Source organism: Uloborus diversus, chromosome 5 (genome assembly GCF_026930045.1).
Source record: "Uloborus diversus isolate 005 chromosome 5, Udiv.v.3.1, whole genome shotgun sequence".
Taxonomy (NCBI): domain Eukaryota; kingdom Metazoa; phylum Arthropoda; class Arachnida; order Araneae; family Uloboridae; genus Uloborus; species Uloborus diversus.
In genome coordinates, this window is record NC_072735.1 from 68,882,391 (window position 1) to 69,026,569 (window position 144,179).

Consider the following 144,179-nt stretch of genomic DNA (forward strand, 5'->3'; position numbering starts at 1 on the left):
ACTCTTTTCGCACATTATAGATTTTTTTTTTTAAACATTATTTGCGCATGCTTTGTGAAGTTTTAAGACCATCTAACATAGCACTGTTTTGTATTACTTATTAATGATTTGATTTCTCGATTTTTCCCGTAAATTGCAGCACAATGTTTTCTACTGTACGTATTATTTAGTAGTGCAATTATGTACCTTTATTACTAGCTATAACGGCAGTTTTTTTTTAACTGCATTACTTTCACTCCAGCGTTTCCCCACGTTTTAAAATTTAACGCAATTTAACCCTACCTTTTCGATTTCCTAATTTATGATCAGACCTGAAAGCATTCACTTACTCCCTTTTTTTCTCCCAAAACCTCACCACTAAAAAAGTGTTCTCATTTATTAACGTTGTTGAAAAAAAATATGAAATGATAGTCAGGACAAGATTCTATGCAAGACTATAACTTTTAGAAAAAATATGGAGTAATCGAAATCGAACCAGTGGCGGATCCACAAGGGGGGGGGGTGATTGGGGCGAACGCCTCCCCCTTAAAAGGTTTGTAAGTTCGAAAAATTTCCGGGAAAAGGTCGCCAAATTCTCTCTTCCCTCCCTCCCCTCAAACATCACAAAAAACCTCCTACAACTGTATTTTTATGACTTTAATTCCAAAAATTTTCCGGGAGAGAGTCCCTCAACCCTCTCTCTCCAATGTAATCGAAGACCGTCAAAAATTTTGATGGAGCTTCAATTTCGAAAAAATCGAAGGAATCGAAAACTTTTTCGAAAATGTCGTTAATGAGGGCTTTCAATTACGCTTCTCGAACTTCAATTCCGAAAAAAGTCCGGGGAAGAGCCCACGATCTTGAGTCCTTCCCCTAACATCAATGAAGACCCACTAGCATTACGTTTTTGAAGCAAGCTTCAATACTGAAAAGCTGAGAGATAGCACCTGGCCACATCCCTTCCTTTAACGCTACCAAAAATGTCCTACCAACCAACCATCACACTTCAAAGCCCCAATTTCGTACAATTTCCAATGGAAAGTTCCAAACCCCGTTCTTACGTCATAAAAGAGGACTTACAATTGCGTTTTCAGGACTTCAATTTCGAAAACTTTCTGGAGAGGAGCCTCTATCTTTCCTCATCTTTCAACATCATTCAAAGTTCGTCTAAAAACAGCGTTTTTGGAATTCCTGCATCAAAACGTTTTTGGGGAAAAGTTCTGAACCCCATGTCTTTTGCTACGTCATCAAAGATAGCCTAAAGTTGCGTTTTTAGGACTTCGATTCCGAAATTTTTTCCGGGGAAAAGCTTCCGAACCTCCTGATTTTTAGCATCCCTAAAGATATCTAAAATTGCGTTTTTGTAGCTCTAATGTCAGAAACGACTGGGGAGAATTCCTGAATGTCATCCTTTTCCTTCAAGAAAACAAAGATAGCAAACAATTGTGTTTTCGAAAATATACCATTAGATTTAAAAACATTTCCGGAGAAGGACATTCAAATTTCCCTTATTCTTATTAACCACCTATTAGTCTAAAAATGCGTTCCTAACAAAATTTTCGGCAGGGGGGGGGGTGAGCCTGCAAACTCTCCTACATATACGCAAATATTAAACAACTCAATCAACAAACAAATCCATAACTATCCTCGAATTTTATTTACAAATGTAATTTTAAAATTTCGTTATGTTCGGTACGAAAACTGGTAAAAAGAGATGCCATCTTGATACAGCCGCCTTTCTTTTAAAAGGAAAAAAGCTCAATTGGGGACCTGAATGGTTACTGAAAATACTTCACGAGTATTCAAACGAATCATAAGTTGAAGATTTTAATTTAGGTAATGTATCAAGAATATTAGTAGAAATTCTTTTTTTTTTTTCAATTTCTTATTCTTGATACTCGAAACACTAAAACTTTTATTCAAACTCTTTAAACGAATTTGAGTAAAATTCTATTCCAAAAAAAAAAAAAAAAATTCGAAAAAAAAAACAAAACATGCTTTACTTCTTAAACTTTTAAAAAATTTTAATTTTATTCGTCACCCTTCCCCCCATGATGCATTACCCAATCGCCCTTCCCAACAGGATCCTCTAGATCCGCCACTGAATCGAACGAAGAATTTGGAAAAAACCAAAAAAAGAACGCTTCAAAAAATAGTAAAATGTAATTATGTTCCAAAACTAATTTTTAGTCGCAAAAAAGTTTATCAGAAACAATAATTTTTCATTTTTATTTATTTATTTACTTTGTGTGTGTGTGAGTTCATATCAAAATCATTATCGAAAAATATATAATGAAATCATCGCTGATTCGAAATCTGCGACATCCATGTCGCCCCCTACTTCATTCAACCAGGCAATTTAGTTTCATGAACATATTCTAGATGGCGACACGCGTTCAGAGTTATAAAATTGCTTGAATCCATCAATATTCAGCATGTAGGAAAGAGTTTTCAACTGTCATAATTTTAAAAGCACTTTTCAAATTCCTTTTCTTTTCGATGTTTTAAAGATACTTCCTCCGTTTTTACATTGATTTTTGTTTTCTTTTTTTCATCTTTATGAGAATCACTTGGGCTTTCAAAACAAACATTTTGAAAAGTCGTCTGCTTGAAAAGCACTTTTCAGCTAAAAAGGTTCAGAAACACAACAGGTTAAGACATTTGTTTTTAACAATTGCTTTTAGGACATGTTTCGGCTTTTATGCCTTAAAAGACAGCTAAGAAATCGTGAAAGGAAATGTTCTAACTATTTCTTTGAAAGAAATGTAAGAAAAGTTTTAAATCTGAAAGGTTTTAACATTTAACTGTTGAGTATGTTTTGAAAGTTTTATTCGAAAAGTAAGAAGTTTCGTTTTTATAGAGTGTTTTTTATTTTTTAACTTACATTCTAAGCTGTTTGTTTTTGTAAAATGTATTTTCACTGGTAACCTTCATTTGAAGTAGCTTAAAAAGCAAACAAAACACGAAACCGAAAGAAAAAAAAAAAAAAAAAAAAACCTGCCAGATTTTGTAAAAAAAATTATATTTGTAATTAAAAGTATAAAGAGACAAAAGTAGCAAGTGGTAGTAGACAAAAGGAACATTGCCAACCGCTAATATTTCACTTGTATCTGATTTTACAAGGAGATTTTTTAATCTATTTTCTAAAATAATAAGATAATGTGAAAAAACTAATTAAAAAAAAGAACAGAAAGAACAAATAATTAAAACGAGAAAGAAATGGATGCATTTGTGTTGCTTTATTTGTATCAGTTTTTTTTAGCCTATTGTTATTGTCATAATATTAGAAATGTTACGAAAGATTTAAAAACATAATTTTGAAATTACTACAATCAATTATGTAATTGTGCTATCATTTGCTTTTTATGCTTCGGTTTGAACAAAAAATTACGAATTCGTATTACGAAATAATACGTTTTTTTCCTCCTGCTAGGGATTTTTCTTACCGCGAGTTGTTACCTGCAGTGAGTTGGCTTTTCGGTCAAAGTAAACGGGCTCATAGACGAAGAGACTGTAGTTTTACTTGTAAATCCGTGGAAACTTAGTGAATTTTTCTTTTAAGGCTTCAATAGAGGACATTTCGTTTGATTAAAAAAAAAAGAAGCAAATTCAGCATTGAATTCATCTATTCGAAAAATATGGTATTCTTTCAAACATATAATCAGGTTCAGTGTAAATTGGCTATTAACAATCCCTAGCAGTAGTTGACGGATAGTATTTTAAACATTACGTAAGTAGAAATTGGGGGACATCAACTTTTTTTCGAAATTAGTCATGTTAAAGTTTCAATAAAACATCGTGACATTTCGATTCATTCATGTATAATTTTTGCCAATATATTGCTGTTTGTGAGTTATAGAATAATTATCATAGTTAACCTTTGAATCTAGCGGTACACTATTAAAACTAAGTTGCGTAAGGAATCATTTAGCATAAAACGTTGTAGTACCAATCTCACCCCCTTAAGGGTATCATAGGGGTGCCATAGGGTGACAAATAACACAGTTACGGAGATGCCGCTGGTGCTACAGCGTTACACTTTAAAAGGTACCATATGCAACCTCTACAGATATTTTTAGTACTTTCTCGTACTACAAGAAGGTTTCACAAATCGTAAAAATATCATTTTAAAAAAATCTCTCAGAATTAAACTAAATAATTAAACAAATATTGAGAAAAAAACATTTGAAAACGAGCAGTGACTGCGGCCAGCTTGAACCTCCGAATTACTTTTGGGTTAATAATATGAAATATTTTCAGTATATTACCACCCATTAGCCAGGGATAAAGCAAAATTACATGAAATACACCGCCAGCTCAGTCATTTCCAGCCGAGGACTGCAGTTTCGTGCTTATTAGCACTCCAGCTACCAGTTTGTTTCGCACTCTTGACTTCCTTAAGAGGTTTTCCATCTCCAGCTCAGTCACTTTCCTATGCCGGGCTGATGAGTGCTAATAAGCACGAAACTGCAGTCCTCGGCTGGAAATGACTGAGCTGGCGGTGTATTTCATGTAATATGAAATATTGCCTTATTAATGGCATTCTTTCTTAACTATACGTATCTACACTGTTAAAACTACATGTTGCATTTAGCACCTTTTAAGGGTGAAAAGTGAAAAATGGAATCCCGTGGCAGAACATTGGTACTCTTTCTGTTTCCCGTTGCTTACCCCCCCCCCCCCCGTGTTGTGTCCATTTTTGGATACAATTGTGTACATTATTATTTATTGTTTTGAGTTATAAAAAAAAAACAAGTCTTAGTACATTTTCCACATTGAATAGTTCTGTGAAAAGGATTAAAACTTGCACTTTAAGGCATTTGATCACATTTTAACTTTCCAACATAGTTTAGAAGTGTTCATGACTTTAATTTGTCTGTTCGTGCACTAATGTTCGTACCTCCACTTGGATTGCTTAGTAATTTTAATACGTTTTTAACATTTACTGCAGCACGATCGTAAGGAAAATGAAGAGCGTAGGTATTTAACTCATTTACTAGAACAACCATAAATATTCAATTACCAGCGATCATGGAAAAAATAATCGCTTCATCAACGTTCAAAATTTTAATCAAGAGTAACATATTAATTTGTATATATGATTCGACATTTGACTATCCGTATGGAAGATAAAAAAAGCACTTTTTTTTCAATGTGAAGTTTTTCGACAGATAAAAGCCAAAACAAATTTTAACGATCTTTTCGTTGTCACTGGAGTGACGAAAATGCTCACTCATTCGCTTCAAGCAATTACGCTGACGAAAGATTATAACTTAGACACGAGATAATACATTTAAAAAAATAGAGACGGAAAAAGATAGAATTTCTTTTCAAACCGCATTTTTTTTTCGTGCTCTTCTAGAAGTCTGTTTTGTTTATACTCAGCACCGTTAGAATTTCCGTTCACTTACTGATTTCATCACATTGTTAACAATAAATCTCTTAGTTAAAAATCCACACGATTCCTGACAACACAAGCAAGTAAAACCACATATTCAAAATCAATAGTTGAATTAACTTTTCAAATATCATCTAATTTAAGCGTTTTGATTGTTAATTGTTACTCATCCAGTGCTGATAGATATTTTTAGGTAAAATTTATGCATGATAGAAATGGCAAGACATGTACATAACGGCAAGCTGAAATATTAATGTACTACTTTGAAACAGTTTTAAATGTGTCTGAAAGCCTTAAAAGCTACACTATGATCAAATGCCTGTATTTACGCGAGATTTTGAAGAGTAATCGTAGAAGTGTTTAGTTTTAATCCAATTTCGTACTTCATTCAATGTGGAAGTGCATCTGCGTAGTTACTTCGTCCGCCATTGATTGTGGTTGAATGATGTCAGAGCGCATGCGCCAACGTGTCACCCTTGCATTTAGGAGGTCCGTCTTCACATTTATTAACGTCATTCACCTTGATCACATTTCCTAACCTCCATTGCACTCTGAGGAACAGTGTTTTCACTCCAGGGAGCCGAATGGTTTTCAAGAAGCACCCGAGTTTTGGCAGTGTATGTTAAACATAAATAGAACAAAAATACAACTAATTGCATGACGAATATCGCAATAACGACTAACACTTATTATATTCTGTCCTATTAAATTTATATTGTATTTTCTGACATGAGTGACTTTTAGTGAAGAATTTTTTTATCCTACTATAGTAAAAACATCACATGTAGTATGTAGTAGACATTTCGTAAATGCGTGCATGTTCAAATCCAGAGCTGAAGTTTCTGCGGTCTCCTGATACATATGCTGTTTTTACATGTTCTCTTTTATCCGGAACTTTTGATTTACGCGAGAATGTCCGGTTCTGATCACTTTGGTTATTCGTGGATCTATACAGTTAAAACTGCGGATTACATATCACACAATTTATGACACAATTTATAGTGACTCGTTGTAGCAGTAGTGGCACACCTTCAGAGTGCTATTTGACTTCCTACTGCATCCTTATGATACCCCTAGGGGTACCTAAGTGTGTTTTTTGGCTCTCTACGGTACTCCTAGCGGTGCCATTGGGGTTCTATAGAGAGACAAATGGCACCCTGAAAAAAGTGCAATTGGTGCTACAAACGTTTAACCCTAAAAGTGCCATATGCAACCCACTGTTTCAGCAGTGTACAGTATATGTGATTTTTTTTTGGAAAGTTGTGAATTCATATTGGTTAGGTTTCCTACTCTCTGGATAATACGAAAAAGTGCTTATTACTGTTCTTGAGGATTATACGAAACCGGTTACGTTGGTAAGTTTTTCCTCTAATCTGTACGAAATTAAAAAAAATTTTTGGAGCCTATTATATGACTGTTAGAATGGACAATTTTAGTTTCATTGAATTTTTTCTGGCGCTCTTTAAAAAATCCTATTGTACGGAAGTGTACGTAATAAAAATCACTTATCAATTTATTTTTGCGCAATCAAAGATTTGTTTTTGCTTTCATTATGCCGTAGTTGGCACACGTTAATTTTTCAAAGCTATAATTTTAAACAAACATGTGTATGTTTGTATATTTGCCACGTTGTAACCTCGAGCATGACAGGAAGTTAAGGGCCGAGACAGATACCGAAAGATTTGGAAATTTTTCTTTTCCGCTTTAAATTTTGAGAGGGATTTACTTAAGTTGGCGCAAAAAGATTTTTCTCAAGCGGAACCAATTAAGCTCAGCAAAAATAAACTATTAGGAAAAACTATTTCCCCTGTCAGGTTATAAACATCGTAATAAGTTTTTTTCGGATATTAAAAAAAAAAACCTTTTTTCTTTCTATCTCTCTCTTTTGGAATGGATATCCTTTGTATTTGTTATTATTCCTATATGTTTTTGAAATATTAGTCATGAAATCATATCTTGATTGAGAATTTCTTTTTAACATAGACATTTAAATTACATTTGTTTGGATTTTAAATTTCCTTTTCATTTTGTCTGCTCTAACATGAATGTTAATTTAATAAATTTTTTAACCATGACTTATTCAATGTTAAAATGTTGCTCATTTTTCATTGAATAGATAGCGAATTTGACGAATTCTTTGTTTGAAGTGTTCTGATTTGTTAGTGGTCTTTCGCATGATATTTAGTCTGTCTAAAAAAATCTCAAAAGATAGACTGAAATGTACTAACCCGCAACGTTTAGAAATGCATACGTAAAAACAAAGTCGATTTCTATATGTAATTATACAGTAATGGTAGATATTTTCGATTATTGGACTTTTTTTTTCAGTACAAAAATGCAGCTGTAAATTTGTAAGTAAAATCTTAATTACTATGTCTTTTAGACAAATTTAGCTTATCGATCTCTATGACGAACATTCTTATTGGCAACACTGAGGAAAATTGCATTATCATTGTTTTCTATATAGATCAGCGTTTCTCGTCTGGGGATTGCGCTTCTCTTGGAGGTGAAGAACAATTTCAAGGTGGGGGGGGGGGAGGGGGCTGAAGGTATAAAGTAATAAAGTAACACCAGCTCTAAGTTGCTAATTTACTCAATTTTTCTAGCCACATGTTAATGTTTTTTGATATTATCGACTTTTTTTTATTCTTTTTTTTTAAGGCTTTTAGCCGTGTTTTCATCCATATATCTCTGAATTTGAGTTTTCACCATTTGCATAACCTTAAGTTCAAATATCAAGCTGGACAAGGAGTCCTTAAGGAGGACTTAACAATGCCAGTCCTCCCAATGATTCTGTGAAAATAAGTGGTATCACCAGTGGCGTAGCTACACTTTCTGCCGCCCGGGGCGGTTCCTCAATTTGCCGCCCTTTTGATGAGAAATAGCTAATACACTAAAGAGTCAAAAGTATTTGAAGTAAAATATAAGAACTTAATTAAGAGAGGAACGGGAACTTATTATAATAATTATTATTATTTTTATTTTTTATTTTTATTTATTTATTTTTTTATTTTTATTTTTATTTATTTATTTTTTTTAGGCGAAAAAAATTCAGTGCTCCACCAAAAATTTCCAAAAGTTAAGTAAAAATTCGCAATTTTATTAACGCAGGGGGGGGGGGGATTTTCAAGGAAATTTCCCGAAATTAAAGTGTTAAAAAAAGCAATTTAGTATATCTTTGGATGCGTGAAGAGATTGGGAAAGTTCGGGAGAGCTGTCCGGAAAGTGTTTTGACGAGACTGAAAAACACAAATGCGTTGGCTGTATTTAGTGGTGTAAGGATTTCCCACTGGATTTTCCCCCCGAAATATTTTCCATTTTAAAATCTATTTTTTGCTATCTTTGATGACGATAAAGAGAGTAGAGAAGTTTCGGAGAGCTCGCCGGAAATTTTTTGATGCCGAAGTTTCAAAAACGCAATAGTAGGTTATCTCTTTGGTGGGAGTTAGGGAGTGGCTGAATGTTTCTAAAAATGTTGGGAAATCAGATGGCTCTTCCGTCTCCACTGGAAACGTTTTGAAAATGACGTCTTAAAAACGCGATTTTAACCGTTGTTTGACGGACAACGTTATGAGAGAGAGGTCAGATGGGGGTTTCCCTACCGAAATCTTTCTGGAAATTGTTGTTAATTTTAATTACTGAGGGAAAAAAAGGCTTCGCGTACTTCCTTCAGAAATTTCTGAAAACGAAATTTTAAGCCAGCTTGTGACGTTAGGTGACTGCGTGGACAATTGAAGCCTCTTCCTTAGAATTTTTCTGAAGTTGAAGTTTCAAAAACCTATCTCGATGCGATTTTTGAAGACATTGGAGGAAAAGGGGGTTTTAAAATTTAAAGTTTACCTTTAATCACGTTACAGGAAGGGTCAGGTCGGTCAGAATTCGACTGCCTTGAGAATTTTGTTGATATTGAAGTTTTAAACGGAAATGTTTTGAGATTGAAGGCCTAAAACTGCATTTTTTGGCGTTTAGTAACGTTAAGAAATAGGAAAGTTCCGTTGCTCTTTCCCGAAAAATGGAACATTTATTGAGTCTTAAGCAACGCAATTTTAAGCTGTATTTATTTTTGTTATATGGGAAGAGGTCAGTATTCGCCGGCCTGGAAGCACATTTTAAAGCTATCTTTGGAAACGTTAGATTGGGAAAAAGGGTGGGAGGGTTTGAAAATGGAGCCCCTAAAAATGCTGTTAGGCTATGTTTGGCCAAGTTAAGAGAGAAAGGGCAAGTAAATGGGTCTCCTCCAGAATTTTTCAAAATTGAAATCTTGAAAAATGCATTTGAAGCTTTGTGACAGTTGGAAGGAACGTAAGGTCTTTTCTCCGCCATGGAATTTTTAATAATTTGACGTTTTAAAAACACAATTTTAGGGTCTCTTTGGTTTCTCAAAGGGAGTTATGACTTCCTTTTGGATCCGTGCTTGAGTGATTCACTTAATGTTGAAAAAAGTTGCCGTCCAGGTTACGAGCAATACTTACTAAGGTCCGTTCTGACTAAGGTCCGTTCCGTACCAAGTTTGAATGATTCTCTTCTTTACTGATAGAGGACGATAAAATAAAGAGGCCCTATGCGTTCGGTTAACCATACTGTAATTCATCACAAGGAAAAGTTGTGTGTCGAAAATCATTTTCATTATTTTTGATGTTAATGTAAAAGGCGTTACCTAGGCATTTTATTGATAAAAAACTTTTCTTTATAATAAATGACTAAATGTGAAACTCATTGTTTAAAGGAATAAATATTAACAGCAAATATTGGTATTTGGGTTGTGAATAAGTGCTTTTATAAAGTGTATATAAAATTCATTCTGTCTTATTGAAAATTTTGTAATCAAGGAACAATGAAAGCAATTGTTGAAATAGATAGTGTTATCCCGAACTTGAGCAATAAATTGCCCCCCATTTGAGACTTTTCTTCTCTTACTCTTGTTGTCACAATCCTTTAAAAAATAGTGTTTTTTTTTAATAAGGTAATTTCCAAGGAACTTTCTCAAAATTAAATGGTAGATTCCTCAAAAACGAAAGGTTATGAAATTTATTGTTTCCTTCCCTATAGTAAACCATTACGGTGAAAAAAAACACTTTAGGTACCTTGATTTTACACTGCAACTTCCCTTAGTCTGTAAATCAAGACGAAGGGAGGGAAAAAACAAAGAATCGTGCTGAGATGTCCACAAGAAAAACATACGTTTTGTATTAGAGAAATTTCACTAACATAGTTGCACCAAAACTTTACAATTCAAAGACTTTTTTATTGCTTCCAGTAATAGATAAAAGTGATTTCCTTATTGGGGAAAATGCATTGAATTTTTCGCATCAAATGTGTGAAATTGCCGCCCTTAAAAAAGTGCCGGACGGGGCGGACCGCCCCCTCCGCCCCTCCCTATCTACGCCACTGGGTATTACATGCCAACTTCTTCGGCACAGCCCAAATTAATTAGCGTTTAGTTTTTAATTTTTTTGATTTCATGTATTTTAATAATAATATGTGCAAAAGAAAGTTAAGTGTAGTAACAAGAAATTTTGTGTACGAAATTATCTATTTCTTAATTAAATCACTAGTTTCAGCTATCCTAACCCGCTTTAGTTTCAAATTTCGATTGTAGATTTAAAACTGCGGGTTGCATATGGTACCTTTTAAAGTGGAACGTAGTAGCACCAGCGGTATCCCCTTAAGGATATTATTTGGCTCCTCATGGCGCCCTATGGCTCTTTTTCGGGTGCCATAAAGATAGCCAAATGGCGCCCTTAAGGAGTTGCAGCTGGTGCTAAAACGTTTCAAAATAAAAGGTGCCACATGCAACCAGCATATTTAACAGTGTACAACTTGTATTGATCCCATGTGAGGCAGTGAGAAGCAAAGAGATGTAAGTGAGTATTTTCAAGATTTGAGAAAAACGCGTTTAAAGATAAGGTCCTAGGTTTTTCTAAATCATGCTGTATAACAGCACCTACTAGAATTACCAGTGTTATTTCTTTCCCCAAGACAGAGAAGAGGTTCACCTACAATTTATACTGGTTATCTCCAAATTTTTAATTTTGCCACTTACATCCCTTTGCATCTCGCTACCTCAAATGAGCTGATTGTTCTGACAGGTTGGTGAAATCATCAAGATACGAGTATCTTCTCAAAGCATGTCTGTTTTCCCCAACTAAATGCCTTAATGTAGGTTAACTCCCTTTATAGATTCCCTAAGAGGTACCTTAATCACAATACCTCTACATGGTGATGGAGGGGAGGAAAATGACCTTACATCAATTCTCAAAGGGAACTTGAAAGGTTAAGAACTCTGGATATAGATAATGTAATGGCTAATAAAATGAAATCTAGACACAAAACGATTGAATCTTTTCTACTTTATTTTCACCACCAAGTTTCTATAGAATGTTACATAAGATCCACAATACTACAAGGAATCGGAAGAGAGAGCGTCTCTTCGAACCAAAGCAAAAACAGATTTACAATATGTACACATAAGATAGAAACACCGCACAGGACGGGTCACTAATAATAACACTATTAACTACAAGACAAAACACTAAGACAGACAGAACAGGCGAATCCGCTTGTCTCTCACATAATTCACTACAGCGCCAGGAAAACAGATTTGGAGATGGGGGGAGTTAGTTCTCGTTTCTTCTTCTTTGATGAGCATAAATTATGTTCATATGCTGATTGCAAAAAATATTCAAAAGTAATATTTCAGTTGCAGTTACAGTTAGTCTCTAGTTTCGCTGCAGTAAGTAGTGAGCTTTCTTGGAGTCGTAAAATGCGTGCATTAGTTCTTGTTTCGCATTCTACGGTGATTATTTCGTTTCAAAAATGGTGCAGCGGGACTTCTTTGGATTCAGTCACAATAGATCACAATATTTTTCTACTCTTTTTTTATAAAAGTTTTTATTATTATTATTTTTTTGTCTTTTGTCTTGCAATGAAAAACTTTACATAGATGGGGGGGAAAAATAGTAAAATCCCAGTGTTGAGGTTTATGCACACAAGTTTTGAAACAGCGATGAAAATCTAAACATGGAACTATTTGAAGAAATTGGCGAACTATTGCTAAAATTAGCAATTTTGCATGTTGAATTAAACGCCAAAAAATCGCCAACTTCGCCAACTGCAGTGCCATGTTTAGTTTTTATACACATGATTCTTCTTGCCATGGTACGGTATTGTGATGAAAAAGAAAATAGATGCAATTAAATAAAATTCATGGTTGCTGGCAGTGTAGCAGTTTTATGAACTATTATTTTACAAATGTAACAGCAGTTTTAAGGAAAAGTAACAAACTTAGTAAATAGTTATTTGAAAATCACCGGAGTCAAGATTTTCCCAAGGATTTAAAAAAATATCTAGGCTTAATTTTTTTTAAGGAAGAACATTTGGCACGATACAACAATTACTGCATTATTTTTTTTAACAAAATGAAACAAAAGCAGAATTCATTTGTTTGTTTTGCAATTAGAATTTATTATTCTTTTTTTTTTAAATTGCCTCAAATACAGGTGAAGTTTTGATTAAATTGTCATTGAAAATATGGTTGTAACAGCAAATTGGTAAAAAGAAAATAATTTTGAACTCGTAAAATAATAAAATTAGAAAAAATGCATTTGGTTTTCTAATAATGCTGGTTATTTTAAAACTACAAAAACAATATTGACATCAGTAACGATGGATTCACACCCATTGCGTGACAAAACAATTCGTTTTTTTACTTCTGCATACGTCAATGATTTTATATAAGTTATTTAACACGTCCCCTTATTGACTGGTTATCACTTTTTATTTCATCGTTAAAATAATACTTTCATCCAGAGAATCGTGATTTTTTTTTTTCTTTTTTTGGCGCAATGACGTCACTTGGGTCAATTTAATGCACCAAGTCAGTTTGCTAATCACAGCTAAGTACAGCAACAAACACACCTTGTTGCTGTTGCAATGGTTGTGATTCCACCATAGTTTATATTCTAGTTTATTAAATTAGGCAGCGGGGGGGGGGGGGTATGTTTATCAATGAACACCGTCATATGTAATATACACGTTTAGCACTCCTTATTACATTAGATCATTAAATTACATTACAGTACATTAGCATATTACTTTAGTATTGATAAACACAAATGCCCACATTTGATTTAAAAGTATGAAACGATCTCTTGTAATCTCAAGAAAAGCTCTCTTTTTTGGATATCAAATGTAAAGCTAAAAATTAAGGCTCAAAACTACGGCATAATAGCTAATAAAGAAATTTTTATTTTACTTTAAAACAAACAGAAACTTATTCAACTCTAATCAATGCACATTGTTTAAAAAACTTTCAGAGTCAACACCGGTAGTAAATTAAAAATCACATATGAATAATAAAATTTTAGAGAAAAAAAATTATATGTACAAGAATCAAACCGGTATTCAGTATTGCACATATTATAACAAATTATTCAAGTATTCTTTGCATTTTTTAAATAAAATCGCTATAGTAACCTAAATCTAAATAGTTTTAGTTTTCATGAAGCTCTCATTTACAGATACCTTTTTCAGAGTGCAAAAAACACATAATATCGTGAACATTAAAGTATTAAGTGAAAATAACTATTTTCATCTTAGTATTCTAGACTAATTTAGCCTAATTTTGAATGAATTCCGACATCAAATGCCATTGCATCTCAACAATTGATTAGCCCTTTTTAATTTTTACCTCTATGCACTGTGTGCATTCATTTTTTTTACTGTTAAAATTTAAGCCCTTGCACCTAGTTGATCATCATTAACCATTAAAACAGATTAATAATATAGTTGTGGAGGCTATTTCATTGCACCATATTTACATTTGAAACAAAAGTTTTGCTCTGATAAGAGTCAAATGTGCAAAAGTGATGAAACTTAATGATAAATTTAGTTAATTATTTTAACAGCGTAAATATAAAAATAAAATATACCTCTGAACTGTAAAACGTATGATAAAAGAGCATAACGGATACAACAGTATGTTGAGCTTTAAGTTGCAAATATATACAATTCAGTAAATTTTGTAACAATAAATATTTTTTGTAACAATGGTAGTGACATTCGATATGTTTTCAGTTAAGCCTTTTTGTTACACATAAATTTCAGATACATAATATGTATAATTTAATGATATTATGTGACAAAGGAAGTGCAATATCATTTATTTCGTGAAAAAGTTTTCGGTATTTTTTCTAATTTTAAGAATAAATTAGTAACGAAACGATTATGTGTGTGACAAAAATTGAACAAAAGACTGGCAAAGTTTAATTAAATACTGTTTACGATCGATTCCGTTTGTAAATAAAGAAACGCTAATTTCAATTTAAAACTCATCTTCACTTGAAAAGAATTTAGTGATAACTTTACTGTACATGAAAGTTGGAGTTAATTTTATAAAAAGCGTAATTGGGTCGAAACGGGGAAGAGGATATTGCAATAATTTTTGTAAATAGCAAATTTTATTAAAATTTTTAAAATATAATCAATGCATAGTAGAGCTATGCTACGTAGCTAGCATAGCTACGTAGCGTAGCTACTTAGCTAGAAATTCCACAAGGAGGGTGACCAGGCTTAAAATAGACAACTCTTCTACTTGAAATTCCAAATAAAAATAATCGAAATTTGATTTTAATTTTACACAGACAGTTAGTTATACATACATAAAATTAATTAGATGATAAAAAGAAAAACATCTTCTAAACATAATATAACTTAAATTTTTACTATAGGAATTTAATTTTCAACTTCGAAGAGGAGTCTAAACCCGGGGACCACTCCCTTTTCTACGCCACTGATGCAAAGGTTAGAAAATATCAAGTACTTCAGTATTGTATTAAATATTACCATCGACTTTTACTCTCATACTACTTGTTTAGAATACATTTGGATTAAAAATATAGAATTGCTTAGAAAATCCGCAATCTTGCCTTTGCACATCAAGCTTTTACATCTCGCAAAAGTTATTTTTTTAACGAAAAACGTGCACAATACGTACAAGTATACAACTTTGGCTTTGACAACACACTGTACATATATATCTCTTGTGAGCATTGTATCATTACATCAGACTTCACCAGGACTAAATGCGTATGATGTGCAACACCAAATAATAGGATATTTGTTCTTTGCCATGATTGTTTACCATGGTAAAATGAGATATACATAGATGTGGACGAGCCCTCTGTGTCCAGGGGCGCCCCGAACTTCTCAATTTGCCGAACAGAGCTTCAAATGTTGCCGAATAATGATAATTTTGCTGATTGGAGCTCCAAATTTCAACGATTATTGGTACTTTTGCCAAATAGAACGCCAAATTTCGCCAATTAATGGTAATTTTGCCAAATGGAGCGGCAAATTCCGCCAATTAATAATAATTTTGCCGAATTGAACTTTAAATTTTGCCGAATGATGATAATTTTGCCGAATATTAATCCAAATTTAGTTGAATGATGAAAATTTTGCCGAACAGAACTTCAAATTTCGCCAAATACTTAACCGAATCATCTGACGAAATTTGCCAAATAAGGAAATTTTTGGAAGGTCACAGCGACCTCACGTGACCTTTCATCGGGGTGCCCCTGTCTGTGTCTTTCAGTTTGTGTTAGAAAAGTTTTCAAACTACAAATTTCCGCGTTTTTTACACGAAAAAGAATACATTTATACTTGTTTAGGTTTTTCTTTATACAGTGATGAAATAAAAAAATATTGTCCCTCAGTTACAAAATGGCTAATGCAAGGTTTATAATGCAGTTGTCCTAACTCAGAAAGACTTTTAAAAAGGTACTTATATGCATCATTATGATTGCCAATGACTTAGTAGGTAAACTTGTTCTGCTCATTTTGAAAACTTTCGGATCATGATTTTTGGTGAGATTTTATGATCTCAGTTTTCATTTGACGCTAGTTTTAGTTTTGGTGACATTGGTTAACGGAATAACACATCAGTACCTTTATATAAAATGGTATTGAAAAACAAAACGGCTATTAAGAACAAATAGTGTTTGAATATTTCATATTTAATTACAATTTTGCTTTTAAATAAATTTATGTTTCATAATTGTGAAATAAAAGGAAATATTGCTAGTGTAATTAGGAATTTTCATTCGTAGCATGTTTCTATAAGATTGTTATTCAAAAACATGACTTATGTCATAACAAAGAGTTTAAGTTTTAAATTAAGTTGATATTTTCGAATATGATACAACTTTTGAAACGCTTAAGCAAAGCGTTAAGTGGTTACGATAAAATAATCTTACAATAAATCTCAATAGAAAAAAAAAGGCTTTTTTTTTGTTGCTAAAGACAAGGGGTTATTTGGGCGGGAGAAAATGTGTAAATTGTTTTATAATTTAAATTTTAAAATTTTCCATTTGATAAATTTCGCCTCAGATGTTGCAGTTCGACTTAGTTTTCTATTCCAGGGTGCTTCAAACTGTTGTAAAAAAAAAATGGCTTCATTGGTGTAACATATTAAGCCCTGTCAAACCATTTTAGCATTCATTGTTCATTAGTGTAACTCCTGCACGATAGAGAAAATTCCTGTGTTGTAAAACATTAACCGAAACCTATATATTTTATATTTTGCTGCACAATATTTAGATTGTTTTACTGCTAAATTTTGGATACATCAAATTTGAATTTTTTAAGTTATAACCAACAAAATCTCCTCTTAATGTCTTTCCATGCTCTTTCAAATAAGCATTGTTTTCAACAAAATATGAAAGACAGTATTTACAAAGATACTTTTCAACAAATATATCACATTTTTTTTCCAATAAAACGACTCGATGCACAACTTATAAATACTGATGGATAGCAAATGATTCATTTTCTGCAGAAACTGTTCTAGTGAAAACCATCGATGATGAAAAAAAAATTACTCAAAATTCACAACTTTCTCGAGAGATTCTTTTGGTTTGCAATAAATAAATATGTATTGTACATAGTCACACGTAATACTTTTTTGATGTCCATAGAGTTCTGTAGGAATGCCCTGAGAAACAACACTTTTCCTATTGGAGAAATGGGACATCGAAGATGAACAAAAGCAGCTCGCTAGAGGTGTAGTAGTGATTTAAATGTATAAAGATCAACGTATATAGCTAGGACTTGAGGCAGTTCCTTACGTTTCGGTTGAGTCTCATAGCTCAACCAAAGCAACAGAAATGTCTACTGAGGTCTTCAGAAACTTTTTCCGATGCTTTAACACACTGCGAAAAGAAAAATAAAATGTTAGACATGTTTAAATATTCAAGATACATAAGGCTTTATTTAAGACAAAATTTGTTCAACTAATGACATTTAATAATCATGTTAGTAAGTGTCTTTATTCCAATACGTATTTACGTTATTTCGATTAATTTTCTTAGATATACACCGAAACCCCGATCTAACTTTTCTCAAGGGACTGGGTTAAAAAGGTAAAATGCGGGAAAAAACGTAAAATTCGGGAAATACCTAGCAGCAAAACTGATGATGGGATCAGATGGAAAAAAAAATGTTAAACGCGGGGAAAACGTAGATTCGCGGACGTAGAATCGGGGTTCGGCTGCATATAAGAAAATTACGATGTAATGAAGAGTACTGAAGATGCAATGAAAAAAAAGTACAGACCAGGCATACTTTAAACAACGGAAATGGGAGTTGGCGAGCGAAGGGAGCAAGGGACGGAGCCCCCTAGTAGTATACCCACTCACTGTACCCACTTCGCCCCTAAATCATACCGAGTAAGACTTCGGATGGTAACTAGGACATACTGTTTTTAAATTAAACTTAAATAAGATGAATTTAAACAATGTGTAAAATAATGAGACTATTCATTGTACTATAATAATGATATGTTGCTGCAGTGACATGTCACTGCAATAACAAAGTATTGCAGTGACGATTCAACACGAATAAAAAATAAAAAGATTACATTTATCATTAGTTTTTATTTTTTAATATTTTACTGCGCAATTTTTACAATTTTAAAACTAAACGAAAAAAAAAATGGTGTGTGTAGAAAAACTATCTAAGGTAGTAAGACGCAAAGGGATGTAAATGGGAAAATTAAAAATTTGGAGATAACCATTACAAATGGTAGGTGAACCCGTCCTTTGTCTTTGGGCAAGAGATAGTACTAGTAGCCCTGGTAGTTGCTGCTCTACAGCATGATTTAGAAAAAAAAAATGAATGCCTACCTAGGACGCATTTTTTATACGCGTTTTACTCAAAACTTGAAAATGTCCACTTACATCCCATTGCTTCTCACTGCCTCATATGTACTTTTTCTCTGTGTCTGCGGGGAAGCGAATGGAGAGATCAAGTAGTCTGAGTAGCTTGAATTTATTCGGAAAAGCAGATCTACGACACGTAAGTGTATTTTGCATAACTTTACGAAAGCCATATGTCTCAAAAATCGGCCATACTTTAAAAAATGCTAATTATTTTAGTTTTAGTGCGATCTGCTATTCATTTTCTGGTAATTTTTTCGTTGTTTATGAGCAGTGTGTCCTTTTTCTTTTTCTTTTTTTTTTTTTTTTTTGTGTGTGTGTGTGTGAACTTAGCCTTGGGTTAAAGCAACTAACTTCCGTCTTGCTCACGTAAAAAATTGTTTAGAATTTATTGTAAAATTTTAATTAAAATAACCGGCATCGAAGATTTAGAACCTACTAAAAAGACTACGTACAGATAATATAAAAGATGTTTCAAAAACTACCAAAATATTTGCTAAAAAAGATGACGTTAAAAAGCACCACCAATCTGCTGACACGACATATCTTACTTTCGGTTTTTGGCATGCAAAAAACCTTACGATTGATATCATGAATATTAGTAAAACCCAGTCTTTTCATTCATAAATTTCACGCAGCCTTTTTGCATGTATCCAAAAACATGAAAATTAGATGAAACTTGGCAGAAAAATAAATTTTGATTGAAGAAAACCAATTAACTTATCAATGGTCAAGTTCAAATCTGCTGCATAATTGAACGCAACTGTTTTTCTAACTCTTAGTATAAAAACCTGCTCTATGACTTCGGAAAAATATTAAAACGAGCAGTATTTAGAAAAAGCAATTTTTATGTGGGAAAAATTATGCTGTTTTTTAGATCTGATTTAATAAATAAATAAATAAATCCGTACACTGATTTTTTTTTTTTTTTTTTTTTTTTTTTTTTTTTTTGCCAATGGCTAAAATTGTAAATTTGGACGACAAGGGAGCCTCCAAAAAGGCGATTGGCCTTGGGCCACCCGATATCTTAACCGGGGCCTGGATACAGTTTCTAATCAAATTCTACTTAAGGAGAAGTTATAAAGTACAGTTTGGAAAATCATATATTTTGTTAATAGAAAAAAGTTAGCGTCTTAAAATAATAGTGAAGACGAATATCAAATTCAGATCCTGCATAAATTCGTAACAGATATGATTTAGACCCATAGAAGGGGAAAAGTGGCGTTATTACAAAGAAATATTCATGTTCATCTCTCCAAGATTTGAAGATAGCAATAGTAGTAGGCAAAATCTATTTCGAAAATTGAATCAAAATTCACCATTTATCTTTATGTAACAATTGCCATTTTGTGATCTCGGTTACTTGATTATAACTTAAAAGTCATTTAGAGATAAGGTGAATGAGATTTATGTAAGATAAGTGAGATTTCCCGAAACACACCAGAAATGAAATCAATCCGGATACTCACCAGTCACTACTACCCTCTGCTTCCTGCATTTATTTCAGTTGCGTACCCATCTTATGAATGATCGTCTAATGCCGATAGACACCATATTCTAAAAATAAAATAATTTCGAAATCAATTTCAAGTTAACGTCAAGCTAATAATCCTAACACAGACTTAAAATCCAATTGTTAAAAACTGCTAAAGAAACTTAGAAAACTAAATTTTTCGAAAAGTATTTTTTAGGTAATGAAAGTAGTCGCTTTTTAAAAAGGTTGTAATGATATTGCAAATGGTGAGTTTTTTTTATAATGTCTTTTTAATCGCCCAAATTGCTCGTATTCTATATAATTGAGGCAATGTAATTGATTCCACCGCCATTAAGACTGATTTTTAGTTTGAATTTAGAAAATTTGACAGACCAATTTTAAAAAATTAAAACTATTGATTCTGCTCTACAAATACCTGAATTCCTTACTGTATTACGGATAAAAAATACTGTTCCGTAGAAATATTAAGCTCAAATGTACTACAATTTGTTGGATAGCATTCAATAAAAATGAATGCAATGTGAATTACTCTTTTACAATTTTATCTCAACGCAAGTATGAAAATCTACTATTTAACTTTTTCAGTTAAAAAAATATATATTATTTAAAACTGTTGATATGATATGTCAGCTGAGGTGGTGTATTTTGAATACATTATTGTGATGAATTGAAGCTGATAGATTAACAGCAGATTCGTTCAAAATTTTGAAGTTTCGTTTAAAGCAAATGGTACTTTTAAGTGCAGATAATTTTTACTATATTGCTTCGCTTTACTGCTCCCATTATTATAAAATGTTGCTTTGTGGGTCAATCAAATTACTGGCAATAAGTTAATTAGAAGTTGGTTTTCGTCCATCCAGCATCCGTAGAATGAGACGTCATAATCTCAAACGAGTGACAAAGTATCCTCACCAGTGATGTCCCCATTATTTTTTCTGAGGGTATACTCCCAGTAATCCATTATCCACAACATGTGTAAGCCTTGATTTACATAATATGTCATAATATGAAATTTTTTGAAGCTTGCTATATATGTCTAAAAAAGGTTTGAGAGTATACGGCGTATATGGAGCCGTATGGGAACACCGCTGATCCTCACCTTAACTTACAGACATCTGCAAAGCAATCATCAGAAAACTAACATATTTTTTAACTCTTTAACTAATAACATCATATATACATGTCCAACTAGCAAAATCAAGCCATTTAAATACGTTTCATCCTTACTTACTTGTTGAATTTTTTTTAATAAAATATTCCAAAACGACATGGATATTGTTTGTACTTGGCCTTTGGCCCGCGTAAGGCATGGGACTCGTGCGTTCCAACATTAACAATAAGACTGGGATATATATGTCGATATAAAAATTGTCCTCATAAAATGCATGCAATATTTGAATGACTGTAACACTAATAATTATCATGATGCAGAAAAGTTTGAAAAATCAAAATAATGTGACCAAATAAATGTAGGACCAGTACGAAATTTAGAAAAAGTGCTCTAATTCTCGGTTATTGAAGAAAGACCATGCGCAATCGATTACACTGGGGTCCGAAATTCAAAATGCTCCCTCTCTGGATTCTACAGTTTTTTTTAAAAATTATTATTATTGTGGAGATAAGTCAGGCACAATGTTTAACGCACAAACTTAGCTGCGTTTAATAAGTTTAGGGTAGCCATTGAAACAGAATGTGCCAAAATACCAATTGAAATGGTTAGGACCATTTTTGATTCCTTTGCTCAGCGTTATCAACTGTACCTAAGTATTAGCGCAACCAAAAGTACCTTCTTAAGCGGTTTTTTTTTTTTTTAAATCAAAACAGCCCTTAAATGTGTATGAATTACTGTATTAGGATTAAACCAAGACCTCCGGGGAGCGTTTTCACTGAGCCATGATGGTCAACAATTCGAACATTTTCGTTAACTAGCTGGAACCTGCATTTGTTCACATTATTTTGATTCTTGAACTTTTCTATATCATAATAACTGTTAGTGACATCCAAGTAGTGTAAACATTTTATTGGGGCACGCTGTATGCTTGACTTGTGAATCAAAAGTCCCTTAGTGAAAAAAAACCCTCCAAATTCTAAATTAAGGTTGTTTTTGGATTCTAATTTTCATTCATAAATCGCACTCCCGGAAAGGAGAGTGACGCAACTCAAAAAAAAAAAAAAACAGATCCGGAAAAAAACCAAGGTTTTAAGCTACAGTAATTCAAGTGATTTAGTCTCAAATAATGCAATACGTGCAACAAAAATTATGATATAATGCTTACTGGTTAGTTTTTGTTGTCCGAATTAATAATACATACATTCAACTCTCGATAACTAGAAGTCCCAAAATACTGGCTAAAACGTTCGAGTTGTTGGTAGTTCGAGTTATGGGAAGTTTCCACAACAGTTTCAAGAGATTGGGACGTGATGAAAACTTTGCGATAAAGGAATATTCAAGTTATAAGCTTCGAGTTATGGAGATTCGACTACTTAAATTTCGAAAGTTTTTCTTCTAAATTATGAAATTTTAATGGTGTGTCACTATAGATTCTATCGTTTCTAGGCCACCACGCGCCAGTTAGGCAAGCTAACTTCTTACAAGAGTTTTGTGGCAAGATAGAAAATTAAATTTAGATTCAAACAAATTACTTAGCACGTTTTTCCAAAATTTTGAGTTGTGTCACTTCTTTTTTGCAGAGGAGGGATATGGTAAACAAGGTCACACATAGTAAAATAACAGTTAAAAGAGTAATTGTCATGGGCAAGTTTTGACATTCCATCAAAGCATTAGAACTCTCCATAGATTATATCCTCGAAATATATGATTACTCACCGTGTAGGTGGTGTGCATGGTGGTGTGGGTGATGGTGGTGAGGATGGTGGTCGGCCATCACCTGTGGGATTTGCGGAGGCATGGTGGACGCGAGCTTGTGCTCTTTCTTCCACTTCATTCGCCTGTTCTGGAACCAAATCTTGATCTGTCGCTCGCTGAGGCAAAGGGCATGTGCAATCTCGATCCTCCGCCGCCTCGTCAAGTACCTGTTGAAGTGAAACTCTTTTTCCAGTTCCAGGGTCTGGTACCTGGTGTAGGACGTCCTCTGCCGCTTTGTCTCACCCATTGCGTTCACGCCATCTGTCGAGAAAGAAGAAACAGCATAAGCACATTTGTTAAAGACAATCGTTATGAATTGTTCTCTGAATCGTGTTCAAATGTTTTGAACTTTACAGCAAAGTTTCCATAATAGTAACGAAAGGAAGAATGGAGAAAGTATCCTGGAGCAATTTTTTCAGGAAAGACTTTTAAAAATTCAACCTTTTAACCACATTTGCTGCAATTTGTCTCTACACTATTAAAACTGCGGGTTACATGTAGTACCTTTTAGGATGAAACGTTGTAGCACCAGCACTCTCCCCTTAAGGGTGCATTTTAACTCTTTATGGCACCCTATTGCACCCTCAAGGGTGCCACTTGGCTCCCTATGGCAATTTATGACACCCATACGGTAACGTTAAGGGAACAATTTAGCTCCCTATGGCACCCTATGACAACCTTATGGAACGCGTAAGTGTGCCATAGGGAATCAACACTTAAGGGAGTGCCGAAGGTATAACAACGTTTCAACCAAAAAAGCCACGTGCAACGTTGCCATGTGCAACCCGCAGTTAAAACAGTGTGTATATTCCAGAGATGGACGAAGCTGCGTTTGATTGACTTATATCGTTGATTCTTCTGAAACTAATTAAATGAATGTTTACGTGATTTAATAGAACTTTAGCTTCGAATAAGTGACATTAAATAGCACTTAATTTGTACCAATACTTGGAGTAAATTATTTTTAAAATTTTGAATGTGTAGCCAATTGCACATGTTCAAGTGTTTTGGACTTTCTTTAGCGAACAAGTCGCTTGTATAAATTTCAGGCTATAAATCATTTATTTAAGTACAATTTGTTATTTTTTTCTTATGGTTGTTGGTAGTCTGGGGGTAGAGCTGAATTTCTAACAAAATTGCAAGAGCCCTATCTTCCTCGATGCTTATTTTCGCACATAAAAGATCTGAATTTCGTCTAAAATTAAAAAAATCTGATAAGTTTGAAAAGTAATCTAGGAGTTGAGCTCCCGTGAGCTCCTATGCAAATTAAACCCTGGTCTGAGGCAACTCAAGTTGAACTTTTTCATACTAATTAGTTAGAAACAAATATTCTGAGTGTCCTGTTTGGCTCTCCAAAACTACATCTCATATTTTCTCTCTTTCGAAATGCACTCTGGCATTTTCGAAAATACAATTCCACCTTTTCTAACCACGGTGTCTAGAAATCCAAAGATGCCCCGAAGCAACACGAATGGTTCCATAAGGAATAGTAATAACGAATGTGGAACGGTTTTTGTGGCAATTATTTCAAATTCAATGAAATTAAACTCACAAAAATATAATTGAGGCAGTGAGAAGCAAAGAAATGTAAGTAAAAAAATTTTTTTGAGATAACCAGAACAAATTGTAGGTAAACCTTTCTTCTGCCTTGGAGCAAGAGATAGTACTTGTAGCTCTGGTAAGTGCTGCTACGCAGCATGATTTAGATAAAAATTTCAGTGGAAGCCTACCTAGGATCTGAACTTTAAACGAGTTTTACTCGAAACTTTAAAAAGTCCACTTATATCCCTTTGCATCTCACTGCCTCAATTGAAATAAATGAACTGTCAGGCGTTAAAAATAAAGGAAATAACGCCTGAAATTCAAGTTTTAAAAAATAATCTTTTACTTTAAAACTCGAAAAAAAAGAAAAACTGTAGGCAAAGAATAGTTACGCTAGCCAAATTAAGACTCTCCTTGACAACGGTGGGATTCGAACCCACTCCTCAATGAGACTGGTGCCCAAAACCAACGCCTTAGACCACTCGGCCACGCTACCTCAACTGCTTCAGTGTCATATGATAAAAATTTTTAAGCGTTTTTCATGGTGTACATTTTGGAACGCAGGAATTCATTTGTTTTTAAAACAGCAATTTTACACAATTTCATGACTCTGAATTTTCCTCTAAAACACTACGAGAACTGTCAAAACTGATGCTCCCTCCCCTCTCCCATATGAATTCCTGCGCATCGAAGCACCGAAGCACCTTCGTACCCGATTTGGGGAAGGTCCGGTTCAAAACTAGATTTGTACGAGTACACGGAACACACACACAAACAAATTCACGTGACATTTAATTATGCTGCCTTAAACAGGTAAATGAAAGCATCCAATCCACAAGTAGTTTTTTTTTTTTTTTTTCATGCTTTTTGTCATCTATTTTACTTCATTTCTCTTGCACAAACTTGCTTATTTGATTTCTACTGAAAATAAAAAATTTTTACCGGTCTCACTTCAAATTTGAGCATTTTTTTTTAATTCGGGAAGAAGGGAAGAGTAACATAAAGCGCAACCTCACACATTTTTTTACAACAATTTGTGAAAAATAGGGTGGCGTGTGACAAGGGAGGGGGGGTAACGTGAAATGTGACACATTGTGACTTCGGGGGAGGAGGTTCAAAAGGTTGAAAAATAAGGGTGACATCATTTATAAACAACCCCTAAGGAAAAAAAAAATTAATTTGAATTTTGACATCTTGAATTCAAATTATGTTTTTCGCAATCACAAGTGTGTGTATGTAGGCGTGTGTGTTTGTGTGGGGGGTATGTGTGTTTGTGTGTAGGGGTATGCGTATGTGTGTATAGCCATGTGTGTTTGTCTGTGTGCTGGCATAAGTGTGTGGGTAGTTGTGTATATGAATGTGTGTATGTGTGTGTGAGGGGGGGTATGTGTATGTGTGTAGGCATATGTGTTTGTGTCAGTGTGCAGGCATGAATGTGAGGGTAGTTGTGTGTATGTGTGTGTATGTGTGCATGCTTGTGTGTGTGTAGCTGCGTATGTATGCGCGTGTGTGTAGGACATGGATGCAACCTGGAGATGGCTTTCGCTATAGGAGCAGCATCGTGAGGAGCCGGTCGACGGTGACAGGGTGCGGAGGGTGGCGGTGGGAAAATAAAAAGATAGGACATCAAAACAGTCAAATGAGAACAATAAGCAATCGTGATTGTTCAAAAATCGATAAATTTTTCTACAACTAAGCTGAATTTTATAAATTTATAGGTATTTTTGAATATTTTATTCCTGTCATGAAGAAGGGATTGCAATTTCCCTTAAACAAAGTCGTATTCGAATGTCGATGAAGGATGAAGGCGAAGGTAGGAAAAGAAAAACAATTTCTATTGCAGAAAGAATTTCCCCAACCTCCCCCTTAAAAAAAGTTGTACCGTTCTTGCATTGTATTCACACGATTTCTAATTATTCATTATAAAGACTATGAACTCGAATGTTTTGCATTTTCGTTGACATTATTGTGGAAACAAATCATTTATATTTCTCAGTGACTTCGTTATGGTGGCGACATCTGTTGGCGAAAACAGAAATGAAGATATTTTCTTTATTGCTACTTCCTTTACGCAAAATATCTATTTTTCTTTCTCTCCTCCTCCAAAATAACATTTATTACAAGACAGGTATTGGTTAGAAAAAACTTTGCAAAAACAATTTTGACTTTTTCGATTCAAGCGTTGAACACTGATGCAGTAATGATAGGAGCAAATAGATTTTTTTTTAGCTTTCAAGAAAAAGGCGGAAATTAATTTTTTTGTGCTGCAAATTCTTACTATACATATGCTGTTATACTTGTTTTTGCTTTTTTTTTCTCTCTCTTTCTTTTTTTTGAAAATGAAACTTGCGTACTCTACCGCAAAGCTCATGATCCCCAAAGGGTAAAACAGAGCTAACAATGACGAGTTAGCATCTTTGACCAGAAATGTCACTCCGCTCCAAATAATTATGTTTCATCATTTATTAAGGCTTTTTATTAGTTTTTCAGAAAAGGACAGAAATTAACCTTCTTGTACTGTAATTATTTGCGATACATTTTTCTCAAAACATGTACTGAAATTTGTTTTTGATCATACTCCATCGCAACGCATGTAAGAAAAAAATGTGTACCGGTCCTCAAAGGAATACACAGAGCTAACAACGTCGTGTTGCACGTTTTTGGCCAGAAATATTGTTCCACTCCAAATGATCAAGCTCCATCATCGGATCAGGGTTTTTTTTTTATTAGTTTTCAAGGAAAAAAAGATGGAAATTGCTGTTTTAGTTTTACTGTACATTTTTCACTGCACGTGTACTTTTTTTTTCATACTCTACCTCAAAGCCGGTAGAGTATGGTCTACCGGTCCTTAATGGGTTTTAGCTACACGTTTTTAATCAGATATATAGTTCCGTTCTGAAAGATCAAGCTCCAGCATGTAGTCAGGTTTCTTATTAGTTTTTAATCGAAAAAAAAACCCAAATTTCTCTATTAGTAATATAATTTTTTACTATACATTTTTCACTATACATGTACTGTATTTCCTTTCGGAAATATCTCAAACTTTCGTAGTCTACCGCAAAACCGGTAGTGTACGGTCTACCTGTCCTGAATGTGTTAAACTGACCCCCAGAGCAATTAATGTCGAATAACACGTTTTTAACCAGTAATATCATTTCGCTCCAAAAGATCAACCTCCATCATGCTTTTTATTTCTTTTCAAGATAAGGACAGAAATGAATCTTTTGGTACACAGAATCTAAGATGAGAAATTCTAACCATAAGTGAAAAGACTATTCAAATTTTGATTTGAACCAATATTGCTCAATGCTTTTTTGTTTATCAAATTTCGATATTAGATTTAGTCTAACGTCTTTAGTGATCTCATTAAAATGTTGATGAAGTTTACTTTTCAAAAAAAAAAAAAAAATCATAAATAGTAAGAAGTTCTCTCCGTTTCTTGATACTAGACAATTTGGAGGAATCTTGACCTTTCGTGATTGAACGTAGCGGAAGTATTATTACAACACAATTATCTGTGCAAAACACAATTATCTGTTGTCGTTATTTTTCTTTGCAATCATCTTAGTATCCTATAAAAGAGAACAACTTTACAAAGCATACTAGAAAAGCGAAGCAAAATGAAATTCCGTAAACCGTTTGATGTTTTGTGTTGCCATTTGCATTATTAAATGCAAATGGCTTCTTATTTATCACTTACTTTGATACATTAACTTTGATTGCAATTCGAACGAATTTTACTGTACAAGTTGTGGTATGTACATCATATATCTCTTGCTTTTGTCACAACTTTTGTGTTTTATGCATACGTATGTCATTTCCTATAATACATTCATATAGTTTATACAATTTTTGTCACTTGCCTTTTGTACATACTTTTGAAATGTAAGTGGTGAAATAGTAACCGCAAAATCATATTTCTTGTACACTCCATAAAATTTAATAAATTAAAGGAGGAATATTTGAAATGAATTTTACAATATTTATATCCGTATAAATACAGCTAAAACAGTACCATAAGTGACATACATATAAAGCAATGTCTGTAAATATATTACTAACCGGCTGAATGCAAATCCAATTCTTCTGGGACAAAGTCACCTCACCCCGCCAGTTAAGTATTAACACTTAAATGTACTTCGAACGAATTTCATGATACAATTGTATGTTATGTATAAGTTTATGGAACAAACACCACTTTATAAATTATTACGCTGTTAATAAGTGTGTGGATCTCGTTGAAAGTGGAATTTACTTCCACACAAGTTTACGGAATAAATACTACACTTTTAATTATTACCCTGTTAATCAGTATGGATTTTATTGAAAGAGTGTGATACTTAAAGAGGCGAGTTTAGAAGCATGTTTTCTGAAAGAGGCGAAGATACAAAAAATGAATTCCACTACACAATGTTATGGCAAGTGGAAATTTATGATGGAATGAATACCACAGTCAATTATTAATGTGTTAATGAATGTACGGTTTCTTTGAAAGTGCCTGTTACTTAAAGAGGCGAGTTTGTAAAAACATTTTTTCTAAAAGTTTAAATGGTAAAGATATACTTCGCGCGAATTCCACGATATAATTTTACCGTAAGTGGAAGTTTATGGAATTAATTTCGCTTCCAATCATCACTGTGTTAATTAGTGTATGAATTTCATTGAAAATGTTTGGTACATAAAAAGGCAAGTTTTATTGAATTCCACAGTACAATTTTATGATAAGTGAAAGTTTATGAATAAATGCCACTTTCAATGATATGTTAATAGGTGTATGGATTTCATTGAAAGTGCTTGCTACTTAAAGAGGCGCGTTCACTCAAAAGAAGGATGCTTTCTAAAAGGTTAACCATGCGTGATCTAAACGAACATGATGTTCACTTCCATTTACAATATCGGAAAACTGACACTTTAAATCCATTTTTGAAAACATCGGATACAATTCCAATCTTGTTGCTAAACTGGAATTATTTATGCATGCCAAAGTGTAACCCCCTTCCTGGGCTGCATGTACGGAAATGAGGTTGGAGCAGCTTGCATGCAAATGCTGTTATTAAAATCGCATCACCAGCGTTGATCCGACGTTGAGAAATGGCCCCGGCTCAAGTTTTATATGCCGAAGGAAAGGATAGGAGAGAAAAAAAACCTTTTCTCAGATAAAGCTTCCAACGGCGTATCTTCACATCAAAATTTCGAACCGACCTATTTTTGGGGGATATCTTATATTCATCACGAGAGAAAAAACGAGAGTAGATTTTGCGAAAGAAATAAAACAAAAAATGGATATGAGGAAGAGGGGGTGAAGGGATAGTCACGGATAATGAGTTGTTTTGGTAATTAGTGACTTGACTTAATTGCCCATCTGGATGTTCTGCTTCGTGGGATCGTCGTTCCATTGTTGTCAGGGTTGTCCTGGCTAGCGAGTCGTATTTAAAGGATATTTGTATTATCTCGCTTATGTCTCTTTGAAGTTGACATTTACAGGAGCATATAAAGTATGTCATGTAACTTATGTGCTCTCGTATAGCCCGTATTTCTTTTTATTTTGTATTTCCATATTATGCAGGAAACTCAGAAAATTTCAAATAATCAGAGTTTTACACCATTTTAATGCAGATGATTTGAGAGCTTAGGTAAATTGATAGTTGCATTTAATTTTTTTAGGTGGCAGTTGCATTTTATATTCTAAACTTTGTTATTGCTCCGTATGAAGTTAACCCTTCACTGGCTAAGTGATTATTATTATTATTATCATTATTATTATTATTTTTGTAAAGTAAGATGGAGTGCATTTAACTCCAACATTATCAGGGCCGCCGAGAGTCAAGGCGGGACCCTTGTCAGTTTGGTCGTCGGGCCTCCTCCGTCCCTAGCCAAATTTATACTACACCGATTCCGAGTCGGGCTCCCCAAAGGACGGACTTCTACAAAATTTAACAAATTAAAGCATAACGAAATTGCCAATAACTTCTGTATTATTCAATTAAATGAATGAAATAGAAGCAGAACTTTAACTGGCGTACATACACATTTAAAGACATATATGTAAGCATTACAAAGCATTTTAATACACAAATCCAATTCCTCTAGGGTGTAAGATGCCCAGTGGCGTATCTAGTGATCGGTAGCAGTAACTTTCACCAGGTGTGCACAAAGCAAGAAAGGCGGTAATTGGCCAAGACTATTCCCAAAAATTTTTATGATTATTAAGTAAATGCTTTAATAATTCCTTCGCTGAGAAACTGGTCATAATAAAGATAAAAGAAAAACTGAAACATTCCTAATTCTAAAAAAAAAAGAAGAAGAAGAAGAGAGAGAGAGAGCTTTTGCACGGTGTGGCGTATTTCCTGGGTCTATTAAATGCCTCTACACACCGCAGTGGTGTAACCAGAATGGGTGGAGGACTTTCCGTCCCAAATGATCCCCTTTTTTAGGTAGGGGGTGACAGTTTAACCCTCCATCAAAAAAGGAATATTTTAACAAATTTTTCAAAAAAGATAAAAAATTCGCATTGCGATTTAAAAGGGGAGAAAACTAACATCACCAGACTCCCTTTAATATCAGCATTTTTTACAGTGTAAATCATATCTTTCGCATGTTTCGGAAAATGTGATTTACAGTATAAATCATTCAATGAACCAATTAACCAAAGCTTTGAAGCACAAAAGTTGCAAACTACTACAGACACGTGTTTTGGTGTTACAAGGAACACCTTTTTCAATGCAAAGAAGTGTGAGCTTCTGGATGAAAAGTCATCCGAGGAAAGGCATTCATCCAGATCACACTTCTTTGCGTTGAAAAAGGTGTTTCTTGTAACACCGAAACACGTGTCTGCAGTAATTTGCAATTTTTGTGCTTCAAAACGTTGGTTAATTGATTCATTTAATTTTCAGTACAAAAGTATTTGTTCGTAATTTAGTATAAATCATGTTTTCCGATTTATTAACCGTAAATAAAGCTCATGTTTTTTGTATGTAAATTCGCAAAATTTTGCTGAGATTCTTCATAAAATTATGGAAACTTGATTCTTTTGGCAGATATCGTTTGAATGTTATGATATGAATAAAAAGTCCTGATTTTCAAGTACAGTAGATCCTCGTGTATCCGGACTAGATGGGACCAAAGGCAATCCGGATAAACGAAAATCCAGATAATCAAAAAAGAACAAAACTGAAAAAACTCTTAAATGAGCAAACGTCTTTTTATTACAGGAAAAAAAAATAATACTTTGTAATAAATAACATAGGATTAGTTCGCGCAATGCACACTTTGCCATTTACATCATTCAGTCAAACTTTTTATCATTTATAGTTCAGTTGCAGCGTTGTTGGACTGACCCTCCAGGTACGTCACTAGTCTTAGTTAGATTGCTGTGATTTACTGCGCGATTTATGCAAGAGTTGCACGTTTAATTAAAATAAAAAGCAAATGTTTGGCACTCTTGTAATCATAATTGAAAATTATTATTTCGATAAAAACAAATGTTTTTTTTAAAACTCAACAAATTTGATCCGGATTTACCGGAGATCCGGATAAATAGGAGTCGGATAAACGAGGTTCTGCTGCACTTGCTTTGAACGAGATTGTTCTTTCGGCAAATTTTTGAACATCTCTTTAAAAATGTCCCAAGGGGCTATTCATAAAATGATGTAACATTTTTTGTTCAGCAAATTTGACCCCCCACCCCTTTTAGTGAGAAACTGTCACCCCCTCCGCTTCCATTGCCACACGTCACGCTGTTTTCATAAGCATATTATTACATGAAAAAGTATGTTGCCACATATCTTCTACCTCCGCCCTCCTACTCGTCACAAGTTCAAAATTTCACGAACCCCTACTCCCCTCTCCCGTCGTTACATTACTTGCGGACATCCCCTAATGCATTTTCAAAATACTACATTCTGTTTAAAAACATAACTTCCCCTCACTGCATAAATTGAAAGCGCAGACTCTGTAAATATTCATTTGTATACATTTTGCGTGTAATCTTATGCTTCTTTAGTATTATCAAAATTGATCTAAGCAGTTCAAGCATGAACACAATCGCAGGAAAAACACAAATTACGCATCACCACACTATTCAAAAAAATGATTGTTCAATTGTAATTTCATGTAAAACTTCCTCGCTTATTTTGGAGTCATTTCAATATAGAGTAGTCTAACCAGTAAATGAACACGAAAGTACAATTTCATTTCCAAAAAGTCATAAGAAAAGCTTCAGAATTTTACCCAAAATGTTATTTTAATTTTTATTTTTTATTGTTTTTTTTTTTAATTATGTGTAATGGTTTAAAAAAATTTAAAAAAGGGAACTCTGCTTATGTTTTTGCTTCATTGTTTTTTTCTTTTTTTTTTGGCTGGGGAGGGGAGGGGGCAAATTAAAGGAGGTGGGGTAAACCAGGGAATGAACACTTCTAATCACACGTGGACAAACGCAAAATTTTCTGACCGTTTCCTTTTTGGAACTGTACAGAATTAAGTCACTGTTGACAGTATATTTGAGGAAAAAACTTTTGAAACCTATTTGAAAATGAAAAAAACAAATGAATAAAGTTATGATAGTCAGAATCCTCATATATATAATAGCCAAAATCACTGCTCGAGTAACGCACTGACGTCACCAACAATGAAACTCGCGCGATAGCTTGCGAGACGGCATTATTTCATTGTCGCATCACTTAAAATTCAGTATTTTTATTAATAATTAGAAATTTTTTTTGGCAGCGTTTAAGAAGCTGAGAAGTGATTGTTTAAAGAAGGCAAAACTAGATGCAATAAGCAAATGCTTTGCTGGTCAGACATTGAATAAAAATAACTTAGCGGTCCGTTTGAAGTTCAAGCCATTGTAATGATGAATTTAAATATTTGCCAATCATTGTTAAACCTTTCTCTCTCATTATGTATCTATATGAACGCGTCAAATTTTACGGGAGATCTTTCTAAAGTTGCTAAAGAAGCAATTTGCACCAGTCATCAAGGGCGCCCATATAGGGGGGCAAGGGGGGGCTCGAGCCCCCCCTTTTAGAAATGAAAACTTTTTTGCTTTTAGTACTTTTTTCTTTGCAAAAATGTAAAAACATTTCTTCTCCAGCCATTAATGAATAAGTTATTAAAAATGCCAAATTTTAATGACTCTAATCTGTCTTGAAATCTGCTTCCATGGGAAAAATATCCTGCTAAACCATGGTTAAAATATCTGAGCCCCCCCCCCCTTACAATTTTGCATATGGGCGCCCATGCCAGTCATATCATGACGGGTGATTTTCTAGTAAATAAATAAATGAAAATCGGAACTCTTTATTCATCGGTAGGAGCATTCAATTATGGAATATTTTACATTAATTCACAGAATCGCATGAAATGAGGATTGTCAAAACTAAAAGAAAAGTTGTGTTTTCAAATGCAATATAGTAGTAGAGTCCATTTTCTGAAAAACTGATGCGATCGTCAAGAGAAGAAAAACTCATTCGCCATGTGTATCGAATGTAAAATGTAGTTTTATAACGTGTTTAGACAGCAAACATTTAACTTCAAAAAGAAATATACTGCGACTCTGTTAAGTTAAGCGGTGACCATTATTTCCTTCTTTTTGGGGTGCTCAGTGAAAAGGAACGCGTTATTGACTCGGTTTTGAATTGGAAAACTTTTGCAAAACTATTACGAAAGCAATTCAACGCACCTCAGTAGCAATTACTTTTCCACCCCCAAAAGAGGTAAAAGGTTAAGGCCGTAGTTCAACGTATCAGAACCACACTATAATAGGACAGACTGATTAATTAATGATCATAATTTCATTTCCAAAAATTCATAGCATCGTTAAAAAGTGCAGCAAAAATATTTTAGTTGATACACGTAACTATCAATTTATAAAATCATATGTTTAATTAATACACGTAAAAAAGTTTCAGTAAATAGTGAGGATGGTTCTTTTATTTATTTATTTATTTTTTTAACAAAGTACTTCTTTTAGTCACTGAAGTTGATAGAATGAGCAAAAAAAAAAAAAAAACATGGAGTGAAAATTTTTTTTTTATTTTCAAAACGTGTAATTTTTAATTAATTTTTTTAAATGCTCGATTTTTCAAATAAGGCGTGGTCTTTATGAACTCACAAGTGTTCAACTTTGCTGGTGCACTCCACTGGCGCGCTGAATTTTTATGCTTGCTATCTACCACGTTTTCAGGTTATGATAATTCAAAAGTGAATTAAATATTGCACTCTACACTTGCAATCAACCATATCGTTGCCAGTACATGTGAGTAAAGAAACGAATTAAATATTTGGCTCTGGGCTCATGGCATCAGTGAATGGCATTTCATCACTTGGGATGTCATATGTAGAAGCGTAAAAAAGGAAATTGAATCTGCGCACCGATTGAAATAATTTTTTTAAAATATTAAACTTTGTCAAATTATTTAAAAAATGATTAAGTCTCATGTTTTAAATCATGTTCTTTCAGAAACAAAACCTACTTTTAAAATTTTGGAAACAACCCCATTAAATTCTAGCATTATCAATGCAATTTTGCACACTTTGCGGCAGCGTTTCTTAATTTATTTTACAAGTAAAAGCCTCTTCACTGTCTACATTTTTTGGGGAACCCCTATGTTTTTTTTTTCTTTTTCTCTTCAACAAAGTAGTTGAAGCGACAAAGTAGTTAAATGCGACATTCGACCAACAGTTTTTTTCCTTCCTTTTTTAAGCAGAAAGTAAACTTATATTTAGTACATTTATTCTGTAAAAAAATATATTAAAAGTTAGCAAATTTAATAAAAATGCCTTTAAATAATATAATTTAAAATGAAATAAAATAAAACAAATAATAAATTTATAAATCCAATTTCAATTAGATTAGTGACACAGAAACCCTTATCTGAATTATTGAACGGAAGAAAGGGCTGTAGTTTTTTCTTAAATTTTGTTTTTGGTTTCTGAAGAGGCGTTATTTCACACGAGTTTTTAGTGACAAATGCGAACTGAACGTTTCACAGAATCCTTGAGGGTTCTCCGTGGAACCCCAGGGTTCCGCGAAACACAACTTAAGAAACGCTGCTTTATGGTAATATATCGCGCACCCCAAAAGATATACAAGCCTCCGGTTGAGAACCACTGATTACTACATATATGGGTATACAGCATTTCGACTTCCGAAACGTGAAATCTTGTCGAGATCGCGTTGCGTTACCTTGTCAGTACTCGTCAGTATAAAACCAGTACGAGTCCGACCATTTCTTTTCTTGTTAAAATTATTAACAATTAATTTAGTGATATTTTCGACCTTTCAGTTACTCAAGTACCACAAACGAAAAACTGAAATTTATTAAAAATTTTCTTCCTCCCCGTGCTCGGGAATTTTCAATAGGAGCATTGATTTTCGATTAGCTTTGCATTTTAGAAATAATATGGAAATCTGAATTAAAAATAGTCTTTGATCTTTATCTGTACTTCTTTCGAAAAGCTGAAATTTTAAGAGCAGCTTGGGCGTCAATTTATCTTCTCTACTGATTAGTTGACCTTCTGTTGCAAAGGAAGTTTGTCAGCTAATTAGCTTTGTCGATTTATCGATTGAAAATGCTAAACGAAATATATGCTGACGAGAAAATAAGTACTTGGGGCTTAAAAATGTCTTAAAATGCATAAACAATGCTGATCCAGTTTTGATGAATCGATAATTTCAGAAATGTCAATTTGATTGGTTGGATTTCTCTGAATTTCTTACTGCGCTTTGTTTCTAACTGAAGTTTAAAATTAAACTTTTTCTTTGTCTCTGCTGTGAATATGATGGAATAATCAATACTGGTTCTGTTCCAAGTATTCTGGGACTGGGATTCGAGTATTATTAGATTCCAAAGTTTCTCGCGACTAAAAGTTTTGAATAAGAAAAATGTAATGCGCGATTTTTCTTTTTCTTTTCTTTCTTTTTTTCTTTTTCAAAAATGGTATAGAAATACATTGTGACGAGAATGTAAATTGTATCCTAGCAGATAGCAAAAACTATGTTCAATAATTAATAAAGTTTGTCTGAAATACTTTTTGCATTTACATTGGGCAATAAATGCATATTTTAAGACGTGACTTCATGATATAGCTTTTTTTTATCACTTTCAAGCCACTCTAAAAAGAAGCACAGGACTGGTTATTTCGTTTATTACTTCAAATTTGTAGCTAATTGTTACGGGTAAAATAAAACAACTTTCATTTCATCAGCAAAATGATTAATAGTAATTAACATAAATAAATGAAAAAAATAGTAGTAATAAAAATAAAAATTAAGATAATAATTATTCATTTGTTGGAGAAAACTTTTATTTGAGAAAACAGAAAGAAATATGTTTTGAGAAAACTTTCAGTTTATTTTATTCATTTTGTCATGAAACAAATTCATGGGTAAGTGCAGTCTGTCGTCTGAATATAATCACTTTAAAAAAAAAAAATCTATCCATTCGACAAATTATGAAACTAATTAATGAACAGAAAGATTTAATTCTAATTAAATCAATTGTAAATAAGTTTTCAATATAAAAGACACATCTCCACTTAAAGAAGGTTTTAAGCAAACGATACAATAAATATGCTCTTGCTCATATTCGCACAACATTTAAAGAAATACACTGCCGTGTGCAAGTAAACGGCAGTATCTGCAGAAATGAGTTTTTGAGATATTTGAAGAAACGTGTTTGGTATTCAATACTAACAATAGGGAAATGTTGAAATTAGACGTCATTTTCTCCATTTTTTCAGCGGAAAGCAAATAATCGAGCTTGTACAATAAAGATACATACAATAGATGACAAAAATGCAAAAAAAAAAAAAAAATTAATTTGAATTTTGACATCTTGAATTCAAATTATGTTTTTCACAATCACGAGTGTGTGTATGTAGGCGTGTGTGTTTGTGTGGGGGTTATGTGTGTTTGTGTGTAGGGGGTATGTGTATGTGTGTGTAGTCATGTGTGTTTGTGTCTGTGTGCTGGCATAAGTGTGTGGGTAGTTGTGTGTATGAATGTGTGTGGTGGGGGGGGGGAGGTATGTGTATTTGTGTGTAGGCATATGTGTTTGAGTCTGCGTGCAGGCATGAATGTGTGGGTAGTTGTGTGTATGTGTTTGTATTACGTTCCCTTAAAACCGTGTTGGTCTTGAAGTGACGTATCTCCTGGAAAATTTTGTTATTGTTGTTGACTTTTTGCCGTTAACCTCCCAGGTACTGACTTTAACCTTTGCTGTTCTCAAAAGCAGATTAAGTGAACTCAAGAATTTTAATTACAACAGAACGTGAAAATCCGAATGTCAGAAATCCGAAGTGTCAAACATCCGAACACTACAAAGCTCCCTCAATCGAAAACCAGTGATTTTTTAAAAATGAGTTTAAGTCAGTTTTTCCTAACAGAAATTAATTCAACTTTCTTCATGTGAAGTCGGTGTATTTTTCAGAAGTTTATTTAATAATTCTACACATGGTAAATACAGTACTGAAAATATTTTTCATTTTTCTTTATGTTCAATGAACAATAAGAGTTGATTTCTAAGTTGAGTCAAATTTTATAAAAAAGCGTTATGTACTGTATTTCATGTCACGTTCATGCATATTGTGTAACTTCTTTGTGTGTTTAAATGACGAACTACTGTTCAAAACGGTAAACGGTTTGTTTGTTTTTTCGAAAATCTGAAAAGTTTGAAAATCCGAAATACCTATAGTTCCAATTAGTTAAAATTTTTGACGTTCTACTATAACAGTGGTGCACATAAGGGCAAGTCCAGGAATCCGGACCCCACCCATCGCCCTTGAGTGTTTTGAATTGACTATAACCCTGTGTACGTACTACTAAAAATAATTCCTAGCAAAAGTAACTAAAATTTCATATTTAATAAACGAAAAAATAAAATTTATTTTCTCTCTATCTTTCCCTGCAAAATCGAACTGTGTGGACATAAAATATTCTATAATGATGATTTTACTTCGTTGTTTTTAGTTTTCATTATGAGAAAAGTAAATACATTCACTCTTGTGCGTTCTAGAATTTTAATTAAGTATTTGTTATTAATTCATTTAGTTTATTAATTGATGCTAATTAATTATTCAATAATTTTTTTAAATGTTTTTTCGCTCTCACCAATCGATAAAATCAAAAGAATATACCACTTGACTATCTATCACTCTTTTCTCTTGTTGCCAGAAACCTATGTGCACAAACAAGTAAACAAAATTATAATGTATGTATTTAAGAGGTATCTATCATACCAATGACTTTCAGAAATAAAGGAGAACAAAAATTGAAATTTCAGGAATAATTTCACTCAGTCAGACATTTATTTCTAAAGAATTTTGAAAATAAACCGGAAAAGTAAATGTCACTAAAAAGTGGAAAGAATGAAAAACTACTCAGTTTACTGGGTCAAGCATTTATTTCTGGCAAATCTCGAAAATAGAGTAAATACCATCAAAAAATTGGGAAACTAATCATTTTATAACGTCAAGTTAAAAGAAGTCAAAACAAGTCTTTCGAAACTAAATATTCTCTGAAATGAGAAATGGTTGAGTAAATACGCTAGTGGCCAGTTTCAGGAAAATGTCATGAAATTTTAAATTACTATTATTATTGTTATTATTTGTATTGCATTTTAATTAAAAATTTTATATTATGGTTAATCATACTCTAGGTTAAGAAACAAATGTTGTATCATATTTAAACGTGAGTATCATAAAATGTATTTTCTTAAATCATTATGAACCGACGGTACTCAAAATTCCCATAAAAAAACCCTGAAGTTTTCAATAATAATGACTTTTTTATGTTTAAATAATCACACCATAAATTCATTTCTCACCTCCCATTTTTTAATTAAAAAGGAAATAATGAAGCGTTCCTAACACATAAAAATTTGTAAAAAATAAGTTTCAAACCTTTTTTTCAAAACATAAAGGAATTTGGATTTACAAAGGGTTAAGGATTTAAAATTATTGCTCCATTGAAAACCTTTTCCAGTTTACCTAACTAAGATTAAACTATTAAGTCAGCTGCGAACTTTCGTTCAACCAAGTTTAAAATTTTTATTCGAGTCGAATTTCAAAAAATGGATACAAACTCTACGAAACACTTTACAAAGTTGGACCACTACTTTGAAATAAAATTTCTAGACAACTGCTTCTAGGCTTTAAGAAATCTTCTTTAGTATCCAAAAACTTTTTAAAAGTATATCTTCTTAAGAAGTTCTTTTAAGAAGGCAGCTTTTTGATACATTTATGGGAGGAAATCATCTTATTCGCGTTGTTCTTTCATACAGTTACTCTCTTGCGCGGAATAACTTTTTTTAAACTTAACATACAATTATTCTGGATAACTGTGATACACAATTTCTCTATTATTAAACACTCATTCATATTTTGATAGTGTTATTTCATCTGTCGGCCGAAAACTGAAGAAAAAAACTCAGGAAGTATTGTAGAGTTATACAAAATTAAGACGTAATAATTGATAAAACCAATTAATCTGAGCACTTAACCTGATTCAAAGTTATCCTGCCACATAAGCCGCGTTTACATGCACCTTTTCTACCCCGGAAAACCCCCGCTTTTTACCTGATTCCGGTTATTTCTCGGGTAAATGTGTATCTTTCTTCCTTTTGCTATCGACTGAAGTAAATGCGGAGTTTTTAAACAGAATGCACTTCGAGGAACGAGTTTGTTTACTAGCTGGGTATAGCCGCTAAGGATGCTGGGTAAAACCACTTTCTCATGGGTACAAGCTCTTTTCAAATGTGAACGGAGCATTTTCCAACCTTTTTTTTTCTTTCTTTTCCGGAGTTGGAACGCGGAGATACGAGATACAAAATCTCATGTAAGCGCGGCTTTAGATAAGTTTGGGCTATGTGAGAAAAGTGACGTAAAACAAATTATTTTAATAAAATCGGGACAACTGTGATTTAACCAAATTAAAAAAAAACTGAATTTTTAAAAAACTCCTCCTTTTTTATTTCACAGCATCACGAGAATTCTATAATATGCTACATTGCACGAAACATTATAGTGTAAGGGGACAAGAGATTTTAACAACTTCAAATCAACATTCAAGAGTCGAACACCTTGTTTTGCAGCATTGAGTCTTCTATGCTGTTCATTTTGAAGTGAAATAGGATAATCTGAGCAGTGAATAACCACTTAAGTTCAATTTTATTTTCGGAAATTTATAATATCATTAAGTATTTAGTGCATCGCATTAAAAACATTTTGAACGATATGCGTAGCTGTTAACCAAAAAGAAGAAGAAGAAGAAGAAGATGTTGAAGAATGAGAGAGAGAGGGGGGGGAGGGAGAGGGAGAGGGAGAAAGAGAGGGAGAGAGGGAGAGAACTTTCAGCATTCTACTTCAAATTTATTAAGAAAAAAAATATAGGGTCAAGTTTTATAAGAAAAAAATAGTGGACGCACCCAGAGAATAAACTCTCTCCTCTCCCCCTCCCCCTAGACAAAAATAGTGAACGAACACAGCACTTTCTGATGGTCGTCTCCTGTTTTGAATTGTATAGGGAAAGTTACTGTTGCCATTTCATCAAAAGAAAAAATTGAACTATTGTTTTCAAAAAACAATTACGGACTGCTGAACAATTACAGACTATTGAACCATTGAATGAACCCCCTCTGGAAGAGTGGGGTTCATTCATTGGTTCGTCCAACCGATTCTAAGAATGTAGCGGTGCGAAATGAACACACATGAGAAAGGTATAAATAGTTTCGCACTGATATGAAAAAGATAATTAAACAACGATTAAGCGCTCAAATTTGCAAAAAATTCGTGACACATGTTATTTATACCCATAAAGCTTACTTTTGCATTGAGAAAAGAGATCAAAGAAAATCCGAAACACGTGTCTGCATTTTTTTTTTTTTTTTTCAAATTTCTACATTTTATTGGTTGTTCAATAATCTTTCAACTCACATGATTCAAAGCCACCCAGCTGTGTCGGATCTGACTACTTTGAGAATGTGTGTACGTCCCCTCTGTTTCGCACCTTGTTATTGATGTGCAGCTTGAGGAAAGAGGTGTTCCCTCCTCCGCATCATCGCTGGACACATCCCCGGGACAATTCACTCGCAAGGATGCGATTTCATTAAAAGCTTCTTCTCTCTCCTCCTCCTTCTTCTTCGAGCAGAACAAAAATAAACCCAGGAATTCCCGACGACGAGGAATAATTAAAACCGCTAAATTCTTCTTCTTATCGTTTCGTTGTTTTTTATTCCTTTCTTCCTTCCTTTCTCACCCCCTTGGCTCATCTATTTATTTTTCTCTACGTAATCACCGCTGGTGAAAGAGCTGGTCTGGGAGGGGGAGGAGGGGGGCAGAGAATCGTGAATAAATAAAAAATGAATGATGAATGCTTCGGCTTGTTCGTTATTCATTCTACCAAGAAGCTCGCGCCCAAACGACGGGAGGTTTCTTCCCTCTCTCTCTCTTCTTTTATTCCTCCGGATTTCTTTTCAGCATCTTTTGGAAATATCTTCATGTTAGTTCGAAATCGAAGCAATTTCATTAAAGACTTCTTGAGATTTGTTTGAAAATAGCATTGAAGATATTTCCAGGTTATTGAAAATTAAAGAAAACTTCATATTTTCTTGACGTTTTTGATGTTAAGTGATTTTTATGGCGGTGGATGTTATAAAAAACGAAACTTAAAAATAATAGTATTGGTTTGGTTTACCACATTTTCTTAGTTTTTGGAGGTATGCCATCAGAGTAACAAATAAAACACTTCTAGGTTATTGAAATTTAATAAAAAAGAAAATAAATAAATAAATAAATTTGTAATCACGTAGGATCTTTCCAACTGATTGAAAAATAAGAGAAACCTAGCATCCATTTCATTAGGAAGCATAAAATTCAAGCAGTATAGAATATTTTTCCATTTAAATAGGGTGACATATTTAATGTCGAAAACGAAATATTAAATACAATAATAGTATGTATTCGGTTAAAGACATTTTCTTTCAGTGTTTATAGTGATATGCCGTGAGCGCAACAGATAAAATATTTCCAGGTAATAAAAATGTAATAAAAGTTTAAAAAGTGGGTTTATATTTATATAGGGTAATACCCCCAGTAATTGGCAGGTCACCAGTGGTTGGCACTTCCAACAAAAATGTCCTACAATAAGATTCATATCCAATTTTTTAAAAGTAGAAGGCGAAAAACCAACTGAATGTACACTTACTTTAAAGTTTATAACTTTAATTCATGTTACTAAATGGTAGCAGTGCATAGGGAAGAGAAGCAATTGTGACTTGGGTCAAATTAGCGATTTTTGTTGCAAAAGCTTCTTCTCTGGCTTAAGGGAAGCATCATGCACATCAATCCATTAAAATCTGACTCAAAATATATTTCACATTTTGGTTGTCAAAAGTTTTGTTTAGTTAAAAAATGTTACTTTGAATGGGTAGAAATAAATTTTTGTCTCTTTTTGGGTTTTTGAAGAAATGATAGAAGCTATTTAGTGGTGCTTCAGTTTTGCTAGTCCCCAGTAATTGGCACATGTGCTTGTAGTCCCTAATATGTTGTGCAATGTGTCACTATTTTGATTTCTGATACTTTTGCAGCAACAATATTATATGGGTTCTACTATTGATTTGAATCCTCCAGAATATACTGTTAAATTTTTAAAAGACGCAATAAAAAACAAATATGTTTGGCCATCACAGTCAGATATTGCAACTGTAGATAACTGTTCCATTTTTTATGGTCCCTTTGAATCATCGGGTTAATGTTAATTTTTATGTGAAAACAGCTATAATTCGTAAAATCAAAACTGCATGCGCATGCCAACTGATTCAACAGCAATAATATCGATATTTTTTCCATGTAACATTACAAATTTTTATTTCCCTAAAATACATTTTTGACGTCAAGATGTGTGATTTAACAGTAATTTACGTAAAATTACCTACTTTAAATTAACATTAATTATGATTCTTATGATGTATGAAATTTGTATATAATCTAAAAGTAAAAAAATAAAGTGATTTCCCAGTTCTATTAACAAGTGGCAATTACTGGATCACAAGGTGTCATACATTGGGATATCAAGTGCCAATTACTGGTGATTTTGGAAACTTTTTATACATATATTTTTATAAAAATATCTATTCAAATATTTTTGCTTTTAGTGAACTAAATAGTTGCACGGATGTGAATTCTTTGATACAAAAATATTTACAAATTAATATTTCTTTTCTAAGAAATGAAAACCAGAAGTAAGTTTAAGGACAAAATCTTGAAGTGGCAATTTCCGGAGTTGTTACCCTAGGATAGTTCCGTTTTTGAAAATTAAGAGAAAATTATCAACAAATTCAAATTAAGACATTCTCGACGCTTTCAGTGTTAAGGAAGTTATTACAGTGGGTGATGCTTGCGGTTCAAAACGAAATGTTATAATAATAGGATGGGTTAAGTTAAAGATATCTTCTTGCAGACTTTGGAAGTATGCCAAGAATGCTTATTCGAATTGCTATCCAGTTATACTAATTATTTTACAAATCTTCGCTACATTCGTATCATTTTAGTATTCATTAATAATCAATATTTTGCTGTAATTTTTTCATCGCGCGAAGTATGATTATTTTAATATTGTTTACCTAATAACTTACAAACCTACAGACATAAAGGAGAAAAATTATCCTATGCTTGGTACTGATGAATTCTGTGTAGTAGAAATTTGACTGTGTCACCTAATTTTAGGTTGCAAAAAGGATTAAAACCTGATAAATAAAAAGGAGCATTAGACAATCAATGCAGTCAAATCCGGACCAGTGAAATATATTCTTAAATTTCGTTAAGTCGGATATCGTTAAATTGGATATCGTTAAATCGGATATCGTTAAATCGAAGTTTATACTGTATTATTTAAAATAGTATTTTTAGCAAAAGGTCCGACAGATCAACCTTCCGTTTTTGGGGAGAGGGTGCTGTGCGAGTTTTGGTGAGGATACGGTGGTGGAAGTGAAATCGATAGATAGCAGTTTACGTGCCATTTACAGTAGTAACAATGTAGTAATGGTATGGCACGGTGAGTATTGTCAAGTCTTGTGGAGGAGTATATTCGTAAGGGTGGTTTCTTGACTGCTACTCAGCAAGAATCTCACGTTTGGTTTCGATTTGACCGACATGATCCTGTTACAGATAGAAAAAAATAATTTTTTTGTATCAAACATTTGAGCCACAGGTGCTGCACTTGAAAGAAAATACGTCTGGTCAATCTCAAACCGTTGCAACGCTGAAAAATGGGGCGTATCTGAGAACATCCATCTAGGACACTAAGCGTTTAGCTCTTAAACAAGCTACTGCCCAGCTATTTTTCGATATGAATAAAAGAAAATTCACGCCATAGTATTCTTTAAATCGTTATTGGTTTTTCTGGGCTAAAAAGGATCATGTCGCCCAAATTGGAATTGAATGCGAAACTCTTGCTAAAAACCATCATTACGAATATATTCCTCCACAACAAATGACGATGTTCAACGTGCCATTTCATTGCTACTACTGCACATAGCACGTATGCTGCTATCTAAGGAACACCATATTCTTTATACCACCGTATCACCACCACAACTAACACAGCGTCATCTCGAAATAAGGGAGGTTGATAGGACCGACCTTGCATAATAAAACACATTAAATTTAAGTATCAATTTCTAGTAGTACTTATCGAGGATTGTATCTAGTTTTGAACTAGTATGTCGAATTGCTTACGTTAAAGAATGGCGCCAGAATACATCTATGTATGTTTCTTTCATCTTTTCATTTGAAAGAAACATGCATACATCTATGTATGTTTCTTTCAAAACGGTCTTCCTAGTCTAGTAATCTTAGGGACTGAAGAAAAGACCCATGAAACGGATATCTTATACAAATATTTCTCTAGCATGTTTCTCTGCCGCTACGAAAGATCTTTCTTATTCTAGTATCCTTATTCGAGGATTTACCTCTCATTTTAAAACTTATTATGCAGGCTAATGACGAAAAATAGACCCACGGTCTAATTTTTATTTATTTATTTGTTCTGTCAAAAAAAAAAATTTCCCCATGTTTTTAATTACAAATTACCTCAATGAATAGCACCCGATGACGTATACGCATTGGCCACGAGAGATCTTCCTTATTCCATGATTTACCTCTCATTTTAAAGTTTATCACGGCGACTAGTGACGAAAAATAGACAAGAGGTCTAATTTTTATTTATTTATTTTATCCATAAAAAAAACCCGTTTTTTTCCTCTGTTTTTAATTACACATTACCTCAATGAGTAACACCAGAAGATGAAGACACATTGACTCGGTTAGTTATAGAGCGTCGTGCAAATAAGGGGAAGGGCGAGAACTCTATTCGTTTTGATGATTTTTTTTTTCTTTCTTCAACAAAACTCAAACCCAAGTTTCTATTAATCTGAGAAATAAACGCATGGCAAGATTCTGAACTACTGCTCTGTTGTCGTTAAAATCAGAAAACGAAATATTGATTTTAACACGGTAAAAATCACAGTTTAACTTTTCAAAAATATTTCAACAAAGTAGAAGCGTAAATTTCAATTTATTTTGCTGCTATTCTAGGCGTTGCTTTGGTCTATAATAACATTCCAAGGTTGCATTGAAATCAGAAAATCCCTCCATCGAGCGCGAATACTTCGCGCGGATCATCTTGTACAAGATTAATCAGTCAGTTTGGTCTAGAGGATATAAGCCCTGACGATTAAGGTCACGCCCATTTCGCGCTGAGGACAAAAGGACGAAACGCCTTTTGCAAAGGATACTCGAGCAGGGTAATGATGCAAAAAGGATAATGAAATATTTCACTCGGACGAAAAAAGGTAAGACAAGCTAATGATCACTAATTGCTTTTCTTTTTGAATTGTTGTGTGTGTGTACCAAAAGCTACATGACTTAATTACTAAACATAAAAGATTAATTTTAACCTTCTAACAGGCGCGTTCTTAACACCAATAGGAAAGGATGCATGCATTTCTCAGATACGTAAATGTGGAATACGAATGCTCACATACATTGTTTAAACTGCAGGACCAAATGGCACCTTTCATGGTGAAATTTTGTAGCAGCAGCGGCATTCCCTTAAGGGTGCCATTTCGTTCCCGATGACACCCCTATGGCATCATATGGTACTCCTATGGCCCACTATGGCAACCCTGTAGCTACCTTAAGGGTGCTATAGTTAGCCAAATACCACCCTTAAAGAAATGCCTCTGGTGCTAAAACGCTTAACCCTAAAAGATACCGTATGGAACCTGCAGTTCAACAGTGTAGTTTAATTTAGGAAATCATGCTGTAATTACTCTAGAGACTGTAAAAACATTATATTTCAACAAATTTTGGTACAAAGATTGTCTTAAAGTCGTATTAGTCCTCATTGTATCTCCCAGGTACGAGCTCTTGCTGTAGGGTTAAATCAGCTCATGCTTATTTTCAGAAGATCTGCGTCTCTCGGCGAAAATTTGCAATAAACGTCACCTAACAATGAAATGAACCGCGGCCCATGTTCATAATTTTTCATGAAGCTTTAAATTAATGTTGAACCAAAAGGAACATGATTTAACTACTAAGCGAAACGGTTACAGTTAAAAGATTTAAAGATTTCTAGAAGATCTGTAAAGTTATTAAGAGCATAAATTTACAATTAAATGAACTGTTGTCTGTGTTCATCATTTTTTCACGAAGCTTTAAGTTAATGTTGCACCAAAAGGTACATGGTTTAACTACTAAGCGAAAATGCTGCATTTAAAACAATTAGAGATTTGCAGAAGATCTGCAGAGTTAATTAGGGAAACAAATTTGCAATAAATGTCACACAACATTGAAATGAAACACTGTCCACGTTCATCATTTTTTTGCGAAGCTTTTACTAAATGTTGCACCAAAAGGTGCATGATTTAACTACTAAGCGAAAAGGTTACATTTAAAACAGTTAGAGAGTTCCAGATGATCTACAGAGTCAGAGCACACATTTGCAATAAGCATCAACCAAGAATGAAATTAGCCGTTGCCCATGTTCATCAATTTTCATAAAGCTTTAAATTAATGTTGCACCAAAAGGTACATAATTTAACTACTAAACGAAAAGGTTACATTTAAAATAACTAAAGGTTTCCAAATGATCAGGGCACAAATTTGAAATAATGTCACCAAATGATGAAATGAACCGCTGTCCATGTTCATAATTTTTAGGGCGATTTTAATTATTGCTGCAGCAAAAATACTTGACTTAAGTAATAACCGAATAGATTATTTTTTAACTAATTACAGATTTCTAGACGAGCGGCATAATTGGAGCACAAATTGGCAATGAATGTCCCCCCACAGTGAAATGAAGTGGTGTCTACGTTCATCATTCTTTGCGAAGCTTTAAATTGATGTTGCCACAAAAAAGTACTTGAATTAATTAATGATGGATTAATTTAAAATCATTAGTCGATTTTCAGAAAAGCTGCGTTTTTGGTCACAAATTAGCAGTGAACAATAATGAAAGAAGCAGTTTTCTTACATGTTTAGGTGTAATTTTCTTGCATGTTACACTAAGACATGTTTACTTTTTACTACACTGTTAAAACTGCAGGATGCATTAGGCACCTTTCAGGGGAGAAACGCTTGTTCACCAGCGACACCCAATACGGAGCCGAAATCGCACCTCTAAATAGGGTGAAAAATAGGCACCTTTTAAAAACTAGACAGCCGGAGTGAAAAAAAGGAACCTTCGGAGAGAGAAATAGCACCCTTACTATAGATCCTCCTCCTCCCTCCCCCGTATTGTGTGCGTTTTTGAATACAGTTGTGTATTTATATATTTATTTATTTATTTTAAGTTTTGTTTTATGATATTCAACGTTTTGGATATTTTTCACATTGAACTCGGTATTGGAAATGATTAAAACATGTAATTACAGCATTTGATCATATTTCAGAGTTTTCAACATAGTTAAGAAGTGCTCATAGCTTTAATTCATCTGATCGTGCTCTAACTCAGCGGTTCTCAACCTCTTTTGACCCACGGGCACGGTAAAAGCAAATGAAAAACTTTGCGGACCGGTGAAATCTTTGTCGTTTTCTTAAAAATTCATAAAGTAAATAGTATGAATAATAACTCTGGGGCCGTTAAAAAACATGTGAAAAAATTCAGGGTTCTGATGTTTTTTTTAAGCAAAAAGTAATGTTAAAAATTAATAAAACAATAAATATCTACCCCTTCACTTGGTATCAAAGATCTGTCACAAATACGTTACAATTTAAAAACGAGTAATTATTTAAAACATGTGAGAAATTATACATTTACTAAAACATGACGTATTCCGAAATTGAAGCATAGCTGTACTTATGGATTATTTACATGATGAGCCAAAAATTTTCAGGGATATTACAATTACGGAAAAACAAAATCGTTTCATAAACGTTAATCAAGAGTAACAAAATAAAATGCACATGAAGTTTTTCAACCAGTTAAATAAAAAACCAAAAGAAATTTCTAACGCTATCTTTAACCGCTAACAGGAAATGATTCTAACACTTGAATGAAAAAGCAAAAAAAACAAAAAAAAAAAAAAAAAAAGAGCTAGACTGAGAGAGAGTTTTTTTTTCGCCTTAGCTTTCTGTTATAATCTACGAAGCACAAGAAACATTTTTATTAAGGTTCTTTTTGTGATTAATAAAAGCTGCTTATCGAGTATTCAAGAAAATAATGACAGATATTTTTAGTAGCGTTTTGAATGATGGAAATTTCACGATAGTAACGGTAAACGGGAACTAGAAGACTAACGGTTACTGAAAAGCAATAAATGCACTTTACTTGTAATTTCGGATAATTAATCCTAGAAAAGTTGTGCTTTAATCCAATAGTGTACTTCATTCAATGGGAAAGACACACAAACGCAATCATCATTTGTCCGCTATATTGAGGTGGTTGAATGTATGTCTAAGGCAAAAAGCGCATGCGCAATGAGTCTTTCTGCGATTGCATGCTGTTTTGGCTCCTCTGCGCTATTTTCTGGCTTGCATTGCACCTTCAGGCACTATGCTTTCACCTTAGAGGGAATATTTTCACTCGTCTGGAACCCCTGGTTATAACAGTGTACGCTTCAAATCATTGTGTACATTCATTCTATTTTCCCATATTTAAACAATTTTCACCATAAGAAACTAAAAATTAATAAATTAAACGTAAACCATTATTTTTGTGTACTGCAAATATCCTGGACAGCAAGTTACGAAACGCAAAAATTCAAATAAAAATAGCTCGGTAATTGGTTAAACAGACTACTATTTTCACTTAGTTATTTTAAAACGCTTTTCATCCCCTTAATAAAAGTCAATCATTTTTTAAGTTCTAATTATTACGATATTTTATGTTATCCGCTTAAATAAATTGAGAATAACTGTATACAACTTAAAACGTTACCATTATAAAGTACTGCCTGAAGTATTCCCTTTCAGGACATGCTTTTATGTAAAAAATATGCATGCATTATTCGCAATTTCAACAATACAGTGAAACCTGATTTTACGTTTCTCAAGGGACTGGATTAAAAAAACATAAAATATGGGAAAACGTAAAATCTGGGAAATACATAGAAAGCGAAAATCAAGTAGAAAAAAAACTAAAGGAAGTTTTTTACTTTCCAGTGAAAACGTAAAATGTGGGAAATTCATAAATAGCAAATTTTTCATCCGGTCTTAATTAGCATAAATATGCAGTACATGAACGGAAAACTGGAACCTCATGACAAAAACGTGAAATTCGGGGAAAACGTAGTTTCGAGAGAAGTGAAATCGGGGTTTCACTATATTTCCTTGTAAAATAAGCAGTGAATTAAATGCATAATTGCAGTGGCTTACCTAGCATATGGGTGACATACGGGGCGGTAATTTGTGGTGTGACCTCCCCCCCTCCCGAAAAATTTTCAAATTTGTAGTCTTAAAAATGAATTTTAGATTTATATTTTTGAAAAACTTGCAATTCCACTGTAGATGCCCCCCCCCCTCCAGACAGGTTTGAATGGCTGACTGTCCCCTTGCCCCTCCCTCCCCGTAGCGACGCTACTCTCATAATGTAGAATATTCTCCATATGCAATTCCAATTTTGCGAAGAACAACGGTACAAAAAATCGACGAAAAAAAGGCATGATAATTGATTAAGTAACTCACTATATATCCATTAATTGCGTTTTTACGGTGCCGCTACATTAGCTTAATTGCATTCATTAATTGCATTTTTTCGGCATTCAAGAGACTAACAAAAGAAATATTGAATTATTCAGAAAAAGTAAACAGTTTACTACTTTCAAATTTGGTATCACGAAAATTAACGTATACGAAGATAGCATCATAAATAAAAAGTTTCATTATAATTGGTTAAGTACCTGCATATTATAAACACATTCTTTTCGATACCTTTAGCAAATTTTGTTAAATTCAAAAATAGAAAATTTTATAACTGATTGCGCCAAACATAATGGAAAATTTATAAACTTGAATGATTTTCTTTTTGACCGATAGTAGATTTTGAAAGCAGTAATATATCCTATATTTGCAATAAAAACTAAAAATATCCCCATTAACTATTTAGTTTATCTATAAATATTGTTATTCTCCATAAAACTTGGGTAAAGCAACCATTAATATTAAATCGATTGAATTCTACGTAATTTAACACAGTTTGTTTTTCTTGACATTTTTTCAGAACACACACACAGTGAGACGAACACTGTCGCAACTCAAAAACAAAAAATTTTAAGAGAGGGAAAATAAATTAATTTATATACAGGGTGTCCGAAAAGTCCTCGACAAAAATTCATAGAAAACCAACAAATTGTCGTATGAATTTGCGGTTTGCAACATAATACTTCACAGGTTCAAGAGTTTTTATGACATCGAAAAAAAAAAAAAAGAAAGAAAGAAAAGAAAAGGAGAAGAAAAGAAGTAGAAAAAAGGCATTTCACAGCCAGGGTGTCTGTATATGCTATGCTTGTAATTCTTCTTTAGTAATTTTCATTCCTTTTTGCGTTTTCTCATGTCAACAAAAACGATTTAAAAGTTATTTTAAAATCGTTTTAAATACGGAGGAAGAATTTAAAGTCGTATATCCTTAAACACTTCAATGAAATAAAGCCAGTGAGGTAACAAATTCTGCTAACTTTTTGGATATTTCTTTTAAGATTCAAAATTTTCAACTTTTGACAGATTTATATGATAAAAAAGAACATTTTAATTTTCAGACTAAAGGCATGCCTCACTGGTTTAGCAATTTTCATAAAAAGATTTTTATTAACATCATCATTGGTCAACTTAGTAGATTTTTCAAAGTATGCAATGATAACACGCTTTTTAATAAACAGGTCTATAACCTATAAACATCGCTAATTTTTATTATCAGAACAACTATCCGGCTGAATTTATATTTTGCTACTTGAATCTGTTTTGTAATTCTTTTTGGCAGAATCGATAATGTTTTCGCCCATACAACTGCTTAATGGCAACGGTTATCCATTCAACTCTGATGAAGCGTAGTACTGAAACCCGATTGAGGGAAGTATTAGGTGGATGCGAGGTTTGGTTACCGTATCCACTGGAAAGAATTTGAGCTGAGTTTAGATGATGGATTCGTCTTTTTGAAAGTGGTTGAGTAATCTGCTTTCCTTTATTTACAGGTAAGAGCCGGGGGGGGGGGGAGCAAGTTGGCAGTAGTATTGTCTTTTTAGACTTTCTTCTACAATTAAACTTTCAATGTTAACTCGTACGCTGCTGACCTCTTCAGAAACCAGCAAATTTTAAGTACAACCACTGCTCCCGCTCTCCGTTGACGAAGCATTGACCATCCAGTTAATTTTTGCTGTTTGAATGTAGTTGTGTTTAATTTGTTATTTTTGCATATCTTGTTCAATTTTTTTTTTCAATTGGTAACAATATTTTGTTATTTTGTTATTTTACACTTGCTTCGTGCACGCCTAGAGGTGGAACACATTCATAACATCAAATATTTAAAATACATTTAATGCTTCAGCCGCAATTTTGCGCTGGTTGAGTGTAGAATATTGTCTTTTCCGCATTCCCTTATATATATATATATATATATATATATATGGAAATAATAATGAATTGTAAAGTTTTTCTTAACGAATGCTTCAGTCATATTTTGCGTAAAAAAATAATGTGAAAAGCATCCATTGAAATCGCTGAAGAATGAATAAATTTGTTCAATGATTTACCTTCTACTATAAAAGGCATCATTGAAACGCTATTAATTTTCCATTGTAATGAAAACAAACGCACTTTCGAAAATATTGTGGCAATTCATCTTGAAAGAAAATTTCCTATTCATATGCGCCGTCATCTATTGTCTGTGCTGCCAATTTCTTTCGAAAAAATCAGCTTCGAAGCATAATAAATGAAGCAGGAAAAAATCGTAGCTCAGAACGCAAGGAAAATATGAAATTTTTATTTGGCTCTAAAGCATTTTTCATTCTATGCGTTATTTTAAATACAGCACACGGGGGAAAGTAATAGTTTCGATTTTCTTTCAAGAAAGAGATAGAAGTCTATTCCTAAAGAATGTACACTGAGGGTAGAAGGTCTCCCTTGGGATTTCACTTTATTACTATACCATACTAGGATTAGCAGTATGACTCCCAATTCTCATCCTCGGTGCGCTTCCCTGATGATGACCAACCATAGGTGGCTGGTGCACCAAAGAAGTGGGGTTCAAACAAGAAGTTCTGTCTAGAACTAGACGAGCCTACTTTCCCGTATACCCATACTACTTTCTAGTACCTGATCAATATTCTCAAAAATAGCTAAATCGCAAATTTTTTCAAACATATTTTAAAATACTTTAAGCTGATTTCTAGGAATAAAATATTCCTCACTCATCTAAAAAAAATTAAATGCGTAAAAAAAGCAGAAACTTTTAAACAAAGCAGCTAATACACTTCTTTCCATTAAAAAAATCTTTAACAGCTTTCAAAACAAAAAGATAATTAAAATTAATAAACTCATTAAAATAAATACATCATATCAAAAAAAAAGAAAAAATCGTTTCTTTTTCCCCTGTTGCCAAAAACAATTTTTTAACTTAATTAATGCACTTACCAAAATAAATAAAAACAATAAAATGTCAACTTAAAAAAATAATTTTCATTGTCAAAAAAAAAAAAAAAATCGTCTGCGCATATCTTTATGTAGAAACACAAATGACTTCGAGTTTATTCGCCGAAAACTGATTACCTAAATTAAAACTTTAGCGTAAAAATAAAAACAAGTCAAATCAACAATAATTGTTTCACAGTCAAAATCATAGCTGCGGAGTCGGAGTCAATCTCATTTTGGGGTAAAGGATTCGGAGTCAAATATCTAAGAATCGGAGTCAGTCATTTGTCCTCCGTGTATAAATTTTTGCCAAAGCTACGAAGTCAGAGTCGAAGTCGGGGAGTCGGAATCCGATTAATTGTCGGGCATAGGAGTCGGAGTCGGATTCAAGTGTCCCTAAATTCTCGGAGTTGAAGTCTGGAGTTTGGCGTCAAGAGCTATTTCCAACAAAATTTGTTTGAAAAAAATCCGCTTTCAAGTACGGAATCTACATTGACTTTCAGTTTCCCCCTAGGCGCTAATGTTAAGGAATTTGAACTGTTCAAAACTGAACGGAAAATTGTTCAAATCAAAAAGATATTTTATATACAAGTTTTTCATCAAAAGCTTTTTCCTACAAAGTTTGTTTGAAGCGAATTCGCCTCACAGATCGGAATTGCCTTGAATTTCCCCGTAGGCGCTAATGTTAAGTTTTTTTGAACTGTTCAAAATTGAAAAAAAAAATAGTTCAAATCAAAAAGTGAAAGATGGGAATGAGGTGTCCTCGCCGAGATCTTTCGAACAAAAAAAAGTTCGTTCGAATCGGACTATTCATTCAAAAGTTATTAGGCGGGGGGGGGGACAGACAGACCGACGGACCGACAGACCGACAGACATTTTCCCCCATCTCAGTACCCTACTTTCCAATTTTTAATTTTTCAATATTTATTTAATTATTTTATTTATTTTTGACTTTTTTTGTTTTTTGCGATATTTTTAAGATGCATTAAGCCTTCTTTCAATGCTTTTTTCTTCTTTTTCTGACTTTCACTGGGAAAGTAGGCTAAAAAAGATAGGGGGTGACTAGGTTAGGTAGACGGACCCACCAAAGTTCCCTTTTTAAAGAAAGGTGAGGTATATTATTGGATATTGTTTAAATACCCTTCTCAAAAATTTAGGACATTGGACCATAGTACACAGCCTTCTTTAAATTCAAAGTAAAATCATAACTTTTATGAATCAACATGAGAAAAATTCAAAACACACACACATTAAGTCAATTCTCTTTGAACACGTGAAGCGGTCAACATTATAATTTTTTGAACGACTATTAATTTTCAACTTATAAAAGTGGTGATGCAATGTCACTTTTACTCTTGGAAGTGAAGGGGCAGTTGTCCCCCCCCCCCCTATACTAGCAGCATATGAGACCAACCATCCTACTTACTGAAAGTCTAATTTTGAAAAGAATGAATTAACTCTCATAATTCCTTCAATTCCTTCACAAATTTCTCAAAAACGAGAGGAAAACATTTCAACTCTCAGCAGACATCCTAATAAAGCTGGAAATTTTTCTATTTAATAGCATTTTTTTGCTGGATTTATTTTTGCGCAAAATTTCAGAGTAACTGATTAGCATCTACTAAAAGCAATTTATTTCTTTGAGGCATCGGAAGAAACAACTTTCATCATTGATAATTCCCAACAGTGACATCAAGGCCAACTCCAGGCGTTTCTTTTCTCCACTCACGTCCGTTGTTTCGGTGAAACTTTTAGAAGGTTGTTGAGTTCATAACCCGGTTCGTTTAATGATCGAACGAGTTTTTGCTTTTCACGACGGAATAGGAGTAGAAATGAGTTTAGGCAGCTGATGAGCTAGAACATGGAATGCTCATGGTTTCCTCAAAAAAGAAATACGCACTGCATGTCAAGTCTGTTTCGTTCTTTTAAGAATCTCCAACGATTTCGTTTCTTTTCAGTAAATATGAGTGGAAATTCATTTTTAAGAACTAGTTGCCATGCTGATTAAATATGAGCTCCTGAATTTATTAGTGCTTCATAATCGTTAATTTTATGAAAGAATGTTTATTCCTTAGAGCAGGAATTAGTAAATGGAGGGAGTAAGTCCAATCATTGACTTAGGAAAAGCTGAGACAAAGATCCCCTGGTTTATAGCAGCAGTATTCAAATTTCAGTTTAGAGAATTATATAACAAGACAGTTCATGCAGCCTACCTATCGTTGAATTTTAAAGAAAAAATTCTTCCCGTTGCCAAATCGTACTGCAAAATAACGCATTTTTGGGGGGGGGGGGATGGAGTCAAGCAAGAGATTATTTATAATTGCTATAGAGCACTTCGGGTTTGCTAGAATACAGTAACATTATTTATATGCACTGTAGATTTTAAACAACGAAAACACATCATGGACATGTAGAAACATAAAAGCATTTTTTGCGTGTAAAAATGACGACATGTGATTGAATTAAGCATCATTCAAAGAATAATCTTTACATTAAAGTATTTAAGGGAAAGTTTCTCGATTTTTAACCCATAGTAAATTAAATACTTGGATTATTTATCACTTTCTCTCTCAAACGATATTTGATTAGTGAAGATTGCTCTATGTGATGAAATCGTCAGAGGTACATATTCCCCCCTTAAGAGGGATGACGCTCCCACTTTAAAAGATGCAGGGCAGCCGCCAAGAACGATAACCTCCAAAAAGAGACTTAGATCCTCGAAGAACGTCCTCTAAAATTTCGCAGAGTCTGTACCATGACCCCCACCCACCTCCTTGTGTTCTCCTCCTAAATCGTTCTTTCCCATTCTAAAGATCGTTGGCTTCAAACACTGCTATGCTGTTTCTTTTACTAAAAAATATATAAAAAGAAACAAAAATTCCATACGCAAGCCAAGCATATAACGCAAAAGCCATCAATAGTTTAATTACTTCCCCATGCCGTTTTGTTTGCTAAGAGTCTCTTTATTTATTAAGAAGCTGAAAGTGTTGATTGGTTATATATGTACAGTCGAACCTCGTTAAATCACCCGAACATCAGTCATTATCCGAACAGCAATAAACAATAGAATGGGGATCCCAAATGCAGGTCGCCTTAACAGTAATTCGTTTTAAGCGTGTTCGAACTAATAGGGTTTGACTGTGTTATCACATTTTACGCATCAGCGAGTAACGTATGAACTATTTTAAATACTATTGTAAGTATGTGTTAACCCTCTAAGCGCTATACAAGTTTTGCGGCAAAAACTCGATGTTCGCGAGGTTTTTAAAAATAAAAACTACAGTATATTTTTTTACCAATAACTTATTGTTTTGCTAATACTAAGATTCTGATGTTTCAATATAACAGGGGGAAAATATTTCTAAAGTATTTCTATTCGATAATTTATAAATTAAATTTTAACGTAGGGATGTATCCTATAACAGCCATGAAAGAGTTAAATACTTATTTGTCAAGTTAAAAGTATTTGATCGCCTGCCGCCCACCCCCCTTTTTTTATACTCCGGGAAAAGGAGCCTTTCATATAACGAGGGTCACCCGTTTAGTCAATCCTTGTGATATGATCCTCATTCAACGCATCTCTACAATTTTAGTTCAACGAATTAATAGGAGAATATTGATTCAATCTAGTTTCATAGCATGTATCACAATACCCAAAAATCAAATGTCCATGGCTTTATTGGATCTTTCACCTACGGACGTAGTACTACGTCCGTACTCGCATTAAAAGCATCGTTAACACCATTATGACGCTCTCGGATATCCTTAATCAGAGTTCGGAAGGCGTTAGATTCGTGTTCGGAATAACAAAGTCGGAAATCTTCGCCTCTCGTCGGGAAAGGGGGAGGGGACTGCGGTTAACGCATTCCCCAACAAAGGCACACATTCCAAAATATCTGCCGAGTTAATCAAATATTCACAATCACGTGGGAAGGGGGAATCGCACGGACCGGATGAAAAGATAAAACGCGCATCCCTTTTAATGAGCTGCCGAAGTCCGCGATTTCCGACTGGTATCTCATTAGGAGTGTAATGATTATGTGTTATGTTTTCTCACGACGGCTGCAGCCTTTTCCATTACCGATCATTAATTCATTAGAAATAATAAGTCAATAGAAGATGATTCCTGTCTCTGTTGTATTAGATGGCCGTTTGGCGATCGATTAAAGATATCCTACGCGTGTCGGACTGGGTTGGTCATGATTTTGACTTCTGGAGACGGGACTCTCGTCATCCAAGAGGACAAAAACTCTTCAGTTGAAATAAATGATTATTGAATTAAGTGCAATTTTAAATTCAATATAGTGAATATATGAATATGAAATCACAATATTTCTTTGGACTCGGATAAAGCAATTGATTAGGGAGAGAGCATCAAAACACTTTTTCCTTTAGCAATCAAACATTCATTAGAAATAAGTCAATAGAAGATGATTCCTGTCTCTGTTGTAGATGGCCGTTTGGCGATCGATTAAAGATATCCTACGCGTGCCGGGCAGGGCTGGTTAATTTTGAGTTCTGGAGATGGGATTCTCGTCATTCAAGAGGACAAAAATTCTTCAGTTGAAATAAATGATTATTAAATTACGTGCAATTTTAAATTCAAAATGGTGAACATATTAATATGCCAACATATTTCCTTGGAACGAGTATCAAAACAGTTTTTATATTAGCAATCAGTTATTCATTAGGAATATTAAATAAATCGCCGATGATTCTTGTCTTAGATGGCCAATTGGTGATCGATGAAAGGAAGACGCATGTTTGGGCGTGATCATCATATGGAATTTTGCAGATCTGACTCTTGTCACCCATGAGGACATAAGTTCTTCAGTTGAAGCGAATGATTATTGAATTATGTGCTATTTTAAATTCAATATGGTGTATATGGTGAATATATGAATATGTCATGATATTTGCTTGGACACGGATAAAGTAATTGATCATGGAAACTTTTTCTAATAGCAATCAGTTATTCATTAGAAGTAAGTATTAAATAAATCACAGATGATTCTTGTCTCCGTTTTAAATGACCAATTGGTGATCGATAAAAGGAAGACGCGCGCCAAACTAGAAGTGATCATCACATAGCTTATGCAGACCTGATTCTTGTCTTCCAAGAAGATGAAAATTCTTCAGCTGAAATTATTATTGAACTATGTGCATGTCTCAATCCAAAATGGTGAACTTGTGAATATGCCATCTTTCAATTGACATGAATATAGTAATGACATTTTTTTTTGGCGCGCGCCAGACTGAGCCGTATGACGATTTCCATGCATGATGGTAAAGTCATCCATGATGTCAAATATTCCTCAGTTGAATTGATTAGTGAATTATGAGCATATATCTTAATTCAAAATGGTAACTTAATGAACGTGTCATGACTTTTCAACGGACATGAACAATATTTTCTAGGGCAAATTTATAAATAAAAATTAAATACGATTATACTTTTATCGACTGAAGTTATCAATTCAAATGAGCTACATCATTGTACATATTTCGACTCTTCCTTTCAGAAAAAAAAAATCTTAAATCCTTTAGTTGACACTTGGAAAGAATCATGCTTTTAATAGATTTAAAATACTTATGTATGTATATTTTCTTCTTTATGATTCTTTTCCCCAAATCTCTTTTTGTCTGCCAGATGGAGATGGATAAAATCCGCCAAACAAAAAGAATTACTCCGTCGCTTTTATGCCTCGGTTTAATGACCAATGTATTATCCATTTGTTGATCTGTTTATATCTCTTATTTTGTTTCTTTATTCCATTTGACAATAGATCCACAAAGTTGATCTTCCAAAAGGACAAAATACGAAAAGAATTGCTCTTAGTTTATGCCTTAAATTATACCGAAGAACTTGATGAATGTTTTACCATTTTTCTTCTTTATAGAATAAGTCATTTGAGAAGACGAAAATAATTTTCATTGCTATGGTTATATTTTTTTGAAATATTTTACATTCTCAAATCTGCTACAGACAAAGCATACTGCTCTGTAAAACTATGTAAATTCAAAACTAATGAAACTTATACACTTTACAACATTGTCAAAAAATGAAAAAGCAGATGAACAAAAGAATATTCTGCTATTTGACAGAGGTAAGTAAATACGGTTAATTTTAATACGCAGAAGATCCAATGGGTGTTTTTAGATGAAAATAAAACGTTTTTCATTCAAATGAAATGTTATCATCTCGAATTAAACCCTAATTTCAAACTATTTATTTTGAAAGTCGCATGTATACCTAAATAGAAGTCAAAAGATGGTACATATTATCAATAGTAAAACCGGAACGCAAACGTTGCACTAGTGAAAAAAAACAACAACAATTAAATAAATTACGGCTCTGTCCTTTAAATTATATATATATATATATATATATATATATATATATATACATATATATATATATATATATATATATATATATATATATATATATATATATATATATATATATATATATATATATATATATATATATATATATATATATATATATATATATATATATATATATATATATATATATATTTAAAAGAATGCTATGGCAACAGTTGCGTGAGTGGCGGTGTAACGGGTACCCTATTAGGAGTTGATGTTTGGAGGAAGGAAGTTATTGAGTGAGGGCAATGCTATTCGATGGATGGCTCAGTCTTTTTTTTTTTTTTTAATTTTAGTAAAGCTTAACTACTCAATTTTAGTTACATGTGTGGACTCTACCCTCACCCGTTGCCACGATCTCAAAAAATAGCTTTTTGCATAGAAAAGTGTTGAGTATTAAGAATTTTAATAGATTATATTAATAAATGATAGAACATATGGTTATTTACGTAATTTTTTGAATGATTAGTGTTCTCGAGAAATTCATTGAACAGGTCAACTAGCGAATTTGATGTGAAAAGATTGTGATATGCTTTTTGAAGGAGTTTTTCATATAAATGCTTTCAATGATTATGTTTAATATATCTGTGTTCAATAAATGTCATTAGAAGGAATGGTCTGATTTATTGTTCATCAAATTGTAATCGTCAAGATTGCAGAATATTCAATCGTCAGTGTTGATAAATGAAAATATCTGGAGGGCAGATTCTTTGTAAAAGGATTTCAATAACTAAATGTGAATTAAATTAATTGACGTACAAATGTATAGAACATATTTTGTACCTGTCGTTATTTATTATGTTCTCACTAAAAAGTGCGTGATTCGAAGTTACAAGGATGGCAACTCTTCTTGGTCAGCTACATTTTCTCGTGTAATTTCGTTTATACACACTATAGAAGTGATTGTTTGTAATTCGAAACGTATATACAAAGAATAAATCCTTTGAGAGTGTTGCTGATGGTCAAAATCTCAAATCTTTCCATGGTTCCATCTAACACAAAACACGTGTATGCAACATTTTAGCAAATTTTCAATTCATAAGACTGATTTTATCGTATACTTTTACTGCAAAAGTCGGTTTATTTCTTATGAAAAGATTATTTTAGCATTTTAAACAACAATGCATTCACTCGAAAAGTTTTTCGGAAACAACAGCTAAGTGTTGTGAAAACACATTTACATAAAACGGAATGAATAATTTATAACGCTTTCAAAATTTAAAACATACACGAAATATTCAATAAATATAAAATGCATCCAAGTTTTTTTCCCCCCACATGATCATAACTTTTTTTCCCCATGTTTACTAATTATGTTTTGTCACTATCAGCTATTATTAAAATGTATTTGTCTTTCTGCTAAATATTCAAAAAAGTTTATCTTTCTTAGTAAGTGCTTAGTAAGTTTACTTTTCATTCTTGCTCTCTTTTTTCTCCCTTAGAAAAACACAATTAAACGTGCGAAGTGTGAATGTATGCTTATTTATGAGGCGTTAAAGTGAATAACAAGCTGTTGAATTACAAATAGGATCTATTGAAAGTGGGCGATTAAAACGCCGCCTACGGTGAAAGCAGATTTCCTGTGCTTCACCAAGAAAAGTAAGACAAAAGAAAATGAAAAAAAAAAAGCGAAAAGAGAAAAAAAAAGCGCTTTGTCGGCAGCGAAAGAAATCACAGTTCGCTCGGGAGCAACTTTATTTTGAGAGGAAGATCAAAGAAGAAAGGGGAAAGAAAAAAGAACGGTAGGAGGAGGGAGGAGCAAAGAATTCTAAAGAAACAAGGTCCAGAAATGAAAAATGACGTCGGAACGGAAAGGAGAAAAACGAAGGGAAAAATACGAAAAAGAATCAGAAGAAGAAACGGGTCAGGACAAGTAAAAGCTCTATCTACAGCGAAGGTAGTCGTACCTTTTATAGGAGACAGAAACAAAAACTATGACGAATTGATCCTTCGAGGGTTTAGATTGACGCTAAATTTGGGCCCATCGCTAAGGAAACACCCCCGGGGCAAATGCCCCGGTAGATGCAATCCTTTAACTTGAATTTGATTCTGTGACAAGATTTTTTTCGCTTTTTTTCTTGCGAAGGCGTCTCGCAGTTGAAGAATTCAGAGCCTGCATCAATTGCAACATCGATCTTGAATTGTCATCTTTGCCTATATAAAGTGCTATTGATGCATTTTTATTTCGTACATTATCCCAAGAAAATTTAACTCTGCCGTATTATATTTTTGCTTTAATTTCGTAACGTATTTATATTTTTTGTTCCTTTGAACTAAAGTATAGGCATTCCTTGCAGAAATATCAATGATAAAAAGCATTAATAAATGTCTCCCCGTCATGTTATTCAACACTTGACTCATTATCATTTATGAAAATGCCTGCGTCAATTGCAACATCTATCTTGAAGTGCATTTATATTTCGTACTCTTCCAAGAAAATTTAACGTTGTCTTATATTTTTCCTTTAATTTCGTAACATATTTATATTTTATATTCCTTTGAACTAAAATAAATGCATTCTTTGCAGAGAGAACAAAGATAAAATGCATTAATAAATATCTCCCCATCTTGTTATTCAACACTTGACTCATTATCATTTATGAAAGATTCAACGCCTGCATCAATTGCTACATCGATCTTCAATTGTCATCTTTGCCTATGTAGAGTGCTATTGATGCATTTTTACTTGGTACATTATTATGAAAAGAAAATTGAACACTGTCGTATTGTATTTTTGCTTTAATTTCGTAAAATAATTACATTTTTTTAATTCCTTTGAACTAAAATAAATGCATTCTTTGCAGAAAGATCATTTTTATCTCGTACATTATGCCAAGAAAATTGAACACTGTAGTATTATATTTTTGCTTTAATTTCATAAAATAATTGCATTTTTTAAATTCCTTTGAACTAAAATGAATGCATTCTTTGCAGAAAGATCAAAGATAAAAAGCATTAATAAATATCTCCCCATCTTATTATTCAACACTTGACTCATTATCATTTATTAAATCTTGGAAGATTTAGCACCTGCATCAATTATTGCAACATCGATCTTAAAACGTTCATCTTAACTTACGTATATTGGTATTGAAACATTTTTATTCCGTACATTATCCCGAGAAAAGTTAACACTGTCATATTATACTTGTGCATTACTTTGGTAAAATAATTGCATTTTTCATTCTTTCGAACTCAAATATATGCATTCTTTTGTAGAAAGACACAAGATTTTTAAAAAAAAAGTATTTATAAAAATCTCCGCGTATTATCATTCAATGCTTGACTCATTATCATTCGCTTGGCTATTCAATAGCGCAGTCAGAATGTCATGTTTGATAATGAACCGAAATTTAGCCCCGGGGAGGGAGGGGGGACAATCTGTGTGAGTAAAAACATTAGAGCCAGCAATCTGGCTGTCAAAGGTTCTGTAGGACAAACAAGATTATAGACAGATATAGATAGATACATTATATATAGATATTGATTGATAAATATAAAGATATACGTAACTACATAGATAAATGAATTAAAAATAGACGCATAGGTAGGACAAAGGCAAGTAAAAAATTTATTTTTCCGCAAAGAAATTTGTTTATTCGATGATGTACTGTTGTAAATGTGTTCCTTCGTGGGACTTGGAAAAAGGTCAAAATTGTCAAACCATCTATGGAAAGAAGGAAATAGATTCCAAAGCACCGCTTCCATCTACAAGATTTTTAGGAAGTTAAAGATTCTGCTGCTGGTATTTAAGCTATGAATGTTAGAGTAACGTGAAATAAATTGTTAATTTTGCTGTTTTCTCTCAATGTACAAGAGCCTCTACAGAACTCCAACGTTTCTACAGAATGATTGGTAATGAAATTACAGAAATTATCGTTCGGCAGTAAGAGTCGAAGAAAACATAATACAGTGATATATTTTTAATGGAAATTAAGTATGTTAGATTAATGGTAAAAATACTAAAAATATATCTCTATATTAATATATAGTGATATATTTTTAGTGGAAATTAAGTATGTTAGATTAATGGTTGATTACTGTAGGTGTATTATCTTTATTGAAAGAGAAAAATGCTATTTTTGTGTTTGAAAGGACTGTTTGATGTATACTAGTAATTGTTTAATAGCATTTAATGATTGTTTTACTATCACTTTGCTTAGTAAAACACAAATAAATTTGTAGGTTTTTATATTCGGCTCAAAATAAAGTTAATCAACAATGAACAAATAATTAAAAATTCAGAAATACACACACAGACACATATCAACGTTGTTAAAACGCAAATCTACAAAATTACTGCATGCACTTGTTTTAGGGTTATAATCTAGCTCCTTATCAGTGACTAGTGGTACCCGCATGGCTTTGCCCGTAGTAAAAACTTAAAAAGTGTTTTGGTTTGCCTGTATATTTACAAATAATGTATGGTGCATTTCTCGTCAATTGGCTTGCCCATGTTACAGTTCCACGTTATCATAACTTGGTAATTTACTCGTCCATCTTATGATAATTTTGGTTAGGAAAATGTTCTTAAAATTGTAATAGAAAATTAACAAAATCGAATATTCGAAAAATCGCTTCGAGGTGCACATTCTCATGCCACAAACTTTGTGCCAAATTTCATGGAAATCGGCTGTACGGTATGCGCGTCACCGAGATCCAGACATCCAGACCCATCCTGACAGAGACTTTGAGCTTATCATTATTAGTAAAGAAGAACAAAACTTGAACCTCCGATGGTAAGCAGCAGTGGAGCAATATTTTTTTTATTTTATCATTTATTTTGCCGACACGAAAATAAGCCGTTTCATCCGTTATGAAAACATTATTTTACTTCGCTACCACGAATATTAAGTAACGTTCAAATCTATATCGATATATTGAAAAGAGAGCTTCACTATGAACTTAGAAAATTAGAATTTTCAGCTGAAAATAATATTGCATACACTTTTTTGCATCTACGGAATGCATACAATTGCGTAATCGATAGACATGTTGCGCACATAGCCACAAGTGATGAAGTTTCGACTTCCCATAAGGAGTATAAAAGGTGACGTAATCTTGGGCCACGTGACAGGAATGATACTGACTTTTTAAAAGGAACATGAATCGCGCTTTTGAACATTGATATTTATAAATCAGCATGTGACCAAAATAACATTTGGGAGAGATTGGGGCTCATCTTTATCTTATTGTAAGATTGGGGCTCATCTTTAAATATCGAGGTTGAGGATAGGACAAGAGCGTTACCATGTTCTGTCTATGTACCAAAGGCAACCACAGTCTTAGGGCTGTCTATAAATGACGTCACACCTTTCTTCAACATTTTTGGCGCACCTCCCCCCCCCCCTCCTTTGTTACAAAATATCACATTATACCTTACCCCATCCCCCCCCCCCCCCAACTCCCAAAATCTCGAGAAGCGATATATGGCAGAGCAAAATCCCAACAGGGTCGAAGCCCCAATAGCTGAAAATCCCCACAGGATCAAAATCTCGATACGGTTAAAAATCCAGCTTCAACTGAGGCGAGGCATCCAGGGGTGCCCCGATGGGAGGTCACTGTGACCTTCCAAAAATTTCCTTATTCTGTATATTTTGTTTGACGACTCGGGAAAACTATCATCTTTCGGTAAAATTTGGAGTACTATTCGGCAAAAATTGTCATCAATCGACGAAATTTGAAGCTCTATTCGGCAAAATTTTGGAATTTCATTCGGCAAAACTATCATTATTCGGCGAAATTTGGAATTCCACTCGTCAAAATTATTATAATTCGGCAAAATTTATAGTTTCATTTTGCGACTGAGATTTCGCCCTCCCAAGAATTTTAGTTCGGGGCGACCTCGGAGCAAGGGCGCCCATATAGGGGGCAACGGGGGCTCAAGCCCCCCCCCTAGAAATGAGAACTTCCTTGCTTTTAGTGCTTTTTTCTTTGCAAAAATATATAAAAATTTCTTTTCCAGCCATTAATGATTAAGTTATTAAAAATGTCAAATTTTAATATCTCTAATCTGTACTAAAATTGATTTCCATGGGTAAAATATTCTGCTAAACCATGGGGAAAAATTTTGAGCCCTCCCCCTTAAAATTTTGCATAAGAGCGCCCTTGCCCCGGAGGCATCTAAAATGAAAGATTTGCATTCGTCATCAGTAAATGCTCTATCTGAAAACATTTCGTTTGCATATTTAACTTAGACATTTGCTTAAAAGACAACAAACAGATAGATGAAGCCCATTATCGGTCATGTACTTATGTGAAATGAAAGAGACTAATATTAAACTAGTAAGATGAAAAGGAGATTCAATTCGAAACAAGCCACCAACTCCTCCTGAGAAGAAAGCACAAAGTTTGACCACGACATGCGATTCTGCAATGAACTAAAAAGTAATGATTCATAAAGTTCTTGGGACACGCAATAACTTTATCAACCTTTCCGCTAGCAGCGATCTTAGTTACAAGTCAGTGATATTGTCACGATGGGTCCACGTGTACTCAAAGTGAGTTTGGCCAGAATATTAAAGCTGTTTGCAATATTAATTTTATGTGTTAATTTATGGAACAATTAAGAAAGCTCATTGTTTTTACCAGTAGCATCATTACGGGGGAGGGCTGTTCGCTCCGGGTGACACCCGAAGTGAGATTAAGAGGTTTTAAAAAATAAGTCTTGAAATTTAACCCAATGTGTCTTAAATTATGATTAATTCATCAAATTTCAACGAAAATAGAGGACAATCATAAAATGCATCCATAATTTACACTTGTCTTTCAAATTATTTAAGCTTTTGCTAAACCACAAAAATTGAAATTAGTTGTTTTTGAAGATTGTATAAATTTGTGTTTGCGTAATATATCAAAAGGGGGTTTTTTGGAGGGGGGGTGACACCCTAATTTACCACCCCCGGCGACGTCCGTGCTAACTCCACTATTTTAGCGTCTCTTGCCGCCTTTCGTTGAAAAATTCATTGTTTTTGTGATTGGCTGTCTCGTGAAATAAGCAGTCGTAAATTAGCAAATGTATGTATGTTTGTATGCTATTTTTTCCAGAACGGTTGACAGTGGCAAGTCAAGCCAGTTATCAAAAATTTTTAAATTTTCCAAGGATCTCATTTATTTCTGACAAATCTAAAAAAGAACTATAATTGATAGGGACGAGGACTGTATTTGATGAGGGTATTAAATAAGAGCAAAATTGACATTTTTTTTCGCAAAATTGGTGATGAAAACAAACTTGCACATTATAAATTTTGATGCCAATCGAATCAGCGGATTTCCTTGTCCACGGCGGCATCCCGTGACCTCCCATCGGGGGGCCCTTGCATGGAACATTTGGTTAATCACACTGTTGCAAAAACTTCTTTTTTTTTCTTCTTCCTTTTTTTTAACTATCAAACGACAAGATTTAAGAATACTTCCCAACAAATTTTTAATTGAAAAATTAAACAAATATATGATCAATACTATACAAACCTCCTTTCAGGAATGTAAAATGTTAGAACTTTCTGTTTTGACAAAGCATCCAACAAATTCCTCATCCAAAATACCGCGTGCTTCTGTGCAGCAGCCCTCTTTTCAACACCTCATCAACGAAAACTTTCCCTCTTCGTCTTTCCTATCCAAGAAATATATGAATATTTTTTTTCCGTCGTGTAATTTTTAACTTTCTTTTTATTTGCTATTTTTGCGTATGCCGCTCTTTGTTCTTGGTTGGAAAAAAGAGAACATTTGAAAAATGATTATTTCGCATTTTTTATTCCCCTGGCCTCTTTGTATTTTTTTACTGATAAATGACTTCTTAAACATTCTTTCCCTTGCATTTTCTTGAAGAAATAAATCCCCTCTTTTAATTTTTTCTTGAGAATCTCTTTGAAATGCTTTAATTTCTTTAACTTTTTTGCATATTCTATCAGAGCTGCATTTCATCTTTTTTATTTTGGAAAGTTTTTTTTTTTCCTATCTTTTAATATCGGAACTAAAAGTGACAATTAAAATAGGCGTAAAATCTAGCTGTGGAAAATTACTTGCCTCATGAGGTTCATATTTGAAATAATTTTAACATCTTGCTAAGCGAAATAAAAATCACTTGCAAGTTTTCTATAAAAGTTTTTTCTTTATTATTATTAGTAGTAGTACTTTAAACTTAAAATAATTTTGAAAGGTCAAATGAAATTATTCCAGGGGGGTGGGCGGGAACTGCTTGATATTACAGAAAAAGAAACTGTGTGAACATATTTTTTAGACTTTCAAGTGAATGCTCGTATAATAGGAAAGATTTAAACATTGAAGTTCGTTTTAAAATATTTATTAATTTATTGAAATAACTTGAAGAACTATGAGAGTAAATTTTGCTCTCTCCCTTTAGAAACAAAAATATTTCGACAACAGACACTTTCTCAGCAGCCTTTTTTTTTTTTTTCATGGCGACATGTTAGTTTCGTAGTATGTACTTAAAGGGCGTATTTCTTACTCTAAAAAGCTCACACCGGACGTAGAGCAGTTATCGCTGTAAAGTATATTTATAGTTTCATTATAGTGAATAAATTAAAAACATATTTTACTCTTAGGACATATTATATATGTCCTCAAGTGTTTTTTTTTAAATATAAATTATCAATGTAAAAAACACTGTAATTTCATTTTGAAAGCATCACAAATGAGTGGCATTATTGGAAGTATCGAATTTATACTGTTATGATTCTAATTTTATTCAAAATCAACTTTTATTAGAAAATTCAAGGTAAGTAGAGTCATTAATCAGTCAAATGTTTCCAAGTTGAATTATAAATTTAAATTTTTTAAGAAATAGTTGTAGTTTTGCAGCACCATATCGTCGCCTGTGAGCAACAATAAGATAACCCCAGGAATAATAGTAAGATATCTTACTGTTCCTCTGAGATGACGATGTAGACAGTGGAGTAGTGAGAAATTTTTCAGGGGGGTATATGAAATTTTTCGAAATTAAAGGCCAAAAAGCGTAATTTTAGACATTGCAGGTGTGTTTATGCATATAATTTTATTAATTCTTGAAGGAGGAGAGGTGAGATCCCCTATCTCAACTTGGCTACGCCACTGCATATAGACGTATATGTCCTATCAATTTCCAAAAATGTACTGGATCAATTTTCACAAAACTTGACAAACGTAATTTTTGTCGCCATTCAATAGTTTGATGTATAAAGCTGCCCATACGCTACCAAAAAGCTTATGGTCCATAAAGGATGAAACCAATGCTTAAACTTTGATATTGTTGGTATTGATTTTAAAACAGAATTCAATTATAAACAATTTATAAAAAAAATATCTCGCATACAGTGATAAACTAGATTTGTACTTTTGACAAAAACAGCTGAAAATTAAAATGACTTTTCCTTGTATTGCCTTAAATCAAATTAATGAAATTTAGCTATTTATGACTATATAAATTAAAACCTATAATGTTGTACATTTAAATGCTTTCTAAGCTTTTATTTGTTAATAAATCTTAAAATTCACGAACGACAAAAGCAAACTAATTACAAAACTTTTAATCAAAACTTTTCATAAGCAAGCGTCCATTTCGAGCATAAACAGAAACATCTTTAATCAAATGAAATTTTCCAATTATTAAATATGCGATAGAGAGCCGTTTCTTTAATGAAAAAGGGAATAAATAATAAGAAGTCGGAACTTATTTTTAAACTTTCATTTGGGGACATACAAACAAAAATGAAAAGAGAAAGATGTTCATTCAATAATCATCAGTCCTGCCAGTAGTTAGCTAATTGAAAAATGAATAATTAAATCTAAGTGATTTTTAATGATCTTCTATATTCTTGTACTCATTTATCATAAAACTTAAATATGTCCGATGCTTAATATAAGTAAAGAAAAGAAAATGCGGAAACAGCGAAGTACGGTAGAATTGATTATCCGGATCGGTAGGGATCTAGGTAGATCCGGTTAACGAAAAACCCGAATAATTGGACAAATTTAAAAAACTAGTTTGGTAATGTTTTTTTTATTTTTTTTATTTTTTAGCTGTATAGTTATACAACGTCTCCTAAACACTAAATGCCAACCCCTTTCTCGCTTTTAGCATAAAGCAAAATGATCCTAGTAAGCACAATTTCGGTACTCTCGCGACTGCCATCTATCGAAAATCGAAAGTATTAGAAATTAGTAGCGGAGAACACAATTGGGTAACTTCTAAATTTAAATTTTTAAATTGACCAATTAACAATTTGATTTGAATTGTTTGGATCCATCGTCATAGCAACGCCGTCCATGTATTGCCGCCAGGTAACATTGTTAGAGTACCGGCAGAAGATCACTTTTAGAAGCAAATGTGATAGGCATTTAGTATTAAGGAGGTGTTGAGTTGTATGGATTTTTCGTTAGCCGGAGCTAAACGAAATACAGTACAACGTCGATTACCCGAACCAGTAAGAGCCGGACGTCAGTCTGGCTCTGTGATACAGATATGGTAGTTCATAATAATATGGGAGCATTTTCAATTTAAAAACACTTAAATCTTTTACATAAATCTTATAAAAATTTTCATTGTAAAAGCGGTGTATCTCCAAATTTTCCAACTGCATATTTTTTGCTAAATCGTACGAAAATCACATTGAGTTACATTTTTTAGTATCAAAGTAAAGCAACTCACTTTTCAAAAGGTAAATATCCAATGAAAAATGTTAGTTAAATACATGTTTTTTTTTTTTTTTTTTTTTTTTTTTAAGGAAAAATCTGCAGAGGATGTTAGATATAAGTTCTAGTAAAATCATTTAAAAGGATATAATTCACTTTTATAGTGAGACATACAGTTAAAGAAATAAAAAATATTGAAAATAGAATATAATTTCACTACTAGATAACATGGACAATTTGATCCATAGGTTTATGCTGTTTTTCCTTCAAAAATGTTGAATTAAATAATATTCTGGTATTGACTTTAAAAAGTGTTTTTCTAAAGGTAATTTTCAAAAAAATTCATGAAAACGTAAAAAAAAACATATATAAATTTGCCTAAGCCATAAAAAGATCCAAATATAAAATTGGTATATGCGTGCAAGAGTTTCCTTTTATAACAGCTGTTTATAAGCAAAAAAAGTTGAGACATCTTGACTTTCTTGCTATAGCGCTAAAATAAAATGCAATATTTCTCAGAACTGCATCCAAACCTTTCAACTGTATAATAATCAAAATTTATTATTTCGTGTGCTATTAATTCTAGCCAAAAGCTCGTTCAGTTCGAGAAAAAAGTGCTCCAAAATGATGACCTTGTCTACCTGTTTGATTAATGAAATAGAACCTTGACTGATGCCATATTTTAATCTTCCTCATTCTTTACCACGCAACCTTGGCGTCGTTCATTTTTCCTCTTACAAGCTGTAAACTTTGAAAGTTACATACAAATTTGACCATTTCTTTGCTGCCTCAAAAGGAATCTAGTTTTTGTAAGATTCATAAAAAGAAAAATAAAATTACAACTTAAAACCTCAGATAAAATTAGTTTTGCTGGTTTTGACTGTGGAATCGACGCCTATGGAAAATCCCAGTACGAAACAATCTGACTTTTTACAGTAAATATTGCTAATTTACAGTACAATAATTAGCAATCATAACAGCTGCTTAAAATATTCAGATGAAATTTTGTTTTCTCTAGTTTTGAGTGTGTAATTGAGGGCTAGAGAATCCCTCAAAAAAGAATCTGACTTTTATAGCAAATGGAATCTATAATATAGAGGAAAAAAAACATATATTTGCCGCTTTAAAATCTCAGATAAAATTATTTTTCGCTGGTTTTGATGTGTAACCGACGGTTAGAAAATTCCTCTGAATAGAATCTTACTTTTTATTGAAGAACTATTCCCAACTCATGGTACAATAGTACCCCGTTATACTGCGGGGATTGGGGACATATTTTACATCCTCGTTATTACATAGCCGCAGTAAAGTGAAACTTAATTTTTTACCAAATTTAAATTAACATCAACAGTACAAGCTGTTGCGGCTGAGCTAGAAATTTTAGACAGTATAGTAGTAAAAACGGATCGCTCATTCTAGCCGCAAGACGGCTGGCGCTCGGATCAGAGTTAGTCTTTATCGTTTGGCAACAAGCAAAACTTATTATTGTTTTTTCCTGACATTCTCAAGACTTGGCTTGGGCCGTGGTAGCCTGATCGGTAAGGCATTGGACTCAGGGCCGGAGGGTCTCGGGTTCGATCCTCGCTGGTCGAAGACCCACCGTCGTCACTAATGGTGATTGGACGACGTTAAATATGCTCGTGGTCACAATGTCCTACAAGTGAAACGATACCTCTGGGGGTGCCAGACCAGGAAGTTATTCGGCTCCTGGCCTGGTTCTAAATTCTCCCGAACTGTCCATTGATGGCACCCCGATCTATTGTGTTGTCTTTGTATTGTCCTGGAACAAAAAATTGGATCATTAGAGGTAAAAAGCTTCTCCGCTGAGAATAGCTATATACCCCAATTGTGTGTTACGAATACGACTTGGGTGAGTCCTGCCATGGTACAAGCCTCATCTCGTAGGATAGGCAGAAATCACTTAAAATTCTCTTTCAATCAATCAAACTTGAGTGAGAAACGAAGCAGCTAAGAATTATCAACTTAAATAGTCGATTCGAAAAAAAAAAATCCTGTTAATAGTGTTTTAAACGAATGTTTATTGGCGGGAAATGAATAGTGCTAAATTGAGAATGAATTAAAGCATGTTGGTCACTTTTGGTTTGAAGATGGTTGTGAAAAAGAATTTACTAAGGCAGCCCTGGCACGAAACCTGAAGGTATGTTTATTTATCTACCCATTATTAGGTGTCGCAAGATTAGTAAACTAGATGCGATAACACAGCACAGTACAATAATAATAGATCTTAAATAAAATATCTAATCAAACTTTACTGTAAAGTCTCGTCACATATTATGGCAAATACTTGTTCTTGTTTTTAGAACATAAAAAGCTTGGAATGGAAGGCTGACCAGCGGGAATCTATTTTTTATAGCAAAAGAAGAAGGAAGAAAGGTAAGGAAAGAATGCTGGTTATGTAGAGACTAATTTGTTCACAAGTGCTAAATCATGGCCGCACTAAATAACGCTTACGCTTCGTTATTAAGTGAGGTCATGGTTAAATCTGAAGTTGGAAAAATAAAAGAAATCAGGGGGGGGGGGGACAAACACTTGTTCTACGATACTTCGCTAAGTTATTAGATTTTAAGTAGATAATATTAAAACTATAGTCTTTCTTTCCACAAGAAAATAATTTTTCATTTTAATTGTTGTCAAAAAGAAGAAAAAAGTTAAAATTTTAGAATTGAAACAAAAGTTGTTCGTGTCGACATTTTATACGGGAGACCGGGTACAGTTGATGCAAGGGCTTTAATTTTCGGGTGCGTATGTGACCGTGACCAGACCTGAGAAAACTTTTATAACGGAAAAACCGACTAATGCTGATTTGACGTAAGTACACGGGAGAACCTTCCGTTTTTCGTTGAAAAGCTATTTGTAACATTTCAGTTTCTGTGCACAAAATTAAGTTTTCACGGTTTTCTTCCAGCTGTCGTATTGGGTGTTAAAGCAATTATCATATTAAGCAATATAAGGAATAGGAGGCTTTATTTTACTACACTATATAAGTTGTTCATACTCGAAGCTGTCCCCCCCCCTCTCCCCTTCGCCCCACCATTCTTGAGTTTACGCGATGGCACAATGCTTAGGTCAAGTTGATACTTCGTGCTTGGGTCAAATTCATACCATGTAATATTTAATTCACATGTTTTTAGGTTTTTTTGATACGAAATGCTTAGAAATGACAAAATATATATATATATATATATATATATATATATATATATATATATATATATATAAATAAATATACTCAAGGGAAGTGAATTTCTCTTGAAATATTAAAGAGCATGTATTTTGGAGAAGATAACCACTTACGTTTGTATTTACTGTAAATCAGATTTGCGCTTTTCAGTTAATTCGAATTAAAAGTTCGAACATTTTGTGACAGTCTTCTTTACAAACAGCTCATAAGAACTTCGTTTCGAGACTTATTTCCTGGGCCGACGAGCGGCTATGTCAGCCTATTGGAAGCTTAGGGGCCCGGATCGGAATCGGAGTAGTATATAGGTTTGATAAGTTTTTCGGAGTTGAGGTCTCGGTTACCAAACTGATATGGGACCCGCTTTGACTCTCGGCCGCCCTGTTTAATACGTTCGTATAACAGTTTATTCAAATTTGTATCACGTCGGGAATAGCTGATACATTTCGAGAAAAAAATGTAAAGATTTTTTATACGGAAAAAATTATGTCGATTAAGGTGTTGAAAGCATTATTTAATAGGGAAATAGTAGTCGTTCATCGTGAAATTTTATCATAGCAAGCAACTATAGTAACAAAAATTTTAAAAATCAAAATGTGAATTATGTTTAAACTAGACCCAGTCCCCCGTAATGTTTGAATATATATTTTGCATTTTTAACCTAGTTTAAGTAAATCTTCCTTGTGATTCCGTTTTAGGTGAGCGTACCAGAACTACCATTTATTCTTATAATTCCTTTTTTTTTTCATGTTATCTAGTGTGAAAAGTATCCAATTACTCTCTAATTGGTTTGCATAAGTCGTTGAAGCACTCCTTTTTGTTTTTACATCGCACAGAAGGAAAATTAAAATATGCCTCAGAATTGCTAATATTGGTCTGCTTTTAAGTTGTGTATTTTTATTTATTCCTTTTTATTACTTAATTTCAAGTGATAGAAATTCATTATTATTTTTTTAAACTGGACTGTAAAAATTCAAAAGTATCAGTTATAAAGTAATAAAGAGAGACTGAATTTACTCCTCCCATGAAAGTGTTTGCTAAAGTTTTCTGTGTACGAATATTTTATTTTTTTATTTATACAGAAGCTAAACAGCCACGACCGTGCACAGGGGGGGGGGGAGGAACACCTGTTGGCCCGGATCAGAGCCTGAAGGGCCCCAATATTTTTTTAACTTGTGAAGAAATATAGGGGTAAACAATAAGGAGGGGGCCTCGGAAAAGCCATTTGTGACGGGCCCCAAAATTTCAGTGCACGCTACTGTAAACAGTTTCACATATATAGAGAACTGCGGGCAAAGCGTCTTGCCTCCGGGCGCACATAGGAAAGATTTACAACATAAGAGAAGGAAGTAAAACACAAGTCACCGACGGGAATCGAACCCACTACCTCTGGCTCAGATGACGAAGATGCTACCACAGAGTAACTGTGGCTTCCTATGTACGAATATAGATCGAAAGAAATAATGTTCGTTAATTAATGATCGTCGTTGCTTTTGGCCTATGTATCGATACCATCGATGCTTTAATTTTGAACATGGATATTTTTCATCGATTTCGTGTCTCTAGCAATCGTTCTGCGAAACGCAAAAACCTCTATTACAATATATAAAAACTTAGTTGAGATCGATTACAATATGCTAACATTAAGTTCATAATGACATTAAGCAAATTCAATCGAAATAGATAAGCTCTTAAATGCATTATAATAATCTAATTTACTGTTATCAGCATTACAATTTAAATGACTTCATCAATACCTCGTCATTCGTTACACGCTCCACTAATTCGCATTAGATTGAATTGTCGTAACCTGTGACACAAAATTGAATCTAGTCTGAAAAACGGCCAAAATCCACTAAGTTTAACGCAATTTATTTTCAACTCAGAAAAATTCCGATACAAATTTAATAAAAACGCTGGAAAAGCTAAAATCGACTACCTTATTTTTTCCGCGTTTATGGTTCGTGTTTGTATTTCGCTTCAACAGATGGCGCTGGTATTGGAAGTGCGAGATTAAATTCTCAAAAGAAAGTTAGAGGGGGGAGAAGGGGGGTGAGTGGAAAGCAACGAGTTTGCCGAGGATAGAAAAAGAAGCAATGGGGGAAAAAAAGTTGAAGGCAAAACAGAAATAAAAAAGTTCACTAAAATCGATTTAACTCCAGTCTTTTTGGTATTGAGAGAGAAAAAATATCAAGTCTGCTGAAACTCAGCGTTAAAATTTAATCTAAAGGTTGGCAAATAACCAATACATCAGAATCAAAAATCGGAAAGAGTTTTGATTGGCATGAGGTTTGGATTATACCAACAGAGAAAAAACAGCCGTATCAGTTTGTTCCATAATTCCAAAAATCGAATTAAATTCGATGGGTGCAGGAAAACAGATAAATAATATTTAATTTCTGTTCTGTCAAGACGGATTTTTCCTGGAGTAACTTAACTCTGAACAAAGTACTCGGATAAACTGGTTTTAAAAACATGGATTAAATTACATGACATATATTTACTAGTGCGATATAAGAATTTGTCGAATTATTCATCTTTAAAACCTTGAGTTTCAATCGATTTCTTTTTATATTGAAAGGGAAACAAAAATGAACCTTATCGAGGGCGCACGACAACATGATTAAGAATGCTTTATGTGTAAAAGAGTCGAACTTCTGTTTAAAACACAAGGAAATATAACACAAAATATAAATTTTTAAACATTGTATTTTCAGGTCCGCCATTTCAAATTTTTCGAAGAAAAGGTGCAAAGGAACAAAATTCAAAGCAAGTAATTTCAAAAACAATAAAATTACGCCCTCACACATGAAACTTTTTTTTCCCTCAAAGCTATAAGGGAGGCCTCTTTTTCCTCCTAAATGATGGGCCTGTCCTTTTTTTTTTTTTTTAATGATTTAGAATCACCTTGAATGTAACATTTATGAAAGTGATGACACGTTCGTAATAGATTTTCTTGAAATAAGTTCCTTATCATAAACCGTTTTCATGATTTTTATTCCTCTGAATTACATTTTTGTCTTCGAAGAATTTTAGCTTGAAAGTTTTAGGCAAAAATCTTCCTTCTGCAGTTTCAATTTCTAACTTTTTCAGTGCTGGCACTTAATTAGAAAAAGTTCAATTGTTGAACTATTATCAGAAATAATCATAATCTTGATTGAATATCTTACTTTTTGTTAATATTTTCAAACTACAATCTAAATTAATCAAGCTTAGACGATGTTTTGCAATTTTTAAGACTTTTTAAGAACGATATTTATTATTATTTTTTTTTCTTTTTGTTGAATATTAGATCAAGTTCTCAGACATTTGATTATGTTTTCTCGTCGAACATCAAAAGGATTTATATGTTTACTGAAGTAACATCTTTGAAACATATTTTCCGAAAAGTGAAACCTGTACCGAACGTGGAGTACCAAATTAAGTAAACAGACCTTGCACGCTGCTTTTCACAAAAATGTTATGATTTGAATGTTGTATCAATTAACAGCTAAGCTGAAAAAGAATATAATACGCTTTTTATTTTTAGCATTAACATATCGATCAATTAGGAAGTCCATTAATTAAACGCACAAATAAGCAATAAAATTACAAACATGTGTTTCGGGGTTTATCGATGCATAAAGTGGTCAGCTTATGATGAAAATCAGCCATATAAAGAGATAAGTGCCTTTGCCGTTTTCCCATTTTTTCGTCAGAGAGAAGTAATTTCAATTTAAAAAAATGAATTCTTTGTGCTAAAATGAGACTAACACGAAAAAAATGTTCCCAACTTATCAATGAATTTAAAAATGCTAAATTTAGAATAAAAACCATCTGAGTAAGATAACTTTAAACTAAAAAAAGAAATAAAAGAAAAAAGAAAAAAAAAACTTCAAATAAAGCACGAATTGTCATCAAGAAAAATCTCCATAATTAAAATGAAAAACAACGAAAATAAAGCACAAATTGTCGGGAGAAACATGCATGATTGAAATTTAAGAAAAACCACTCATCTGCAGATTTGGCTTGACAATTTGTGCTTTATTTACGTTGTTCGGACGGTAAATGTCGGGAGAAACATGCATGATTGAAATTAAAAAAAACACTCATCTGCAGATTTTACTTGACAATTAGTACTTTATGTAAGTTGCTTTTTCTCTTAAAATGAAAAAACAACGTACATAAAGCAAAAATTATCAGGAAAAACATGCATGATTGAAATTTAAAAAAAAAAACTCTCATCTGTAGATTTTTCTTGGAAATTAGTACTTTACTTTATGTAAGTGTTTTTTTTTTTACTTTAATCATGCAAAATTTTTCTTGACAATTTGTGTTTTGCTTTTCGTTTTAGAGATCTTTCACTTTAATGATTGTTATTCTAAAGCAGCATTTTTTTTATTAATTTATAAGCTAAAAAAACTTTATAACCACCCCTGATTATAAACACCCCAGGACTTGTTTTTCCGAAATACGGGGCTTATAACTTATTTGTAGATATCACGTTGGTTTTCTGTTTCTACACAGGGGTAACATTTTTACTTCCTATTAACATATTACCAACCCCTTTACTTCATGAACTCTTAAGATCTAGTTTTAAGCTTTATCTAAACTACAGCTGTACTGAAATATTACTTTGAATTTGAAATGATTAAATTGTGAGTATAATCTTATCAAGCAAACATAGTGTTTGGTTCAAACAAACTTCTAGCATTTTGAGACTCATACCGCAAAACATACAATTTAGGATTTAATATTGCTTATATTGTCAAGTATAGACCATTATTATATTTCACGAGTTGAGAAAACGTTCCAGTATGCATCCGAATATTCCACTGACAAGTAATGAATTGTAAAGAACCGAATCCTTATCTTTTAAATAACACGAGTAAAAATGAAGCACGCAAAAACCGTCAGCGAGGGGGGGGGGGATATTGTATGAGGCAGGTAAGTTTTACATAAAATGCGTTTCTGGTGCATCTTGGTTACATTTCAGTGTATTTTAGCAAAACATTCTTTTAAAATTTCACTATACAAAACAAATAAAAAAGAGCTTCTAAAGATTGCTTCCCTCTGATGAAAATTCTTTAAATTATACATCTCTATGCAACAATATAACTTATTTCATTGGGGAGGGGGAGAGGTAGCACAAATTACCGCATCGGCAGCAGGGGCGTGAACAAGGGGGGGGAGGAGGGACAGCTGTTGGCCCGGCCCCGAGACTGAAGGGGGTCCAATATTTTTTAAACTAGAATTGAAATATAGGGAAAAATATGGAGGGGGCCGGAAAAGTCATTTGTGACGGCGCCCCAAAATTTCTGTGCACGCCCCTGGTCAGCAGATACCATTACTAAGAATACCACTGATTTTTATTTGCGAACTCAGCGATAGAGGTGCGGAAGGCCTACCAGACCTTACGCACTTGGCTGAGTATATTAATATGAGAATAAATAAAACCATATCTCTCTCGCACACACATAAAAAAAGATTGCACCAGGGCAATGCTAAGAATGCCATTGATACTTATATCAGGAGCTCTACGAGGGGAATGGGGAGGGCAGTCTAGGTCTTAGGCGTTTAGTTTAGTACATTCATACAGTGAAGCACCGTTTGTACGTTTTTTGAAGGAACTGCATAAAAAGCGTATAAATGAAAAAACGTTTAAGAGGTATACGTTAATATCTATTATACGTTATTTATACGTTAATATGTATTTGCAGGGAACAATTCAAAAAGACGTATAAATGATAAAAACGTGTAAAAAAGAAGTAAAAGAGGTGCTTCACTGTACTACAGTGCTTTCCAAATTATTAGACTAAAAAGTTTTTTTTTTGTTTTTTGTACACTATTTGTACTAAAATACTATTTATTTTACTGTCAAGTACAGTACATACTGAACACTGATTATTACGCTATTTTACATAATTTAATGTTTGCATGTGGCAGCACTGTCTGCTTTGTTTATGTTCTTTGTTTATCTACCTACCAGGAACATAATCTCAATCAGCTTAAACAGTTCACTAGTTCTTTTTATTAGTGTGTTCTGTTATATTTAAAGTTAGTTTTAGGTAATTAGTGCGTATGTGTATGTGAGTATATAAAATAATGAGTATAAACAATTTTTTACCCCTGTTTTAAAAAGTTAAGAAATGGTACAAACCTTGTGAAAAGTGCCAAAAAGACTTAAAATGCTCATCAAGAACAAGGGAATGCATACTAAATATTAGATACTTATTTCACTGTTCGTTAATGTGTCTATAGTTGCGTAATCAATAAAGAATTTGCTTTTAAAACAGTCTTAGTCTAATAATTTGGCCAGCACTGTATATACATACACTGTTAAAAATTTTCCGGAAAATTTACGGTAATTGTTACTGCCATCCATGCTGCCAGTAACTATTACCGTAAAAATCAAATGCTACTGTAAAATTTTACGGTTTCCCCGGTAGGCCACAGCAACCAGTTGGCGCTGGGATCGCTTATTTCTCCGGTATAAATTACCGTAAAAATCAGCGATGCGTTAGCGATGCAATTTTACAGTAACAATTACCAGAAAATCTTCCTGAATTTTTAACAGTGCATGTGGAGGATATGTAAAAGACCCTAACACATAAACACACATAAAAAAATATATATATACATGATATAGTACCATTACCATGCATCGAAATTAAGTGTGTATCTCTATACACGTGTATCTAGGAAACAGCTGCCATCAAGGAGAAAACTTCAAGAAATTCGAGGCAAATATGTTATTTCCTAATGTTTAAATGTCAACAGCGTGAAAGGTCACTCGCTATAAATGAACGCTGTCATCCCTCTTGGCATCTAAGTATCTCTAAGTAAGTGACATTGTTAAATGTCAGACAAACAGAAATGCGGTCGGTCTTTGTTTTGTTCTTAGTAGAAACGGATCGTTATATCTTCCGAAGGCAATTCAGGCTGGTTCACATCACACGATGACATTTGAGGTTTATGACAATGCAATGAAGTTTGGATTATCCGACTTCCAATGTTCCATGTTCATCGATTTACCGATACCAACCATATAAATTCTTCATGCTCATTCCTTGTATTTCATCTTCCGAAGAATCGGACTTTTGCATCCAAACGTTTTATAGTGTTCATATACAGGAGCGTGCACAGGGGGAGGGAGGGAAGAAGGGACACCTGTTGGTCCGTGCTCGAGCCTGATGGGGGCCCGAGATTTTTAAAATGAGGGGTGAAATATATGTTTGGACGTAGGGGTAAACAATGTAGGAGGGCCCCGTAAGAGTCATTTGTGACAGGCCCCAAAATTTCTGTGCACGCCCCTGTTTATATATAAGGCTTTTTACATGTATATTTATGTCACTACGGTACTCTAGTGTACTTATGATAAACAATGCAAAAATAACTTGACATTTTCCTACTTTTGTTTGCTAAATTTTGCTTAACACTCTAAAAACAAGAATTTCAAAAAATACGAAAAAGTACTCAAATTCGAACATATTGTTGAGTCAGAATGGCTCCGACTAAATGGTATTCAAATTTGAAGCACTCAAATACTCAAATCAACATGTGCTCATTTTTGAGGTATTTGTACTCATTTTTGAAGGGTAATAATTTTAAAATTGAGTATTAACCGAGTTATGTACTCATATTTGAGTATAAAATGATTCAGCACACTACTTGAAAATATGGGTACTCATTTTTGAGACAAAAGATTTCAAGAAAATTTGAAAGCATGGATGTATACATTTTTGAAAACTTCCTTTTTCTCAGTGAAGTGTACAAAAAATTTTAAGTTGAGGTTACATACACTTCACCGTTTTAAAAAAGAAAAAATCATCTCACCAGTCACACACCCCACATACCGAGGATAAATCATAACCCTCGAAAATTTTGAGCAGTATTAAAACAAATGCATCGAACTGCGTTCACATATTCATTAAATAAAAGCACTAATTTTTTTTTTCTTAACTTGCTTCATTATAATCTTCATAATTATTACTTTTCCAATTGATAAAAAAATTAGGTTAATACAATAATACTAAGAATAATAATAATAATAATGTATTTTCTTTGTTTTAATCATAACGAATACCTATTACTTTCTACTACCGGGCTTTTAGTAATTGATTAATAATTAGCAAATCAGTTTTTTCAGTTACCTAATCAATAACTGTAGCAACTGAATCGTAACATTTAATAATCATTTGGAGTTTGTTTACTTATTTTTGTTTCCACGAACTATAAAATGTTTTTTTAAGTTAAAAAAATATCACTGTAAAAAAAATATATCAAATGATTTCGATATTAAGCTTTCGAATGAGAATTGCCTCTAACCTCTAACCCATATTATCGACTTTTTCAGCATCGTTTGATTAAAAAGAACAGTCAAATTTTTTCAAAAAAAGAAAGAAAAAGAAAAAACTCTTTGAATTACATATTGTCAGGACTGTGTCAAAACACCAGCGAGTAAGAGTAGGAACATAGCAATTGTGTACAAGAAGTCAAAATTGGAATTTTGAAAAAGATCAAAGCAAGAGCGGTTGGAACAACACACAGTGGGACGAAAATCTATACATATAATAAAAAGGGATGTTTGTGTGTGTGTGGCGCGCTTCCCGGGAAAATGGTAAGGCCTAGAAAGATGAAATTTGGTATACAGGTACAGTTTCTGCCGAAGAAGTGCACCTCGGTCTTCGATTTTTGATATTTTAATAAGAAAAAAAGTTATTTAATATTTTATGTGTTTTTTTGCACTTTTTAGTACTTTTTACCTCACAGACCCCGAACCAATCGCACCACGCAAATGTTTTTGTACTATAGTGTTGGAAATTTAATTTTAAATATGATGAATGAAAAAATTTTGAAGATAGAGCAATTTTTGTATTTTTTATGAATTTTTGAAAAAACCTTCAATTTGCATTTTTTCCTGGGTTTTACATTTTTCTAATATCATCCTGCGAGAAGTATCAAAGCCTCATTTCTAAAATTTAAGTTGGTAATAGTAAAAACATTTCACCCTCTTCAGAAGAAAAAAGTTCTTAAAAATACGCAATAGTTTTTTTTTTTTACAATTTCTTTAATGCTGAACACATCATATCTTTCTACGCATCGGTCGAAAAAAGCATTCTTCAATCTTCTATGCTTCTGACGTCACTACTTGGATTTCGATTCGATATTTACGACGGAATCTTAATCGCAAACTGTTAATCTTTTTTTTTACTATATAGCTTACTTCTACATTTTATGACGTGATGACCATGTGTTTTTCCGGCAGCGCTTGCTTTCTTTCTTTCCTTTTTTTTCTGTTTAATTTAGGGAATGCATTTATTTCATTTTCCATCTCCCCCCCCCCCCCAAGCTGGACGTTTTGCTGTTTCGATATTGCGTTACATTTCATAGTTGTGCGCATTTAAGTCAATAAAAACAGCGAGATTTTTTTTTCTTTGTCACTTACTTTACTTTGTTACTTTTTGCACACTTTTGGAGATAACTTTTTTTTTTTGTTCTACTTAAATAAAAAAAGCGGTTTTTTGAGTGATCTTTGTTTTTATTAGGAAATGAGCGGGGAGGTTAAACTAAATAGAGATGTAAAAGAAAATTTAGAGATTGATGGTAAAGGTGGATAGCCGCCGAAGGCGGCAATCTTGGCGTAAAAATGTGAATGGCACAAAAAAAGATAGAGATGGATTGATTAATACTGCAGCCAAATTTGTTTAAACAGCCGCCGAAGGCGGCAAACTTGAAGTAAAAAGGTAAATGACAAGTTAGCCAAACTACCGCCGTAGATGGCTGCTTGCATAATGGCGTAAGAAGGTGAACCAGCTGGTCGCCGCAGGCGGCTAGTGCTAAATAAAAAACTTTAAAATGTCCCTCCACCCTATATTCAACGAATAGAGGATTAATAAATTTGCACAGGCCTCTTAGGTAATCAGAACAGGAGATTTAGAGCCCTTCGTAAACTACAAAGCTAAAGGGAGCCTTTAGACGGTGAAGAACCATGAGTGCGGGAATTTAAGAAAATTGCTTTTAAGCAGTCATTTTTTTTTTTTTTTTTTAATCGTATTAAAAGAAGGAACATTTAATTTTTCTCGTATCCAACAATAGAAGTAGAACGAAAAAATAAATACTCGAATATTCGAACCGAAATTCGGTTTTGATCAGCACCGAAAACTAGAGAATTCATGGTTATTTTTTTCAAAACACTTTGTAAAAAAATGTACTTTTATGTACTCTTTGAAATTAATATTAATTAGTCATCAATGGTCTGTATGAAGACCCTGAAAAAAAATAGCTGCGCAAACATGCAAACTTTGGACCCTGAGCCCAAATAAATCGAAAAAAAAAAAAAAAAACCTCGCTAATTACATGCCTGTTTAAAAAAAAAAACAAACGAGAGGGGTTTAAAAAACATTTTACAGCACTTTTTGGTGTTTTCACCCCACTGTGCACCTGTCGCTTGTTCGAAGAAGCATCAATGCAAACGGCTTTTATACTAATTTATCTAGCTTCGTATCTTTGTGTTTAAAAACTAACCAGTGTCTGAAACTCATAGTCAAGCGAATTTCTTTGGAGTCATTCTGGTATGAAAAGCAGCATTTAAAACTCCACATTTTCATCGAGTTCAGTTAATTATCTGCATACATATACTTTGAAAAAAATATGATTTTTTACAATATTTTGATTGCAAAACTATTAGGATATAAATACTCTTTATGGAAACTTTTTGTATCAGTATCTTGAAAAAAAAAGTAGATTATTTAGTATACGAAGAAACATCAACATCTGTAATGATCCTCTAATACTAACTTAATAATCAAGGCACAGTGTCCGCCCTGTCCGCACGCACCCGCTGTGAAGACCGATTAGGAATTAACAAATTTCGCTGAAGTTCCTCAGCATTACAAACAACATTTTCAAATCTTCATTTTCGTCCTGTGTGGTTCATTGGCGGCATAAATACGCTTGGAAGTGAAGTTCTTTTCTTTAATAGTATTTTTTTCTAGTAAAAGCTTCAAAGTGTGAGATATAAAATCCATTTTATGTAAATTTTAGGTCCCTTGTAGGATTGTTAAAACAGAACAAAAAAAAAAAAAAAAAAATGCGCAGAAAGTGCGCAAATGTAGCACGTATAATATATACGAACGAATACCGCAGTGTTTTAGTGTTGATGGTGTTTTCAAGTAAAGCTTTGAGCTTCCGACTTGGCGATATACGAGGGTGCCCACTTCCCCTAAGAACAAGGGCGCACCCCCTATAAATATCGAGAAGTATCCCCAGAAGCAAGAGTCCCCCCCAAGAGAAAAATACCCCCCAAAACATCTTCCCCCCTACAATTTTAAATGACGCAATCTTCGGCATTGGGCCCTTCCGCCACCTAGGTGGGCACCCCAGTGATATAGAAGTATTCATCATGCATTTGCTTCTAGAATCCGCAGTGAGCAATGAACAACGAGAGATACATCACACTTAGAGAAAATAAACGAAGAATATAACTTATGCTTTGAACGGTTAGCCTCGTTTTACATAACTCTCGGAAGCAGCATTTGAACGTTTATAAAAGCGTTTTTCTTGTTTCGTAATTATCTACGCTCAAACTATAAATGTTTATGCATTTTATTGTATAACTTAAGAAAAATAAACAAAAGACATACAATGCTTTTCACGGATATTTCAGGAACCTTTTATTAATGTGTAGAAGAACCTGTAGAAAGAGCTACGATGTAACAAGTATAAAGTATGAAAGAAGACTGCGTTGTTTTTGCGTTGATGGCGTTTTAAAGTGAAGCTTTGAGCTTCCGACTTGGCGATATTAGCGATGTATGCCTCATATATTTGCTCCTAGAATCCGCAGTGAGTAATGAACTATACGAGAGAAACGTTACACTTTCGTAAAAGTAACAAAGAAGAAAAGATATGCGTTGAATGATTCGCTTCGCTTTACATAACTCTAGAAGCGGCATTTGAACGTTTATAAAAGCGTTTTTCTTGTTTCGTAATTCTCTACGCTCAACCCGTAAAGATTTTTTTTTTCGTCAACAAGAACAATTAACACAAGAATACAATTGTTGATGTCCCGCTGGCACTAAATTTAGTCGCCTAAAACCACACATGCCATAAATCTATAAATAAAATTCCTAAACGCCACCTGCCTAATGTATATATATATACATACAAAGATAAATATCCATTCTCCTGAATTGCAACAACAACAACCCAGAGCACAACAAATGTTCCCGTTTACAATTACCTTTGTGCTATTTCAATTAATGTACGAGAGTGCCATTTGTACTGTGCTCGAGATCACGCGACCCCGGGAAAGAGAAGGTGGAAGAAAAAACATCGCGAGCTGTGTTTTCCTCTTTTTTTTTTTCCACCCGAGGATGATATTATAAATAACTGTGGATGTAGATAAGGTAGAAATTTTTCCGTTCACGATTTGTTAAGCCAAGCGTCATTGTATTCATTGAGAAATCAAATACCTTGCCCCATCTTCGCATCACAGTTAATTAAGTTTGGAGAAGATACAATGTTCGAACATACGTTTATCTTTAATGTCGCGATGATTTTCGCAATTGAGTGATTTTTCGCCGTCATTTGAAATAAAATGTTTACATAATGAAACTTTGACAAAAAATATGATTGATATTCATTACTGAATAAAAATGTAAGATTTAGTTGTACTCATTTTTTTCTCTATTGAACAAGAAGCTGAAATTTTCATAGTCAAATCTATGAATTCAGTTAATTAATCATTAGATAGATTTGAAGAGCTATAATAAATTCGAAATTAATAAATAACTTTGTGCAACAAAATAACAGTAGAAAACAGATCGCTTAAAAAGCAAACTAGCAACTTATTTTTGACACATATTTCGGGTTTCAAAACCCTTTTATATTTCATCGCAAAAAAGAAAAAAAAAGTGATCTTTTTGGATGTTAAGTTATCTGTGAAAAGCTAAAGAAGTCATCCTTTTCACGGATGACTTTATATCCAAATAATCTTTTTTTTTTTTGCATTGAAAAAGGGGTTCTTTGAAAACCCGAGACGCGTGTCTGCAATCCGCTGCTATTTTGTGTTTTTCAAAGTTGTATTTCGTACTAATGTTACAAGAAATAACTTATTTCAAAGTACTTAAGCACAAATATTACTATTTGCCATCTTCATAATGATATAATTACTTTTCAAATGAGTAAAATATTTTGATAATCGTGATACAATTTGCAAAGCGCAGTCTTGTCGTAGGTGCAAAACTCTGCCAAGTTAAGCTAAGCGATCGCTGGTTAGGAAAAAATTAAAAAAGCTTAATTAAAAGAAATAATAATCTTAAAGTAAATTTAAGGGAGGTGTCAGACTGACGTACTAATTAACTTAAAGATTAATTAGTGGCAAAGCCAGAATTTTTTCTGGCCAGGGGAAGGGTAGTATTGACTTTTCTCACAACCATCTTTGCATCCATGCATATAAAAGACAACCGCATGGTATAAGGGAAAAAATTGTGAAAGGAGTTTCTCCCAAAGCGGCATTTAACTGGTTCTGATCCCCCACCCCACACCCTCTCTTTCTAGAAAGGTTCTTAGGTAGTTTGACATATTTTTACTTGCAAGTAAAAATATGCCAATCTAACAATTATATAAGTTATATATATGGCGACGAGTTTCTTACTAAAAATCCCCAACCAACGAAAATTATTTCATTAATTATATACTTTTTTAAAAAATATAATTTTCTTTTGATGTTTCTTATTTTTCTGGCAACGAATCCAAATTTGTAATTTAAACTATAGCAATTTCAGATGAATAAGAAACATTCCCGTTTTGTTCATTAACTTGAAAAAAAAGATGAAAAAAAAGGCAATTATACCTTTAATTAGGCCTTTTTCTATTATAAAGACAGTTTGTATTACTTTCTGTAGTCTTAAATCCAAAACAGAGTTTTTCGTCGCCTTTTTTTTTCTGGGCGACACACATAAGTGAATGTGCGTTATAGCGAGGTATTACTATATTAGCAAAAAGATATGTTGTCTAAATATTCCTGTCGATGAGGTATTGTGCCGAGGAGGTGATTGATAGAACTCACTGGGCGCAGCCAGAGTTTACCAGGAATGGGGAGGGGGCAGGGTCATAACAGTCATTGTATGTAAGACTTCCGTATTAGAATTAGAAATATGTGTTAAAACTAGAGGTTCTAGGGGTGTGACATTCCCTTTCCCTTCACTGTGTCCAAGTAAGAAATTAATTGCCATGAAATTGAGCCAGATAGATGATGATATTTTAAGACAAATTATTTTTTCAGTACAGATATTTAACTAAACGATTACAATCCAAACTAAAAAAAAAAATCCTTAAATATATTTTTGCTCATCTATTTTGGTGATCTCCCATTCAACAGACAATATTAAATGGAAATTAAAAGTAGTAACAAAAATTTATTCTTCGTTTTATTAACGATCAGATATTTCATCGGTGCACATTTCGAAAATGAAATACTGGGTGCCTGAACATTGATCTTTCTAAACGATCGACTAAATTCAGTTATTAAACTACTAAAAGAGAACGCAGAAAAGAATAACATAAACACGGATAAAGTATTTTTTAAATCGCTAAGGGGAAACCTATTATTATAAAAATGACGTTCTTGACTGAAATTACAGGATGATATTAAAAATAACTAATGGCCGAGTGGCAAAAACGCTGCTCCACGCAATTTCTTTTGCCCCTGTTTAGTAATTATTCTCCTATTTGAAAACAAATGCGTATTTTCTACTCCCTTAGTTTCAGTTAATTAAGACATGAAGACAGATTTTATTTTTTTCGAGAAAAATTGCTTGAAATATATTTTTGGACAGCAAGAAGAAAATGTAAAATTTTTTACATTTAGAATTTCATTTCAATCTTCGAAATAAATTTCTTTTATTTCCCTCTATACGGACGTTTTTAGAATAAATATACCATGCTTAGCGTTTAAATTTCATAATATAAATTTAAATAGTTCATGCGATCATAAAGAGCAAGGAAAAAGTGACTAAAGATACTACAAGTACAATGTATTTGTACGTATTCTGTATGTTCCAATAATAAGGAAAAGGAAAAGTAATAAAAAAGGAAAAAGTGCCAGTTTTTGATATAGTTTTTGAACTAAGTAATTTTTACTTCTTTTTTATTTGTTGGTAATTTTTGCATTTTTTAATTGATTGTAAAACATCAATTTTGGTCGAATTTTTTTTTTTTTTCCAATCTATTATTGTTTTCCCCGCGAGCGCTGTTTAACTTCGGTAGTTCATATAGATGCTCAGTGTAAATATTGTTTCTTTTAGGTTAACTATTCATGTTCCAATAAGAACAGATTTTTTTAATTCGAATTTTTGTGGAAATGCATTGCTTAAAATTTAAAGTGTTTAAAAATTAGGGAAATTGCTTTTTCAATAGAATGCGTTTTTTGTTTTTTTATCTCGTGAAATTAAGTTTTTATATTTTATTGAAATTAAATTTATGTTATGTAAAAATTATTAAGAGAATGCCTCGTTTTGAATTTTTGTAATAAAACACTAAGCGTATTTTGGAAAGTTAAAAAATATATAAAAATAATAAGCATAACTACTGGTTGTAAGTTTAACACGTTGATTTTGAATGCAAACACTTATTTTCTTGTTTCACTGACCATAAATGGTAGCTATTCAAAACCGTAACAATGCAAAAGCCCTACAGTAAAAATAAAATATAGTGAGCATTTAAAATATTATATTGCGAAATGCCCCTCCCATCTGTTAATAAGTTGTAAATTACTCATTCATTTTTCACTTTACAGATTTTCCACATTTTTTTAAACTGATTACTTTATTACATTACCCAAATGTATTATGACTATATACCTTTTAATATATTGTTTAAAAAATCTGCAGAATTATTGTTCTTGTGGTTATAAAATTCCAAGTTAAAAGCCTTTCGTGGTCGAAATATCCTGTATCCTCTCATTCTTGCACAATTTAGGCAATAAACTTCATAACTTTGAGACTATTTGACTTGTTTCCTAACAATTTAACATTTTAGAGAAAGGAAGGGCTATTTCTTTAAAAAATGTTTTCACATGACTAAGTCACTCAGATGAAATAATTGGGTCAAGTGGAAACATTTGTCTCAAAATTGATGCTTGTGTTTTCGTTCGGCAACGATTTTGTGCGAGTTAGATTATAGATTTTTAAGTAACAGAATATTGTCATTTATGCCACAACTATAAACATAAAAGAAAGAAAATGACCTGACTTACACTTAACTAGTTCCAATTTCTACCTGAAAGTATGTGGAAGATAATTTTTCACAAATTGAACTAAGTTACGATGTGGAAAATACGCTCTTAATTCCGAGTGTTTTTTTTTCTTTCTAGGTACAAGAACATTAGCTATTAGATTGACTTTTAAAACCTTGCAGTTTTTTAATTTACTGGACTAAAAATTTATAGAGGTTTAATGTTCTCAATATCTATTTTGAAATTAAGAACAATTAAGGGTTATTTGTCATTTTAAAGTAGTTTAAGGATAACTATGAGCCTTGGGAAAATAATGAAATAGAAAAGTTCTGAAAACAGGCCAGACTTCCTTTTAAAGTTGACTGGTGTCCAACTGCTTTTATTTATTAGACGTTCTAAATCGGTTGAAAATGTAGTGTGGTTGTGAAAGTTCAAAATTCAAACTAAAAGGATGAATTTCAACAAAATGCTGGAGAGTTATTTTCGATAAGTTCAGAAAAAAAAAAGACAAAGCAATAAAATATACATCCTGTTGATTTTGTGCATGAGATTTATTAAGATTTCTTTAATTTTTCCCCCTCCTCAATTCATTATTTTTGATGCGCATTGTAAGTAATGTATGATTTATATTAGTTTACAGAACTACTGTTGTAGTGAATTTATTCTAGTCCATTTTAGAATTATAGTCTGAAATACCGTAATAATCTGTCCTATCCCTTCCCGATCCTTTCTCCCATAAATCTATTTTCAGCTATATCTGCACTCATGCGCTTTCCCTTTCCCTTTCGTTTTCAACATGACGAAAGGTGAAATGTACCAAAGACACACGCTGCTGCATGCCTTTTTGCCGGTCACCTGACTTTTGGTGACACATGCCATAGAGCATGACGATACTGCTATTGTTAATTTATCATCTGCTGAACTTCATATTCATTATTTATCAATTTATTATCGTCTGCAATGTGTAATATTTATATGCATTTTTGAACTTAATTATCGTCTGCACTATTTTTTTCTTGGAATGGCATCATTAAAGAAAATTAGATGGAATATATGTTTTGTTTTTGATGGAGTGTGAAAGTCTTTTTTATAAAAATTGAGGAATTTGATTTCATTTATTAAAGAGAAGAAGATAATTTATTTTAAAATTAATGAGTCATAAAAGATGAAATCGCTTCGTCATGTTGAAGACGATAGGGAAAGAGAAACTTATGAGTAGTTTAATGCTCCCCTCCATTCAACATTTTGTTTAAAATTCAAAGCTAGCTACGATTGCATAGAGCTTTTATAATCACCCCAACAGACTTCATATTACGCGTACCAGAGCAATATCCATCAAAGCGATTATAAAATTCCCAACCTTACTTATGTCAACACTGAAATACAAATAATGTGCCCTTATTTATACTTAAAGGCGACAATTTTGAAAGAAAAAAAAAGACATGGTTAACTTAACTGCAATGTGATTGTGGTGATTTCTATTTGATACAATCTGAACGGAATAGCAGTATTTAATGTCTACTATAAACATATTATCAAAAACATTTTCATATGAGCAGAACACTTGGGCAGACATGACGACTAAATTTTAAAGTGAATTTTTAGTTCAAACAAGCAAAATAATTACTTGGGAAATTAAACAGGGTAATGTGCCACAGATAACAGTCGTCTGTCAAATGAATAAATACTACAAATGTTCAACCTGCAGATTATGACGAATGATGGTTCGTTTACAAAGGGCATTACTGCCATGAAAAACAAATATTTTCCGTATTAAAAAACATGCGAGCAAACGAGAACAAAAAGCTACACAATTTTTATTTTTTAGTGTCTCTGTATTATAAAAAGGAAACATACACCATTAAATTAATGGAAATTATCACCATTTCTCCAGTATCAAATGATATCCTATTGATAATATCGCGTTATTTACCGTATTGTTGAAGTTCCTGTTATTTTTTCCTTCTTATCTTATTATTATCATTTTTTTTAATTCTAATTGCTCGGTTGCTTTTTTAGCAGAGTATAATAGTAATCATGATTGAAATGTGAAGAGCTAGAAAACAAAATGCAATTCAATTCTTAAAACTTCTCAAAACACTTTGCGGAAATAATTTAAATGCGGATGTTGAGCATAATTCAGTTAATGAACATTTCCCGATTTTTTTCTACGTCACTGTTTTCGATCGCAACAAAGCATGAATACAAAATCACGCATCTGCTCTTTGATGAATGAGTTTTAATTACCAAAAGCGTCAGAAAAGCAAATCGCTTCTCAATACCCCGGAATTGTTCGGAGGAGAACTAAAAAACATAAAATATACATCGTAGGAGGGGGTTTGGTTTTTTTTTTTTTTTTTTTTGATAAATTGGAAAACATCCTTTTATGGAAAAAAAAAAAAACACACCCTTAGTAACATCAACCATTATCAAGTTACCTAAGTACAGATAGCGCGGGGAAGATAGCATTCGAAAAGAATCCCTCCGCTTTTGCTGCTGCCAAAGTGAAGCCCCATTATATCGAATTATATTCTCACTGTCAAAGCCTGAGGAGCAAATCCTTCTGGATTTTGGTATTGTGTCATTTTGGTTTGTCGCGCCAACGCTTTATTTCGACACGCCAAAATTAATAAATCTCGGAATGCCCGCTTTCCCATTTTTCTTTTCGATAATACTCCATAAATGTAGTGGAAAGGTAATTTTGGAAGAGTTGATAGTGTTTACTTTTGTCTCGTTCTCTCAACTAGCTTTTCTTTTCTTCCGCAACAAATAAACCTTTTGATAAACATGAAAAATGGGGGGAAATGGAGATGACGCAAACACCATCCAATATGCATAACAGTTGCTTGGCTGTTTTGATGAGATGTCGTTTAAATAAGATTTATTTTAAATGAAAGTGAAAAAATGCATTTGGTATTCAATACATTATCGGCAATAATTAACGGTAAACGTCACTAAGAGAAGCTTTTGATTGGATAATTTGAAAGAAAGGGCATACATAAGCTGTCGTGAAAGTTACAAGCAAGTGTTTCGAAGTTACAAGTTTAGTTTCAATTTCTCCAGAGGTAAGGAAATGCAGTTGTAAGAAAAACATTGTTAAAACTTTCGTAAATAGTACGTTTTTTTTGGGGGGGGGGGGTAATATATTATTAATTTGTTGCAATCTGGCTAAATTCGGCATTTATTTTAGCTCAAAATAACCTTAGGTCTTGAAACTTTACCTGTATGTTGACTTTGCCTGCTATGCACCATTGAACAGCGTCAATAGGATTGGCGTGAAATTTAAGAGATATCGCCAAGTTGGTATAATTTCTGGCGACTTATTTTGGTCGTCAAATTTGGTTTCATACATTGTGAAACATTTCCTGGTATGTGATGAAGAAGACACACCATTTTGCTATGTTTTGGTACAATATACACAAGTAAGCACCAGAACTTGAGTGTGTTGCACAAAATATAGTTTAATTAGGAGCCATCCTTTGTGGTCAGTCGATTGGCGCCACCTGTTGTTTTACAGTGCAATGCATCCGAAACAGATGTATGGATTTTTTTTTTTTTTTGTAAATTTGTACCTTAGTGGTACGCTGTTTACCTTCGTTATACCGGTTGGAACTCAGTTAATAATTCAGAACTTAATCACACCACAAAAATAAAGGTGTACCAATCGATTGAATATCAATATTAATAGAAGAGTAAATAAATTTCGTATTAAGATTGCTACTGCGAAGATCCAGGAAATGCAGAAAAAAAAGAATTATTTCCTTCTTGATAAATAGAACCGGTTTGATTTTTGCATGTTAATAGTGGAACATTTTCTCCAATTTTGCATACGAGAGACTTACTAGTGCAGCTAGAAATTACCTTCTGAGAAAGAGGGGAGTTGTTGGTGTCCTGAAATTTTACGGTAAAATTTACTGCCATCCATGTTGCCAGTAACTTTTACTGTAAAATCCTTTTATGCTGTAAAATTTTACGGTAGAAAAAACGAGAACGCTGTGGCTACTTTTACTAAATAAAAAGTACAAATTGTACGCAGGTCCAAATCTGCGCCGTTGTGATTCGAGACCGCTTCGTTATCCACCATATCAAATGGGCACGGTTAAGTGAAAGGGGATGGAGAAATATATGCTTCTCACCCCACAAGTCACATGGTGTACAAATTGGCCCTGCAATTGCATACTTTTTCCCGTACAATTTACGGTAAAAATTTTTTGTACTGTAAACACTCCGTTTTAGCCGTAATAGTCACCTGAAAATTTTCCTGAATTTTTAACAGTGTACGTTAAAACCAAAAGTTGTGGAGGAATACTCTTCCAAACACCCCTTGCTGCATCTTTTACACTGTGCATATGTAATTACCTATACGATATCATTTTGACTTGTCTTAACCCAGTCTAGCTCAAAAAAGCAAAATTCCGGATGATTTGAGCAAGCAGCTTCATGGATTTTTCTGGCGATATTGAAAAAATTTTATCAATACAGAAAATTAATATTTTAATCAAATTTAGTAGTATATGAATAGATTTCAAAAATATTACGCGTGTGCAATTTTACTTCACACTTTCTAGAGGCTTGGGACAAATAACTCTGTTGTCTTTACCCTGTTTCTCCCCTCCCATTGGGGCAATGTTTTCGTTTTTGCATGCTCAATAGCAAAACGAATATAAAGAATGATATGTTAAGATTATTGAACAGTTCATATAATTGGGGCTCGGACAATCGGAGCTCTGTGTTTTTCAGAATGTCGTTGTCATGATTTTGATTAATAATGACCTTCAATATAAATAAAAGTAAACAATATTCACCATTTTATTCGAACTTAGTGAATTCTTTCTTCTACTCTTAAATTACAATAATTTTCTGGCGGGTATGAAAAATGGGACAATAATCCATTTTAAGACCAAAATGACTGAACATAGGAAAATTGATTCGAAATATAGAAGCAGTATGGCTTTGTGCAGAGAAAAGCATTTTCAAAATTACGATCGAAGACTTCATTTTACTTCTACAAGAAATTCGTTAATTACTTTAAACGAACAATGGTGTCTGTTACTCATTATGTTTAAACGCATTTAATCATCATAAGTTGCGTGGAAAACAAATAGGACTGGATATTTCTTCCACTTGTTTAATTGATAAAACTATCAGTGTAATCAAATTCAGAATTGCACTGGCAGTATGTTAAAATACGTTGAATACAACAGTTATCGATTAAGATATCAACGGCTGTCTGGTATGTGGATGTAGGTACCTTTTTAAAAATTGGTGGCATAGGAAATTGGACGCTTCGATTGACGAGGGAGTTTCATGCAGTTATTACAGATTATCTAAATCATTGACGGCTAAGTGATGTAATTATCTTCTTTATCTGTTAGTGTATGATATTTATTTCGTGATTAAAACAATGTTCAATAAAGGTGCACTGAAACAGCTCCTGTTTTGTAAGTCATCTGCTTTGTAATGCATCTGCTCAATTGCTCAGTTAGAAATGAAAATACATCAGGAGAAGAAACGTATTTGAAACGGGTGCGGGTTAAGATAATGTTTTAATAATTTAACAGCTAGCATTTATTGTCGTTTTTAAAAAGATAATATTTCATAGCAGTTTTGGTAAAATACTTCAATATTTTAGCAACAGCTCTGCTGGTGTAATTATGAAATCATTAAATGTACTTTTTGGTTCGAATGAGATTGACAATATTTCCGTTTCTGTTAGCCGAGTTACAATCAGCCTGATTCTCGTACGCCTCTCGGATTAATTTCGATATCGTTTTCGACTGCGTCACGTGACGAATTTGATATCAGATTGGTGGATCGGAAGAGATTTTCGCCCACGTGACTGGTCGAAAACGGCAAAATTATGAGGAAGCGGAGCCGTAGCTAGAGGGGGTGAGGTTGAGTAGTGTCTGTACTGGAAGCATTTTTACCGAAATAAGATAATCCTGTATTTATCCTCTTTTAATTTTCAAAACAAAATACGGGAGAAAGAATTTTCCATTAATGGTATGCACTAACTTTATTTGAAACAGAACTTAATTTCAACCAAAAGAAGTGCAGGAGCTCTATATTCTCCTACTATATTTCAACATTTTATTCCCAATTCCTCATTTTTATTGTTAAATTGCCAGAATTTCTTCTAAAATGTAAAAAATTGTATAAAATTTAAAACAAGGTCTCCCGTGAACTCCTATGTAAATTAAGACCTAGTTTGGGAGTAGAGAAACGTTTTTGCCTGTATTAATTAGTGGTGTCAACTAGAAAAGTTTCTAAATACAAAGTCACGTCAAATTTCAATATTGTAATTATTCCGACCGTAGGATTTTAATAATAAAATAACATTGTAAATCATTAAACTATACTCATAGGTTTTTTTTTTTTTTTCAAAACATTTTTTGAAACTCTGCCATTAATTTAAAGGAGCTAACATTATTATAACATTTACAAATGAAATTTTGTTCCATGTTAATCATAAAAGAGAAAAAGTTAATAGATTCAAAAGCTTATTTTTCTTGCCCTAAATTCGATGCCCGACCTATAACGTTCAGTCCTAAGCTACGGGCCTATTACGAGAGAGAAGAAGTTCGAGCAGTATGAGAATCGCCTTAACTGTCATAATTTATTCATTTTGATTTACTTAACGTTCAATATTAACTATACCATATTGTTTAGTTAAACAATATGGTATCAAGCCACTAAATGCAGAAATTCGTGAAGATTTACTGTAAACAGTTGTTAATGGTACACAAAATATCTTGTTGCTGAAGCGCTAAAAAATTTTAATAAATAAAAAATATTGTTTTATGAATTTAACTAATAAATATGAATGCCGCGTTAAATTTATCGTCTAATATGAACGAGAACGGACGCTAAGTTTGGGGTATATCATTCTGTAATTTATCAAACCCTAAACATCTCATTGAGAAAATAAATCTTAGATGCATTTCGATCACTATTTTTAATAAAGTTTAATTTATCAGATTTAGTACATACGAGTATTAAGATCTACATGCAAACTTGCAAATGTTTTCCCAGTCAAAACTAGTGACATTTTAATCCTTATATTAAGAGCGTGCTTGAACTCCATATCTCCAAATACGTTTAATAAGTGTAAACTTATGCTCACTTAATGTGACAACAGTTCTTCTTACTGTTTGGGTGGTGACGGGAAAAACCGCCTCTTCAAGCAAAAGAAAGAAGACTCTAACTACAAAGAAAACAAACACAATCTCTTGAAACAGCGAAATCTATCTAAAGTTAAAGGCCCTCTTGAAACGAAAAAGTGTTCACATCATCAAGATGATAAGGCCATTCTATTGGCTGGAGCGACTCCAGTGTGATGATTTTGATAAAAAAAAAAAAAAAAAAAAACTAAAGACAGAAAGGGGTTTTACCGACGCTTTAGCCGGCAATAGAACCAGAGATAGTTCTATTTCGGTACACGACGCTACTTGTACTACATTAGCTACGCGATAGTTGGGGAAAAAATATTTTTTTCTTTTCGTAATTGCAGAATGTTGGATGGCGTTCGAATTTGTCATTCCTCTTAACAACCTATGCTACCATCTTTGATTAAAATCTCGGCTTGTATGGCATAAAATAGACGAGATGCACTAAAAGTTATTCGTGGTTGGTTTGGAGGGAGAGTGTTTTAAATAAATTGTAGGACATTATGAATTGATGCTATTTACTTGTATTGTTGGATAAGTGGTCTTCATTAAATTGTCGTTGCAGAAGCTTTTAAAAACTCATTCGTTACAGAATTCCCGCTCCAATGCTGTGAAATAGTGGTGCTCAACCTTATTTTACCCGAGAGCCTCACTCATATTATGCTGATTCTCGTGGGACAGCCAGAATACAGATAAAATTTCAATATAGTTACCTTTTTTTCTAACTAATATTGGAAAACATGGAAAAATAAAGAAAATTACAGTCAAGTTGTTATCAATTACTTGATGCTTATTTTATTATTAGTGAAGTTTGCACCTGTTTGTCTAGAAACACATTTCTGTTTAAACTTGTGACATTATGACTGTTCGGTTTGTAACATTTTACCACATGGATTAGTTTCGGAGGTTTCATGTGGCCCACATGCTGTAGATTCGGCATTAATTCTGTAAGTAATAAACCTAAAAGTTTTTAATACTTTAACACCATTTACAAGATTACAAGCATAAAAAAGGTTTTTTTCTCCTCAAGTAATTAAATTTTTCACCCTTTTCCCACAATTGGGAAATCAATTCAAGATATTTGCACTCGAAATATTATTTCAACCATATCAAAAACAATCCAAGCCGGGCTCGATTTTCGTGGGCTCTCATGGCTGCTCGGCTCTTGCACTTTTCTCTTTATTATTATGTTTTTAATTTTATGACTATATATTTACAAAACAGGTGGAATTCAGACTACAGGCGACGAACTGTATACTTACAACGAATACCAGTACAAAGAAATATCTGGTCTAGAGAAATAAAAGTTCAGTCCCATTTTAATTGCTATTAAGTTGTTTATTACAACGAAATTCCCGTGACATCGAGCAAAATTTCCGGTCCTCTTCTTTGAAGTTCGTTGTAAGAGGATTTAACTGTATTTACATATAAAATAAGTTCTGAAAACTACAGAATTTTTTCTAGAAGTTATGCTCTGGCTCAGAGAATACGAAATTAATTTACCTCCTATACCTTTTTACTAACATAACATAACAGATTTAATTAGCTGATTGTGCTAACATCACGAATTACAGCTTTGTTCTAGTTTCTCCAGGTTGCTTATTTCCACATTTAAATAATGTTAATAATTCATAAGAGCAATCTAACGATTAACCGATTAACTGCAATAGCTCTTAATTTATATGTGAAATCGTTTTCTGTTTTTCTTTTAAAAAAATAAATAGCTAAGAAACAACGGACATACTGAACACAGCATATTTCTGGTTCATATGAATAATTTTTTTGATAAAAGATTAATAAGATTAAATCAAAAATAATAATGCATTAATTTTCCAGAAATTTATATTTCGGCCTAAAATTTGGCCCATAAATGAAGTTTTTTTTTTTTTCCTTTTCATCTTTTCAACTCATTTTTGCTTAGGAGACTAAAATCGTTAGAATAAAATGATTCCGGAAAAAAAAAACCTTCAATGAACTTGTGACTCAGAAATTTTGATTCTTGAAACGATACTGCAAATAAATACCAAGGCGAATGTCAAAAGAAACCCAAATCAACATTGATCCCTCAAGAAATCCAACGCAAGATCGCACGAAAAGTCATTAATTACCTTCCAGATCACTGAAAAATCTTACTTGCAGCACGCTGTTGTTTGATTCCCCACCCGGCAAAACGAAATTTGAAACCTCTCCCAGAGAATAGCTCTCGTTTTTAATCGTGAGCTATCCTTGAAGTACTCTTCAAATAAGTTATTTTAATGTCCTTTACTGGCGCTCGCGAGGAATCTCATTACGACGTTTGTTGGAGGTTCAAACGATGATCCAAAGAATTGATTCATTAAGCGTTGACTTCTTTAAAAGCTACAAGGAATTCATTTTGCTTTGAGTCGTGACTCGTTGCATGTGTGGGAGAATGTGTTAAGAATCTGGGGTCTTCGTTTTTTTTTTTTTTTTTTTTTTGTACTTTATATTCATATGACGTTTTATTGCGTCATTTCTCCAAAACGTTTCTGATCTGATGGAAGTTTAGTTTTATTAAAGATTGATTATTCTTTATTCAAATGCTGAAAACTTATAACTTTTCAAATGTTTCAATAAAATGTAAAGATTTATTGAAGAGTTGGAAGAATAGAAAACATTGCTATAAATAATGTGAGTCAGTACTTCCCACTAAGTATCACCAAACTGTTTGTTTTTTACAGGAAATGACATGAGAAAAATATATATTGCTCTCACTGTAATGGGTGCCTAAGTCTAGAGTTCTCCTTCCCCAATTCCTTCCCTCCCTTCCTCCTCTTCCTACACAATGTATCATAGTTCCCATGTTACACTGTTAAAACTACAGGTTGCGTTTGGCACCTGTCAGGGGTGAAACGCTTGTTCACCAGCGACACCCGATAGAAAGCCGAAATTGCACCCTTAGCAAGGGTGAAAAACTCCCTTCACCCAACGTGCACCGTAGGTGAAAAGATGGTACCCTAGGTGAGAAAAATGGCACCTTTATTGCTTCCTATAGGGATTCCCCCCCCCCCCCGTGTTGTGTGCGTTTTTGAATACAATTGTGTTTTATTTATTTTGATTTATATATACGAAGGCATTTGATCACATTTCAACTTTCGAACATAGTTTACAAGTGTTCATGACTTTAATTTGTCTGTTCGTGCACTAACTTTCTTATATTCACACTTGAATTGCTCAGTAATTAATATGTTGTTGACAATTTTTACTATAATCCGTACCAAAAATGAACAGGGAAGGTATTTATCAATCATTTGCCGGAACAACCAGAAATATTAGGTAACATTAGATTAGAATCATAGGAAAATAAAAGCGTTTCATAAACGTTTAAAATTTTAATCGAGCGTAACTTATCAATACTTATTATAAGATTCGATATTTGAGTATCCTTATGCGTACAAGATAAATACTAATTTAAAAGCCCTTCTTTTTCCAATGTCAAGTTTTCCGTCAAATTAAAAATAAAAACGAGCAGATAACTACATTAGCTTCATGCAATACGCCTAACCAAAACACGATGTGAAACTCATGAGTCAAACGCTAAGTGAGAGATTTCTTTTCACGCAGTTTTTTTTTTTCCTCCGCCTTTGCAGCTCTGTTCGTTTCCACTACGTAATTTCATTGAGAAGAAATAGACATTGGTATATAGGCTGTTTACGTCGATGCATTTTTATTCCGGAATTAGCAATTCAATTATCAGCTGATTTAAACGTTTTTATTTTTAATGTTGTTGTTCAAGATAGTACTGATAGATAGTTTTAGGTAACAGTTTTGCAGGATATAAATAACAAGACATTAAATGTTTAATAAGGTAAACGGAACAATAAGAGTTGTCAACATACTTTAAACACTTCAAATATGTTCGAAAGTTCTGAGAGCTACAATATGATCAAATGCCTTTACTTACGCGAGATTTCGAAGATTAATCCACGAAATTTTCAGTTTTGTATTTCATTCAATGTGAAAGTAAATTTCGTTGCAACTTCCTTCGTTCGCCATTCAAACTGGAGTTGTCGTTGGACGATAAGTCAGAGCGCATGCGCAAGGAGTCGCTCTCCTATTGAATGGTCTTTTATCACTTTTGTTGACGTCGTTCACCCACTGAGGAACCAAAAGCACCTTAACGACACTTCCTAGCCTCTGTTTCACCCAGAGGCACCGTTTTTTCACCCTTGGGTGAAATTCTTTACCCCTGTGGAACTGCTGGTTTTAACAGTGTACACTATCATAATATTTTGAAAAATTCTTGTGTTTTAGTTATGCATTATATGCCAGGGTGTCCCCTCCTAAGAGTAATGGCACACTCCTCCTCCCCCCCCCTATACGCTACACAGCTAACATCCCTAAGAACGAGGCTCTCCTCCTCGGAACCCCCCTCGGAAACCCCCCTCGGAACAAAAAAGAACCCTGAAAACACTCCCTCTAAGAATATCAATTGCGCAATCTGCGTCCTCTTGGTGATGGGCATCCGTGTTAAATAAACTATGAACCTATAAATAAATATTTGCAAAAAAAAAAAAAAAAATCTGGCGTTGGAAGGTAAAGTGCAGTATCTACGAAGATGATTTTTTGAGATGTTTGGAGAAACGCGTTTTGGATTCCAAAGTAACAATAGGGAAATGTTGAAATTTTCGTACTTTATTTTCATTGGAAATCAAATAAGCAAGTTTGTAGTAAAATAGATGACAATAATGCAAAAACATGAAATATTTGCTGATACTGCGTATTGTTGTCGCACGCCAGCAATTTGGGGTGCGCTGCTTCACTTTTCCAACTGTACCGTAATTTGGTGTGAAGACCGACTTCTACAGTACACACATGCCATAAGGACCCGTTTATAGGGTAGGCAACCATTCACAGCACAACAACACATTAACACAAAGAAAGGACAAGGACAGGAGAAAGTACGTCTATGACCGAGACGGGATTCGAACCCGGACCTCCCTGTCACAGTCAGACATCACTGACCACTAGACAAGGCAGGTGGCGATACTGCGCATGTCCATGGCAATATTCAACTTTGTTTCTTCGATAGGCACTGCATTTGTATCCCTACTACTAATCTCAAGCACAAATCTCTATTAGTAGATTTATCTTCAAATGATGAAAATTGTAAATTGGAAATGATTGAAATTGTGGGGAATTGGAAATGATTGAAAATCGCAAAGATTAGGGGTATAAATAACCAAAAGTTCTCCGAGAAATTGTCTCTTACTTGAATGTAATCTTATCGTATAAACTACGATTTAAATGTAACACAATGAGCTCATTTGTAATGGAAATACGCATTAACGTATACTGAATAATATGTAAGTTAATCTACAGTTAACAAAGAAATTAAAGAAAAGGAATTAAAAGAAATATGTCAACAATTGCTTTGTTATTAGTAAACTTATACAGAAAGCCTAAAAATTCGAATTTTATTCTATATATGCTATTTTTAAAAGAAATGGAAGCCCTAAATATTCATGGCTCCCTGGGCCTAGGCTCAACTATCCCATACGCTTTTTGATTTTTTGGATACTACTCGTTTATTACCTGATGCAGCGCGAGCATTCTGTATTATAAATTTATTTTCACAAACTATTGTCTTTGAGTATGGCTTTGAAAATTAATTTCAAAAATTATCAACTGGTTTCCTGTAATGTTTTTCTCTGTACATCTAAATCTAAGCATACTTCGAACGATTTATCTTGGTGGTTGCTAATATCAGGGCTGCTGAGTCGGAGTCAGAGCCTTAGATTCGGTGTGTAGGACTCATTTTTGGGTAAAAGAGTCGGAGTCGAAGGCTTTAAATTTCTAATCGTAGTCTATTATCTTCCGTCTGAATATACAGCCCTTGCAAACATTTGATTTGCAACTCAACGAAAGAAAGTTTTTTAATATATGGTCTTGAAGATATTTTCTACGAATAACTAAGTCAATGCTGCCGGCAAATGAAAAAAAAAAAAAAACTTTACAATAAGATATTACATTATAATGCATTTTTAAAAAAATATTGCCCAATAATTTTCAAATAAAACAAATTCCAAATCAATTTCCAATAACTTAGTAAAACTATTAAAAGAAAGCTTTATTTAAATGCATTTGATGAAGATTAAATAACTTATCAAGAAGGATTTATCCCCAGAGATTTCATTTACTCCAAAGTCTAGCATTAAATGTCAGTGATTAAGAAATCATTACACAGCTTTTTTCACCACCTATCCAATATTACAGAAACAATTACCCGGTAATGTGGTCTATTATGAGCCTGCCACTTCACTGGCTAAAGAGAGTTGTTACCATACCGGTTTAAGGTCAAAACCAAAGCGAACGGTCAACGTTTTTGACCTCAATTACTGTTGAAGGATAGACTCCATTCCGGGTTATCTCAAAGCAAAAATTATGTAAATGGAAGACAGGTTTGCACATCAGAAGAGAAGAAGTTTAAGGAGATTGTATTCACGTACATTTAGCGTTTTTTATGTGCTTCGTTTCGTGATTAAGTTGTATACAGTTCCGTTTTTATGAATGGGCCCGTAGGAGATACCCAGGGGCATAATGTATTGGAAAGTACAATATTCTGTGAAAGACCGATATCTGGTAAATGTTGACATTCGCCAGTGATTTCCGACACTATCAGGCCAAATACGTCAGTGGAAGCTTGATTATTTATTTACACTTTTACACTTTACGCAGTAATCGTCAACATTCACCAATTTCGCTTTTTTTTTACAGTAACGTGATGGGGTTTTGTGAATCAACAGTCCTACTTCTAGTGGAGGTTCTTCATAAAAGACAGTAAATGTACATCTATAACCATATTACCAAACTAGAATTGGTAATGTAGCAAAAAATGTGGTGGATTTGACTTGAACCCTCCCCCCCCCCCCAGGCACGTAGCTAGAACTTTGTTAAGGGGGGTCCAAGGTTGCACGAACTTCAAAAGAGGAGGCATGCTAAAGCAGAATTAGTAGCTGATAATTAAACAAGACTAAGATAAATCCAATTAAAACTGATCATTAAAATATGATAATTAACTGAAATTAATTAAATAATTGAAATTAATAGTGTCATTAGTTAAAATTAGTTAACAAAAAGTTTATGTTAAGTTATTAAGAAAAGAGAAAGAAATAAAGAAAACCACGCCAATGAGACTGTGGGATACGGCGGAAGTGGCAATAAATGCTTGTTTTTACTTTGCCAATGGCAATTTGATGGACCAAGGAGAGGGGCTGAATTTCAAGGTCACAGGACCCAACTGGTTTGAAAGTCGAAAGGGACACTTCCCCCGTTTCGGACGGAGTAGGTGACACAGCAAAAAGCAGACGAAAATTGGGAACCTGTATTTGTTGCACGAGGTTCTCGTGTTCTGAATTGACTCAAGCGCTGGGAAAATTGCCGATTACTGGGAATATTTAAGGGGAGAGAATGCTGCGTTTTATAAAATCATTATCTTTCGGAAAAATTTTGTTGATGCGAGATGCAACAACTGAGAAAAAAGGAGAGGGGTCTTTCGGGAAGGGGGGGGGGGGGGGTCCGGACCCCATGGACCCACCCCTTGGCTACGTCCTTGCCATCCCTCCCATCAACGTACTGTTCAGGGGGACCAATACAGGTGTGACTAGTCAACGGTCAGAATTTTATTAATCAGGAACCGCATGGTAAGTTACTTTGATATCAATGATTTGAATAGAATAAGTGGGTTTTGGGTGGATTACCCCCCCCCCCCCCAATCCTCCATCTCGCTGCTGTCAGACAGTAGTTGGATACATTTTTTGCTTACATCTTTAAACAAAAACAGTCTTATAGCGATCCAAATAGTATCGATAATTGATCATTTCAAGGTTTTTGAAACTCCCGAAGTAAGTAACTGAACTTGGAAGAAATGAGCTATTGCCATCGATTCGCGAAGATGATTAATATTTTACTTTATACTTGGTGGACAAAGAGGACTGCTGATTCACTTAACATGTCAAATGCACAATCAAGCAGTAATGTGACTCTATAAAAATTTAAAGTAGTTGTGAGAAATCTATGATGACGTTTCTATCAATAAACAAGACCGAGGAACAAAACCGCTTTTTATTCAACATTCAAAAAAAAAAAACAACATTCCCGACTTTTTCTAAATAATGCATTACTAAATTATTCAGAACTTGACGCCCTTCATTAAATCTGTTTAACACGGTCATTTAATCATTTTGAAAATGGTAACATAGCGGTAGTTTGGAAGCTTGTTGGAGGAGAGATTGCTGCACGTGTTCTATTTATTCAAGGACATTTTAGGCACGATGCTTTTAATCATGTTAACGTGCAATTCGAAATAATAGTTTTCTCTTCTCAATGTCGAAAATGTAGGGGGAAAAATTGCAAGATAAAGCATTGGAAAACGTAATAAGTATCATAATTTGTTTGTCAACGCCGAAATAAAGGATTGTGGTAGTTATTCAAGTCCTACTGACAACTGCAAAAATAAATCTATGCTTCTCAATTTTTCTTTGAAAAAACGACTTGCAATTAATCTTCATGGGACAAGAAATATGAATACTTGAACCTCTCAGTCATACATCCTCTTTTTTCTTTTTTTTCTTGTTTTTTACGACTTTTTACTATGAAAATTAGAATAGTTTAGCTTCAAAAAATAATTAACTTTATTTACTTCGTGAACTAAACGAATACCCCTGATTTGTGCATAGGAGAAAATTATGTTAGGATATCGGATTGATTAATCCATCGATACATTATAAAAGGAAAAAAAAAAACGATTTTGATGTTTTCGAAAACGAAAGTGAAGTTTGAGAATGAGGGAAATGAACGGTTGACTATAAATTATAAAATTGTTATTTTAAATCAGTTTTAGGTACGAATGATAGTTTAATTTGAGCTTGAATTAACAAAACTCAAACCACTGCAAATAAGGAAGCATACAACAACAAAGATAAGCACACGAACAATTTGCGAGTTATATGTTCAATTTAATTTGATTGTAGAAAAAAGAGAACCAACCACCTGTTTCAATTTGAGAAGACTGTTTGAAACTAGTTAACTTTTAAATAATAATTTAAATAATTTTAGAAAAAAGAGGAAAGAACTCTATATCGTTAATTATTTGAGAGAAGATGAAAAGGTTCTAAGGTTAACAGCAACCGCGTTTCGTTCAAATTGTCTTTGACCAGATAAAGACTTTAACTCAGTTTCAATGAAAACTTTTTTTTTTCAAACACTAATTGCGAAAAGGAGTATAAAACTTCTTTTAATAAATTGATAAAATATTTGATTACGTGTTGAAAGAAGAAGCTTTATTTGATCACACTACACTACTATTAGTCTAGTTTTTTCTTTGCTGTTTTTACACTGAATCAGGAATGTTTATGAGCTTACTAAAAACGAAAGCGTTTTAGAGAAGACAGTTGCAAGGAACAAAAAGTCATGGCTTTTGGTTCGGTCAAAGTTTTGCTTAAAAATAATTATGCAATTTGAAGGAAGAGTCATGATAAAATGCAATTTAACAGAAGGTTTAGTTATCTTATTTTTACACCACGCAATATGCTCACAATCACATTTTTCTTTTAGCAAAAATGACACAGTGATTGAAGAAAACCCCTTCTTTTTTAGGATCTTCCAAATGGCTGAAGATGTTTTAGCAAATGGCTAAAATTTTATGGTTTGACTACAAGGCCCCACACGAAAAAATGTTTGCTCTATTGTTCTTCAATATTTTAATCAGGCGTTTTGAGGAAGCATAAGTTTTAAGGAACGTTTATCTTTAAATAGTTACTCTGTCAGTCAATCGAACAATCCCTGGGCCTACATTATAAGCGGCCTAAAAAAAGTACTTCAAATATCTTTATCTAATTGGAATCCCTACAATCGATCAATGATCCAAAAAAAAATACGTTCCTTATCCCTCTTACCCCGTGGCGCCACCTGAAGTTAGTTGAACCAGCTAAGAAATACCTATTCAGTTTTGGATGACAGCTTCATTTTCCGTTCAATTATTTTCATCAGGTAATACGTAATCACAAAATTGAAAAGGAAGATAGTGATAGTTTAACAACTAAATATTATTGACTTATTCAATTTCCAATTATAAGAGCCATAATAAACTCACTATTTAAACTCAAATTTGTTCGAAGTTTTTAACTAAAGTAGAAAATTATTCCTTTTGGTCAAAATGTAATTTAGTTATTAATTTTTTGGAAGATTTTTTCTACAAAGGTAAACAAAATCTTTTTTTTCCCATTCGGTAAATTCTGTAACAAAATCAAGATTGAAACATGTTTCAATGACCTGAATTCGCTTTCCATCTTTTTGAATAATTTGACTGATGAAAATCACCATTAACTAAATCCAACAATGAATGCACATATTTCATTGCAGTTCGATTTATTGAATTTGATTAACTTTCCTAAGAGGGCTTCTTAAGAGGGCAGATGTTTAAGAAACTTCATTTCGACAGGTTTTAATTAAAAAAAAAAAGAAAGAAGAATAAAAGAAAAAAAAAGTGCTAAACTTATTATAAGCTGAAAAAGAAATAAGTACATGTTTTAGTTTAAACACGATACTACACTGCTGTGTTGGAGTCATATGCATGCATTGAGGATTACAATAATTTATTTACGATAGCAGACCGTTTGCGATGCTTTTTGAATACTAATGTGGTTGTGTCGTTAACAGTGCTAAATAATACTTGGGGCACATTTAACACAACCCATTAAGCTATTATCGCATGTTTCAACGAAAATAATTTTGTTCAATTAAGACAGTCATATAATTTTGCTTTCAGTGGAGTTAATTCAAGCTTGACAAGTCAATTTAGCACTTATGTACATCAATTTAAAGATTAATTAAAGTGTTAAATAATACGGAGAATTAACTCTGGTCATATTAATTTATTCTAATGAAATAATAATCATAATAGTAAGCAATTTTTGTTAATTTGGTTCATAATTGCTGAATTGATGTCAATTTATTGCTTGAAAGCTTAAAATATATCTTTTGCGGATGTGCGATTTTGACAGCCGCTTTTTTTTAAATTTATTTTTTGACATTTATAATTAATACAGAATTAGAAAAATTCTTCTTAAAAAATCTCTTTCTAAAATTTACGAGAGCAAATTAATTTGACATTAGATTGGAGTGTACTTTCGCACGGACACGATTTTCGCAATGCATAATATATTTAACAGATTTTCTCACTGCACGTTACGTTTGGCATTTGAGGATTGAGAGAAAAGATTGTTGTGCATCGATTGGCTATGAATGAATTTTCCGCTCCCCCCCCCCCCCCCAATCTCTCTGCACTAAACCATACTATTTAAAAACTACTTTCGCCTATGTGCAAGCCTTGGCACCCTCTTTTAAGGATCTTCTAAACCCCTGCTGGAGCTGAAACGTTAAACGAATTTCACAAGAATGTCGAGCTTTCAAAATAATATTTCAAGCTTTTAGTGAAACTCACAAATGTAAAGGTTACATACTTTACTGTTTTTTCTTATTTACTTTCTTTTTTTTACTCCTAATTTTTTCTTCCGTAAACTTTTTTGGGTATTGTGATAGTAAGTGATAAACATGAGAAACATATAAACATATTTTTTAAATATGGTCATCCAGTGGTGAAGACAGGGTTTTGTTTAGGAGGAACTCAGGGTCTTACGTCAATGAAGCATGACAATGTTTTTCATTAAATCTCTTTCTTAATCCACTCGAAATTTTCAGACGCGTTTTGAGAAAATCTGAATCAAATGTCTGTAAAAAATATTAAATGCAGCAAAATTTCTTTAATTTTACGGGGAAGGTTTTTTTTTTTTTCATCTGAATCAATTTTAAAGATTTTAAAGAAATTGTTGCAAAAAATAAATAAATAGATAAATAAATAAATAAAATAAAATAAAGTAAAAAAAAAAAACAATGTTAATTAATCTCACAGGCAGAGATATAGGTAGGGATATGTTTTCCCATTGCATGAAAAGATTCTTTTGACATTTTTTAGAGGAGTAAATTTCTTTTGGAGGAATTAAATATACGAAAATCGTAAGGACCATAGCAATAATCAATTGCATAAAAAATTAGCTAATAAGAATGAAATACAGCGGAGAGAGACTAGATGTATACTATTTTGATTTTTAACATTAAAAGTGGTTGAAATTTTTGGATTAAAAAACTAAAATATTTAAAAATATTCTTATCATAAATTCTATTTGATTTCTTTTTACACTATGCTTTTTTAGTTTATTTTTTTTATGAATTTATTTATTTATTTTTAAATTAAACTGCAATTCGGGAAATTACACTTGAAAAAATTACTTTCGGAATGTTTCCGCTTTGCAATGCGTGAAATATATACGCTTCTAGAAACGCTAAAAATATCCCTGCTCGCAGGACTCTTTTTTTTTTTTTTACTCTCTATTTAATGTTTGGAAGAGTGACTCGATTGACAAAAATCCCAACAAAATATAAATTGGTTTTATGTTTAAGATTAAATTACCCATCCATCTTATCAAGTAGTATTCATTGCGATCACAATGGCACAGAAAAAATTTCTTACGCCGACGAGAGCTATTTGCAATATTTTTTAAATTTTTAGCACATACTTTACATTATTTCAGTAATAGGCTAAATGAATATGTTTCAAAGCAGTGTTAAAGTATAGCAATATTGTCCACTTCTTTAATTTTTTTTTTGCAATCTATTTAACGACAAGGAACTAATTAAAGTGACAAAAATATTGATAAAATGTATTAATTCGTCATTGGCTTTCAGTCTTTCGATTAAATTACACATCAAAAAGGGTTTCGTGTAGAAAAATAGGCATTCCAGACAAAATGGGAGAGAAAAAAATATATATATATAAAGTTCTTACTCCTACAGGGCTATCAGCAATAAATTTTAAATTTTATTGCAGAATCTTTATATTTAGGTAACTTAATATATCATAGAAAAATAGTCAAGTATAGCAATATTGTCAATTAATATCACAGGAAGAATATATTTCATACTCTCAGTTTAATGCTGAGGAAAGTGACTCAAGTGACAACAATCCCAATAAAATATAACATTTTACGTCATTGGCTTTTATTTTTTCGATTAAATTACACATCAAAAGCGGCTTCTAATAGAATAATAAACATTCCAGACACAATAGACAGAAGAAAAAAAAATCCCGTAAAAAGTTCTTTTCCGATGGATTCTCTTCTTTCTGGAATAAGCTCGAAATAAAAGGAAATCTTGTAAAAGGCGCGTGCCATGGTTACAGCCGTTTTCCAAGGGGGGAATTTTATAGCGGTCATAAAACTGCCGGCGCGGCGTTCCAATTGGATCCAGGAGCTGAGGAAACGGTCTAAACTGCCTCCCTCCATGCAAGCTCTGACAAAATTATGGCGGCGCGGATACTTTTATAGGCCTAACCGAGCCGTTTTATGGGCTTTGGGAGGAGAGGAAGCCTTTCACTGACAGCGCTCAGGATATTTACGAGCCCTTTCGGATGTAAAAGCAGCGTCCGCGATCCACATTGCGGCCAGTTTGTGGCAGGATTGGCTCCAGGATGGAATTCCTGCCGAATTCTCTTGCCAGGAAAAAGGCGAACGGAGTTTTGCCGACGGAGCTAGGCCTAAACGAACGGCGAACGACAATGGCGGATTGTTGTGGTTCTGCTATCCCGTGATTGCGTTCATCACAGTTCGTGATTTATCGATAGATCGGTTGTTTTGCATGCTAAGATAGCCCAGCAGCCGTTCAAACCATGGTGACTCATTTGGAGGATGAGACGGTAGGAATATTTAGTACTCAAATCCATTATACTAATGTAGATATCATTCGGTATATAGCTAGTTTGTTTATGTGTGACATGTAAACAACAGCTTTTTTTCTCTTCTCGGTCACTATAAGTCCACGTAATATGCGAAATTTTTTGCATTACCAGGTATTTTACGCGAAAATTCAATGGAATAACAGGTTATCGATTGTATCAATGTGGATAAAATTCGATACTAGCTATTTTTTATGTATTGCATGTAAACAACAGCTTTTTTTTCTGTACTGGATCACTATAATGCACAAAATTTGCGTAATTTTTGCAGTAGCAGATATTTTTAGCGAAAATTCGATGAAATAACGGGCAGTGGACGTAAAACTGACGCACTAAACTACAAACAATGCTATGTCAAGAAAAATCAATTTCTTTCCGCTAAAAAATTGTTACATTTCAAAATTCCAATATTTTCTCTAATATTGAAATGCAAGTAGAAATAAATACTAATAGGGCATACATTTTACGCAATTTATACAAGCAATTTCTATAAATTGTCATCAAATGCTAGAAAAAACGCCTACATCAGGAGAAATTTCGAAAGAATATACTAACTTCTGATCGAATTACATTTGCTGCTTATCTTAATTTTTCATTTAAGCTATACATTTCATTCCATTTTTCTAGTTAAGCTAATGTGTAACATGGGGAACAGTGTCAAAGAAAAGTTAATCGAATTAAAATAAATAAATCGTATAAAAACATTCGCATGTTGTGTACAAGAATATACATCATGCTAAAGGTATGTATGGCATTTATATAAATTATGTACGTTTTATTTCTTGTAGAGTTGATATTGATATATGCTTAGCTTTTAGTTTTTCCGTTAGTTGGAAAATGCTACAAAATAAATCAATAATATGAAATTTAAAATTCAAGTTTTTGAAAAGATAATGTATGGCACAACAAGCTCAAGTATAAAAATTCTGTATGCATTTGGGGGGCGGGGGGCTTCATTAAAAATATCTATGGTTTTTTTTTTTTTGGTAATGTTATACATTATGTACGTTTCATTGGGTAAAACTGCAATTTTTGTTGAAAAAAATGCAGAACAGTGCTTTTTTCCCCAGATTAAATGCTAATGCTTTGTAGTTTTCACTAGGAAATAAAGACATTTTCTTTTTACATTTCAACATATTAACAGCTGTTTTCTTAATGCATAACCTAAACCAACTACAACTGAGCACAACTGTTAGTTACACATAAAATTTTAACGCTTTTCGCTTTGCTTGAAATAATGCAAAAAGTCATGTTCTATTTACAATTAACTAACATAATAAATGCTCTTGAAAAGACAGCAGATATTATTTTAATTGCTTCAGTTATATAATTTTATTTATGTATTATCCAAAGAGTGCTTTAAGCGTGTAATTTTAATTTATGCATAACGATTTTATTTCAACTGGTTCAGTAAGCAACAACGGCAAAATTAATGCATAAAATTATGGATTAATAAACAAAACAGTACAATGTCAATAAAGCACAAATAAGCAAAAGTATAACAACCAGCGAAGTCGAGAGCACATAGAACGTCTTTTTCAGCGAAACGAACAATGTAAACAATTAAAAATGAAATTGACATCTTATTTGTGCAATATAAACATTGTATTGTTTTACTGCTGCTCAAATAATTTATGTTCAATTAATGAATAAAAAGCATTGTTTTATTGAATTTTGCCTAAGTAGTTATTTTACAAGTCGTAATTATTTGGGAAAATTTGGCAGATTCAGCAAATAATTTCCAATCGATTAATGCATCAGTCTATTGAATTCAGGCTATTGCATTATTTTACAGGTCGTCATTATTTGGTGGAAATTTTGGAAACAGCATTGTTTTACTGTTGAGCAAATAATTTCCAATTAATTAATTTATTAAGTCTATTGAACGCAGACTATTGCATTATTTTACAAGCAGTCATTATTTGGAAAAATTCGATTTAGATTCTGCTGCTAACCGAAGTTTTTCGTTGCAGATAAAATCATTTGTTTATGTTAACTTTTTTATTCTTTTCACACAACATTTGTAGTATTTTCTTTAAAAGTAATGTATTTTCACAGATATGTTCTCAATTGCATGAATTATATGCTTGAAATATGGTGACTTTGTTTTTAAATTTGAATTTGAAAATATTTCATTGACATATTACATTTTATCTTTTTACCCCTTAGAAGAATTTTTTATAAAAAAATAAGTAAATTAAAATATTAATGAATCAGTATAATATATCTTGTAGTCTTTCAACATGTTAACTTGGCTTTCATAATTTTCATCTGAATCGTAAACTTATCGAAATCAGCAGTTTTTGTTGTTGTTGAATTTAGTAAATTATTATAAATCACATTATAACTTTGGTGAACACAATTATACCTTAATGTGAAGAGAGACCATTTTGCTCAAAGAAAAGGGAAGTTAAAAAGAAGAGTTTACCTTTTTAATTGATTAAATTTAATTCATATTCGCTTTATTTATTTAATCAATTAAGAGATTTAAATAATTTAAAAAATATTACGTTTCTTTTTCTTAATTTATTGTTTGGAAATGTGTTTTTTTATCAATTTAATAAACTATACTAATTCTAATATTTTTTTACTGTTTACAAGTTTACAAAGATCCACAGATAAAACATCTCGAATTTATACACAGCATAGGTTTGTTTCTAGAGCAAAAAATTTTCACTCTTCGTGTGAAAGCTTGAGTTTGAATTGTGATTGCTCTAAGATACTTTGTTGTTGTTTTGAATTTTTCTGAATTTACATATATGCATTTGTTTAATTTATTTACTTCTACTTTCTCCTTGCCAGATATTTTTACATTTCTGTACCTTTCAACTTTCAAGTAATAAGCACAGTTTTTACTGATAAATTGCTGATCAATGCCTGCATAGTTTGGAATGAAACTTGTACTGTTTTCTATTGCTATTTTTAGTATGCTCAGAAATTTGCTTGGGAGTACAGTGAAAAAACAGGAAATTTTAATTACGATCCTGAGATTTTTCTGGTATTATTTTGGATACTTTATGTATGTAAATACTCGAGTTAAGATAGTTAAGAGCCATTCACATGCCTTTTTGTTTTATTGCTGTTACTATCTTTATTATTATTTTGCTTATTTCATTTATTTATTTATTTATTTTTAGTTTTTCAGATCTAAATAACAAATACAGCTGAAGTAAGTTCTAACTATATTGTTTTAAATTGCTGGTAGTAGATAATTAGTATCAAAAAGTCATAAATGCGATTCAAAGAGACTTGCTTTCTTCAAAATAATAGATTAATTTCAGCAACGTGATTTTTAATTTTATTTATTGCGTATTTAAATTATTAATTACGCATTTTATATTTAGAATTGTGGAAGCAAAAGTTGTACATTGGTAAAATAAAAAGAAATAAATAGAATAAGTAGATAAACCGAAAATAATATGATAATTTTTGTTTTAAATTAGATAAGATTTTTTTTTTTTTTAATGTAATGAACTGAGGTTTTCTGTAATGTATTTCTGTAAACTTCAATAAGGATTTGAGAGAAATGTTTTCCTATCAAATGCTTCATAGGGAACAAAAATTGTCATTGTGTATCGAAAACGATTTTCATGGGTGCACAAAATCTTTGTTTTAATCATGTTACTTTTATTTTATTCCAGCAGTATGACTTTGGGTACTTCGTTCTCCCCAGACCTGAGGAAGAGGAAAGATGAGGTAAAAGAAACTGACTTACTTTGACCAACATGAACTTTTCTCATCCAAGGGTAGATCTGGGGTGGGTTTGAGGGATAGGCTGTTTTCTGCTGTCCCTGCTGAGTCGTCTGCGGGGACGAGGCATCTTGTGGTGTCGTCTGCTGCTGAGGGCTGGCCTGCTGCTGGTTCGACGACTGCTGCTGGGTGGGCACCCCTTGCGAGTGCGTGGGTGATGGGTGCTGTTGTGACCTCGGAGGTTGAGGGGAGGTTCGAGACTCGGGGCTCCCTGGAGGGGGAGGGTGGGCCGAGCCGCTCGTGGTGCTCAGATCCTGTGGCGAAGCGGCGCTGGGCTCGGCGTACTTGCAGCTCGGCACCGGGGTCACTGAAGGGGTCGGCGTGCGAGGACTCTGGGGGTGGTTCAGGCGATTCTGAGAGCAACTGTTGAAATGGTGGTCCCCTCCGTTCTGGAGGTGGGAGACACCACTGTGCTGAGGGTAGGGTCCGTATTGCTGAACGGGTGAACCAGGCCCACTGTAACAGCCGCCATATGTTTGCACCTGTGGTGTGTAATAGTCCTGGCTTGAAGAGTCTTGGCTTCGCTGGCCGTAGCAAGAAGTTAGAGAGTTCACAAACTGATATGAACTCATTGTCGTTATCAAATAGAAATGTTTTTAAGCTGTCGAAAGTCAATAACGTATAAACTTTTTGTTTTCTTTTTTTTATTCAAAATCAAGCAAGTCCTGTCCCCCTTTTTTCAACAAGTAATCGTGTGAGACTTTTTATCATCTAAATACACGAAATTTCTAACCTGAAGTGCAACATTAAAGAACACTTAATTTTATCAAGTTCTTGAACTTACGTGAGATGCTTTTGTCCTTCAAGATCACGAAATTTCTAAGCTGAAGTGCAACAATAAAAAACACTAAGTTTTATCAAGTTCTTGGACTCACGTGAGATATTTTTGTCCTCTAAAATCACGAAATTTCTGAGCTGAAGTGCAACAACAAAAAACACTAAATTTTATCAAGTTCTCGAATTTCAGCGCAGAATATGTCCAAAATGCCTTTTCAAATGTGTGGCAAGAGGCTAGCTCAACAACCAGCTCATGCAATCAGAACATGCACCAAGTCTGTCGATAAAGCAGCAAAGTGTTCATATCACCAACGTCGACGAAGAAATTCCAACAACTTCAGCCCGCACTGCTAGCGACAACCGAGGCCATGGCCGAGCAAAATCAAAATAAAGTCTGACGGCAAGCCGGCTGCTCTGTGTGGTGGTGGTGGTGGTGATGTGTTCTATCGCAGGTCCATTTGACCAGAGAGCGCTGAGCGAACGTTGCTTGCGCTTCGCGATCGGGCAGTGGACTGGCCGTCTCGTCTGGCGCTCTGCCGGTAAAAGAAGCGAGCGCGCCACCGCTCTCTAGGTGGGCGTAGTGCTTTTGCGATTCGGGCGGGACCAAACGAGAGTGCGTCGCGGGATCCGGCGAAAAGCTCACTCCCTCTTTCAAAAGCCTCGGCTCTGACTGACAGCCCGAAAAGCAACTTTTCCTCGGTGCCCGTTTTTGATCGATACCTTTGCTTCGGCGAATGGCTTCACCCCCTCTTTTTTTACTCTTTTCTTCCTTTCGACTACATTATAATTTCTTATTCCCCGCCGCCCTTGCCACATCAATTAATATACGCCACGCTGCCACCAGTATTATATATCTACTTTTGCTTTATTTATTTATTTTCACGAAACTGGTGTGCCCCCACCTCAACTTCTTCTCGTTTTTATTCTTTCACGTCAAAACGTGACACTGGATTCGAAATACCTCCTGCACTTGTGTCGGGGCTTTCTTTTCTTGCTTTGCTTATTTATTTATTATTTTTCGCTCCCCGCTACGCACACGTGACAGCGTTAAAGTTTGCTTTCTTAGTTTTTAGCCTCAGGATGGCGATTTTACAATTGCCAAGAGGAGTACATCAAATGGTGGAGTGGGGTTGCTTCTGTGACCTTAAAAATTTGATGGATTAGCTTTTAAACACGAAGACTTTGTTAAGGAATTGTAGTATGTACTGTCCGTAAACTTCTCCCTCTTCTTCTATTAGTTCTGGATCGCTCTTTTTGTTCCGTCCTTTTAGCAAATTGGTATTTATATATATTTGAAAGCGTGGTTAATGAAATTTCACCTCTGTAACTTTTCCCAACTTGTTTAATCTCCACCATAGTGAACTGAGTTTTCCCACGTTCCAAATTATTGTTGTGTGGGAAATACAAGGTCGTAAAAAATGTTACGACGCTTTTCCTACTAAATATGTCCCTCTGAAAAATGATTAATAAGGTCCTCCAGCTTTTTATGTAGTAAAATTACTGTACAGTATGCATGTTAATGGAAGACATTTCTGTAATTTCTAAGATTTCCTGTAAATAATAATAATAGCAAAAATAATCATTATATAACCATTATAATAAAATAACGAATATTTGTAAAAATGAAACTTATTTCAGTTCTGAAAACAGGTTCACTGTTTACAAATGATAACAAAAAGTTATCTATAGACATTTTTTTTTTTTTTGTTCAAATATCTAATACCGCAGAACCGTAATAATCATTCGGAATTCCTTTTACGATCATTTAGGTGTCATTCTTTGTGTTTGAAAAATATCGTTTCTTATCAAAAAGCAATATTGTTAAAAAGAGAAAAATTAAAGTAACCATTAAATTGTCACATTTTTAAATTTATTGTATGTTTATATTTAAATTTATGTTCTTTTGCAATCATGTTTCGGCAATAGTAAGAATTATTATTGTATTATTGAGGAATTAAAAGTGATGGAGTTATTTTTTAATCAGTTTTTGAATGTTTTCAATATTAATTATTGTAATGAGTTTTTATGGTGTGCATTATTTTAGTTAAAATGCTCTTCTCCTAAATGATATTGAGTTTTTCATAATAGTTATTAAAAGACTTCAGAAAATTACTGAGTAATATTAGAAGATAAGTTCTAATAGGGGTTGCTTTAACTTTCGTAATTCTTCTTCTTTTAATAGGAACATTCTATATTCCCTCCCCCTCCTCCTCCATCCGAATTGTTTTCAGGAAAATATCTTGGCTGATATTAAGCATGAAAGTTTTTTTCTTATTCGAAAAAGATGATAATTAATCTGGAGCTTCAAATCAAATATTTAATTAATTTCTGACAAGCACAAAACATTTTGCCAGAAACAAATGGTTGCAGTACATGTTAAACTAAAAGGAAAGGCTTTGCTTTCCCCGGAAACAATTAGCAGCAGATTATTGGTTTTTGGAGATTCTGCTAATGCTTAAATAATGACTCTTGCATGGTCGAAGGATACCTTGTTAGCATCAGATTATTGAATATAACCTTCGAAAATGACTTCTTTTGTGCATCTTACCAAATTGCTTGCCGGTTTTTTTTTTTTTTTTTTTTTCGTCCTAAGGTAATTTTTCCAGCAATAATTTAATTTTTTCAGGCAAATTTGAAAACATTTATAGCATTTAAATACATATGTATGTAGGTTATTTTTCAGTTTATACATTTATAATTTGATGTCTCTCTAATTAAAAATCTGTAAATTATCTTGATATAAAAATGTAAAAATAATCTTACGTATTGTAAATATTACTTTATGTACTAAGTACTATGTACAGTAGTGTAATTTATATTAATGGTAATAATAACTCAGTACATGAAGTGATCAACGAAAGATATTATATCTTATTGCACATAAAATTGTACGAAAATAACTCAATGGGTTGCATTATATAGCATGCAAAATTAAAAATTAGATTTCTTCAAAGCATAAAAGTTAATTAACTGAATGTCTTTATTAACTATTCTGTGAAGAAAAAAATCTTAAATATTTTTAATACCTATTCCCCTTTGTTTTAGTTTTAAGTTAACAATGGATGTTTCAAAATTCAAATAGGCTGATGAATTACTTTAGTCACCAATATAAATCCAGAATTTTTTTACTTAATTCTTCTCGCTAGTACTGTATAAATTAGAAAATATGTATACAAGTTTTCTAGTTATACCGTACTAGCAAGACCACAAAGTTTGAGTAAATGCTTAAATGCTGTCAGAGATATCTGTACTCACAGTTGCCCAAAACTTTTATGTATTCATGAAATGAATATTTTTGAAAGAAAGTTTTAGGTTTAGTTCAAGAATAAAATACTTTTTATTGATATGTATGAGAATGTTTATAACATTTTTGTTTAATAAGAAGTAAATTAAAAAATAAGGAGTTTCCCAAATTTTCAGCAAATTTTGCATTTTGTAAAAAAATTAATTGTAAACAATCAAGAGTTGCTCTTTTTGTGTGAAATTGCTTTGCAAATTGTGAAAGCTGTTCATATATGATGCATGTGTGAAAATATAAAATTGTTATCATCATCGATTCTTGAAGAAAATGATCGGAACATAAACGTAAACAAACCACGGCGCTTCAGAGAATGCCGGTGCAATGTTTTAGTATTTCCCCGCTAGATGGCTCTTTCGCTGCTTCTTCAACGAAATACTGCCTGCCAAAAGCCATAAATTTTCTTCGCGCTTTGGACAATATTTTCTGCGAAGTTCAAAGAACATTGTAGCACGTTAGGAACTAACGCTCGCTTCGTTCGTTATTCGATGAATATTTGGAGAGTAGAAAGTAGAATGAATTCGATTTTATCAACGAAATTTGAAACACTTTTATTTTCAACTGCAAAAAAATATTTAGGCAAGCTCTTCAATTAATTGCCACATATAGACAATAAAATATGCTGCATTTTTGTTCCGTAAAAATATTTTCTTTTCAGTTTTTCTCTTATTTTATTTTGTTTTATTATTTATTTCGCAAATTATTTTTGACAGAAATAAAATTTTACAAATAATCTTCACATTCGTGCAAAGTTTTGTGACAATTTAAATTGAATATTTCGTAAGGTGATAGATTTTTGTAACTTTTTATTTTCGTAATTTACTTTCATTCAATCGCTCGTAATAAAGTCCCTTCTCCCCTCTTCTTTTTTTTTCCCTTCACTTGGTGCTTTTATGAAAATACAAAGTATTGTTGATTGCATTTTATGCATTGTAAATTTCAGCTTCAAAATGTACAGACGATACTTGATGAATAATATTGAGAAATTCAGGTAATGTATCATTAAAACTTATTAATATAAAGGGGAATTTTTCAGCTTGTGTTACTCATTTGTACAAAACATTTACGATGATTGATGAACGTATCAGTGATTTTTCTGTAAACGTAGTGTGTCTCTATGTAGTTTTAAACTAAAATATGTTCTGGCATTTAAGGTAAATTTGGCCATGATTTCTCTATTAACTCCTCCATTCAAATTTCAGAGGTAGTGTTATTCCATTTTTGGCATAAAACTGACGAAAAACTCTTAAGTATTGAATAATTATTGAAAATTAAGAAACAATAATTAGAAAACCGTTTAAATAAACTATAAACCTGCTTCAAAACTTTCCTATTAATAAACATTTAAATAACTCTGAACTACATGAGAAATGTGATGTGAAATAAATTACTCTAATAAATAGCAGTGCAACTTTGAGCCAAAAACTTCCCCTCAATGTTTTAAAGCTCTGCACTTTTATTTAATATCATTACAAGATTTTTTTATAATTTATAATATTGCGTAGAATATTATAATGCAGCGGAAGAAAGGTTTCGATAATTTCAAATCGGCATTCAAGAACAGGTTCCAGTTCCGATCTGTAGCTTTAGAAAAATGTTAGATTGTACAATCGGCTGAATACAAGGCTGCCAACTTTTTTGAAAAAAAAAAAAAAAGGATGTAGAAAACAGATGACCTTGGTAGCAAAGAGAAGCAGCCACATATTTTTTAATTATTTATTTATTTATTTATTCATTTTTCTTAATTTTTTTATTTATTTCTTTAAGTTATAATATCGCACCCCGGCAACGAAAACGACACAATTTTAAAAAGAAACAACATTAGAGAAAATCAAGGTTGCACACAAGAGTGACTTTAAGTAATTTCGTCCCAAATAATAAAATTAGTCAAAAAAAAAAAAAAAAAAACTAACATGATGTTTATTGGTTAGTTTTTTTTTTTCTTTAAATTAATAATGCTAAAACTTAAAGTTCGAAAATTTATCTTCGAAATTATGAAATTTTATAGATGTGTCATTATTAATTAAATCAGTTTTACGCCATCACGCGCCAATAATGATGTAAGCTAACTTTGGCAAGAAAGCGCATTACATTTAGATTTCAAATCAATAGCTAGTACAGTAAACTCCCGATTATCCGCGGATTGAATGGCACAAGTGCCGCGGATAATAAAAATCGCGGATAACCGCAAAAAGACTAAAATGGGGGACAAATCAGGTAAAAATTGTCCTATCTCAAATTCTTAACTGTATTGATGCATAACATTTTCTGCAAACAGTGAAAATATATATAGAGTACAGTACAAATGTTTTGTATTTTTGCACAACCGAACTTAAAATCAATAACAAACAAGTATATGTACGATGAAGAACGCACAATAATAATTATAAAAATTAATTAATTTGAATTTTGACATCTTGAATTCAAATTATGTTTTTCACAATCACGAGTGTGTGTGTGGGGGGGGGATATGTGTGTTTGTGTGTATGGAGTATGTGTGTGTAGGCATGTGTGTTTGTGTCTGTGTGCAGACATGAAAGTGTGGGTAGTTTTGTGTGTGTGTGTAGGTTTTTGTGCGTGTATATGTGTGTCTGTATGTATGTGTTTGTGTGTGTGTGTGTGTGTAGTTGTGTATGTATGCGCGTGTGTGTAGGACATGGATGCAACCTGGAGACGGCTTTCGCTACAGGAGCAGCATCGTGAGGAGCCAGCCGGTCCACGATGATGGTGCGGAGGGTGGCGGTGGGAAAAATCAGCGTAACGCCAAAAACAGTCAAATGAGAACAATAAGCAATCGTGATTGCTCAATAATAATAATAATAATAATAATAATAAAATTAAAATAAATCAATCAATCAAGCAAAAACAACTGAGTGTAAATTTACAATTTTACAAAAAAAAAAAAAAACAGCCACTGGTATTCGCTGGTATTCACTTTTTACTGCGAAAATACGTGTTCGTGATTGTTGATTGATTCGCGGATAATCCGTCCCGCGGATAAACCGCTCGCGGATAATCGGGAGTCTACTGTACGTTTTTCCCATGATTTGTGGCACTTTCGCTGCCGGGGTGCGATTTGCTAAAGATTTTGAAATACTGCAAAGTTATTGTCGCATGTTTTCAAAGTCACCTGAAACACCTGTAATATAAAAAAGATTAAATCATATCTCACATTTTGTGAATGTTAATCTGGCTAAAAATGAATTCTGTATCAACACGTTTAATCCTTTTCAATCCGAATTCCGAAAATATCGTAACAAAAGTAGAAACAACAACAACAAAAATTGAAGAAACATTGTTATTGGAATTGGTTTTCTGTTTATAAAAAGAAATTCTGTGATAAGTCTATTTATTGTAATTGTAATTTCTGTTTTTATCAGTGCATATAGTTTAATTGGCATCAAAAGGAAATATACATAGAATCCACTACTTACACAGGGATCCTTCTCTTCTCTTGAATTTGCGACGAAATGATGCTGATATAGTACGTAATACATTTTTTGATCCTTCCTCCTTCGTTTCATTTCGTTTTCCGTTCTTCCTTTTCATGTGTTTGCTAGGGTGTCAAATTGGTAGCCAATAAAATATGCTAAATTGTAACAGAAAATGTGCAACTTTTTTAGCACAAATAAACAAATTACTGAAGAAACGTTTTCAGGAACCCCTTTTTCAATTCAAAGTTGTGAGCTTTTATATGTAAAGACGTCCGGTAAAATTTATTTCTTTGCTCAATGGTACTGAGCGGCGCAAAGGAAATATTGGTTTTAAATGTATTTTTAAAGGGTTAAATGTCTGATATAACAGCACTTATTGTTATGAAAAAAAAAAAAAAGTTCTCGCTTGCGACACAACTAAAAAAAAATGGCTTGCGAAGAAAACTTCGCAGACTTCGAAAGTTCAGGCATGCTGAATGGAATTAACAAGTCTTTATTTTTATTTTCGCAAGTGCAGTCCGCTGCCTCTGATGAATTCTTGGCACGAACAGTCTCGTTCGACACCCCGCTCTGCAGGGGGCGCTGCGAGACGAGCCTCTGACTTGTTTTTGATAACATTGCGAGAGTGTAAGGGGGAGGGGGGGGGGATCACGCACGCTTTTTATCTATTTATCAAGGGACATTTTTAAATTAAAACGTCATTTTTATTTCATGTCTTGCATTGGAATAGATGGTTGCAGATATACTTTAGTTGGGTTAGTTGTAAATGAAAGTATAGTGTTGAAACTAAGTATTGTGATTTGTGCGTGACGATTGCTAAAACACGACATTTTCAGTGGCACTTTTTTTTTATACTCACAGTTTTAGACTTTTTTTTTTTTTATACAGAATTCTGATTATTGCTATGTTTTGTATAAAAAGTGGGATCCATGCAATAAATTTCGACTCAACGTTTCATTTTGTTTTGGACGCTTTGTGCTATTTGTACTATACAAACTGTTTACTGTTCAATCTCGTTGCTTTTATCTGATGACTTTACAGTTTTTACATCCATTAAATTCATAGTTTTCTGCATTGAAAAAGAGATTCCTTGAAACCCAGAAACCAGTGTCTGAAGTTTGTTGTTAATATGTGCGTTTATTACGTTGTTTTTCTGAATGTTAACGCTTTATTTATTATTTTTTTCTGATGTATCGAATAAAAAACCAAAAATTAATTATTCGGACAGTAGGAACTGGTTTTAAAAGCAGCAACCCCAAAAGAAAATAAAAAGATCTTTGCTTCTTCAGGGAAAAAAAATAAATATTTTTTACGAATTTATTTATTTTCATTTGCGAAACAGATGCCATTGAACGATTGTAGATAACGCACATTAAATTTGGTAGGTATTTTCATATAGAATCCTTAAGTGATTCGATTTAACTTTAAGCATTGAAAAACTGAGGACGCAGTTACAAAAATTGGATAATATTGAACCACACGTGGAAAATTTAATCTTCGTTTGTTTAGACCAATGAAGTTTCAATATGCAATTTAATCAATAGTGAATTTGTTCACAGTAAGTGCAAGCAATGTTCTTTCAAAATTTTTAAAATTTAAAAACGAAGAAAACACCCTGAAACTTTTTGAGAGTGGATAAAAATTTTAGTTATTAAGACTAATTTCAATGAAAGTAATAAAATTAAAGAGGTATTGCTTCTAAGAAGTAATGCATTTAAGAATAACTGCTTCTAAAAAGTAATGCATTTAAGAAGTATTTCTCCTAAGAAGTAATGCATTAAAGAAGTATTGCTTCTAAAAAATAATGCATTACAGAAATATTGCTTCTAAGAAGTAATGCATCAAAGAAGTATTGCAAGTATTGCTTCTAAGAAGTAATAGTTCAGTCATTAAAAACTACAGATAATTTAAGAGGCATACTAGGAAATCATGGTGATGTCCGCACCATATTTCTAATTCACTTTTATCCCATAAAAGATTTAACATCTCGCGTTGTTAAACATTCTTTCTAATCCAAATGCAGCTTTCACTTATTTGTATTTCAAACGACAGTTTAATTTCTTCGATTTCGCCAAGTGAAAACTGAATTTCTCTTTACGTCTCTACACGACGTGGCTTAAAAGAATTCCAAAGGAATAAAACTCTTTAGGGAATGAAGTTTGTTGAATAATGAATGATACTACTCATTTTCTAATTTGTGGAAAATTTGATGAAACAAAACTAACTTTTCTATTAGTTTGCAGAAAATTTACAGAATTTGATGCGCCTCAGCAAATTTACAATGAACTTGCAGCAAATTTGATATGACAAAGATCTGTTTGAATACAGTTTGCAGCAAATTTGTCACCGCAAAGCTTAACTTGCTATGAACTTGCAGCAAGTTTGATGCCACAAAAATGGCATTTTTACTAGTCTGCAATGAACTTGCAGCAAACTTGATAAGATTTCCTGGACAAACTTGCTGCAAGTTCAGATCGTGGGAACTACAAGGCTTACATCTCGTTTGCCTCAGACTTGCAGACTTATCACAACTTTGATGCAAGTTTTCAGAATTACAAAGCAAATTTGTTGCAAGTTTGTTGCAAGCAAATAATGTTATCTGGTGTACTAGGAAGTCATGGTGGTGCCCGCACCATATTTTTTCGCTTCTAATTCACTTTTATCGCATGAAAGATTTAACATCTCGCGTTATTAAACATTCTTTCTAATCCAAATGCAGCTTTCACTTATTTGTATTTCAAACGACAGTTTAATTTCTTCTTCGATTTCGCCCGGTGAAAATTGAATTTCTGTTTATGTCTCTACACATGACGTGGCTTAAATGAATTCCAAAGGAATGAGACTCTTCAGGGAATGAAGTTTGTTGAATAATGTATGATTTTCGAATTGGAAGCATTTGCTCATTTTGTCTGCGCTCCAGCAAACGTCTACCAGGGACGAAAGGAATTTTTCTTCCACCGAGCAAAATATTATATTTAAAAAGAGGGAGGCATTGTTTAGAGGAGTTGCAGTAAAAATTCTTAGGCTAAATAAATGCAATGTTTGTTTTTCTCTGAATGTTGTTTGTCTGTCGAAGAAACCAACTAAAAGCTGTTTCATCCATAATTACCCTGTGTGTTAGTTTATAAAGTGCTTGGTAGCGTTTCCTGATTTATTATGACTATTTGCATTTTCTGCAGTTTGGTTTATAAATGAAAGTTTTGTGATTTAAAACGTACGAGTCACTTTTTCTTGTATGAAAATACTATTATTGAGATATTTTTCCTCGCACTTTCTCTCTGCAAAATTTTTAAAGTTGTAGCAATCATTTGTTATATTTCTTAAAAGTGATTCATAATTGTCGTACCTAAGTGTCTGAAGTTAAATACTTTACCAAATGTGTGTAGAAATAATAGTACAAAAAGTTTCCAATCCAAAAAAAGGAGAAGGGAATGATGGGTAAAACGGTATTTTTAGATGCCAAAAAAAGCATACAATAATATTTGCTACAAAGGCTTTTTTTATTTTTTGAATCATTTGGTTTTTATGAATTTAGTTCGTCAGGCGTTATAAGAATAGTCTGCGTCAGCTTTAGAAAAGCCTTCTGAAAACAACATCCGGAAAAGGACTTTTTTGTAATTTTTATTTCATATCTGCTAATTGAAACCCCGCAGGAATGAGATCGGGTAAAATGGATTCATTGAAAAACTGAATCTTTTGGTACCTGTCTCAACTTATGCTGTTCACACTTATGGTTTAAAAGATAGTTTTGAAAAAAGGAGCTGAGCCTCGTTATGCAAAGAAAATAGTATGAAAACCTTGACTGCTTAAAAAAGAAGAAAAAAAAAGAAAAAAGAAAACCATTTCCATTAATTTGCGAATCTGATACAGCCAATTCATCTCAATAATTAAAAGTCTAGAGCTAGATCGAGTTAACAACTTGATAGAAATACAAGCTATGTGGAATCAAGACTTTATTGTTATTCTAACCATTAAATTCTGCTATTCTTAATTTTATTTTTTACTACATTTACTCAGTAATGGCTATTTAAATATGATTAGAAAAGTTTTTCTAAATAAAGCAATACATCAATTATGCGTTAGGCAATTTGGGGTCTTTGGGTAGTAATTTTGTTCCCTATTCAAATATTTCAAAATTTTTGGAATGAAAATTCGGTATTCCGGAAACATTACCTGTTTTGAAGATGTCATAAATTTCCTGATAGAGGGGAAACAATTTTTTCTTGCAATTCGAGATTTGAATAGTGGTCCGTATTTATCTTTTATCTGTCCCTCGTTCTACTCAATTTTAACTTGAAATTCAACAGGTTGATCAGTTCTAGAATTTATTGAACATCAGCTATAGGGAATCAAAACTTCATAGTAGTATTAAATTCTACTATTGTGTTTTGATGTTCGCTAACCGTAACTCAGTATCGATGTTCAATTCCAATTTTACTGTTAATTTAAGAATACATTTTAAACAAAATATTAAATTGACGCAACTTGAGGCAAAATTGTCTCTGCGAAGTGTTATTATTATTATTATTATTATTTATTTATTTATTTATTTATTTATTTATTTTTTTCCTTTTTTCAAAAATTGCCATAACTTTTTTTAAAACACTATTTCGAAATTCCGAGAACTTAACCGATTTTTGAAGGCACCATTAGTTTCCTGATAGGGGGAAAAAATATTTCTTCCAATTCGAGATCTGAATAGGGGCTCTGTATTTATTTCTCCTCTGGCCCTTGTCCCACTCAATTTCGACCTGAAGATTGCCCGATTTGCCCGAGAGCTCACCAATCTTCTAATACCCGGGCTGTTTGAAGAAACTCCTCATTCCAGACCATAAAGTGGGCGATTTTTTTCCCTCCGAGTCCATTCTTAAGTCTTTTTCGGCACTATTAATGCGTATTGGCTTTACTCGTATCCTGACGTTGATGACTTCGTTAGAAACCGAACGCGTGACAAGAAAATGGATGTGTGTCAAAGGAAAAGATCATATTCCGCCCCTCCCCCCTTGCTCTTCAGCCTCCCCTCTCGATTTTGGGGCGGGATTATTTCATTATTATCACTCCTTGAAGCGTCTCTTCTTCACAGCTGCTGTTTGCAAAACGGAATAAGAATTGTTGAGCGATTTTCGATGGTAACTCGATTTATGCCACAGAAAATATCGATATCGAATTTCTATCGATGTGTATACGTGCACACGAAGAAAAAGGAGGCGTGAGAGGGAAGACGTAGAAAAAAAATTTGAATTCTATTCCGTCGTTTTTTAATTTTTTTCCATATTTTGTTTCCGAGAATATTTTTTTTTTCCGGATAAAATATTATATTCTGGACAATACAACTTAGATCATCTCGCTACATACATGGATATCATTCAAAGAATTTTGATTGTGTTCATTTGCTTGTATGTAGGGTAGTCTCACTAGAAACTTGCACACTAAAGCATAATTTCAATTTCAGAAATTTGTAATATCAATAAACACTGTAGGATCATTCCACGTCAAATCGCCTAAATTAAGTAGTCGGCCGTGCCGTCAGGTCTCTAATTTTTTCCATTATTTTTTTACGAATAGATATCTATGAGAATAGTCCAAATTATTTTTTTTTTAGATTTTTTGAATGAAAATTACGCTTTGGAGATTTTTTTCAGAAATTCGATTTTTGATCATTTTTTCGGAGTCACCGTTTTGGCATGAATTCAGAAAATCTCTCTAGTTTCTTTTTTTTCAGCCAATTAAGCTGGATTTGGTATCAATTTCAAGCAAATATTTTTCTCTTTCAGTGTGAACGACAGAAAATAGTCTTTGAACAGTTGGGTGTTGCCACTCTTTATCTAAAGTCAATTTTTATGTTTTTTCAATTGGGAGATTAAATAAGTTATATCTCCGGAGTACCTACTACGATCTGCATCGTTTTTTTTTTTTTTTTTTTTGTATAGCATATTGAAATTATTCTCTTGCTGTGTAGAAAAAAGTAGAAGGGTGTTTTTTGTTGTTTTGAAATTAAAAAATAAAGTTTGTTTTGGAGAAAATACAAATTTTCTATTACTTTAAATCCCTTTTAAGCTTAAAAAAAGCCAAAAACTTTTCAGAACAATTAATACTGGACTCTCAAAGGATTTGTATCAACAGTTAATCGCTAAAATGTTGTTTACTTTTGAAAAGAACTGTGTTAAAACCTCCGTTTCAGACTTCGCAAAAATAAATAAATAAATAAAAACACTTTAGATTGAAAGTTTGTGTACCAAACATTAAGAATAATAATTTGAAGAATAGTATAAAAATATTTTAATGGAATCATTTTGCTTTTTTCTTGACATTAAAGGATGAGAAATAAAATTGCTGTTGAAAACTTTTCTTAGCATAAACTTGTTTGGATTACGTAACATCTGACAATGAACTTCCACATTTACAGTAAGTACTCCACAACTCTATAGATTTCTATGAAGAAGATTATTTTTGCTGATTGAAGTATATTTTAAAACCTCTTTGAAACTTATTGATAGAAATTCTGACTTTTTCATCTTCTGATACAAAAAGGAAATAGTAAATTAAAAAAAAAAAAAAAACAAATCCCGTCCGCATAAGTATGACTTTTATTTCACATTTTATAATCGACGAAAGCTATGTGTCGATTAACTTTCAAAGCGAAAGAATAATGATGCGTATTGCATGAGTATTGTATATGCGGAAAATCATTGTCAGCTGTTACGTAATCCAAACAAATTTAGGCTATGAAAACGTTTTAATGGTAATTATTCTTTTTCCCCCCATCTTTTATTGTAAAAAAAAAAAAAAGCTAAATAATGCCATTAGAAATATTTTTTATACTATTCCTCAAATTATTGTTCTTATTATTTACTGCACTTTTAATCAAAAGTGTTTTTTATTTATTTATTTATTTATTTTTGCGAAGTCTGAAACGGAGGTTTTTGCACAATTCTTTTCAAAAGTAAACAACTTTTTAGCGATTAACTATTGATACAAAACCTTTGAGAGTTCAGTATTAATTGTTCTGAAAAGTTGTTGACCTTTTTGAAGCTCAAAAGGAATTTAAAATAATAGAAAACTTGTATTTTCTGCAAAACAAACTTTTTTTTTAAATTTCAAAACAACAAAAAACATCGTTCTACTTTTTTTTACATAGCAAGAGAATGATTTAAATATGCTACAAAAAAATAAATTCATGCAGATCGTAGAAGGTACTCCGGAGATATAACTTATTTAATCTCCCAATTAAAAAAACATAAAAACTGACTTTAGATAAAGAGTGGCAGCACTCAACTGTTCATAGAATACTTTCTGTCGCTCACACTGAAAGAGAAAAATATTAGCTTAAAATTGATACCAAATTCAGTTTAATTGATTGAAAAATCAAGAAATTAAAGAGATTTTCTGAATTCAAGCCAAAACGGTAACTCCGAAAAATGATCAAAAATCGAATTTTTGAAAAAATTCTCCAAAGCGTAATTTTTATTCAAAAAATCTCAAAAAAAAAAAAATAATTTCGGCTTTTCTCATAGATATCTGTTCGTAAAAAAATAATGGACAAAATCTGAGACATGATGGCACATGGCACTAGGCGATTTGACGTGAAATGACCCTATAACGTTTGGTACATGTGGCAGTAAAAACATTTTTGTTGATATATGGGATTATTTAAAAAGGTAAAACAAAACTAAAACTGTTATGGGCGTACTTCAGGTTTATTGGAGTTAAAAAAAAGGGGGTGCAATAATCCATTAAATAAACGTGTCTAACCAGTTAACGTACCAGCTTCAGATGATTCCACTAATATAAACGAACTTGCTTCAATGTTTTGAGTTTCAATTTTATTTTTATTTATTTATTTATTTATTTTAATAATTTCATCCCATTTGCATTATTTTAAAACGCATAACAAAGACTGGTGTTTTATACTGTAAAAGAAATTTTTGAAAATTTACGGAGAAAAGTCCTGGCATCCACATTGTCAGCATTTTTAACCGCTATAAAATTTCACACACACGTTTACTGAATTACAGTATATTTTAAAACAAATTAAACCGTAAACCTCACAACTATTTCACAGGGAAATAGTATTTCATGGTCAAATGTACTTTCAACATGGATGCCACAATTTTACCGTAAATTAAAAAGCTATTTTTAACTATCTTTCGAAACGTACATATTAAAAAACAATGTGAAGCACCGTTACTTTTTTATACGTTTCTTTTTTATACGTTTTTATCAATTATACGTTTTTTAATTTGATCCCCGTTGAGTTTAAAACACATTAACGTATACCTATTATACGTTTTTTTCATTTATACGTTATACAGCCCCTTTAGAAACGTGTAAACGGTGCTTCACTATTGCTAGGAAGTTTGTTACTGTTTTCAAGGGGAGGGGGAGCACAGGACGTGTGCCTCGAATTGGCTAGACAAGCGAAAGCTTTAAATCGTTAAGGTTAGTAACACTGTATTCCTCTTTCTCTCTCTCACTAAACAGATTGACGATCAGAAATCCCAGACAGACGGAGGATTTGATTACATCCCGTTAAATAAAGTCTCTCCAAGGGTTACTTACTACCTATCGTGCCGACAACAGATTGTGTTGGTTAATCATTGAAAGCCGGCGCGTTACATGTCATAGAATCTTTATCGGGAGACCTCCTCCAATGTGTTCGAAAATAACTGATGATCGACGTTCGCATTCATCAGTCGCAGTGCAACTGCACTCTCAGAAATGGACTTTCAAATTTGACGAAATTTTCTTCGTTTTTGACGAAACCACTTCCAGGGATATGCTCCGAGCGAACCTTTCGTCAAATTGAAGAAACTGCTTTTGTTAGTGGTTTGAGGATGCGAATTTCGTCAAATGTAACAAAACATTTCTTCATTCTAGTTTCGTCAAATTAACAATCATTTTCGTAGTTTTGAGAGCATTAGTTTCGTCAAATTAATTTCGTCATATATGAGGACGTTAATTTCGTAAATTTTTAAGAAATTTTTTTTCCTTTTTTTTTCTTTGAGCACATTAGTTTTTTTTTACTTTTTGAGAATACAGTTGAACCTCGTTAATTCGAACACGCTTAAAACAAATAACTGCTCAAATGAACTTTTTTGCAATCCTTGTCTTATTGTTTATTCTTTTTTGGATAAAGCGAACCACGTTTTATAATAATCGATTTTAATGGTCCCTTTAAGTTCGTTATAACGAGGTTCGACTGTATTTTATAAGATTTGTGTGCGTGTGATCAAATTCTAACTTCAGAATCTTACTACCGTAGTTTCCCACTTTATTGCGTATAGTCACTTTCACAGGCCAGTCATTTACGGGGTCAGGGGGTCAATTGAACCCCCCCCCCCCTCCCGTCTTGATTTTTGAACATTCATGTTTTTACACATGACTGGCCGTTGTTTTAGTTGGTTTTCTGTAAAATTTTTATTGAGTACAGACTCTGTCATATTTGGGAAAGAATTGAAACAACGGACCTGCAGCCCCCCCCCCCATCAAAAAAAAGCAAGTAATTGTTAAAAAAAAGAGGCACATAAAATATGTCAAGCAAATTTTTATTTATGTAAAAATGCAAACAAACTATTTCTTAAAAAGGTAAAACAAATCATTGCAGATTAAACTCCCCATGGCATCTAATTAAACCCCCCATAATGGGGGTTTTCCTTCAAAAAAATCTAATTTTTGTCGGATATTTTAAAAATTTGGCACAGAGGTTCGTTATTGGAGGCTCGGGAATTCACACAAGGTCGTTTATGTCCCTCTATGTGGGAGGTGGGGGGGGGGGGGGACAGACAACCCCGCATTGGGGGTTCTCCGTATTAAAAAAAAATTTTTGTCCGATCTTTTTTTAATTTGCCACAGAGGTTCTTAGATGCTCAAAAATCACGCAGGGTAGATTTAATTACTTTATAAAGGGAGGGGGGAGGGGGGGGGGGTTCCTTGAAAAAATCCAATTTTTGTCGGATCTTTCCAAAATTTGGCACATAGGTTCTTTGATGCACGGGGAATCACGCAGGGTAGTTTTCGGCCCTCCATGGGGGGGGGGGGGCAACCCCTATGGTAGTTTTCCTACAAAAAATCCAGTTTTTGTTGGATCTTTCCGAATTTGGTACAGAGTTTCATTATTTGGATGCTCAGGAATTCTCATAGGGTGGTTTTCTTTCCGCTATGGGGGGCAACCCCCATCCGGGGGGTTCTTATAAAAAACCAGTTTTTATCATATCTTTTCCATATTTGGAAAGAGGTCCTCTGATGCTCGGGAATTCACACATGGTAGTTTTCAACCCTCCATGATGGGGGGGGAGCGACCCCGCATTGGGGGTTCTCCTTATATAAAAAAAGTTTTTGTCCGATATTTTCTAAATTTGCCATAGAGGTTCTTTGATGTTCAGGAATTCACGGAAGCTAGCTTTCGTCAATGTATGGGTGGGGAAGGGCAACCCCCACCCATACATTGGGGGTTTTCCTTGAAAAAAATTCATTTTTTTTCGGATCTTTCCAAAATTTGGCATAGAGGTTCGTTCATTGATGCTCAGGAATTCTCATAGGGTAGTTTTCGCCCCGCTATGGGGGACAACCACCAAATGAGGGGTTTTATTACAAAAAAAAAAAAAAAACAGTTTTATCATGTCTTTTCCAAAATTGTCACAGATGTCCTTTGACGCTCGGGAATTCCCGTTTTCGTCCCGCTATGGAGTGGGAAACCACGTGTGTGTGTCGGGGGGGTCTTATAAGAACCCAGTTTTTGTCTGATCTGTTCCAAATTTGGTACATTTGTCTTTTGATGCTTAGGAATTCTCATAGTGTAATTTTTCTCCCGCTATGTGTGGCAAACCCCATAGGAGTTTTCCTTATAAAAATCCAGTTTTCATCGGATCTTTTCCAGATTCAGCCCAGATGTCCTTTGATGCTGGAAATCCACATAGGATAGTTTCCCATGGGGTAGTATTCATATGGGGTACTACCTCATGTGATCTAAAGAACATATGTGCCAAATTAGAAAAAGATCTGACAAAAGCCTGGATTTTTGTAAGGAAAACTCTCCTAATGGGGGGAGGGGTGTCCCTAAAGCGGAAAGAATATGTCAAACTGTTTGAACTACATCGCGATGTAAGGATGGCGATGCATCACGATGTAGAAATTCCTACATCGCCCTGCTCTACTGGGAATATAAAAGTGCTAATTCCTCAGCAGACATTGGGTTCTGTAAAAATAAATCATGTGCCACTTTTATGCACAGTTAGATCGATATATGCTCGGGAGAAAATTGCTGAGAAGTGTCTTATTCATTGCATCGCATGAAAAAATTCCAGAAAAAAAAAAGATTTTTATCCAACTTATACCACAAATTTCAAAGAAAAAGTACAATAAAATGGACAACTTTAAGTTAGTATATATTTGTTCTAAAATTATATACAGAAAATAAAATTAGATAATCTTAAGAAAAAGCTTACCTTTTTCTTTTTCCAATCAATTATTTGTTTAATTAATTTTGCTTGTATGTAGAATGTTTATTTGGCAAAATTTATGTTTAATACAGGAACTTTATTATTGCATGCATTTCATACTTCATAGTTTGAAAACAATTCTCTGCCAAAATTGCAAAAGGTATTTGAAAATATAAATCTTAAAAAAATGCGAATGTGAAATAAATCTTTTGGTAAAATTAATTTAGTGCAATGTTTGTTAAATAATTATAAAATATACCTTTGCTTTTTACCCCTAAGTTTTTATTTTTATTTCCAAACATGTGTAACATGAAATCAATGTATAATATACGAACATTTAGAATATTGTTATAATTATGAAAAAGTCTTCATCTGTCTTTGTTCTGATTATCTCGTGATATTGAATCCATCCTAAAAAAGTTTTAAAAAGAGAATATATACATAACAAGAACAAGTAAAGGTTTAAATCCATGGGTGTATGCCCTCATGCACATGGATCTTTTTTCTATTTCGAGGAAAGTTACGATTAAATTCAGCAGTTTATTTCTGAAATAAAACATGTTTTTACGATTTCTTTCAAAATCTGAGTTGTTTTTTTTTTTTTTTTTTTTTTTTTCATAAGTTAAAAAGCTGCGATTCGCTTGTGAATTTGAAAAGCATCTGATTTAATTTTCATATTTTTCAAAATATATGATTATTTCGATGCTGACAGCTTTTTTTCTAGCAGATTGCAAGAATGAGTTATTTTTACAGCGGATGAACAAAATTTTTATTTAGGCAGCTAGACTCTCAGTTTCTGAAATTAATTTCTGAATAATATTCTAGAATTAGAGTTTCTTCAATTTATCGAGAATCAGCATTATTTAGCCATTAAACGAGTTAATTCTTTTGCACATCAAGTCGTGAATTTTCATTTTTTTGAGCTATAAAAAAAATCAAGGGTGCGAAAATTGTTGATCTGTAATTTTTTTTAAATTTATTTTTTATTTTAACCGATAGCCAAAATGCACCGTTTTTTCCCGATTTTCGTGTTCCGTTTTCTTCACGAATGTTTTCGGAAGTACTCCCCCCCCCCCCTCCCTACCCAAATTAGTTCCAATAAAGTACTTATGAATTAAGTAGTACTGAAACTGGTGATTATGATTTTATTCGCACTTTTTTCAGAGATTTTATTGTGCTATGTTATCAATAAACAACATTTACTTACCGAGCTTTACCTATTTAAACCACTATCAAATTAGAGTCAAAAACCCAGGGCTCCAACACTCGAAGCCACGCTCCATTTCATAAGTTAACTAGTAATTAAAGCTATCTTCTAGCTGATAGTTAGAGATTTAGTAGGAAAAAACTGATTTTTCTGCTATACTGGGGGTAGAGTACTTACAAAATGGGGCGTAGCTTAAGGGCGTGTGTTCTTAGGATTTTTTTTAACTCAGCTGGTAATGATTTTAAGAGGGAATGCTTGCCAAGTAAAGTTGTTAGTTGATAGTATAGTACCTTGAAATCTTTAAAAAATATTCGAACAAAATCATAAAATCATCAGAATCAATCACTAGTACAAAAATATTCAAACGTACCTCTACTAGTTTGGGACGGAGACGAAGGGAGTATCACCTTTTAACTAAGCATATTTGATTTTTAAAATATGCAATTTTCACGCAGTAAATAAAAAAAAACGCCAAAGGAGAAGAGTTGCCAAACATAGGGGAAACCCAATAACAAAGTGTATTTTCTTGTTTGTTTGTGTCTTGAGAACTAATTGACTGATATCAATAGATTTTTTTTCAAAGGTATATAATGAAAATAGGGACTAGTGTGGTGAGCAAAGCTTGTTACATATATAAAGCTTATCATATATTTTCATTAGCCTTTTGATTTTTCGTATATTTTCATTATCCTTTCAATTTTTCAATTGAAGTTCGGTTCAATTTTCAGACATTTTACTTTACATCCAGTAAAATCACAACTCCAACTAAAAGATTTGGATTTATTGGAAGTTCATCTATAAAATGCTTCTTAGTCTGATTTAATGCAGACCGGGATTTCTCACTTTTTGTTGACAATATCTTGAGGCGGCAAATATGGCAATAAAATTAATGCTGCATTTATTTTAGCTGAAGAAACTATGTATAATGGAAAAATTCATAATTATGACAAATCATGTAACACAAATTGACATAAAAAAACTTATAAATTTAGTGCATGAAGTTGGAAAATAAACAACAAAAAATGCTTATTATTGTTATTACAATTTTCAAACATGCTATACTATCTTTTCTTTTTTTTCTTTTTAAATCGAGGTTAAACATTAAAACTTCACTTCAATAATTTATTTTAATTTGCGGAAAATTTGAAAAAATATTAAACATATTCGGCTGAAATATATAGCACAAAGATAGAGTTCTTTATGGAAATTAATATTTTCTCCATCTTAAAATGATTTTATCAAATTGATATTTACTTTACTTCATGTTTTATGCAAGTAAAAAAAAAAAGGCTGCACAAATAATGAACATATGCACTTATTGCTAGAAACATCTGCCGCAGGGAAAGAGATTATATAAACAACACGGGGTAAGCTGGTAAGCATATTGGGGTATTGGTGTATAGTATTTGTTTAAGAAAATAAAAATGCAGAATGAAACAAATTTGAACTATTAAACTAAAAAATACACTTCGTTTAACAGAATTATTTTTGTAAAATTCATGGAGAAGAATGAAAACACATAACCATGTAATTTATTCCACGTTGAAATTAAAAGCTTCAAAGTTCTATGCCTTTCATAAAAGCGCTGTATTTATCATCTGTGTTAGTTAAGCTACGGTGGAAGGTTTTTTTTTTTTGTAAGTTTAAATTCGTACAAACTCTTTAGTCATGTTTGTAATTTTTTTAACGAAATAAAGGAAGTACGCTTTTGAAAACAAATGTCAACGAACCAACATTTTCTTTTGCAAATAAAAAAAACAACGCTAGCTAAGCCTAACGTGGAGGTGACTCAAAGTTAACACACACAGAATTCTAAACCTAATCGAACCGTTCGTTTTCAATTTTAATGTGTTTTAAATACAACTATAAACACAACACTAAACAAAAATGTAACAATACATAAAAGAAGGCACATTGCACTTACAAATTTCAATAAATACTAACCTTTTTTTTATGAATCCTTTAGAATAATTGAGGCAAGATAATTTAACGAGCAAGTACAAGATTGAAACGAAAACTCCCAGAATGCACTGCAATGTGACGAAATCGGGACGAAATAATTTCGTGAAAAATTTGAGATTTCTGGTTTCGTCAAATATCACGTGATTCGGTGACGAAAGGATCGTCGAAAATAACGAAATAGTGCTCGAGGATTGCCGAATCGTCAAAATTGAGCGTTTCATTTTTGACAGTGTGAGGTCATTTCCAACATGCATTTGTGTCAGGAAGCATTTCAGCAAACAAACTTGGTTGTCATTAATGTTGCAAATGTTTTGCTCACTGCTAGGTAGTTCATTATTTTTCGATTTGTAAACTTTTTTTTAAATAAAAATTGAAGTATTGTGCATACGCGAAAGTAAGTCTTAGATACTTTCTATAAGCATATTGGATCTTGAAAATAAAACTATGAACATGTTGTCAAATAAGCCATAATTTAAGACAGTGGTGCCCAACTTACAGCCTATGTGTCACATTCGGCCAGAAAAACTGTTTCATGTGGCCCGTTGTTTTGTTTAAAATGTTACAAATCGAAAAGCACAATGAATGACAATGTCACAAATTTAAAGCCAAATATTTAGAAATTGGTTTCTGAAAAAAAGGTGAATATAACAAAAGAAGCATAGTAATAATAACAACAATTCTTGGTTCATAATTTTCTTTCCTTTCCATATATTCCCATGTTATTTCGAATTTTTTTAAATATTTTGAAAGTTTTTATATGTGTTGCAGCCAGTGAGAATTATTTTAATATGAAGGTCGAAAAAGTTTGGGCACCTCCAATTTAAGATATGCATTACGTTTTATCACCAGATGTGGAATCAGAGTTCGAAATAAATCTTCCTTAGTCGTATTTTGCAACTAAAAGCTTCAGTTTGACAACCATGATTTAATATCCAGTCGTTTTGTTTGACCACCAACGTTTTATACAAAATTATTTTGGAAATCGTAATTTATGTCCAGTCTTCCTTTTCTGGTAACTTGATATATTATGCAGAAAACTTTGCTTTATCTGCTTGAATTATTTTAAATTACGCTTAGGAAGAAAATTCTGGTAACTAAAACAAAAAAGTTGGGTACTCAATGTTGGGTACACCAAGAGTTTACCACCTAGTTTCGAATCTCTGTTTGGCAGGTGCTGGTAGAATTTGTTGAACGGCACCAGACAATAAAACTAGTATAGTTATTTTTTGTCGCTTTGAAGCATGGGCATTAAATTTGCACCAGCTCATATTTTGTAATTTTATTTTTATTTTGGAAATAAGTTTGCAACACTGCACACAGTTTACTGAATAATCAAAAATTCGCCACTGTATGTATTTTGTTGCTAAAAGTTCGCATACAGCATTGTAAATTTTTATGTAACATTACAAATGACAGAAAATCTTGTGATACTGTGAAGCAAAAATGGGAAACTTTGCAAATATTTAGATTTTTTTTTTTTTTTTTTTTTGTCTGGGACAACATTGCACTGCTTCTATTCAAATAATTTGTTTTGCATCCCATTTTCCAGGACAATATAAATCACTTTAAGTGTTTTTGTAGCTATTGTTTTTAACTTTTGGTAACAATACGATTTTTTAAAAATTCAGCAATTTTTGACAGTGGGCATAAGAATATGAGCGAAGCTGTTAAAAACAGCGAAATTGCTAATCCTGACTAACTGTATTTAGTCTTGTTTATCTAAATCTGATATGTTTTTATTTCTGTATCTTAAGTGTAGTAAATTAGACTCAGATGTTCTAAATAGTTTTCCAAGAAAAATAGAGATCTTTCTTAGGAAGATAGCATTACCGTATTGGTAGGTTTTGCAGTGTTTAGAAAATATGCTTTCATGTACTTAATTTATTTATTACTTTTAAGTAAATGTTGATGTAAAATGATAATTCGATTTGCACAAGTTCTGTAATCCTAATTTATATTTTAATCTACTCTTAATACATTCTAAAATTATTTTCGTCTTGTGAATTTTACTTCAAGGTTATTTTAATTACTTTCATTTCGAACGAAAAAAAATGCACTGAAATATTTTGTACAAATACATTTACTGATACACACCACTCAATCACTGTTAGCCAATTTGTATGTTGCCTACCCCCTCTTCACCAATTAAATTAGTTTTTCAATTGTTATGTTATTTAGAAATCTATCATCTGTGTGATAGAGTAGCATGTTTATCCCATCAAAGAGATAACAAAAATGTTTAAATTTATTACATCAATTATAAATTAATTTTAAAATATGTGTGCCTTTTTTTAAATTACAATCTTCAATTTCAATTTTTCAACTTCACTCCCTTAAAAATGACTAGAAAAATTCACTTTTAGCTAAAACTAGAAACAATTTATAAATATTACACAAAAACACACGTTTCTATTATTTTATTTTACATTTTACAGTACCATTAGAGAGAAAATCAAAGTTTTCCTCAAATTACATAAGGGTTCATTATAAACTTATAAGATTTTATGAAGATTCTTGCGCTTAAACACAGATTCGTCGACGTAAGGCGAAATTATGAATGAATATCTTTCCGAGAACCAATCCAGTTTAGCGAGCATGTAGGCCTTCTTTTGTCCAATCAGCTTACAAGGTTTTGCCCCATTGTAGCCATCTCAGTTCAGGAACTAAAGGGTTGCTTCTTTGGAGTTGGCTCTGGAAAAGAAAAGACACTAATCAGATATAAATAAAGACATAGTGTTTACGAGTCATCCCTCCCCCCTCTTACCATTTGGAAGACAATTCCGGTTGCGCTGTTGGATAACGTTTGTTTTTAAAAAAATGTACTTTCAAAACTTTGCTCTTTTGAAAAATATTTATTGATTCTAGATCTAGGTATTTATTCGCAATCGAAATAGGTTGCCAGTTTCAACTAGCCAAAATTATTAATTTACGCAATTCATATAGAATTATAAGACAAATATTATAAAATATCGTAAATTAGAATTATTATTCCGCTTTAGAGTAATGAGCATGATTCTAGTTTCCATTTTATTTGTTTTCGTCCTTCATTTCTATTTTTCCCAACTTGCACAATATATTTTTTTTTCCTTTTATTTATTTATTTATATTTATTTATTTATTTATTTATTTGGAAAAAGAAACGAAAGCTAATTCAGATCCAAATTAATCAGAAGTGATGATTTTATTATGACATGCTTGATACCAGAGTTGTAACCCGGCTTGATACCTAAGTAGATTACATTTTGTACTGACGATTTTTCCAAAGAATATACATATTAGGTACTAATTGCGAAGAGAAAATAAGTATTAGGAACTATTCAAGTTGAATAAAAGTCGGTTAACAGGAAGTATGGAAAGTTTTTTGATACGCAAACAAACATTCAATGGTTTCTTGCAAAAAAAAAAAGAGAGTCAAAACTAAATAAAATAATTAAACTTAGAAACTAATTAAGAAACGAAAAAAATAATTATTTCATAATATTAATTATTTCCTAATTCTTATTATGAAATAATTATTTCATAATAAGAATTATGAAATAGGGTAAAGAGATGGAGAAAATGTATTGCTGTCGGTCTGTCTTTCTGCTATTTCCTTTTTTGATAGCAATTAAAGCATTTTTTTTTTAAAGCAAAAAATATATTAGCTGCTTTGTTCAAAAGATGCTACTATTTTATTTGTTCGTTCATTTATTTTTTACATATGTATTTCATGAGATGAGTGAAGCATATTTTGTTTCTGGAAATCAGCTTTAAATGTTAAAGAGATATGTTTGGCATAATTTGCAGTCTTAACTATCAGAAATTTCATATTGTTATGCAAAAAAGTAGGCTCGTTTAGTTCTTGGCGAAACTTCATGGAGCGCGATCCTGTTTTCATTAATTTTCACATGATAGATTTTGCGTATTTCATTAGTTTTTATGTATTATAGAATATGTGACCACTTTTTCATTCATTTCTAGTGTGCGATATATCCAGCGTTATTATTATTTTTTGCTAAACGTGCGACAGTTTATTGTTTCTACAAAGAATAATTTTTGTTTACGAACCATGAGGTCCGGTAACATAAACAAAAAAATTTAACGATCCCTCGAGTATGATGAAACAAACTATTATTACCTCCTTTGCGCAATTAAATCAAGAATCTACTCATTACAGATTTAAAAATAATAAGAAAAAATCACTCTTTCCCGAATCGATTAATCAACGTCTCGGCTTCCGCAACCACAAATGAAAGAGTAGACAAAAATTCGCTTACTGAATCTAATCTCGCGTCTAATGAAGAAAATAGGGGCAGCAAGCAGAGCTGGCGAAAAAGAAAAATCGAAAAAGATTAGCTGGAAAATAAAAAACCCTCTCTGGAACGGCTCTCACATTCACGTCTTGTTGTAGTGTAGTCAAGATAAATTTCAGAAAACCGCATCCTTTAATTTATGGGAACAATCCTTGCCTGATTTATGGGCACATGGATTTGTTTAGCCTGTGGGGCCAGCGCCGTTTCACCACCAGACGGCGCTTTTACCGTGCTTGTTCATCAAATGTAGTGTCTCTTCAGTACACGCTCTTTATTGAATGCTTCCTTTTCAAAAATAGACAGTAATGGCCGCCCTAGGGTCACAGTTAAGCGTTTTCCGGACTTTTATGCGTTCTTTTAAGTGACTTTACAATATTTTTTCTACTCTTGAGAGGGGGATGAGTTCTTCTATCGATGTTTCTTAAGAATATATGTAGGAGAATAGGTGTGCTGACTTGATCTGCTTGACACCCCATCAGCTATTGTCACAACAGTATTTCACTCCCCCCCCCTACTCTCTGTTTGGATATTCCAATGATGAACACTGCGTGCAGTTTTTAGTAGCAGTTACTAATTGACACGTGTCACAAATATAATATTTGCTTCATTATTACGTCTTTATGGTAAATATAAAACACCGTAGAATATACATCAAACTGACGCGTAGCTATGACTTTCACCTCGGTGTTTTTTGTCCGTTTTTGATTTATTTATATGCACTTGAATATATTTTAAATTTTATTTTGATTTTCGACTAGTATTGAATTAATTGATCTCCTTAAGATAAACACTTGATCATGTTGTCGATACTTTTACGTTCAAGTGTGTAATACGACATCAGTTTTCTCACATGTCAGATATGAAGGATGAATGGTTAAAATAATGTTTCGCCTACGAATGAGCTTTTATTTCTCTTTCTTTTCTATTTTAATTTTATCAGTTCTCATACACCTTTTTTTGAAAATTAAATAATATTTAGAAAGTTGTAATTTGCTTTTTCAATAAATTTCCATACGGTCAATTATTGTTTATTCTGTTTGTGAATTAGATTTCACGGACAGAATCGGACTATTATTATTATTATTTTTTTTTTTTTTTGCTTCGTTTTCTTTTTTTTTCTTTTATTTCTTTTGGTTCTTACTCGCCTCATTCTTCCCCATTCCTCTCTCTCTCTCTTTTATTGTCTATCCGCCTTTCTTTTTCTTTTCTATCTGCCTTTCTTTTCCTTTTCGTTTCTGTCTTTCTTTTTCCTTTCTATCTGTCTTCCTTTTTCTTTCTTTCTTTCTTTTTTTTTTTTTTTGAAAATTAGGTAATCTTTTGAACATTTTACTTTGAGCTTAGAATAAATTTCAATACGCACAATGGTATTTGATTCCACACCTGATGTAAAATTACGCTGACTTGATAAAGATTTACAAAAAAAAAAAGAAAAAAAGAAAGAAAAGAAAAGAAAGAACAAAATGAAAGCAGAATGCTGTAACCAAACTGGAGCAAAAGAGTTGAGTCATTGAGTTCAAAGTAAATGCAGAATCTTCCAGGATTGAAATACTTTGCTAGTTTTGTTTTCCTGATCTTTATGAGAAAGAAAACAGTCATTCCCTATTTGTAAGCTTTTGAATGAAATATTGAAAGAAAGGAAGAGCTGTGCCCGCTGGGCTTCCGGTTCTTCTTGTTCATCTTTACTGGCGGACGAAAATTCCAGTACCATTTCTGTTTTCATAGATTAACTTTCAACACCGTGAATTATCTTTTAAAAAGCACAGATGAAACATATTGTTTATTTTAGAATAATTCTTTGTTTTTTTTTTTCTTTTTTACCTCCCAGGAAAATGCGGGACATTTATAAATACAACAAACTTACAGTCCGGGTTCAATTAACATTATTAGTAATACGGAAAAATTGGGACCTGATGGAAGAAACGTTAAGAAAAACGTAGATTTGTGGATGTAAAATCGCGGCTTACTGTATTTTATTACCTGCGGTCAACAACAATTACATAATGGTCAATTTCATGAATCGACAACTTTTATGAAAATTCCTCCCCCTCGCCCACCCTGTAATTTTATTGGAATGAATTTATGAATTATTTCGCCTATTGTGCTTTGTTCATTTACTGGTCACTCATTTTGTGATAAATGGGCTTAGAAAATTCTTTCCACCATATCACATAAACTTTAATAATTTTAATATAATGATTGAAATACTATTCAAGTTTCTTATTACTATTTCTCTGTCTTAAAAGGATTCATCAGTTAAAATAATGAATTTATACATAATTCACAGAAATTTCGTTTTGTCTAAGAAGTACAAAATCTTAATTGACAAAATTGTCATCCGGCTATGAAGAAAAAAAAGCATACAGATTAAAAAATAAAACAAAAAATGGTTTTTCGTTTTTTTATTTATTTATTTATTTTTTCGTATTTTAATTCTTGACGATGAAATACAAAGAAAGAAATAGTTGTTTTAAATGAAAATACTTTCACTTAATTTTTTTGTATTTCATCAAAAATATCATACCGTCACCAATGGATTTTCTCAATACGTTGAACCCTAAAGACGATATTATGTGCCACATTTTAAGGAATTGGTACGCTTAATGGTAACTCAGGCAAGTCAAATAAAGGACCATGAAGTGTTTAGTGGTCAACAAATCGGATTCGGAGGATCTTGGGTGTCAGGCTTGCCATCGGAAAACACCTTGCTCGTTAAATCCGCAGCTCCGAAAGTCCTGGAATCTGTCCATAGCCTTCGGTGCAAAATACTGGAGACTTTCCCTACTTTTTAGTACTGCGCATAAATTATGGAGAAGGAAGAAATGTGGGGTTACCATCTATTAGAGGTGGCTTAAGCCTCAGGTTTATTCTAGCCGTCGGGACGGTTGTCCTAGACGCTCGTAGGAAGAGGTAAGAATAAAAAGCAAAAACATTATCTTTTGTACAATAGCAATAAACTAGTAATAACGGAACAGTAACAAGAAAAACAACGCTATTTA

General features: G+C 33.0%; 1 protein-coding gene, 1 long non-coding RNA gene and 1 other non-coding gene across 4 annotated transcripts in view; all 3 read right to left on the reverse strand.

The window, feature by feature from the left end:
• Positions 1 to 22,905: 22,905 nt before the first annotated feature.
• Positions 22,906 to 115,524, reverse strand: LOC129222961 (homeobox protein Hox-A5-like). The gene is made up of 2 exons (XM_054857524.1): positions 114,741 to 115,524; positions 22,906 to 23,213 (listed from the first exon to the last, which is right to left on the reverse strand). Exons 1-2 carry the CDS (start codon positions 115,345 to 115,347, stop codon positions 22,906 to 22,908), a joined length of 915 nt encoding a protein of 304 aa, XP_054713499.1. The 5' UTR covers positions 115,348 to 115,524.
• Trnap-ugg (transfer RNA proline (anticodon UGG)) lies at positions 24,910 to 24,990 on the reverse strand. The gene has a single exon. It is a non-coding gene; the product is annotated as a tRNA-Pro (tRNA).
• A 23,777-nt stretch (positions 115,525 to 139,301) lies between the features above and the next one.
• The window catches only part of LOC129221996 (uncharacterized), a 555,093-nt gene continuing 550,215 nt past the window's right edge, over positions 139,302 to 144,179 (reverse strand). For both annotated transcript variants that reach the window (XR_008580560.1, XR_008580559.1), the window contains exon 7: positions 139,302 to 139,582. This is a non-coding gene — a long non-coding RNA (uncharacterized LOC129221996). The remainder of the gene's footprint in view (positions 139,583 to 144,179) is intronic.

Excerpts from the sequence above, each read along its gene's own strand:
- LOC129222961 (XM_054857524.1), bottom strand. The coding sequence starts at position 115,347 with ATGAGTTCATATCAGTTTGTGAACTCTCTAACTTCTTGCTACGGCCAG. Across the intron at positions 23,214-114,740 it reads AAAAGTTCATGTTGGTCAAA|ATGGCGTGAACGCAATGGGT; the intron begins GTAAGTCAGTTT and ends CTTTCTCGACAG.